Source organism: Rhodnius prolixus, unplaced genomic scaffold (genome assembly GCF_049639745.1).
Source record: "Rhodnius prolixus isolate KJV_2025 unplaced genomic scaffold, Rpr scaffold_12, whole genome shotgun sequence".
Taxonomy (NCBI): Eukaryota; Metazoa; Arthropoda; class Insecta; order Hemiptera; family Reduviidae; genus Rhodnius; species Rhodnius prolixus.
In genome coordinates this window covers 983,758-1,112,177 of record NW_027411635.1, presented here as the reverse complement: position 1 = coordinate 1,112,177, position 128,420 = coordinate 983,758, and the positions used below count along the sequence as shown (strand labels likewise).

The 128,420-nt window shown below is 35.0% G+C and overlaps 2 protein-coding genes and 1 long non-coding RNA gene across 8 annotated transcripts; 2 read left to right on the top strand and 1 right to left on the bottom strand.

Annotated features, from left to right (window-relative positions):
- Positions 1-14,254: 14,254 nt before the first annotated feature.
- mei-41 (ATR serine/threonine kinase meiotic 41) lies at positions 14,255-119,659 on the bottom strand. Of its 6 annotated transcripts, XM_074143649.1 has the most exons (43): positions 119,260-119,650; positions 112,583-112,759; positions 108,043-108,158; positions 106,554-106,727; positions 105,476-105,683; positions 104,516-104,616; positions 101,655-101,770; positions 100,418-100,619; positions 99,694-99,892; positions 98,188-98,503; positions 90,554-90,730; positions 88,717-88,983; positions 87,306-87,474; positions 84,973-85,215; positions 82,608-82,721; positions 80,201-80,290; positions 77,862-78,112; positions 76,637-76,858; positions 72,163-72,334; positions 69,119-69,242; positions 68,660-68,784; positions 64,352-64,512; positions 62,874-63,034; positions 61,554-61,853; positions 60,284-60,420; positions 58,455-58,571; positions 58,020-58,156; positions 56,497-56,781; positions 54,985-55,096; positions 53,554-53,726; positions 51,819-52,020; positions 50,534-50,715; positions 46,308-46,501; positions 45,193-45,365; positions 43,989-44,138; positions 33,556-33,719; positions 32,684-32,807; positions 25,782-25,889; positions 25,089-25,230; positions 24,897-25,011; positions 24,120-24,273; positions 15,277-15,528; positions 14,255-14,534 (listed from the first exon to the last, which is right to left on the bottom strand). In XM_074143649.1, exons 1-43 carry the CDS (start codon positions 119,468-119,470, stop codon positions 14,361-14,363), a joined length of 7,491 nt encoding a protein of 2,496 aa, XP_073999750.1. In that variant the 5' UTR covers positions 119,471-119,650; the 3' UTR covers positions 14,255-14,360. The 6 variants fall into 6 exon arrangements, 3 of the variants coding, with proteins under 3 accessions (XP_073999750.1, XP_073999751.1, XP_073999754.1); XM_074143650.1 differs by lacking the exon at positions 56,497-56,781; XR_012463091.1 differs by lacking the exons at positions 14,255-14,534; positions 15,277-15,528; positions 24,120-24,273 and having other exon boundaries at positions 24,948-25,011; positions 45,185-45,365; positions 119,260-119,659.
- LOC141462061 (uncharacterized) lies at positions 99,755-100,296 on the top strand. Its single transcript, XR_012463093.1, has 3 exons — positions 99,755-99,885; positions 99,955-100,142; positions 100,233-100,296. It is a non-coding gene; the product is annotated as an uncharacterized lncRNA (long non-coding RNA).
- A 2,177-nt stretch (positions 119,660-121,836) lies between the features above and the next one.
- LOC141461612 (RNA-binding protein 28) lies at positions 121,837-127,798 on the top strand. Its single transcript, XM_074142772.1, has 8 exons — positions 121,837-122,073; positions 122,776-122,944; positions 124,011-124,185; positions 124,659-124,872; positions 125,908-126,073; positions 126,151-126,371; positions 126,620-126,769; positions 127,468-127,798. Exons 1-8 carry the CDS (start codon positions 121,984-121,986, stop codon positions 127,579-127,581), a joined length of 1,299 nt encoding a protein of 432 aa, XP_073998873.1. The 5' UTR covers positions 121,837-121,983; the 3' UTR covers positions 127,582-127,798.
- The last annotated feature ends 622 nt before the right edge of the window (positions 127,799-128,420 follow it).

Here is a 128,420-nt window from a genome sequence, read left to right as displayed (position 1 = left end):
AAGGAATACCTAATTAAAACAATAAAATGCAGAATACAGAAAAAAGTAGAAATATAGAAGAGCTGGAAGCCAATTCGATTATTTTCCTTTGTATTTTACCATCCATTTTCCAAATGAAGGCAACCCTTTATGTTTATTTTATCCCTGGCCATAAATGTAGGTGGCAAAAGCAGAAAAAGTAGAAATCTAGACAAGCGTTGTCAAACTCATTTAAAAGATGAACGAACAGTTAGGTGCTACAGGCCTAGATTCACGCATGCCTCATTAAATTTACAAATTAGATCTGACAGGTATGATCCACATCATCTCAACTCAGAATGCTCTTTTTAAGGTTTCCGCTATTGGGATCAGTTTACACGGGGATTTTCTGAACGTCGCCGGTAGAAGTCATTGTGATTATAGTGGCCCACTTGCTCCCAGAAAAGGCCATGGGCTACGTGTATAATTTTCAGTAGTTAAAGGATTAACGAGGAAATTGTGGGTAAGGTATAGCCTGGACCTCCCTTAAATGCTATTTTCTTTATAAATTTTTTTATATATTTTCACTTTATTTTACTTTGCGAAAAATTGCTGATGATTTTTTTATATTTCTTTTTGAATGTTAAAATTAAATTTTCTGTTCAAATAAATATAATACATATTTAGTTCAATATGAGGCGCCACGGTAGCCGAGCGGGTTAAGAGGCGACACCTCTTAACATATTGAACTAATATGCATTGTGGTACTGGGTTCGATTCCCGGTCTTGGCCTTGGATTTTATTTAATGGTTAAATGAGAAATAGTGAAGTACGTTTGCTAGTCGCCTCCGTCCACGACACCTAGTAAATAAATGGTAGTTGGACGTTAAGCCCCGCCTGAAAAAATAGGCGATTACTTTATTTTTTTACTATTAGTTCAATATGTTTATGGGTTTAATGCTCCAAATGACTGTTTCTAAAACTCTATTAAAATTGATAATGTAGTTAAACTTGATAATATTTTTTTGTGTAGTCTCATATGTCTAAAAGAAAGAAAATTACGTTTAAACTATTCAGCCTCGTTATAAAATGAATGTATCATTTCTATTTCTTAGATTTGAAATTTTTCGTAGTAGAAAAAATATTCCATATCCTTAAGCAGTTTAATAGTTCCCGTCACCTTTTTCCAATTAAGACCCGGCAACTCCTAGTTTCCTCTCTTATATTCCCCCATTTCGACTATGGTTGTTTAGTGTATGGCCCGGTCTTTCTGGTGATATTGAAGCTAAGCTCAAGCGCCTCATGAACTGCTTCATAAGATTTATTTCCAGCATTCCCCAGAGACTCCCGCATTTCGCCACTACTACGATGAGTTGAAGAGGCTTTTCCCCTGTCTATCGCCGCCAGTATTTTTTGGCTTCTTTCCTTTTTCAAGTCATCCAGTCTCAAAGGCCTTCTTATATTTTTCAACTCCTTAAGTTTAAATCCTCCATCCATTCCCGTAACACTAGATCTCGCTCATCTGATCTCTACATTCCCTCTCACCGTACCTCATCCTTTGACAAGTCCTTCCTAATACGTGCTACCTCTCTCTGGAACTCCTTGCCTTCATCTGTCCGCCATGCTCCTACCCTATCCATCTTTAAATCCCGTCTATTCAGTTATCTACTTTCTATTCAGCTTCCTCCGAAATTCTAATTGTTTTAATTTATTTCCTTATTTCTGCTGTTATTTTTATTTTCACTTTTTGTAAATACTTATTTATTTATTTAATTTCTGTTTAATCACAGGCCAAACTGTTAAGGCCTCTAATTGTTCCTGTATTTATTCTTAGGGGACAATTGTCCCAGAATAATAAATTTCTTTTCTATTTTTAGGAAGTTGATTTAAATACTAAGTTTAATTTTTTACATATTTATTTATGTCGTAATTTTAATTTAAACCCTTTTTTTAGGTTTTTATTTAGTATTCTTACCTTATAGTTATTTATTTCTTGTAAGTATAGTGACCTCAATTCCTTGCCATCATGTTGTACTCTTCTTTGCAAATAAAGTGATTGTTTGATTGTCTTTATTTTAGAACATCATGAGCCTTAAAAAATTACCAAGCGGGCTACAGTTTGACACCCCTGCTTTACCAGATAGTTGGATCGAGCAGAACCCCAGACGTTTAAAGAAGAAATGATGGTGTAAAAAAATTTTAACTGTGCGTCCAATGAAAAAGATTTGTTAATCCGGAAATTCTTCTAACTCTTCCAACAATACAATCTATGAAGAACATTATTCTTCTTATTTCTAAAATAAAGAAATCCGCATGAACACCCACTCTTGAGCTTTCCCTTAGTTTGTGTAATTAAATTGCCATGAAACTTAGAATTTGTTGCAAAAGCAAAGTCTTGTAAACACTCTCGAAGCAATCCCGGAATTTTATTACTTCCAGAACTAGTAACTCTTCTGACCACAACTCTTAAGACATCAAAAATTATTCAATGCTCTCCATTGGTGCAGTGTTTTTAATGTCAGCCTATATGTGAGAAGTTCTACTTGCTAGCTGTGTGCATCGTATGGAACTAGGGTAGCCGTGGGGTCGCTACTCGTTAGGATTCACCAGCTGGGTGCATGCATCACTCGCACTTCTTGGCAATAATACCGATTTACAACAAATTCTATTGTCAAAGTTCAATATTCAATCTAATTTTGTTGCTTTCGAAGAAAATCTTACTGTCACAAATGTAAACAATTTTTTGTTATTTTTAATCTCCCTAACGGTTACATTAAGGCCGATAAATAAACATGAGATTTTAAGATGTTAAAAATATGCCTGGTTATTGTTTATAAATACCACGATCTCGAAGCATTTTTTTCCTTTCCTTTTTATAAGAGACCTTAAACACCACACAAACCGTTTTCAAAACTAATAACAACTTCAGCCATTAATATTCTTAGATCTCTCATCATCAATAAATCGTTCGAATTAATGTTAAATAACCTAACCTAACCTAACAATTTTTATGAAAATCGGGCTAAGATTTACAAAGTTATTAGTAATAATAATTTTTGAGGGGTCTCACATATATAGGGCTAACTCCTCTTTCATTCGATGTACAGCGCCGAGACCCCAAAAGGCACATCTACATAAAATTCCGAATCGAATGACACCTCATTCATGAAAATCGGTTTACGCGTTTGGGCGCTACGTTGTTTACAAAAAAGGTAACAACAACAAGAACAAGACCAATTTTTGAAAAAGCCGTTTTTGCTCGTTTTCAGCAACTTTTTTCTCAAAATCTATCGGACCATGGTTGTTGCAAAAAAAATACAGTTATAAAGGAGGGTTTGCCCTATATAACAGAAAATTTGGGAGTTTTATATTTTATAGAAAAAGAGTAAAATTGTCAAAGTTGGGTGTTTTTCAACGTTACGCGTTTTCGTTCAATTTTTGACGATCAACCATTATACAACTGTCTTACCGGACAGTTTTAATAAATTTCTTAATTTAAACACTATTAAGACATCTTGTGCACCTGCAAAGTTACTTTCTAATTCTTTTTTCTGTACTTTAAAATTACACATAAATTTGAAATTTTAAAATTTATGAAAGTTAAACGATCTATTGGATCTAGTGGTGAGTTAAAAATTTTCTATATATTGATGCGCTGTTTACGAAATGAAACAAATGATACTTTTTACCATTAACTTTTAACCATTCAAGTGCTCAATGATTTCCTCCTTGTCAATTGGGTTTTTCCTCACCACCTGCAGCGATACTCATTCAAAACGAGACATGCAGTTAAAAAGTGATATTCATCCTGCCATTGCAATGACAATTGCAACAAAAGAGACAATTGCACATGGTACAACGTCCCTTCTCCGAGACCGTGGAAAACGGTTCGTAATTTAGATTCAATAACAGGCATCTCCACCGGAACTACGCCCTTATATAATGCAATTTTAGTAAGTCTGAGGGCTCTTATTTTAACAACAATTAAAAATAAAAATCAGAAAGCAGAGACTAGGTCTTTACTCCAAAAGGTCATGGCACAGTTCGATTTAGTGTAGACTACAAAGTTGGCGTAATCCATCTTTTGACAAATAAGAACTACCGAATGAAACAAATAGATGAAGTAATTACATAGTCTTCGAAATTCAAAATACTTTTGTCGTTTAAATTTATTTTAAACATACCTTCATTTAAGAACAGATGAATACAGCAGCATTATTCAAACAAATTGAGAATCTTATCGAATGTACAGATTGAGTTTTGTTATTAAAATGTCACCAGCGGATTTCAGTCAAATAATGGATTAAATTTTACGAGGCTTGCCAAAAAGTATTGCTTATTTTTGATGGCATCCTTGTACATGGTACAAATAAAAAGAAATCCATATTTTTTCAAACTCATATGGAATATCTAGGACACATGTTCAATATAAATATCAAAATCCCCTTCAAAAGTTAAAGAAATGCCTCAACCTGAAATGGTACCAGAACTCCGCAGATTTTTGGGGATAGTAACTTATTATTTTACTCCCGTTTCTTACCTGATGTAATAACTATAACTATAACACTTAGTTTATTTCCTTTCATATATGAGCAAAAAAAAAAAGAACAGTTTATGTACTACTGAGTGTAATTTTCCTTTTTCTTTTTAAATTCATCTGCAGTTATATTACGTTTAATTTCTGTATAAGTTAGTTTATTTCAATTATTTTTTAATCTTAATTCTTTTAGTACAGTAAAAGGCTAACTCTTTCTGCAACATGCAACTTTGTATAAATACAGAAATAAATAATAACTAAAACCAGTCCCCTGCGCAGATTGCTTAGAATGAACGAATAATTCTCTTGGACTAAAGACTACGAATCTACTTTCATTAAACTCAAAAACGAAATAGCCAGTGATCGAGGATCGAGTTGTAGTTCCAATTGACCCGACTGTACCAGTAACGCTGACTACAAATGCAATCACAGTTGGCATTGCAGCGGTTTTGTCGCATGCTATCAACGAAGATGAACCCCATTGATTTCGCTTCGGGTTCCCTAACCGACGATGAGCAAAATTATTCCCAATTAAATCGAGAAACTTTAGGTATTTCGTTCAGAATACCCAACTAGGACACAACCAGAATTTTTCCTAAAAACTTTAAGAGCAATTCAAAAAGGGAGCAGACAATTACAACGCTGACAAACATTCTTGTGCACCACTATCCAGAGAAAATTCTCAATGAACATTGCCATTAACGAATAAGTCCACCAAGTATGTTCTTCCACTTCTTCTTACTTTATATATCAAACGAAACACTAACGCCTAAATGTATTTATTTCATTCTGGCAAAATCTGGCTGGGCAGAAATTGAAACGCTCCACACCGTACAGTCAACATAAATTTACTCAATAGAATCTTCTCAGCTCATGGTTTTCCTCTCGCAATGGTTTCCTATAATGCAACAAATTTTACGAGAGAACATATTCCGAAATTACAGCATTTAAAGTGGAACAAAACAAAAATTTATTGCGTCAGGTAATCCAGCAACTTATGGGCTCGCTCAAAAATACGTGCAGTCGCTGAAGAATCGTCTGAATGAAATGACAAATAAAAACCTACCGTTCAAAGTAAAAGTTCAAGAAATATTGTTTCGATACAGAGCAGCGCCCATAGCAAACGGAACTATATTTAATTGGACAAATATGGATCAAATTTGATGCAAATTGCCTCTGTCCATGATACCTAATTGGTATTTGGACGTTAAGCCCTGTCTGAAAAAATAGATAACTTTTTCTTATTGTTAAAATTTTTTAAAGTAATAACCCCCCTAAATTCTTGTCACTTTTTTGAAATTTTTTCCTAGGAAGACGGTATTTTTATATTAATTTTAAACTCATCTCTTAAATTTAAACATTTCTTAGATTAAACATTTAAACATCTCTTAGATATAACCGTTCAGAGGAGGATTTTGTTTCTTCACTACAACTGTATCAAGTTACATAAAAAGCATTGCTTATACAAAATTTAGCCGTCTTTTGCCGGTAAACATAATAACTTCTGTTGTAGATAAAGTTTGATTCTAAATCTTCAATTAAAAAAGTTAACCTTACCTAATGCAATTGTAAGATTTCAGGTTATTTTTTTTTTTATTGTACAATGATGAGGACGAACCAATTGAGAAAGACGAAATGTGGGAGCTCTGGGTAAAATGAAACCGGGAAAGTTAGCCGGTCATGACAGAAAAGCACCCGAAATGTTACTTTTCAGAGTAATGAACAAGATTAGAGGGAGGAAGAATTCCTGAATACTGGGAAAAATCAATCACAATTCTTATCTATAAAAAGGGGGTTCCAGAGAGTGTGCAGATCACCTGGGATACCCCCTGAATAGGCAAAAAGGAATATGACTGTAAATATCACTAAGATCAAATGCCTGGGGGTCTCTAGAACAGATAAGGAAGCGGGAATCTCCATAGACAGACCATAGAACAGGTTCGCAGGAACAGGATGCACTAATGACCATCACAGTCGATGCATTATTTAGCAAATTAGTGCTTTTAGTTCTTAAAGACAGGTTCGTTTGCAATTGTTACGCGTATCGAGAAGAAAAGGACTTATTTGTGACAGATAGTACCTGACATGTAAAAGAGCGCACACCAATATCAGCATTCGCATCACAGAAGTTTAAACAAAAAAATAACTAAAATCGTAACTTGGTGCTTGATTAAGGGCTGTAGTACGTGCGTTTGAATTTAAAAAAAGTGGTGATATCCCATTTATTTTTTTCAGACTCTCTCCTTTAAGTATCCTGTACAATATCGGGAATAATCTTGATAGAGTTTTATACTAAGAGCGAATTCAGTGAAGTTGTCAGTGTTTAGAGATAAGTTTATTTAGAGATTCCCTTCAACCAAAGGTGGCATTATTTTACAGAATGTATTTTTTTACAATATTTTGAATTTTATTAAAACTAATAACACAGCGAGGGGGTAGTGGTGGAAAAACGTTTTCTAATTTAATAGTAAGGATAGGTTCATTAGCGGCATCTATTAATTCGTTTTGGAACTTCTATGACCCGTTCAATATCATTACCATTAACAGCTTGTACTTTTTTGTCTAAAAGTGATCAGAATTTCTTACAATCGGCAGCATTGTAGTTATGTATATTCTCTTCTGCTTGGTAGCGTGAAGAATTTTATCCTAATCTTTAAAAAAAAACGAGATTGTGATCCGAAGAGGGGTACGTGGTTTAAAAGTAATGTTTAAATTAATACTTTGTATTAGGTCTATATCAAGCATATTAGGACGAGTTCGATCGAGAAAATAAGTTAGGTTATCAGGTACTAAAATGATTTTGTTGTGTCTAAGAGTTTAATTTTTCCATTTCTATTGTTTGAAAAGCAATTCCATGCCACTTGTTTGCAATTAAAATAACATATTTTCATAAAGCGAACGCTAATCTTGACTGTCTAATTTTACAAAAGATGATAGATACATAAGTTCATGCTATTAAAATCTCACTATTACCAAATTCAGCATTATAGTCCGCTGCTCTTACTGACTTAAGTCCCTAAATAATGTTTTATATTAGTTTTAAGTAATAAAACTACTTCTCTACAACTGTCGTTTCTATTATTACTACAATAGCAATTTATTCTTGTTTTTCAACTATATTTCTAGTGCGCTATATGTCGATATTAAATTTTCTAATGTATTACAATCTGAACAAATATTTTGTACATGAAAATGGCCAGCATTAAGGGTCTGTGATATCTAATAAATTTTAAACATATTAATGAAACCTTAATGCAGTAAAATTACTTAAATGTTATCAATTTCTATATTTCGAACATCTCTAAATGGCTGAAATTACGAGCTGAAGTATGAATGAAATGTTAGGTACTTGCTGTTTTGTGTACCTTTTGTCGTTTAATCAATCGTGATACTTTTTAAACTGAAAGTTTTTATTAAAGAAATTTTTGTACCTTTTAGACTGATTTTTATTTTGTTCCTTTATTTGAACCATATTGAATATATCTAATAATAATTAATATTAGGATATCTAGAATAATTAGGCAGAGTTACGCTGGGAATAAGGGATAAAATGTTTTTATTAATGCCTAGAGGTTCTGGTCGCCCATGCAAATAAATATTTGTCTTCAATGTCATAGATTTCCCAGAAACATAAATCCAATTAATTTTTTGTTATATACTATCCAATGGCAGTAATTGGTAAATACTCCTTTAATTATCATTTTTTAGCTTTTAAAATCTATATGAATAAAAATGTATACGTTCGTTTGTTCAAAAAGATCCATCCCTCGAGGCTTCCAATAACAATCCAGATTTGGATAAAACGACTCCCAAATATCTAAGGCTTTTAACCACCTGGAGAGATAAGGTGTTGTAAAAAAATTCATATTTTTTAAAAATCATTTGATCGCAAACGAGGAGAGCGAGTCGACGGATAACCTGGCATATTTAAAGAAACTACGATAGGCAGACTGTACACCAGTGCATCCCAATCAAAACCTTAACAAAAACTTACAGTTTAAAATGTTAAGTATAAGGGTTGATTAAACGCCAAAAGGTACACAAATCAGCAGTACCCAACATTTCATTAATACTTCATTAATAGTTAAGTAATTCTACTGCATTAATTTTCATTAATAAGTTATTTTTTAGAATTTATTAGATGTCACAGACCCTTATGCTGGCCATTTTCGTCTACAAAATATATGTTCAAGTAGCACTGTAGATTGACTGTAATATCTAGTTATTTATAATAATCAAACTATTAATTACAGGTTAAAAAGAAAAACGTTATAAAAAATAAAAAAAAATTATGAGGCTAAAAAATTCAAAACTTTTTTTTATAAAAAACTTATACCAATGATTTTGTTTATTTTATTTATTTATTTTTATTTTTAAATAAAAATCGTCGGTTTAAGTTCATTCTTCGATTAAAGCAATTGTTATTTTATGAAGTAGTCAAACGTTTATAATAATAGGTAATAATTATATGGCTTTATCGCAAATAATATAGTTTTCTTCAATTACATTCTCAATCTAGGTATAATTAAATTAAATTACAATTGAGAAATGAATAATTGTTGTTGAATAATCTACTTGTTATTAACTGTGTGTTATTTGTGCTCACGAATACTTCGGTAAGACGAATTCAAGACAGTAGCCTACTCTAACTTTGTCTTTTTCTACTTTAACATGCATGTACATATATACATATGTGATTTATCATAATTATAACAAAAAAATATTATAAATGAAGTGGCCAGCATAAGGGTCTGTGACATCTAATAAATTCTAAAAAATAACTTATTAATGAAAATTAATGCAGTAGAATTACTTAACTATTAATGAAATGTTGGGTACTGCTGATCTGTGTACCTTTTGGCGTTTAATCAACCCTTATACTTAACATTTTAAACTGTAAGTTTTTGTTAAGGAGATTTTTGTACCTTTTGGATAGATTTTCCTTTTTGTCTATTTTACAAAGTTACATATCTTCTTTACAGATTTTTTTAAAATTTGGAATAAGCTATTCTATCATTACAACCTGAAAAAGTGTTAAGTCGGAGTTACTACCACTGGAGAGATCTTTTTCAAGAATGATTATAGTTGCGGTCCCCAAACCATCCTCAATAACAATTTTTTTGAGAATGTGTTTTGAATAAAATAGGAAGGTATTTGTACGTAAATAGCAAAATTAAACTGCGATTTCAGTAGTTCCTTTTAAGAGGAGCAAGAAAAATAAACTGCGATTACAGTACTTCTCCCTAAAAGGCAAAGATTTTGAATCGAACGACAATTCATTGATGTAAATCGGTTCACTCATTGATAATTTTAACGATTGCAGTACTTCCTCTTAGTAGGTGTAAGAGCATGATGGCACCTCACAGCCACGTAGAGGAGCTTTAATCACTAAATTTTATCAAAATCGGACTAAGCTTTGTAGAAATATTGGTAATAATAGTTTTAGAAAGGGCCTTATTTGGGTGGGGCAAACTTCCCTCCTTATGAGGCATAGCGTCGAGACTTTTAAAGTACAAATCTGTACAAAATTTCGATTCGAATGACACTTCATTCATGAAAATCGGTTCACGTGTCGATAATCTGAAACGATTGTTATACTTCCCTTAACAAGTGTAAGAGCAGATCGTCGCTTTATTGTTACGTAGGGGAGCCCTAACTCTATCATCCTACCAAATTCTATCAAAATCGGGCCAAGATTTACAGAGTTATTAGTAATAAATAATTTTGGAGGGGGCCTTACATAAAGGGGGCTAACTCCTCTCCCATTCGATGTACAGCGCCGAGACCCCAAAAGGCACATCTACATAAAATTCCAAATCGAATGACACCTCATTCATGAAAATCGGTTCACGCGTTTAGGCGCTACGTTGTTTACAAAAAAGGTAACAAGAAGAAGAACAACAAGAACAAGAACAAGAACATTTTTTGAAAAAGCCGTTTTTTCTCATTTTCGGCAACTTTTTTCTCGAAACCTATTAGATCTGGGTGGTTGCAAAAAAATTACAGTTATAAAGGAGGGTTTGCCCAATAATTTAAAGAAAATTTGGGAATTTTATCTTTTATAGAAAAATAGAAAAAAATTGTCATAGTTGGGTGTTTTTCAACGTTACGCTTTTTCGTGCAGTTTTTGATGATCAACCCTTATACAACTGTCCTATCGGACAGTTTTAATTCTCTGTTTAAGAATTTAGATCTTTCTGTTCGGTTTCAATCTTTTATGTTTTTGTTTTTATGTTCTTTAATGTTTATTGTACTCACACCAACACTTTGTATAAGATAAATCTTAAAACAAATAAATATACTACACTTCTTTTTGAAAAGGGGTGTTCTTACGTGGAGGCAAACTCCCTTCCCAAAATATATACCATCAAGACCTAAAAAAAAACACATCTAAATATATAAATTTCGAATTGAATAACAATTCATTCAAGAAAATAAGATCACATGTCGATTATGTGAATGATTGTAGTAGTTTCTCTTAGTAAGAGTAATAGCAAGACGGTACTCTGATGTTACGTAGGAGAACCCTAACCCCACCATCCTGCCAAATTTTCAAATGTTTTACAGAGTTTTAGTAATAAATGTTTAAGAGGCCATAAATGAATTGTGCTGACTCCTCTTCCATTGCATGTACAGCTTTCAGACCTCCAAAAAGCACATTTACATTAAATTCAGAATCGAATGGCACCTTATTCATCTGTTTTTAGGCGCTACGTTCTTTACAAAGAAGGTAAAAAAGTATAAGCAAAAAATTTGTTTAATGTTTTCGCTCATTTTTGGCAATTTTTTCTCGAAATCTTTTAAATCTACGTTTTTGCCCCCCCCCCCAAAAAAGGCTTTTCAGTGCAGTTTTTGACGATCAACTCTTATGTATAAGGATATGTTATAATTATATAATATTAAAATTAATTTATATTGAAACTAATACACTATATATTAAACTAATATAATAATTTTTTCTCTTTGTCGATGCGTGTCACCCCAAATGAGCGTGTCATAGAGTATGCAATCACGGTTCTAGACGGCAGTTTTCGATAAAATTAGAAATTCACGTAAAATTTTAAATGGTAAACCAGTTCGATGAAATTGAAAGAAAAGTTATTTTAGTAGCATCAGTTCAAACAGATTTATTGAAAAATCAGAGAGGGGAGCACATACGTCATAATAAATAAGCAATTCTGACGGACGCGTTTACTAGATAAGGTGAAGTAAGTACACAATAATATTCACAAGAATAGAGTACAGCACTTTTGAGGTTAGTATAAAAAGCTAACGTACTTTTAACTTCATGTTTTTGTATCTTATTACTCTACTAGCTTGTATGCTGTTCACTCTCTAACCTTTACATAAAAAAAATTAACTTCAGTTTTTCATGTAACTAATAAAATCAAATTAAGCCAATTATGGATCTTAAAACCATTAAATCTTTATTAGTCACAAAGGAAATTTAAGGAAAGAAATTAGTTGAAGTTAGATGAAACATATAATAACTTCTCCGAAAAAAATCAGAAAAAAGTCAAGAACCATTTAATATAATAAGTGAAGAAGTAAATAAAGCAAAGCATAAAATTTACTATCTAGATTGGGAGCTAGAATGTACAGCTTCGTAATCCTCAGCTTTAAAAAAAAGAAAAAAAAAGTCGATTTAGAAATGAAAGTTTATAATTTGATTCGTAACAGAATTAGAAGAACAGAGTCTGAATCAGATTTTGTACAAAAAAGAAAAATTAAAAATTAAATTAAAAAAAAAGAGGCTCTAGTTTTGGCTTCACAACTTGGAGAGAAAAAGTCGACATTCTTAGCAACAAAAAACTGCTTTGGGATACAGAAATGTTTCAACAGAAGACTTCTTTCTCTAAGGAGGTTCTTCACTCTGAAAGCCAGGGAACAAGGAAAATACACAACAATCAAATTTGATCAAATAATAAAAAGAAACGGTTGAATTAAGTAAATCTTCAAAAAGGCCAAAGAATGAAAAACTGAAAGTAATGCAACATGATAAAAGAATAAGGAACATAGGAAAAGGCAGGATCTTTGGATAACTTTTTTTGTTTTAGAAGTGAGTCTAGCGGCTCAGAACAAGCCTTAGAGAAAAACAATAAGATCAAGCGGAAACCAGGGTTATCATCGGTAACAACCACGCAAAGGTCTTGGAACTTCACAAAAGTAATTTTGAAATAAATAACAGAGACTCAACTCTACCCTCAAAACGGTCGATCACCGAGAGGACGAGTGACCAAAACCTCCCGGTTAAAAAAAAAAAAATATAAAATTATTGTTAAAGCGTAAAACAAAAACTTAAAATTTGCAACTCTCAATGTTAGAAAGAACAATCGGATGCAAAAGAAAAAAAAAACGAATTAGTACAAGGACGGTCACAAACTAATATCGATATCCTAGAGTTGGGGCGGGTGTTGGTCTAGTGGCCAAAAGCGTGGCTCGAAGTGGGAGATTCCCAGTTCGAATCCCGCGTATTACTTTTTTTTTTTTTTATAAGATATCGTTTATAGTAAAGTATGAGCTTCCGTCTCCGTCTACGACACCTAATTGGTAGTTGGACGTTAGCCTCGCTTGAAAAAATAGGCAACTTTTTTTTTTATCTTAGAGTTGGCAGAAAGGAAGAAAGCATTGAAAGAAATTCAGGCTGCATTTTAATGTAATATGGTGAACATTAAGGAAGAAACGGAATTAGCTTTGTAACCAACAAACAATGAAAAAAAATGTCCAAGAATTCAAAACAGTTTCTGATAGAATAGCCTCGCTTAGTCTAAATAACGAAAACAATAAAATCGTTCATTATATTCAGTCTACGCTTCAACCTATTCTTAGCCAGAAAAAGACTGCAATATACTTCACAATCAATAAAGAAAAGTTGAAAGGTGTTGTAGTAAAATGAGAGACTTTTATTGCCAAATTGGGATAAGGAAACTCTAAGAAAATAACGTACAAGAAAGTATGCTTAAAGAAAAAGTAGAAATACAAAAGGTAGAAATTCGTAAAGTTCTGTGTGGAAGCGGTACTAAAGGTTTGAATATACATTCCACAAGATGAGAGTGGGAAAGAGATGGAAAAGGCAGGCAATAAAAACTAAATAGATGATATTCCGCAATGTTACAATTCTTCAAATTTACACAATTGTCAGAACGCCGAGGAGCCAAATTTGAAAACTTCTGCCTAAAGTGCTTTTAAATTTAAAAGAAAATTTTTTTTCTAATCTAAGAGAAGACACTCTTCTTACTCTAAATAAATAGATTGAAAAATTATTGGGTTTAGCATTCTGGAAAATCTGGGACATTGATGTGTGTGCATGGGTATCTAAGGTTTGATTAAACGACAAAAACTAAACATATTTATGAACGTCTTTGAAAAAGATAGGGCTGCTTTCGCCACCAATATATTAATATATCGAGGCATTAGGAGCCAATAGTAACTGTGAATACTAATATGTTGGTTTTTTCCTAGCCCTCGCAAACAATAATGGTTAATGTACAAACAATACAAAAAACAATGTACAAACAATACAAAAAACATAATAAATAAATACAAAAATGTTTATGACGTCTGGTCCCCGTGCTCTACTTTCCTTGGTTTTACTTATCACTTTATCTTATTTCTTCTTTTAATATTCACTCTGAATTATCAGCGACTTCACCTGAATTCCAGGATTGAGCCGGGGTATTTTAGCTCCGGTGTATACCATGTTAGTCACACACCTTCCAAAACAATTGTTGCCTAAAATGAAGATTAAAAACACAAATACTCATGTATAAAAAACATAAATTTATTTCGTACAAAATTCTGCAGGTACAAATTCAGGTACAATCGTTTCATTTTGTTGTGAATTCTCTAAGATGATTAGTGTGTATTAGAGGAATGCTCCCCAACCGTGGTACATGCGACACAGGTTTCCGGGGTTCATGGCCTCGTTCACCAGGCGGCGCACCTGACCCTCCACAGAGAAAGGTTCCGTCATGGCACCACCCTCCAAACGGACTGCGCCCTTCAGCTTTTTTTGCATGACTAATACGTTGCGCAGAGCCTGTATGTACAGAGAAATATGTGTCATCGATGAAGTGCCACTTAATTTATGTAGTAACACTTAACTGCTAATAATTTATATTTTATCTTCGATAATTTTCTTTTAAAACACAATTTAAATCTGGACAGCTCAGTAGTAATAATTTCATTAATATAACTGCGGAACTTTAGCGATTCTAATACGTTAGGGAAAGGGAGCTGAAGTATGAATGACGTTAGGTATTTGCTGATTTGCGTACTTGCTTTTGTCCTTATACTCAACTTTTTAGATTGAAAGTTTTTATTAAGAAGTTTATGCCAGTATTGCTCGAATAATTAGAGGAAGTGACATGGGCTTTAATTAGAATTTCGTCCCATAGACAAAAAGTTGACTGAGAAAAAGTGCTGATACAAACAGACAGTCAAGTGACCTCACAATGCGCAGACAATTTGCAAATAGATTACTCACTATTGGAAGCAGTATGAAACAAGATGACTATTCTGCAGGACAATCACTAATAACATTCAAGTATCTATGGCAGAAAAAAAGTTCGGAGCGGAAAAGAACGAAAAACCCGATTATGTGTTCACTCAATTGCTTTAAACCATTAGTTGATGGAGGCGTACTACAGAGTACCAATATATAAGACTACAACTGATGACACATTTCTACTAATTGCTATTCCGTGTTCAGGGAATAAGAACTTCCGATAGCAACTCAAATTTTAGAAAATTTGGACGATGTAACAGATGCTCCTTCTTACCTGCTCGTTGAGCTCTTGGTCCTGGTTGAAGTAAGCCCATTCGGTCGACACTGCGCGCCAGGATCTGTTTACATCGCAATAGAGAAACGGCTTCATTATTGAGATCAACTGATCCGACTTGGCGCGGGTCACTTTGCACACGATCTCACAGCACCGTATGAATCCTCCTTCCACGCCGGTCGAGCCAAAGGCCCGTACAATGTTTTGGGTTAGACGAAATGGCACAACTTCCGGATATTTCAGTTTCTGTCCCTATAATAAAATTAGTTCATAAGTTAGTTACAAAAATCAGTTTAAAAGGGGCCTTACTTAAGTGGGACAAACTCCCTTTCTAATGTAGACATCAACATCCACAAATGCTATATCCACATAGAATTTCGGAACAAATGACCATACGTTCAAGTAAATCACTTCCCTTAGTGGTTTTTTTTTCCTACCAACAGTACCGCTGCTGATAGGGAGTTAATTTACAGTATCACATAACATGTACACTGTTCGTACATGTTATTGTATACAAATGCAATCTTTAATGAAATAATAAACTAAATATTCATGATAATTCAGAATAGTTATACATACAATATCTAATATATATTAATACAATATATAATACACAATAATATACAACATATATACATTTATAATACATTATGCTATTTAACAATATACGAGGTGTGGCTACTAAATAACGAGACTGATGCTGTTACAGAAGAACTATGCATGCGCCAAATCCTAACAACCGACAGCTGTGCAGCGCATAAAGCCTTCTCTTTCGATTGCAGCGGCTCACATGTTTGTAGAGAAATCTGTCTTACCGGAACCGTCGTTTGTGCAAGAGGTGTAAGTTTCGTTTTGCCGAAAACATGATACTACACATGTAGTAGAGCAACGAATTGTAAAATTTCACATGAAACTGGATAAAACCGCTACTGAAACTTATCTTTTATTAAAAGAAAATTATGGCGATGAATTTTTATCACGTGCGCACGTTTTTGAGTGGTTCAAGCGTTTTCAAAATGGCCGAGAAGACTTCGGAGATGATGACCGCCCGTGTCCCCTTCCACGTCCAAAACGGATGAAAAGTAAGTAAGTAAAGTAAAGTAATCGCCTATTTTTTCAGGCGGGGCTTAACGTCCAACTACCAATCAAGTGTCGTGGACGGAGGCGACTAGCAAACATACTTTACTGTAAATTTTTTTTATTAACCATTAAATAAAATCCAAGGCCTAAGACCGGGAATCGAACCCAGTACCACAATACATTTACTGGTCCCGCCTCTAACCGCTCGGCTACCGTGGCGCCTAAAACGGATGAAAATGTCGATTATAATTAATCAACATTACTACCGTGAGATGCTTTCTCAACTCCTTGAAAGAGTAAGGAAAAACCGACCCGATTTGTGGAAGAACAAGCATGGGTTCTCCATCAAGACAGCGCGCCGGCTCACACTGCATTGTCTGTCAAGACGTTTCTAGCCAAGTACAACATCCCAGTTTTAGGCCAACCGCCATATTGGCCTGACTTTTATCTGTTCCCCAAAGTCAAATCTGTATTAAAAGGAACACGATTTCAGTCCGTTGAAGCTGTGAAAGAAAAAGCGGCACGCGTCATGCAGGAGCTCACAGAAAAAGACTTCCAGCACTATTTCCAACAATGGAAAATCGCATGGAGCGTTGTTGTAGGGATAGGGGAGGGGTGTATATTGAAGGTGATAATAACTAAATATGCATAAATTTAAAATAAAATGTTTTACAGCAATAGTCTCGTTATTTAACAGCCACACCTTGTATATAGATATCATAATATTTAAATACATTACATAATATATACAATGTTCATCAAAAATTTCTGTCGGTCTAGTCAAAAAATGTCTATTTGTATTGAATGTATAAATTTGTCTAATGATGGTAAATAGTCTCTTGAAAGAAGTAAAGATGTTTCGATGGCCAGTTGTGTCCTGTGGTCGTAAGGTGTTGAATTAGATGATTTTTGTACCGTTCCAGAAGTGGACAGTCATATATTAGGTGGGTCCCAGTTTGTAGTTAATTTTAAAATGTCGCATTTTATCCAGTTTTGTATTGTCGGTATGAACTTGTGTGTCTCCCTCCCCTTAGTCGTGTTCGTCAGTCTTCTTTCAATTTCTCCAACCTAGCACTTTCAGTTTGTTTTTCAGATAAGCTTTAGGTGCTTTGTGGTAGTAAGTCTGCAGTACATGTTGCGTTGTCGCTTCTTTAGCCAGTGTGTCAGCCAGTTCATTGCCTTAAGTCCCGACGTGTGCTTTTGTCCATTGTAGTTTGAGTGTGTTATCTGTGGCGAGAACTGCCTGTCGGATCTGTTCTATAAGTGGCCAGTGTTTGTCTCTGTTTTTAATACTGTCAATAGTTAATAGTTATCAATAGTCAATAGTTATCTTGCTGTCAGTCTTGATTATAGCAAGAAGATATAGGAGAAATTATAGAAGTCTGGCTCCTTCATTCGGTGTTCCAGAAACCATTCCACCGCCTTAAGCACCGCTAGCTGTTCGGCTTGGTTGCCACTACAATTGGCACCCAGGTGGTATTTAAAAGTTTCCAGAAGAGCCAGTTTGCTGAACACCACAACTGCATAGCCTACTCCGTCCGATGTCTTACTTCCGTCAGTGTAAATTTCGTAATTATAGTCACTCCCATCGATGCTGTCAATGTCTAGTTCGTGAACCGCGTGTATCCATTCCGAGTCGTCAGTTGGTTTTTGATAGTCTTCCTCACTGTCGTGTCCAATTTTTGATGTCTTGTACATCTTTATTAACTCATCAAATCTGACCAGGATGGAATGAATGTTAGCCACAACTAAACCCGCATCAGAGATCGTTCTAAATCCCTTTATTATGCGGAGTGCCATCATCGTTGAACTCTCTTCAATTTAGTTTGATTGAACTTCTTTCTCAATGCTTTACCCCATACAGGTGCTGCGTATGTGAGAATTGGTTCAATGGCTGCCAAGTAAATGGTTTTGAGAGCCTCACAAACTTTGGCTGATCTAGATAGGATGTTAATCATCTGAAGACTTTTTTGGCATGCTATATCTACATGTTTGTCAAAATTGTATCTCCAGTAATGTAACTCCTAGATACTTCAACTCTATGACAAGTTCTACTTTGCCCCCATCCAAATATAAATTCAGCCCTTCCTGTTCACCCTTCCTCTTGAAAAAGAGAGCTTTCGTTTTATTATGGTTAAATAGTATCTTGTTTTCTCTAGCCCATTTATTAACAATTTGCAGTGTTTCATTGCAAACACCTTCCACCTCCAGCTTTGTTTTGGACGACGCCATCAGCAGTAGATCATCCGCAAATGCGAGTATCCGTATTTCTGGTGGAAACGATTCCACCTGTGCTAATTAATATAGATTTTTTGGGCAATTAAAAGATTTCAATTGGAGTAGAATTGATGGCCACCTTTCTGGATCTAAAGCGCCTTCAACGTCTATTGAAATTAGGATTACTTTCCTTCTTTTCTGAAAGTTTTCTTCAATGTACTTAGTCACATCAACTACAGTATCCGTCGGTCCCCTCTGAGGTGTAAATCCCATTTGCCGCTCACTAAGGAAATGGTTCACCCCATGGTGGTGCATAATTCTGTCGATTAGAAGTCTCTCTAATACCTTTCCGCGAAATGGAAGCAAGCAAGCTTATCGGCCTATACTTTCCTACTTCTGCGAATTTTCTCGCCCAGGTTTAACAAGCAAAATGACCAGAGATTGCTTCCATTCCGATGGAAAATAACCTCTTTTTAGACATACATTGTACAAACCCACTATAAACTTGAGAACTTTTCAAAAACTTTCAACATTATTTCTTTTGTTGTACCATCGCCTCCGGGTGTTTTCCTCGATGCAAATTTATTTATAATGTAAAATTTTTGTCCTTTTACTAAAAACTTTACTTGCACCTAGTGACTGCCACTTGTTAATTTAATTTATGTGGGTTTGATAAATAATAAAACTCGCTAAACTTATAAGTAGTAATTCGATTTATTAACACATTAACTTTACTAACATTAACATTTACTAGCAACTATTGCTATTCATTACATCTACCAATTACAACAGTCACAAAAGTTTACTGTTACTTACTCACTACGTAACACCATAAAACTGTTCCACGACTGACTACTGGTCCGCACTGCACTGAATTGCACTAGTCTCAGCTGCACTAACAAAGATCTACTCACTAACTGACTATCTGCCTAACTGACTAACTCTGAAGCACTCCGCAACACTGACTCTCTCGAACTCCGACTCAACTCTAACTCTCTCCAACCGAGACTGACTGCAACTCTGTCTGACCGCAACTCCAACTCCGACTCCCCCACTCCAACTGGGACTGCCCCACTTTAACTCCATCTGTCTCACTCTTAACTCCGTCTGTCTCACTCCCACCTGCCACTCGCTGGTGAAAACACATACTGCCCCCACCCTAACTGGGGCCGCTCCCTTAGCTGGCTTTTACAGAGCGGTGGACCGTTATAGGCTACGGTCACTAAACTCCTTGAACAATCTAGCCCCTTTCTTTTCCAGCTCAGGTAAAGTCTTGCCTTTTGTTTACCCAGTGGTGGACCGTTATAGACTTTGGTCAGCCAACTCCCAGAACAATCTAGGCCTTTCTTCTCTGCTCAGGTCAACTTCGTTACAATAACCCTTCTAACTTCATCCAATGAGAATTCTTGATCATTATCGGTTGACATTGTCCTTATTTCTTCTCTGATGGTTGCATGAAAACTGTCCTCTATTTCTAAGTCATCGACTGGGAAAATTTTGTCCATAATAGTTTCTATTTTTTCTTGAAAATTAGTTGTGAAACTTCCATCACTCTTTCTGATAGTAGAAATGATGAGTTTGTTTCTTAACTTACCAGAAGATAGTTCATACACCAAATTCCAAGGGTTTCCTCCACTGGATGATTTGCCTTCCACGACTCTAACTTGGTTAGCGAAATCATTTCTCACATTTCTTCTTACTTTCATAATATTTTTTCTTTCCTTTTTCACAATTTGATTGTCTTCTTTTCATTTTTTCATTAACCTCTTTCCTTGTATTCGTTAGTTCTTCATTCCACCAGCAGACCTGCCGAGAACTGTTTCCCCTCCTTGTACCGATAATCGGAATATTTCTATGGCAGGTTTTTTTTCAAAGCTTTATTAAATTTAGAATAGAAGTAAGTAAATTGTTGAGTACTCGACACTTCTCTCACAAGCAGGCAGTCCAATTGTTCGGTTGAAGGAACAGAATCGAGTCTCGAATTCAAACACTTGCATTTAAACTCTTCCTGTAGAGCCTCTTCAAATCTCTTCCAGTCGGCCTTCTCTATTCTATATCTTTTGACATTGAGATTTCCATTATGTGAAATCTTATATGATCTGACAAGCTTTTTTCGTCCATTAATAAGTTTTTCTAGTTGTTTACGAAAGATTTTAATAGATGAAATAGTCAAGTCTTTATTACTGGTTCCGCTTAAGCTGTGGAAGGTGGGAAGCCCATCATCAACATTGTGTACAATCAGTGAGTTTGCAGCCTGAAATGATTCCAGAGTTCTTCCTCTTTTGTTTGTTACATTGTCGAACTAGGATTTTGCTCTACAGATGCTGTCCATACAGATTATGTAGCAGCCGTTCTTAAGCCTTTCTAATCTATATTTCAATTCATTCAGTTTGTTGATATCATAGTTAAGATCAAGATACATACTTGCTAAAAAGTAATTGTGTCCACTTCCATTATGAACCTCAACCATCACAGCATCTTCATCGCTGAGTTCACACAACAGAACGAAATCCAACATGGGATCAGTGACAATCACAGCTGCTCTTTTCCACCTCTCACCTTTCTCATACGTCCTGTACCTCCAAGAAACTCCTGCTACCTTATTAGAGATACAGTGAGGTTCTTGAATGAGAATTATATCATACTTTTCTCCAGTTAACAGCTCACATAATTTCATTAACTATAATAGTGATTATTATTAGTGAGAACATTTCAATTTATACAGCTAACTTTTCTCTACAATTCGGTAAAAAATCCATTCAAAACTGAACAATACGAAGAGAAAAACAAAGGTTTGAAATTTAAACAAATTTGAAAAACACCAAAATTCATCGTTCTATATCTCACTAACCATTATCACTAAAACATTGAAATTTATACCACTTATAAAGCTAACTATTCCCTACAATTCGGTAAAGAATTCATTTAAATTTGAATAATAGACAAACGATACAAAGGTTAGAAATTTGAATACCAAAACCACTTAAATTTAACCTTCTATATCTAAATATTATAACCATTATTACTAGAATATTGTTATATACACCAGTAATAGAGCTACCTTTTCTCTACAATTTGTAAAATAATTCAATAAAATCTGAACAATGCGAAAAGAGGTACTAACGTTCGAAATTTGAATGAATTTGAAAACCTCCAAAATTTATTCTTTTATATCTCCTCTACTATTAAAACTACTACATTGCAATTAATATCAGTTATAAAGAAAACTTTTTTGCGATTCGGTAATGAATTCATTGATATCTGATAAATACATAGAGAGATACATGCGTATATTTGAAATTTGAACGAATTTGAAAACATTCGAAATTTAACCTTCTAAATCCCATTAACTATAATCACTAAAACATTTCAATTTATACCAGTTATAGAGCTAACTTTTCTCTACAATTCTATAAAGAATACATTTAAATGTGAACAATACGAAGTCAGATACAATGGTTTCAAGTAAAAACGAATTTAAAACCACCTAAATTTAACCTTCAATAAATCATTACCTATTATCACTAAAACATTGAAACTTATTTCAGTTATAGAGCTAAATAGCCTCTACAATTCGGTAATGAATTCATTGATATCTGATAAAAACGTATACTCGTATACGTTTGTAATTTGAACGAATTTGGAGGCGCATCGTGAGAACATGCTTTCTTTCTAAGGCAATTCACTCCGCGGAAGCGACGAGATCAGTAAAGATGAGACCGTAAACCAAAATGACCACAGGAACCATCTTGCATACCGTTAAATCCTACATATCGTTTTTAATGTTACCATTATTATATTTCTGAATTAAAAGATATGCGTATGTACAGGGCGGACCAAAAATATACGTATTTCAAACTGATATATTTAATAAACTGTAAGACATACAACTATGGAACTTGGGACACATATTTATGAAACTCTCTAGTTTAGATTACAGGTGTTCAATATGTCCTCCACCAGCGACACGAACAATATCACACCGATACTAAAATTCCTGCCATACTCGACTAAGCATGTCCGGTGTTACTGATGTAATGGCAGTACGGATCCGGTTCTTCAACTCATCGAGGTTCTGCGGTAGTGGAGGAACTTAGACGGTGTCCTTGATGAAACCCCACAGGAAGAAATCACATGGCGTCAAATCCGGTGACCGTGGGGGCCAGCTGAAAAGTGCTAAATCGTCAGCTCCTTGACGTCCAATCCAACGGTTCGGAAGAGTTTCATTCAGAAACTGACGAACTTGACGACTCCAGTGAGGGGGTGCCCCGTCTTGTTGAAAAATGAGGTTGTCCTTGTTCAGCCTCGGAAACAACCAGTTTTGCAACATATGAAGATACTGCGGACCGTTAACCGTGTTTCCATCAAAGAAAAAAGGGCCGTAAACAGATGAGCAGGATATAGCACAAAACACATTCACTTTAGGTGAATCTCGAAAATGTTCGATTTGCGCATGTGGGTTCTGTAGGTCCCAAATTCTAACATTCTGTTTGTTCACCTTCCCACTAAGGTGAAAACATGCTTCATCACTGAACACGATCCGTTCTGAGAAATTGTTATCGTTGTCAATAACATCCTGAATCTGGCCACTAAATTCCACACGTTTATGTTTGTCATCATTATTCAGAGCCTGTAACAGCTGTAACTTGTACGGCTTCATAACTAACCTGCGTCTCAAAACACGCCAAACTGTTGTTTTAGGCAGCTGCAATTCCCGACTGGCACGACGTGTTGATTTTGAAGGGCTACGTTGGTAAGCAGCTTGAATCCGTGCGACATTTTCTTCAGATACACGAGGGCGGCCAGGACTCTTTCCTTTACATACACAACCTGTGTCAACAAACTGACGGTACCATCTGCGAATGTTCCATCCATTCGGAGGATCAATTTGGTACCTCAACCGGAAACGTCTTTGCACTGTAATCACGGAATTACACTTCGCAAGCTCAAGAATACAAAAGCTTTTGTGCTGTGGCGTAGCCATTTTACAACAACTGTGAATACGTCATTGTAACCAAGCACAACTGACATCTGGGGGACATGGACACAAACTAGACAATGCACTCGTTCCTCCGATAATTAGCACATGCGTATTTTTTGAACTTAATTGGTATATTAAGAACTAATTCTAACAATCTCACTATTGCAGCTTTCTGAGAATCTACAATTCTTGCGAGAGGGAACCCTATCTCTTCTATTGTCTCCAAAGGAGGATTTATTTTTATCTTTCTATTTTTTAAGATGCTTCAATTCATAAGTAATTGGCGCCCAGAGCTTTTTACAAGACACTGCTAGCCTCCGGCCAATGGTCTCTCGTTACAGACAAACACTTCTATCACCGGATAGTGAGGTATAAGAACCTGCTAGGAACAGAAAATCAGCAGCTTGATTCGTACAAGGCAACTCCGCTTTGGAATCCAGCTGATGCTAACCTCTAAGTTAATCCCTTCCCTAAACTAAAATCTTTAATGAGTATCGGAAGAAAAATAGTTTCATAATGGAATACCAAATATGGATAAATTGTATTTAATAAAACTCAAGCCCACCTTATCAAAGATACAGTTAAAGTCCACATGCACTACTTCTCCATTAGTGGTATCTATGAGGATATTCTCTCCGTGCCGGTCACCCAGTCCGATGATATGCCCAATGATAGACATCACGGCACAGGTATGAATAAAAGCTTGTCTCGCCAGGTACCTACAATAGAACAGTTTATTCACATTATCAATTGATCTTTTGTTTTTTTCTAAAATAAGAGTTTATGACGTCCCCCCCCTTTTTTTTTTTTTTTTTTTTTTTTTTTTTTTTATCTGGCAAGATTTTCAGTAGGGCCTAATTGGGTAGGATATGATATACAAAATGACCAGAAATTCTGAGTGGAATATTTTATTTTGCCGCTGTGTCCATTCATGCGCTTTATGATTTTTATTTAAATTAGGGGAAGAATTAGCATCGAAATTAAAAAAACAAAGAGGCACTTCTGATTTAAAGATTTTCTCAGGTAATTAAGCTCTAAATTTTCTTCTGCCGCAATAAATACACCTTTAGAAAGTGCTTAGTAAACAATCAGACATCTGTAAAAATGTGGCATATGAAAATAACTTACGAAACTATGTATATTAATTGTAGTTTATGAGTATTTTTAAATTATAAAAAAAAAAGAAATTGTGTATTAATATTTATTTAAGCAATAATTTGAAAATATTTATTTATTATGTCCATGTCTTTTGACAAATTTAGATCGAAATAGATACACATAAAACTGAATAAGAAATAGCGATAACCATAATTGTCTGAAAAGTAATTTATGATCGCATTACCAGGAATGTGCTTTAGAAAACTGCTCAAAAAACCATTTGTGCAGAATGGGTGGATGTCTAGGTAGAAATATTTGTCGAAAGACTTTCAATTTATCTGGTAGTGCATCATGTGGTCCTGCGAACAAAAACGTATCTCATTTGATCTTGCTAATTTAGTAAATGCATTGAGGAAACTTAACCAAAATAACTAACCAGTAATTAATTCTTTGATTTCTGATTCTCTCATGGGTGAAATTCCATACTTTCGGTAAGTAGAGTTAACTGCCCCTTTAAAGGTTACCATCTTGTGTACCCATTCGATCAGTCCACATTCATAATTTAATGGTACAACGCTCTAAAAACAATAGATTAAGAATTACACATTTGCATCAAATTACAATGTAAATTTATATGAAATATATTCGAGTTCTTATATTAGATTGTACTGCTTTCGTTCTTATTTTTATAATAAAACAACAATCATTTATTTCTGTTAACACTCAATCTGATGATACTATCCCTGAAGATAGAAGAAAATCCGAAATTTGTAAGAGTGAAAACAAACTATATTGTTATGAATGAAATTAGAAACTGAGGTAATAAGTTAGTTCGAAAAAATGGACTAATCTAGAAAAAATATGTTCAATTTGTAAAAAGTGAGGTAATAAGTTGGTCCCAGAAAATATGTTAGCTATTCAAATTGCACTAAATGAGGTAATAAGTTGGTTCAACAAATCTAATAGAAAGGGGTTCAAACTGAACAAACTAACGTATATTTAAAAAAAAATCGAGCAATTCCAAGTGGCCACTTTGAATAATGGTCAAATATTTATTCGATATTCGAACCTATTCGACTAATGTTCACTACTGCGACTACACACAATAAATACGAGAAACAATACTTACGTAAGTTCTAATATGAAGATCGCGACCGTGCGAAGAGGGATTTCTAGCTAAGCACATGTTAACCAGAGAGTTGAACTCCATAATCCTAGAATCAAGCCGCAGATCATCCTGAAAGCAGACATAAAATTTAAAATTAAATCGGTCAGGGAAATAATGCTAGTGCTGGAAAATCACTTGTAAAGAAAAGTTTAGTCAAGACTGATTTTGGCTTTTCTGTACACATCTTTACCTACTCATTTAAAATCTGACAGCATATACTAAGTATGTAGACAGTAAGAACTTCGTAAGTTTTAATTAGAAGATCACGACCATGCGAGAGGGCTGTCTGGCTAGGTACACCCTATCGCATTGACATTTAGTCGGATGTATCAAGAAAAGCACATAGCAGACAAGTTTGTCTAATCATCTTAATCAGGCAAATATTGTTGCGGGTATTAGCCAGTCCTATGCAACCTTACATAAATAGGTAGTTAGGTGATTACCTAGGACTCTTCATCCCAAACGCCTGAATTCATTTCCGTCATAGTGGCCTCACGAAGAGGTTTAGGGACCAGTCTGAGATAAGTCTGAGAAAAAGTCACATCTAGAGATAAGGTAGCTCAGAAAAAAAAAAATTCAAAAAATGAATATTCCACTCGGTAAAGTTGTACTTATGGTGAGAAATTTTGATGGCTTTTTCGACTTTGTGATATTTTGTTCATACACTCACAGTCTTTCTTTCTCTCTCTCGCGCGTACACCGTACACACACACACCATTTCCTAAAAATAACTTTTTCTGGTACCACAAAACGGTTGTTCCTGGTGAAAAATCAATGACGAAAATTTGGAATGATTGAATTACCTCTCTCTCCAAAATTGAAAACAAAAACTAAATCAGTGCCTTAAGCATGGCGAAGTTCAACCAATGGATGTTGCGGAGACCACTGGTGATGAGGCTTGTTCCTAACCGTCCGACTTTTGGACTGCACTATAAAGTCACATGACTGGAGAATAGATGACTGAACGACTAAAATGATGGGTTAACTCGCCATTTTCCACCAGTGAATTATTTCATATTTTAATTGGGGACATAATTGATGGTATTATTTTATTATTAATTTACTTATTACATTTTTATTTACATAGATTAATAGGTCCTTTAAAAAAATTACCGTTTGTCTTACTAAAAAAAGTTCTAAAGACTCTAAAACCTCCACATGTCTGCCATAAAAACCATATTATATTTAACTTTAGCTAGTTTGGTCTCTATAATATTTATTTTATTTGTCTTAAGGGCAGCGCCCTATACAAAGAGGTTTGGCTGTACTACAAAATATATTTATATGATACACAAATGTTAGAAAGAAGCACATAAACAGAAGTCAGGAAAATGAAAATTCGAAAATGAGACCAACTTAAAAACCACATAAACTCGCAATGCCAAACAAAAATACCTCTAATCATTTAACATAAATGATCTCAATTTCAGTGCTTCAACAAAAAAATTGAATAAATTAATTACATTTCTCTTGCTTGGTGACTGTAGGATCAAAGGAAACTCAAAATATTGTATATCGTTAATAATAGAACATAAATAAACCGCTCTTAATGAAGAATAAACAGGACAGGAAATTAGGACATGGTACAAATCCTCTTGTTCATGAAGGCTGCATAGGCTACATAATTCTGGTGGGTTTATTTTATAAGTTATACAGCCAATTGTTATTTTTAAGATAAACTTAGAACCCAATCGAAGCTGAGCCAGAAACTTTAGAAACTTGAAATTCATATCGTATGTTAAATATGCCTGAGGTTGCTGATCCTTTAAGTAAAGAGAACTATATATTAAATTGAAATTGGATTGATTTACTTTGTCTAAGTCAAGTTCTCGCAAATGGTTTCTATAAACAAATAAAATTTCTTTAGACTTTTTTTTAAATAAATTTAAATCCTGTACTGAAATTAGGCCTGAAAAATCAATAGAATTGAAAGTATTCAGTAACTGAGTAACCCAGTTAAATTTAACACTGGCAATTCTATGCTGCTCACACAGTTTTAAAAAACAAAGAAAGGGGTACCTGTCGGAAGACATATTTTTCAATTTAAATAGCCAGTTAATGGCTAGCTTTAACACATTATACTTAATGTGAACAGTTCCCACTTTTAGGCGAATCGCAAAATTGGGGGTGCACCGTGATAGACCTAGTAACCGCTTATAGAAATTTAAGTGACAAACTTCCAAAGAGTCACAGTACCTAAGTCCCCAAATCTGAGCGCCATAAAGAAGTATTCCTAATACAATAGCATTGTTCAATTTGGTTCTGGCCTCCCATTGAATTATTTTTGCACCGGCACAAGTTTACAGTACAGAACCAATAGCTGTGTTAGTTTTGCCAACAGTATATTCAGTCTGCTTAAGAAAAACGCCAGAATTAGAATACAATATACCGAGGTAATTATATACCGATACCTGTTCCAAGTGTGAATCGTTAAAAATTAAACGCCTGCTACTCTTTCTATGCGATTTTGAAAATCTAATAATTTTAGTTTTGTTAGTGTTAACGTGGAGAAAGTTTTCTTGACAGTAGGTTTCTAGCAGGTTCAGTTTAGACCGAACATCTGTATATGAATCACCAAACAATACCATATCGTCTGCGTATAGCAGCATAATAATGTCAGTGCTCTGACCAATAGGGATGCCCGAAAAGCCTTTACTTCTAAAATAAATTTCGATGTCGCTCATAAATAAATTGAATAGGAGTGGGCTCAGTGTTTCCCCCTGGAGAACTCCTTCTGTTATATCAACAGGTTCGGATAACTCACTACCACATCGAATTTGAAGAATCGCATTATCATATAAATACTTGATAATTCTTATTATCTTACTGCTGACACCTATTTTATTCAATTTAACCCAAAGTAAACCATGATTCAAACTGTCGAATGCCCGTTTGAAATCAATGAAGGCACAAAACAATTCACCTCTAGGCCTGGATAATTTAACTTGTATTAACGAAGAAAGCACGAAAATGTTGTCAACACAGCCTCTTCCCATTCTAAACCCATTCTGTGATTCAGGTATTGCCCTAACCATGTCCGACCATAAAGTCAACCTGTTCAAAATAATTTGCGTAAATATTTTTAGAATGGAGTTAGCTAAAGCGATCAATCTATAATTTGTTAATTGTTTTCTATCTCCTTTTTTAAATAGATTAAAACCTATAATTTTTGTCCAAGAATGTGGGACTTTTTCTGTGGAGAAAATATGATTAAACATAGTTATAATATACAGAAGCCAGTTTTGTGGTAAGAATCTATAAAATTCATAGTTAATATTATCATTACCTGGTGCTTTTCCAGATTTGCAATGGTTTAATATATGGTATACTTCTGAATCAACTATAGGAGCATCCAAAACAGGGTGTCTTATATCTAAAAATGTCAAATCTATAACATTTCTGGCAGGATAGGTGTCCCTGTAATAAGATACCCATTCTCCACACGAAATAGATAATTCCGAGGGAATATTTTTGGCTTTACGATACAGATTAATGGTATTCCAGAAGACCCCACTACTCCTACAATCACCAAGTTTTTCTATAATAGATACAGTATATGACTTCTTTTTATTTTTAACTAATTCAACATACTTTTTCTTTTCGCTAATATAAACATTCTTATCAGGTTCATTATATTTAGAGAGCTTCATCTGTTTTAAAACTTGTTTGACCCTCTTTTTAGACTCGACACATTCCAAATCATACCAGGGTTTATTGGTCCTGTACCTGTTAACACTTCTGATTTTTTGACATTTAAACAATTCTAATTCATTAGAAGTTTCCTGAATAGCAGATACCAAATTATCATACATAATTTCAGTAGGTAACATATCAAAGTTAACAGAAATTCTATTAGAGAACTTCATCATATAGTTGTATTGGGAAGCCTTATCACTATTCCAACTTAATTTTAAAATTTCCGCTAATTTCGTATCAGTATTATTAGCACTACCAGGTAAATTAAGAGTGACATTTACTGGAAAATGATCTGACTTTGTAACTATATCATCTACCTTTAAATCACTTACTAAGTCTATATGTATTAAGTCACACCAAAATAGATCAATGGTACTACTACCAGTTGTCTGAACATAAGTAAAATGACCTAAAAAATCACTTGTAGAACGACCATTGACAAGTATCATAGAATGTAGTTCCATAAAATTAACTAAACATTTACCTCTAGTGTTACATACTTTATCCATATTACTTCTTTTATGATAAAGAGATGTACCACAAAATATATTCTCATCTCCCTGATTAAGCTCCGCGACGCGACAATTAAAGTCACCCCCTATAAACATTGGATAAGATAAATGCTTATGCTGAATCTCTCTAATAGTTTCATCTAATAAATCTAGCAATATCTCCAAATTTAATGAATAATTAAAATAGACTAATCCTAAAATAAAAGTAAAATTTGACAAAGAGATACTAACAAAAATCCAATGTTGGCACTTATGCAAAACAGAAACATTAAATTCTTTCTTAACAAATATTAACAACCCACCACTAGCGCGTCCAAAACGCTTCTCTTTAATTGCATTGGAGTTAATTATAGTATAATCTGTATACTTTGTGGACAATATATCATAAACTAAATGTGTTTCTGTTAAACAAACAATGTCATAATTAGAGAAGTTAAATAAATCGTGTAAATTAACAAAACCTTTCATATTCCAAAAAACTATCCTAAACTGTTTACCAAAATTAGCCCTTGTTGAAACATTCTGTAACTGCTAAGATGGAGTCTCTGCTGAGCCCGTCTTCTTTTTTTTCTTCAATATTTGCTGGGTTTTTTTCCTGTCCGGAGTACTTAACCATTGTTCCAACTGAGTTCCTTTTGTAGTAACTGGAGTGCTCGGACGAATATCTTCAGTTATAACTTTTTCGTCCGAATCACTTTCCCTTCTCCTAATCATTCTTCTAGTGACCAATGGGACTTGATCAACAATATCATGACAGAATACCTTCTTTCCATTCGAAATAGCAAAATTATACATCAGCCTAGCGTCATTTCCATTTTCGACTTCCTGCTTCACCCACTTGTGCAAAACTTTCCTTTCCTCTCTCACTTCCGCTGGATAGTCTTCACTTAAAAAATAGTTAGTGCCTTTAAGCAGTACTCTTTTAGAGAGCAACTCCTTCATTTTCCTTTCCGAATCAAATTTTATTAAAATATGACCACCGCCAGTCCCTCTTCCTAGCTTACGAAAGTGTACAATATCCAATACATTACACTCCACTTTTAAATTACTAACAATAAATGTGACAATCTGTTGTAGGCATTCAGCTCTATCCGAAGATTGCAATTTAAAGCCATAAATTATGAGGTTCTTGCACCTTGCTTCTCTATCCAAATATCTAATCTTCATAGATTGTTGTTTGTTAATTTCTCTTAATTTCTCGTTCTCTTTTTTAATTATATCGAACTCTTTTTCCAGAGATTGAAGCTTAATATAAGTCTCCGAGGTTACTTTTTTAATTTCATCAATCTTATTAGTATTTTCATTAATGCTAATTCTTAAAGAATTAATTGCACTCAGAATTTTTTCTGTATCATTCATGATGAGAGGCGGAAAAGAAAAAAAAATTTATGCTTCTCAAAATACGATGTAAAAAGATAAGTAAATAGTTTGAACAAACTATTTGTTAGTAAATAGAAGAGTATTAGAGAAATTACATACAGTGGAACAGTTATATTTACCAAAATAATATCCCTTCCACGACGAATACTTGCTCACTCCCCACCACTCTACAATATATTACTTAAATCTTGAAAATTTCAATAAATTATCAATATTCACACACAATTTTCAGGAAAACTATTTGATGAAATTTCACGAAAATTTACAGTCACAATCCTCAGTTATTAAATTGTAGATACACAAAAAATCAAAACACAATTCAACGTAGAAACAGTCCTTTTAATAGAAAAAACTAGAGCACCAAACAGCGATGTTCACCTGTCCACTGTCACAGCCAAACTCTGGTCTCTATAATATACTTTACATCCATTAAGTAGATAATTCTATGGAGCTTGTTTGAAAACCAAGATTTTTTTTTTTAAACAAATATTGCAACGTTACGTGGGGAAGATGTCCTTGATTAACGTTCTTCCATGCGGTGCTTTAAAAACATGAACATGGTAATACGACCTCAGAAAGTAATACAGGTTCACGAAAATTTTACGCTCGATCACACAAATCTCAAAATAAAAATAAAAATTGAAGTAATTGATACCACTTGTTTTCTGTTCATGGCACACTACTTTATGGAAGAAAATTATAAGAGTATCTTATTATTATTGTTATAATTCTCATTATTCAAGAACAGTGCGAAGGACAATTCCGAAAAAATAATTCCAAAGACAAAACCTTTCTGATTATGTTAGCGGTGTCAAGCAATGCATAACGTGCTAATGCCGATCTAGTGCTAACTAGCTTCATTTTTTTTTTCTTTATTGATATTATTATGACTATTATTTTTATTTTTATGTTTTTTAATATATGGCTCGTCAATATTTGAGTTCACTGGCGCTTGGAGCTTTCTTCAGTGTACTTCTGGTCTCCGGAAAGTGTTCTCTTGTTAGAGACAACATCGTCCATCACCGAGTGAGTAGTAAGAATCTCCTAGGAAGAGAAAATTAGCAACTGGATTTGAAACTGGAATCTCCACATGGGAATCAAGTATACTAACCACTCAGCTAATTACTTCTTTGCATCATTATTACTGCTATTATTATTATTATTATTTTAAAGTAATGGAATAATAAAAGTAACTCGCAGAAAAATGCTTTATAAGAGACAGTTACAATCTGCTGTATTTTAATATTACTAATAATAAACCAACTAAAAACTTACCAATGATTTGCATAACATTGGATAACTCTTGCCGTCATTACCAATGAATTCCAATTTTTTAGGTCTTTGGATAGAACGTAATATAAGTACCTCTTCCTTCACACCTGCGAAGTATACCAAGTCACTGAAAAGCAGACAAAACTCTTTTGAGTTATATAATTTAGTTATTTAACTTATTGTTACTGCAATTTGCGAGGTTATATAAGGCAACAATTTTTTTTCTATGTACACATAACTTTCTGTAAATGTTATTATTGTTATAAATTATTGTGTAACTAAATTCACGTGGTTGAAACTTTTTATATTTTCTTCAAACGCCGAATTGTTAAAATATTTTTATTTCTTATTAACATTTTATACTCGTGCAGTTGTCAAAACAATACATCAAACCAATAATACAACAGATACTTTAGGGGGAAGCGTACCCCTAACATTCGCCTGGAGCTGACCTAAAACACGTTTCAGAATTTCGTTTTATGTTACGCTTTAAATGAACTTTATAGCAATAAGAATACAAAGTTTAAAGCTAATCTCAAAAATTTTAAAAAATCTAGACAAAAAAGTGATATTTCCGGCTGAGGGATTTTGATCGCTACGTTGCATTCTGGTAAGTTGTTGTAGCCTAATCCAAATGTAAGTTTTAGCTTCCTGTGTTTCATCAAGAAAATTTATTTTTAGCGAGGATTCCAAGAGAGATGGACATTTCATCTCTAAATGGATACCACCATTTAAAAATTCAAAGTTAGAAGAAATTCTGTTCTTTAAAACGTGTATGCAAACTTAATTTTGAAAATTTAACATGATCGTAATTCTTCGTCTTACTTGGGAGTGAGAAAAAGTAATTTAAATAGAAATGTTAACATTCAACTTACACTGGAAAAGGATCGTGGTCGTTGCTGAGTCCCCTGTGGCAATACTTGTAGTTTGGTAAGGAAATCGTTCTCAAACTCTGGATGGGAATCATTATTCGAGTGCCGTTCAGAAAATCCATTTCTTTAAGACTTTTGGAAATACAACTCAAGGGAACTACGCTTTTCTGTATTTAAAAAAAAAAAAAAAAAAAAAAAAAAAAGCTAGGATTTAACAACAAAAATCTGTTTTACCTTAGAATTAATAAATGTATATTAATAACCAATACTACTAACAAATATCTTGGTATTACATTACCTTCCCACCCTCGTACACAGGGTGACCAGAGTTATATGCTCCACCCACTTTTTTTTTTAACGGCGAGAAATTTCGAAAAAATAAAAAAACACGTGTTTAATCATTTTTATTGTAAGAATGGGGATGGCCGGGGAATAACACAATTAAGTAACCAACAGAAATAACCTTGTTTATTGAGAAGTTAGGGTAAACATAAAATAAATCAAACAATAAAAGGAAAAGTGATTATTCGCCTTGCTCTCCAAACGGGATGCCTGTTCGTCCAGCGCGTCTGGGTCACCTTCCGGTTTAGGGCGTCCGATGTAGCAAAAGGGCTCGTAGCAGTCAGTCTAGCTATACAACCTCGCCCTGGCTCTGGGCAGAACTGACTTCTCGCTGTATGTGCCGTGCCGACTCGGCCCCCACTCCAACTGCGCCCTACTCCTCGACCCTCTCGCGGTGCTACTCAATCCAGTGCCCCTGTGCCCCTCTTACACATATCCCCCACAAAAAAAAAGTGGGGTTCTGAGGAGCTCCACTTTTCTCACACTCTGTACTCTAGCAGCAGCTCCTGGCTGCCCGTACCTCTTCTTCTGCGCCTATGGGTTCTTTCAGCGGCTGCGGTCACTCTGGGTCGTGGCTTCCCCGCTGCTTCCGTGCTTCCTCTCACATTACTTTAGGTTCGGTATTTTAGGTCTCTTCTCACTATCGGATGTCTTCACTACTCCTTTGTCTGCAAGTTACTCAACGCGGTCTTTGCCTTGACCGACACTGCCCCTGGCGGAGCGGGCCTTTTTAAGGGTTGCTTCTTAAGCGTCGACTGACTACTGCCGTCTCTCTGCCTTCTCCGTCGGTCCGTTTTTCCTAGGCCTGTCAGGTTTTGAACCAATCTGGGAAAGGGTCACAGGAATAGTTAATCTATGACATACAGGTTAACACATTACCCTATACCCCAGATTTTCCTTACCACCACCACTCTCATGACGACTCGGCCGTCCCAGGCCGACCCCTCCTGCGTCTCGGGCGGACGTTAACACCGGGGCCAAGCGGACGCACTGGGGTGGTTTGTAACATGGAGTCCGGTCCCTCCGGCGTTCCCCTGGTTCCCCTGTTTCGGGTCTGCCTTCTCAATTCGTAGGACCCGTGGGGTACGCGGCTGGCCTCTGTTTGATCCCAGTCCCCTTCCTGGGGGGTCCAACTACTATCGCTGAGCTCGTCGCCGCTCCCCTGTGACGGTTCGGATTCCTGCTCCGATTCAGTTGTAGTATCATTTTCCCCCGCCCCCACTTGCTCATCCTCGCTGAGGCTTGATTCCTCTGATCCGCTGTTCCCTCTATCTCTCTCTATTTCCCCTCGATTTGCGCCCTGGTCCCGGGTTCCTGGGGCCACTTTTTCAAAGGCAGGCTTCAGCCGGTTTATGTGTACCACGCTATTTCCGCCCGAAGTTAGAGCAATGCCATAATCCACTGGGGAAGTTTGAGCTATAACGGTATGGGGCCCTGTCCACGGTCTTCTAAACTTCCGCGCATGTCCGGGAGGTACTGCCGGTTCATGCAAATAAACCTTCTCTCCCAATTTAAAACTTCGTTGTTTCTTGCCCTTACCATAGGTTTTCGCCCGGGCCTCCCGCGTATGTGTATTTTTCTCCCTAGCCTGGCTATACGCCTCACTAATCTTCTGTTCTAATCTTCGTGCAAACTCCTCCCGACCTCCATCGGGGTCTTCCGCCCGAAACCGGCACCCTAGGGGCAATTGGGGCTCCCTACCGTGCACTAGGAAGTAGGGGGTGTACCCGGTAGAAGAATGGGGCGTGCTCCTGTAGGCGAGCAGGGTATACGGAATCCAACGATCCCAGTCTCTTCCGTCCCTGCGCACAATACAGGCCAGGGAATGGACCAAGGTTCGGTGCAGACGCTCCACCATTCCGTTCCCTTGGGGGTGGTATGCCGTCGTTTGTAACTTTTTAATTCCTAGGTTCTGACAGATTATCTTAAACATTTCGGACGTGAAGTTCCTCCCTTGGTCTGTAAGGACCCTGTCCGGAGCCCCGTGACGGAGCACTAGCTGCTCCACGAAGGCACGTGCGCACGCTTCTGCGGTCTGTTCCTTCATTGGCACCGCTTCCGCATAGCGGGAAAACCAGTCAATCATTGTCAGCACGTACCGGTTCCCGGCTTTGGTGGTGGGCAGCGGTCCTACAATGTCCAAGGACACTTGTTCGAAAGGCCGTGATACTTCGGCCACTTCGGCTAAAGGGACCTGCAATCCCGCAGGTGTCCTCTTCTCCTGGCACACTTGGCAGGCGCGCACGAAGTCTTTGATCTGGTCTTGCATCTGAGGCCAATAGAAGGTCGCCCGTATGCGCTGGCTGGTACGCTTCACCCCTGGGTGGCCTGACCATGGTGTACTGTGACATAGGGTCATCACCTTGTCCCTTTTTTCAACGGGTACTAGGACTCTCCACCTAGACTGGTTCCCCTCCCGAGTTCTCAAGTAGAGCAGTCCGGTCTCTGCTTTTTCCACTGCAGCTTGAGATGACATTACTTGACACCACCGGTCGCGCTCCTGCGCCCGCCTCCACTCGTTTTCTGGTTCCCCGGGGATGACGTTTACGACTCTGGTCGCCCGACTGAGCGCATCGGCGTTGCTATGCTTCGTTCCCGGCCGATGCACTACTTCGTACGTAAACTCCGCCAGCCTCAAGGACCACCGTGTCAACCGAGCGGAAGGGTCTCTTAAGTGCAGCATCCATCTCAACGCTGAATGGTCTGTAATTAGGGTAAACCGCCGCCCTAGTAGATAGCAGCGAAATTGTTGGGTTGCCCACACCACTGCCAACAGTTCCCTCTCCGTGGTCGAATAATTTCGCTCTGGGGCAGTCAGCTGTCGGCTTGCATACGCGACAGGTCTTTCAAGCCCATCTCGCATTTGCGATAATACAGCGCCAACTGCTACCCCTGACGCATCAGTGGCTAGAGTAAACGGGTCTGCAAAGTTGGGGTAAATCAATACTGCGTCCGAACAGAGCGCCTCTCGTAGCGACTCAAACGCTTCCTGTTGGTTCTGCTCCCATCTGAAGGTTTCCCCCTTGGCCAACAGCAAGGTGAGGGGTTTGGCCAGATCTGCAAAACCCTTGATAAACCGCCTATAATAGCCAGCTATTCCGAGGAAGCTCTGTATCTCGCGGATTGACTTGGGCACAGGGTATTTTTGGATTGCTCGGACTTTATCTGGGTCTGGGCAGACTCCTGCCGCTGTAACGATATGCCCTAGATAACGGACTCTGGGCGCGGCGAACTGACATTTTTCCAACCGGATTTTAAGGTTAGCCTCTTCCAGTCGGGAGAAAACGCGTTCCAGCCGTTGGCAGTGCTCGGCCATCGAACTGCTAAATACTATGACATCGTCTAGGTAGACGAAGCACTCGGTTCCCTTAATCTTCGCTAAAAGTTGGTCCATTGCTCTTTGAAAAGTAGCAGGTCCGTTGACCAGCCCGAACGCGAGCCTCTTGTACTCATAATGGCCCCCCAAGGTAGAGAAGGCCGTCTTCTCACAATCTTCTGGCCGGATATGAATCTGGTGGTACCCACAGCTCAAGTCTAACGTCGTGAAATATTTACTTTCCCCCAAAGCCTCCAGAGTTTCCACAATTAACGGGAGTGGATAAGCGTCCGTCTTGGTAATCTGGTTCAGGGCTCGGAAATCGGTACAGAACCGATATTTCGTGCTCCCATCCAGGGTTTTCTTCGGTACCAACACTACCGGCGCGGACCAGGGACTCTGGGAGGGTTCAACCACTCCCTTGTCTAACATGTCTTGCACCAGCTCCCTGACCACTCCCTTCTGGTGATAGGGCACTCGATAAGGCCGTTTAGCAATAGGCCCATCTGCCTGAGTCTCGATGCGGTGATAGATGGGTAACTTGCACCCTCTCGCATCAGGTTCGTCAAACAGTCGCTCATACTTGTTTAGTACCTCCCGTAGCTGTTCTTGGTCATCCACCGGTAAGTGCTTCAGCTTTTCCTCGATCTGGGCGGCTCTAGTGGGTACTCCCTTCTTAGGCCTCACGTCCGGGTCTTCTTCTACGGCGCCCACCACCGCCCCCCGATCTCCCCAACCCACAGGGTTCCATGTTTCCGCTACCCCAAGAGCCTGCCCTTTCACAATTCTAACGGGTTGTTCTGTTAAATTTATGGCCTTCACCCAGATCTGGCGATGTATGGGCCTGTTCAGGCTTCGCGCCAAGCGTACCCCCAGCTGGGATTGTGGGACTGGCTCGAACATCACCTCCCCCATTCGCTCCCCTCTTAACTTCCCTTCCACCATCTGCTCGGAATGGGGTGGTATTTCTAAGCGCCTGGCTGCTCTTACCACTCTCCAGGGGTCTCCCATTCCCGACGGGTTTTCTTTTTCCGCAGTTTCGACTACCAGGTTTGCTTGCGCACTTTTGTTTGCATGTTGAGTGAGGTATATCCGGCTTTCCCGAGTATCTAATATTATCCCCAGTTTGGCCATTAAGTCTAAACCCATCAGCCCATCCCCTATAGTGTGGACCTCCGCGATGAGGAAACGATGGCGGGCACTCACTTCCCTTAACTGGCACAGGGCCTCCTGCTCCCCTTCGATCGGAAGGGCTTTCCCGGTGACTCCGGTCGCCCTTAAATGTGGTTCACACAAAGGTACATTTTCGAGTGGTTGTTTCAATAGTGACACTTCGGACCCGCTGTCCACCAACAATGTCCTCGGTTGACCCGCTAAGCTAACCAATACTGTCACTCCCTTTTGTCCACCCCCCGACGTTACTGTGGGAACTAGTAGCTGGGCCCCTGGAATGACTTTGGACACGTGGGTGGGGCGCTCACGGGTCCGCTTCCTTTTGGGGTTTGTTCCGGCTCTGGGTTGGTGTGTTGACACGCACACACGGACACTGGTATTGCTTTTCGTGCACAATTTCGTGCAAAATGGCCCACTTGTCCACACACGTAGCAGTTCCCCTTTTGGTTTCGCCTATCCTCACTCGACTTCCTAGGGGGAATCCGTATTTGGGAAGTTTGGGGTTTCCTTCGAGGGCATTCCCGAGCAAGGTGCCCTTTCTGTTGGCACCTAAAGCATGTAAGGTTTCCTACAAGGCCGGGGGACCTCCTCTCTTCTTCTCCACTCCTCCCTTGGATTGCCCGCACCTCATTCAGAATAGGTACCTGGTTTTGGGCGCTTTCTATGATCGTGGCTGCTTCTATGGCCGCTTTGAATGTATTTGGGGATTGGTACCGCAATGGTAACCCGATTTCCCCTCTTAATCCCTTCATAAACGCGGCTAGCGTAACTTGCATTATCTGTTTCCGTGTCCATTCCATCTCCTCCGCGGACATTGCTTCGTACGGGATAGTATCCTCCCCCAGTTTACGACAACGATCTGCAAACTCTTTGACTGATTCCCCCACCCGTTGCGACACTGCATTTAATTGCAGTAGTTTTTCCGCTGGGGATTGAGTAGGCCCAAATCGTTCCGTAAGCACCTCACGGTAATGTGCTAAGGTTGCGGTGGGTTCTAGAAGTGCAGGGAACCCCGCTACGCAAGCTGCTGCCGCTCCTGTCAACTTCAGTTGGCAGATAAGTGTTTTATCCTGTTCCGTCCACCCCCCACATTTTGCTACCCTCTCTATATTCTTTAAGAAGTTGTCTACACTTTCTTCATCTTCTCTCCCCCCCCCAAGGGCGAATTAGAGATTGTAATGACATATCTCGTTTAATTTTGCTTTCTTCGGTTCTAGTTACCTCTGTTAAGCTCATCATAGTTGTTTGTTTCAAGGTAGTGTATTCTACTTTTAACTTTTTCAGCTCCGCTTCTAGTTGTTCTACCTTTTTTTCCATTTTTTTTTTTTTTTTTTTTTTTTTACCACAAAAACAACAAAAATTAAAATGCCCTCTTGAAATTGGTCGTACTAATTCGAAACTAAATTTATTCTAGCAGTTTCTTATAAAGATCCAAAAATTATCAAAATTAATTAATTTTTTTTTTTTTTTTTTTTCTTTACCACAAAAAACAACAAAAATTAAAATGCCCTCTTGAAATTGGTCGTACTAATTCGAAACTAAATTTATTCTAGCAGTTTCTTATAAAGATCCAAAAATTATCAAAATTAATTATATAAGAGTACGTATGTATAAGCAGTCTCTACTGCTGGTGGCTATGTATGTGTGTGTGTTGGGTAGTAACAGACAGCTACTGTTTCTTGTTCAAGGTTACTCCACTCGTAGCCGTATTACTTATTCACAATTTATTTCTTACACTTACTTTCTATTACACTATAACTATGTACACTTTTATTACTATTTACATTTATTTACATACAGTTATTCCTTTATACATTAGTTATGATTCACTTCTGGTATATAGGAAAATTCAGTACGAAGGACTTTACTAGACGTAACACACTCTCATACCAAACATAAGACAAAAACTAACTAAAATGAATTCCTTTGTTAACACCCAATATGTTAATACCAAACGCTAGCAGCGTAAAACATAAAATAAAATAAAAATAATAATAAAAAAAAGGTAATTATGTTATTATACTCCAATACAATGCCAACCTTAAACTCAAAATTTTCTCTTTTTATTTTATATACATATATGTACACCTGACACCACTGTAAGAATGGGGATGGCCGGGGAATAACACAATTAAGTAACCAACAGAAATAACCTTGTTTATTGAGAAGTTAGGGTAAACATAAAATAAATCAAACAATAAAAGGAAAAGTGATTATTCGCCTTGCTCTCCAAACGGGATGCCTGTTCGTCCAGCGCGTCTGGGTCACCTTCCGGTTTAGGGCGTCCGATGTAGCAAAAGGGCTCGTAGCAGTCAGTCTAGCTATACAACCTCGCCCTGGCTCTGGGCAGAACTGACTTCTCGCTGTATGTGCCGTGCCGACTCGGCCCCCACTCCAACTGCGCCCTACTCCTCGACCCTCTCGCGGTGCTACTCAATCCAGTGCCCCTGTGCCCCTCTTACATTATTCTAGTTTATTTTCAGTGATTGACCCATTTTTTTAAACCCCTGTATCTCGAGATACAGCATCCAACTTTTGTTTTTCAAATGGAAAGTTATAAATTTTTTGCATATTTTTATAGTATTGGAGCTTCTAAAAAAAACAAAAAAAAATTTTTTGAAATCGGTTAGGTTTTTCAAAAGTTATGGTAATTTAAAATATGAAAAACAAATTTCAGTTTATTGTCAAAATTACGTTATTTTTTTTTAAAGAATCTGTTCAAACTTGCACTATCAACGAATAGACAAGCCAAAACTCTGGACTCCCACGCTTTGCTTGTAGCCAGCACTTATGGTGGCGAAGTCAAGATCTAGGTAGGCTAGTGTTATTCGACGTTTCAGATCATCTACTGAAGCCAAGGGATTAAGGTTACTGTACACTTTATTTTTTAGATATCCTCACAAAAAATAGTCCATTGGGGTTAAGTCCAGAGATCGAGGTGACCCTATGCTCTTTTCATGGAAATTTCTGTCCAGGTAACTTTGAACAACTTTCGCATTATGTGCCAGGCAACCATCTTGTTGAAAATACATATCTAGCCGACGTTGTAGAGGAATATCTTCAAGCAGAACTGGCAAAATATCTCTTAAAAAAAGTTAAATACCTTCACCAGTTAAGTTCTCTCTGTAGAAGTATGGGCCGATTAGTTGATTTCCTAAAACTCCACACCAAACGTTTGTAGAAAAAACAACCTGAACGTCGAATAACTCTAGCCTACCTAGATCTAGACTTCGCCACCATAAGTGCTGCTAGAAGCAAAGCGTGGGAGTCCAGAGTTTTGGCTTCCCTATCCGTTGATTATGCCCAGATTGAACAGCTTCTTTAAAAAAAAAATAACGTAATTTTGATAATAAATTGAATTTGTTTTTCATATCTTAAATTACCATAACTTTTGAAAAACCTAACCGATTTCAAAAAATTTTTTTTTGTTTTTTTGGAGCTTGAATACTATAAAAATATGCAAACAAAAATATAACGATTTATTAGAAAAAACAAAGTTTGATGCTGTATCTCGAGATACAGGGGTTTAAAAAAATGGGTCAATCACTGAAAATAAACTAGACTAAAAATGATTAAATACGTGCTTTTTATTTTTTCGAAATTTCCCGCCGTTAAAAAAAAAAAGTGGGTGGAGCATATAACTGTGGTCACCCTGTATACATCATGAAGACAAACTTTCTACAGCAAAATTGGGTCTAAACAGAGTATGAAATCTCCTAAAAGCTAAATATCGCGTTTAATACAGTGTGCTATGTTCAATAATTTTTTACGCTGTTCAAGTTTGGTGCTACCAGCGAATTTAGATACTGGAAAAATTTCAGAAGTATTTCCTCAAAAAAATTTGTGCACTTCCTTCTACAGTCCCTGCTTTCATCTTGATGATAGAAAATTAAATAGGTCAAGTTTACATGTATACACTGCGTCTTCATTTTAAATTCTGATTCAAGATTTTAACTGCCATTGACTGTGGCCTTTCCAAAATTGTAGCCCATGAAATAGTAAACAAAGACCTACTATGTTCAAAGATTGGTCTAACATTTCCCAAAAGTACTCTCTTTTGTTTGGTTTCTCAAATCTCAATGTGTTAGGGGAAGACTAAGTTTTCAGAGCTATTGCAGAGGATAACACGGCCTAGTTTGGAAGAGTCTGTGAATCGGGCCATGAAATCTGAGTGTTTCAGCCTTTACAGGAATTTGTTACAGACCACTGATAATACACACAGCAAAAAAATTAAAGGGCAACTGGAAGAAGCCCACAGTTCAATCTGTTTAGAAGAATAAGACTGACAACACTTTGTTATTAGTGCAGAGAGAAGAGTGATAGAGAATAGAAGTTATGCCAATTTATGAGATACATTTTTACACAAGACAAAATTTATTAAAATTGTGCAAAAATTTAAAAAAAAAAAGTTAATACAGAAAAATTTGAAATTCTTTTTGATTGCGTGCTCAGTACCTCTTATTGCTACCGTGAGCTTGAATAACAGCATGCACACGTCTTGGCATGCTCATTATTAGGCGCCAAATGTTTTGTTGTGGAATTCTTTCCCTTTCTTTTCTTAGGACTTGTTCCATCTTTGGTAATGTTCGTGGCGAGTCAGGACGATTGCGAATGTTTTGCCCCAGCTGGTCCTATAAGTGTTTAATCGGATTCCAATCCGGGCTACAAGCTGGCCAGCCGAGACAGAATGTTATTGCTATTTATGAACTCACCTACCACATTTGCAGTATGAGGGCGGGTTCCATCATGCATGAAAAGGAATGATTTACAACAGCAAGTGTCTTCCGCGGACGTGGATTCATTGATGTACCGCTGAGCTGTCAAACTTCCAATCGCGAACACAACCAAGTCACTTTTGTCGGTGAAAGAATTCCTGCCCAAACCAAAATTGATCCGCCGCCAAATGGTGACGTTTGTTGTAGTGCACAAAAGAGAAAACGTTCGTTTCCTCGACTGTATATTTTCATTCGCCCATTATTTTGGCACAGAGTAAATTTGGACTCATCAGAGAAGAAAACTTTCCTCCATTACCCGATGAGCCAATTACGATGGTCACTGACAAACAGATGGCTGGCGATTTAGTGCCTTCTGGTCAACCGTGGTACTTTTATCGGGTACCTTCCTTCAACCCATTACGAACGGTTAGAGCAGAAATCACGGTTCCTGTGGCACGCCTGAGGTCACTTTGGATAGCAGGTGAGGTGGTCTGGCGACTTCTGAGGGCTTGTAGCCGCATGAATCGGTCCTCATTTAATGAAATGGATCTTGGCCGGCCCTGCCCTGGTCGTCGCGTGAATCCTCCTGTTTCCTGGTATCTCCCTCATAATCGCACACTGTTTACACACTGTTTTATTAACGATATAGAAGGGTTCAGTATCAAAACTTTCAATTCTGCCGACAGAAAAACCTAAATAAAGCTATGATCCCCAAATGGGGCCTATGGCAGGTAATGGGTTAACATAGGTGGTACCTGATTAAGAAACCAAAATTGACCAATCGGACAAGATTTTTTCAGAATTTAAAGTTCATAGGTCTGCTAAACTTCTATTGGACACTATTCACATTAAATAAAGCAGATCTATTAATGAGAAAATGTATTACTTACATGGCCAGGAATCTTCTTGTGGCAAACTTGGACCAATACATCAACTAGCAATAGGAAAGCTTTGATAAATTTATTGAGACTTGCAATGCGTAGAGCCTGCACTTCCGACAGGATCTCCTTCATCCTAACTTTTTGCCCCTCGTCGGAGGACTGTAATAAAAGAAGGTGACTAAGTATTAAACATAAAATTAATAAGGGTGTTTAAAAAAAACTGGTGTGTACACAGCTTTCTCTTACAGCTACTCCCAAAGTCTTCTCTTACTCTCTTAATTGTAGTGTCATCTATCTCCGCAAAATCAAATTTTAAGCTTTTTTTAATGGAAAAACTCAGTACGGCAAAGTTCTAAATAAATTATTCTCAGGAGATGGTTTTTGATGGGCCAAAAGAGAGATAAAGCTGTTCTCTCATAAGATTCTGAAAGCATGGGTTATCTCTGAAGAAGCTGGAAGACCTTGTAAAGCTTCGAAATAACAAGAAAAAAAAGAAGGATAAAAAGGTTATGTACAACCCATTAGGGAAGGCGTAAAATGATGGAGAGCAAGTTCCGAGGTGATGGATTTGCTTCATGGACGAACAAGAGCAATAGTAATAGCAATCAATATATTTGGTACAATACACAGTGCAGAACATATAGTCCAGTAAAGCAAATGATAAAGTAGCCAGGAAACAATCCAGAGAGAAAGAGTTACTCAGCTGTTCAACCCTGTTTATATAAAAATCTGGAAGGGTGCTGCATAATTCGGGAAATTGTTGGGACGGATAGAGTAGGCTAAGGCGGAGTAATAAGCGGTAATGCTCAGGAAGATAAAAATCTCCACTTTTTATTACATGTGATTACTGTTTTGTAAAAGCGCATATCAACTGGATTTTCAATTTCAAGAATTCGCTATGGTGGAGGTACGTTGAGTTATGAGTTTAAGCGCCACTATCCAATTTTTTTTTTCACGTTCCCGCATCATGAACATAACTAGCTAATGATGTCTTTAGACTGCCAGTTAGTTTTACAGCGAATGTACGAGTTTGCTAAGTTTTGATTCAACGTCCATGGCTTTCTTAAAAAATTCTCCACCGTAGAATTGACCTTTGAAATTGACTACTAAAATCTAAGTTTCCCGGGATGTCTGGCTTCTCTCAATATCTTAAAATCACACAAAATTTTAAGGCTATTTCACTCTATATTCTTTTAACTACGAACCTACTTACGTTGTAATACGTGATGACTGTCCACATAGCCTGCTGCGGGTAATCTCGGATTATATTCACTATGATAGCTTTCAGTATATTGTAACACGGTAACGACATATGGTTAACTCTGGCCAGGATCAGTGAAAACGAAGTCATAAATAAATAGGAAGGAAGACTGTTTACATTTTGGTCTGAAACAAATCATAGATTTAGTTTTTCTTAAATAACTCAACTAGGAGAGGACTCGAGCTGTCCGTTACACAACAGTTTTCTTCACTTTCTAGTTAACTTTGTACTTTGCAGATACAGGGGGCAGATATTTCCTCTTATACTGTATTAGGTAATAAGTACATTTACTGCCATGGGACGCTTTAGAGGTTAGAGATGTGGATTGTACACACCGGTCACTTTCCAACGAAACAAAATAACAGTTCATTTTTAAATTTTTGGTGACTTGTGGCACTTTAGAGGGAACCTAAAGTAGCAATTTCTCCCATTATAATATTAGTAATTATTTTTATACACAATGTGGCAAACATATGTAGACTTCATTAACATGCTTCACACACAAACTGAAGGTTGAAGTTTGCAATCTCTAGTAGATTTATAAAGTAAACTGTAATAGTTGAACGGCTCACTTAAAGTTGCAGTCCCTCTTAATATGGTTGACCATTAGTGGGAAAGGCTGAAATCATGGAGAAGAACAGGTTCACGGATGAACGCGACAACAGTTATCAGACTCACTGTAGATTGTACATTGTTGTATTTTTATACGTAAATGTACAATGCGCTTTAGACAGAAGTTTAAGAAAGATTGCAGATTCCTATAAAGGTAATAGTCCTGTTTTTGTACTAATTTAGGCTCTTTAAAGAGATGCTTAAGATTGCATCCCCATCCTGAAGAAAGAATACATTTTACGTTTCAAATAAGTATTCTTGAACACAAAGAAAATTTCATGAAAAACTAAAGATAAAGGACAGACAAGTTCGCTTGAACTTGTAGTGTGGTAAATATCCTGGTCTAAAACCAAACTCCAGGAATGTGCTTCCCGCCCTCATTTCGTTTTGCACATTCTGATGACACATTACAGAAAATTATGAAGATAAAGGCAAAATAATAAAATGACACTTACTCATAATCTTATTGAACTTTTCGAGTGTTATTACGTTATCGATGGAACAGGGCCGCGGTTTTGGGGCATCCTTCATGAAGCGAGCACCATAGTCCAGCCATAAATTCAGCAGACACGACATCGATTGATACACATACTTGCAGCCATATAGCAGTGATTTGCTGAAGTTTTCGGCCGATAACACTTGCCTCTCTCTGAAGAAAAAACAAAAATCTAAGATATGAAACATAAGACTTTCTGTTATTCCAATTATTATAATTCAAAATTTGTAAAATTTTCGTAAAACTATCTTAAAACTGAACACCACGTAAAGATAGATGGTACTTGATTTCAGTTACCAATTATAGGCTAAGATTTTAAGATTAGGTCTACATTTGGCTGTTGTGAGGTACCAGCCTCTTCTTGACTCCCTTAAACTTACACAGCTAAAACGAAACCGAAAATATTTCTAATTATAAATATAACTGTGGAAATATACGAGTATTCCAAGATTAGAATCGTAAAGTTAAAAAAAGGAAGTGTAATAAATAAACTTAAAATTTCTATTCTGTAAAAGCGCTTTCCGTTTAACTTATATATTTTATTAATCTTGTAAACTTCACTATGATGGTTGGCTGAAAAATTGGACGACACTCAATTAATCATAAGGATCACTCAGATAATCAGGTTCGTTACTCATAAGTAGGGAACGGATTCGTATGTATTTACATATTTTTTTCTAGGCAATTTACAAACGTTTTTCAACTAGAAGTATTCATACTGACACTCTTTAAGCCGTTTGAGCTACTTTTATTTCACATATTTCCACATATTTAGATGTTATCGCATATTTATACATATTTGATTAAAATAAATAAATATTTCTACATATTTAATCAAAATATGTACATATTTTTCATTTTGGGCATATTTTCATAATTGGGAGGTGGTTGACAGGAACTGTGAACCACAGACTGTGAATCACAGTGGTTAAAAAAGTGTTTTTAAAAGCACCAAGTCGCATTAAAATGCTAAAAGATCTCTATCCAGACTTGTGCCTTCCGCCAGAACCAATATTGACAAGATGGGGTACTTGGCTGGAAGCAGCTCAGTATTACTATGAAAACTACAATAAAATCAAGAATGTCCTTTCACATCTCGAAGACGAAGCAGTAGCGATAAATACAGCCAAGTCTTTATTCGAGAAACCTAATTTAAGGAACGACCTTGCATTCATTTCTGACAATTGCGTATTTCTTGCACAAGCCATTACCCAACTTGAGTCCCAAAATGTTCGACTGACAGAAAACGTGTCCAACGTTAAAAAAGTCATCGAAAAGTTGGAAGAAATACCTGGGAGTAAGGGAGATCTGATCAGATCAAAACTGGTAGAAGTACTGAGCAAGAACAAAGGGTGGGAGACCATCTGTCAGATTTCTGATATTATCAGTGGAACAGAAGTCACCTCAGAACATCGTGTACCCTTTACAACCAACGAGATAACTTCTTTCAGCAAGGCACCTATAACATCTGTAGATGTTGAACGATCTTTTAGTCGTTAGAAGTCCATCTTACGCCCAGATCGTCGTCACTTTACGTTCCAACATTTGAAATTTCATGTGGTTGCAAACAATTTCGAAGAGTGAAGTTTTCAAAATTGAAAAATTTAAAACATCTTTTTATAAATAGTACAAATGTTCTTTGTTGTATAAATCATTATAACTTGTAAAAACAAATTATTTTGTTCCTAATAAATTATTATAAATTGTAAAAATATTCATTTTATGTATTTAAAAATGCCAAATATTTAATTAAAATATGCATTTATTTTCGTCAATTATGTGGAAAATATGTGATTTTCTTAAAATATTTTCTGGAATATTTAAGTAAAATGGACTTTTTTTTATGAAAATGAATTTTTTTTTGGGGGGGGCAAGTTATAATTATTTATACAAGAAAAGAACATTTTTACAATTTATAATAATTTATTAGGAACAAAATAATTTGTTTTTACAAGTTATAATGATTTATACAACAAAGAACATTTTTACTATTTATAAAAAGATGTGTTAAATTTTCAATTTTGAAAACTTCACTCTTCAAAATTGTTTGCAACCACATGAAATTTCAAATGTTGGAACGTAAAGTGACGACGATCTGGGCGTAAGATGGACTTGTAACGACTAAAAGATCGTTCAACATCTACAGATGTTGTAGGTGCCTTGCTGAAAGAAGTTATCTCGTTGGTTGTAAAGGGTACACGATGTTCTGAGGTGACTTCTGTTCCACTGATAATATCAGAAATCTGGCAGATGGTCTCCCACCCTTTGTTCTTGCTCAGTACTTCTACCAGTTTTGATCTGATCAGATCTCCCTTACTCCCAGGTATTCCTTCCACCTTTTCGATGACTTTTTTAACGTTGGACACGTTTTCTGTCAGTCGAACATTTTGGGACTCAAGTTGGGTAATGGCTTGTCCAAGAAATACGCAATTGTCAGAAATGAATGCAAGGTCGTTCCTTAAATTAGGTTTCTCGAATAAAGACTTGGCTGTATTTATCGCTACTGCTTCGTCTCCGAGATGTGAAAGGACATTCTTGATTTTATTGTAGTTTTCATAGTAATACTGAGCTGCTTCCAGCCAAGTACCCCATCTTGTCAATATTGGTTCTGGTGGAAGGCACAAGTCTGGATAGAGATCTTTTAGCATTTTAATGCGACTTGGTGCTTTTAAGAACACTTTTTTAACCGAGGAGATTAAGGAATCTACGTCACTGAACAAAGATCGGACAGTTTCTGCTACTCGATGCAAGGCATGAGCAATACACGTCACATGAATTATCTTAGGATAAAATACCTGAATAGATTGCCCAGCCTTGACCATATTGGGGGCAGCATCAGAGAGAAACAAAAGAACTTTTTCGTTCAAAACTCCACTGGGCCATAGGATATGCATTGAGGCATCGAAGAATCGTGAAATGGTGGAATGATTGCATTTTTCGAGAACCTCACAGTTCAAAAGGAATGGCTTTGAATCCACATCAGCATCACTGTCAAGTTTTCCAATAACTGCATTGGCAATATACCTGCCCTCAACGTCAGTGGTTTCATTAATTGACACCCAAATCGGTCCATCTTTGATATGTTCTCGAATTTTGGTTAATGTATCTTTATAGATATCTTCCAGGTAGTTTTTCCGCAGAGTGTTCTCGTCAGGCATTTTTTCCCCAATTTAGGTCTCTAAGAATCCTTTGAAATGAGGATTTTTAAGTTTGTGGAAAGGGATATCTGCTCTAACCAAAGCCCGACACAGATCTGTACTCAGAGTAGACTTACTTGATGAAGGAGATGTAAGGAAGGCTTGATAGGACGCCCTCTTTTCTTTCTGTTTTTATTCTCTATGTGCGATCCGGTGGCAATATGTTGGGTGACTTGGGAACGTTGAGAGCAAGAAACGCGCTTGTCACAAGCTGTGCAGTACAAAATGTCTCCATCACTTCGAAAAAGTTCTGCTGGAAACTCGCGAAGATATTTAGCAACCAGTTGTTTGTTTGAGGCCGATGTTCGTGGCATTTCACCCAAAAAAGAATACACTAAGTGACCGAACGAAATGAATTGGACACTTCAACGAACGAGCTGAAAGAACAGACAACGTCAGACAACTTCAAAGAACTAACAAGTGCCCGTCACTGTTTAGCAGCATTCTGTGTAAATTACAATAACCATTGTAATGCCCTACAGTCTGTGGTTCACAGTTCCTGTCAACCACCTCCCAATTATGAAAATATGCCCAAAATGAAAAATATGTTGAAATATGTACATATTTTGATTAAATATGTAGAAATATTTATTTATTTTAATCAAATATGTATAAATATGCGATAACATCCAAATATGTGAAATAAAAGTAGACTCAAACGGCTTAAAAAGTGTCAGTATGAATACTTCTAGTTGAAAAACGTCTGTAAATTGCCTAGAAAAAAATATGTAAATACATACGAATCCGTTCCCTACTTATCACTCATTTCTACATTAACTATCAAGAGCGTTGGAACCACTTGTTTACAAGAAATTCTCCCCCCCCCCCAAAAAAAAAATAATTGACAATTTTTGAAAGGGCCAATTCACCGGATGTTCATAATCATTGTTATAGTCACTCAATTTTGGAATATTTGCAAATCAGATGAAGGCTAGAGATGGATAAAGAGTTTAATAAAGTATAAAGAACCTTTCATAGCACAACGTACCTCTTTGCATTAGTTTTATCGGGCTCGTGGTCTTTTTGGTATGCTCTGTACAAGAAATTAGCTAAGTACATATAATTTTTCTCCGTCTTGTAAGCAGTAACAGCTTCTTGGTAGTTCTTGAAGCATTGGTTGTAATCCTCGTTCATGTTTTCTTCGTTGTACTTAGCTATCAATAGTTTGGCCTAGAAAATAAGGAAATCTGGTATCACAGTCGTAATGCTTAAAGTTGAAGATTCTCTTATTAATAACTATCCAAAAGGTACAAAAATCTCTTTAAAAAACACATTCAATTTACAAGGGTTGATTAAACGCCAAAAGGCATACAAAACAGCAAGTACCCAACATTTCATTCATACTTCAGCTCTTAATTTCATTTTAAGTTCGTTAAAATTGTTTTATTTCAATTTTATAACTTTTTTCCCCATTTTTCTCAGCTGATTTCTCTTTCTTCTAATCGGAACTTTTTGTCACCTGATAATCCGCTAAACTCTTCTTTTTAAACTGTAGGTTGTTAAAGGCCCTCATTCACAAAAATCGAATTATAGTTCAGGCTCTAAAGTAGTTTACGAAAAAGGTAAGATAATTTCTGAATATGTCGCGTATGCCATTTTTGGCAACCTATTTCTTTAAATCTTATTTGATCTGCTTTGCTGAAAAAAAACACCCTTACAGACGAGAATATATCCTTTTATATTTAAATAAAAAAATTAGTATTTGTATGTTTTATAGAAAAAAAAGATAAAAATCGTCAAAGTTGGGTGTTTTCAAATTATTTTTTTCGTGCAGTTTTTGAGAATCAACCAGCAGTTTTATAGGTAGTAGATGAGTACAATATACTGACACAGACCATTTAACAGGAAAGCTTATGGTTGGTTAGTCTTAATTCTACACAGATGTTGGATCTGTTACTGGACTATGGTACTAACTAAAAAGGAAAGGTTACGGTTGTCGAAATTAGGTTCCTGGAAGTTAAGTCCCGCCAGTAAAAAAAAATAGGCGATTACTTTACTTACGTAACTGTTAAAGGTTTATTTCATCTTCATTATCTGAAAGGTATGTATGTTCGTTGCACTGAGTTATGGACAGTTTAGAAGCATGCTTAGGTTTCAAGTCACAAAAGAATTCAGATATGCGATGCACCCAGCTCAATAGTATCCGGGATGCCAATAGTCCTTATATCCCAGTAATTGTAGTTAGGTAGGGATACCAATAGAGACGACAAAATGGCTGAAGAAGTCGCTTATCTACTACTTCCTGTGGAGTTGAGCTATATATAATTACTTACCTTAGCTATAACAGCCGCAATTTGATTAGTCGGCGGGTGTCCATTTTTCTCTAGCTCGTCAATACCTTGCTTGAGCACGATTAGAGCTGTCTCTGCTTCACGTTTAGATCTATGGTATTTAGCTTTTTCAATGAATAATTTGGGAACTCCAAACTCTTCAGCAATGGTGAGTTTTGTGCAAGCTACATGCAGATTGTCGTTCCTATAGAAAAATTATTATAAAGGGTTCTGAAAATTTTGATTACCAGCTATTCAAAGTATTATAAGTCATTGCCAATAAAAGTGGCTTAACTTCTCTATATGGATGAAATTATGCACGACAAAGATAAATAATGATTTTGGATCCATTGTCATCAATCAAAGCCTAAAGCTCAGATGCAGAGCCTACTCTGTTTATTTCTAATGTAATATCTTCTAATAAATTACAAGACATTGCCATACTTAAATTAAAGAATATAATAAGCTTCAACAAATAAATCAGTGACTGACGTAAATCAGTACAATTCAGTGAATCTTAAAACCTAAAATAATTCAGATAAAAATACAATCAAAGATAAAGTATAAATTGTAACTTAGCATTATTATTATTATTATTTTGGCGCATCAACAGCTGAGGTTATTAGCGCCCGGAGCTTTTTCCAGTGCACTGCCGGCCTCCGGACAGTGTTCTCTCGTTACAGACAACACTGTCCATCACCGGACAGTGAGCTGTAAGAAGCTCCTAGGAAGAGAAAATCTAAGGGTCAGCTGCTGGATTCGAACCCGGGACCTCCGCGTGGGAGTCCAGTATGCTAACCTCATAGCTGTCAATTGTCAATGAGATTTAAAATAAATTGTAACTAAAGTTCAATTTAGCCAAATACATACAGCTCCATTGTATTTTCTTCACTATTGTCCTATGTCCATCCCCACCACAGACAGTGACAGATTTAACAATTCTAACCTTTATAAAAAATTACTAGTTCTATTTTCACTTTTTCTAAGTTTAATTACTAAATTGCGCCACAGCAATTACACCATTATTCAATATATAAGCAAAAAATCAATTTATTAATCACCGAAAAATGCAAAAATAACTGGAAACGGCAGTAACACAACCTTACTCTATGAACACGCTAGCATGTTCTTTCATCCAGATGCTTGCAAGTTAAAGAAAAGGATTCTAAAAGAACTAGGTGAAAATGTAAATCGAGAAAGAAGGGAAATTCTTCTGGTTTTTACTACAAGAAAGATGAACAAATAAATGTTTAAGCTTGAAATCACCTTTCCGGAAATAAAAGCGACGGCCAGAAAAATTCTGATTTCAGGATGTCAAGGAAATATTGGTTGGCAGAGAACAGTCGACAAGGACGGCAGTGTAGGTATTAGTGGAGATATTCTACCTAAAGCAGGTTATTGGGGGACATACCTTTCAAAATTACAATAATTACACAGTCCGACAAGAAGGAGTGATGTATTTGAGATTATATTCAATCAGGCAGTGTAACTAATTACTGATGTGTTGGAAACGACGCTAAAGTTCTAATGGAAATGGCGAGTAAAATAAATAATACTGAGCAAAAAGACATGTACCACATACCTGAATACATAGACATGATACAAGTTAAATTCCACAAATTAAGACAAGCTGTTCTACCGTTTTGTAACATTAAACGATGTGCAACAGTGATAGAATATTACCAATGTCGCATGTTTTAAAACTGAAGTACAGGAAGTTGTAACTGGAAGTACTTACTTTCGAGCTAGTCTCGCTAGTTCTACCACAACCTCGCCCAAACTGTTCCTGAAGTACCGCTCAATACTCCTGCTGTGATTTTGACTAGCAATCTGACTGGCCAGCCTGAACATCTTCTCCCGGGCCGATAGCACTTCCTGAACGTGGCCGCCAAAACATCTCACCAAGTCACTCTGGGGGGGGTAATCTAATATTAATGATTTTCTTTTACTGCTATCAACACAACTAATTTTTTTGAAAATTAGAATGTGTATTAAAAAGTTATGCAATATTTCTATACAATGATTACGGCTTCAATATTTTACAATTTCATAGTGATAATGATGTGATGTGCTGTACAGTGTTTTTATTTAATAGCAGTAAATGACAAAATCAATTTTCACTTCATTAAAGTTCCAAGTGTACATTGTACATATTGCATCAATGAAATCCTTCAGTGAAGATCCAGAAAAATAATTCAAAACTGGACAAAACCGTTCAGTAAAATAGTTCCAGTCAACTTGTGTTCTTTAACTCGGAATCTACTAAAAATTGGACTGTGGAACAATATGAACAATCTGCAACATACACTAGGAAGAGACTTTGGAACGTTTCTAATTGACATGTCCAATTTACTCACCATACAGGAAATACTATCTACAGCAGTATCTTTTTAATGAACTTAAAATTTCTAAAATTTGATTAATAGGGTAAAAAAGTTAAAAAACATTTTTTAGTTTACTACACGAATTTTAAAATTAATATTCTTTGTTTTTAATGAATAAAAAATCGCAACCAGTCATTTTTTGATAATTGTGTATGTTGCTGTAGAGGTTCGTTTCATGCGTTTGTTTTTGTTTTTAATTTTGTTTTAAGCATACATTATTAATTTTTTGTTTTTTTTACAACGGTCAACTCTAGCAACATGCAAAACGCATAAATACAATTCATTGCTTTTTTCAACTCGAAATCCCGGCAACAAATTAGATATTAACAAATATTATACACTTCTTAGAACCGCACAATACATTGAAATGATACTTTAGGACTCAGATTAATTTCAAGCCTTCCCAAGAACCTTCATTAAATCAAGTTTCTTTGAAATAAATATTATTTCGAATAAAAGATCTACTTGTAAGCATACGAAGTTGAAAGAAAAAAGAGCTGTTTTTGATAAAAGCCTAACCATAGCCCTCCCTTGAACTGTCATAAAATGACTTTTCCTGGAAATATTTCAAATCAAAGTTGTAGAACTACTTGTGTGTAGCGTGTTTACATAAACTGAGTTTAAAGAAATCATTCAGCCGTTTTTGAATGAATTAAAAAAAAAAACTTAAAATCTCATCAGATTTGCTTCAAGTTTACCAAAACTGCATTGCGGGACAAATTTACACCATCACTCTCTTAAGGACAAAAGAATAAAAAAGAAAACAATTATATAATCCAACTTACCCTAATTTTTAGGTCTTGATGGAAACTATCTAGCTGCACATGTACCGCACCTCTGTTGTTGGTCAACTCGATTATGTTCACAAATTTTTCCATTTCATAGGCGACATGCAAGCTGCAACAATGCATGTAAGGTCATTTCGAATAAGTTATGCGCAATAGCAAAAGCACTTGCACACAATGATTAAGATTTCTAATTTTTTATAAATTGTTAAAAAGAATTTGGTGCGATAGCTTAGAACTTTTTCTTTACAGTTCTTCACTTTATACTTTTCTTCAAGCTTAGAAGATTTAATATATGTTTAATAAAGCCTGGAGTCTAGGTGTCCATATTAGGAACTCGCTCTGCACTCCCATTTATGTACACACATATACAGGGTGTTCATTTTAAGACGTCTCAAATGCATTTCATGCTTAAACGGTTCATCTGAGCAAAAAATGGTAGAGAAAACATTTACTGCCCGTCAACTCTAGTTTCAAAATGTGTGACTTGATATTAGATTCCTGCCCTCATATGTGGCAGACGCTTGCCCGAAAGGAAGGGGTTTGCAGATGATCCCCATTCTCAAATACACAGTTTTAAAGAGTATAAAAAGTTATGAAAGAAACCGGAAACCGCAATTAGATATCTTCAAAATTAAAGGTGCTAGGCCATTTCAAAATCTGATATTTATTAATCATATTTCAATTTTTTAACAAATAGAAAGAAGAGCACGCGACAGGTCATTTTTATGTATTTTTTCACCCCCTTTCTACTGAAAATATTGCCAAGGCTGAAAAGCTAGTAGTTTTCTTAATATTGGGAAATAAGTAGTTTTCCGAGTGATTTTCTAAGCAATAATCAAATGTTAAGAGCTGTAGATGTTCACAAGCATAGACAAAAGGGCTAAAAAATAATTTTACTTCTGTTACGAACAAGAAGCTTTAATACTTTTTTGGTAATTTTGGGATAGTTGCGTTTAATTACCAAACAAAATTAAATCTCCAGTCACATATTTAAATGTTCAATATCTTAGATTCAGTCACATATTTAATTGTTCAATATCTTAGATTCAGTCACATATTTAAATGTTGAATATCTTAGATTTAAAGGTTCAAACTTATTCCTTAATTTATCAAATAATGCACTTTACGTAATATGTGCAGCAAGTACTGTCTTCAAAGGCTCTGCAGACCTCAGATATTCTTCTCCTCATCTAATCTCGTGCAGGGACTCCCGATTTGAAACCGGTAGATTTTTTCTTACGGAGAGTATTTTAAAAAAAAATAAGGTTTATGCGCGTCCATGACATCATTTAATGTCTGATCCTGATTCCCTTAACAAGAAAGTAAACCGATACCTGAAACTCCAAGCAATCCGTTTCCTTTTAATAATTTTTGCACTTAAGATTGGAAGCACGTATCAGCTTCCTCTGCAGTGTACAATGCGAGTTTCCGGTGGTCAGTGTATGAGCAGCTATGTTGCATAACTTAACCGCAGGAATGCTAGGATCCCTGAATAGTTAGACTACTTACTTCACAATAATGTCGTATCCCTGGCAAAATGTTCCGACGGCGGTGTTCTTAATGTGAGTAAGATGATTAATCAGACAGATGTAAACTTTGTTAAGTTTCAGGCGAGCATTTTCATACTGTCCGCGCCGAATAAGGTTCATTACGGTTACATTATCGATGGTCCAGGACCAGCCGTCCTTCATTTCTGGCCGCAAGTTGCCCAAAAGCTCACTGGCCTCCTCAAACTGTCCGGTTGCCCAAAGTGAGTCAAGGTACTCACTGTAAAACGTGTGGTCTAAGTAGATCCTGAAAATCATTAACATCAAAAGGAGACACGACTTTCTCTGATTGGAATTATTAAAATTATAATTGGAAGAAACTAAACTTAAAAATGTGCAACACATAAATACAGGGAATGTAATAACAAAAATCTTGGCTAATCTGCCCGCTCAGGCCAAAAAAAAAAAAAAAAATCTGATTAAGATAAGGTTCTACATTGGGTCAGGTACAATCTCTGTCTATTTAACTCCCAGGAATTTTTACGGCAATCAGTTTCCCGCAGAACCCTCAAGCTGTAAATATGCTGTATTCTCCCAACACTTTAAACGTACTTTAATCAGCGCATTCAAATAGTGTCCGTACATTCGTAGGGAAGGCGCGAAAAAATTAGGCAAAACTTTATAGAAATTTGTTTTTTTAAATTTAACACTTACTTCTGCACCAATAAATTGCTACATGAGCGGAAGAACAGCTATATTTTTCGTCAAACAACAGAGTGAAGACGGAGTAACTTTCTTCAACATGTCCAAATTTGGGAGCTCCTTAAGAATGAAAATCCAGAGCTAAGAAAGAGAGGCTACGATTTATAATTAATGGATAAATATTCTTCTCACGTTTAATTAGGAATGCTTTAGACTTTCAAATCTTCGAGAACCCCCTTCACAAAAAATAACAATTGAATTGGGAAAAAGCGAAATTTCCTCAAAATGTTATACATCAACTGAAAATTTCATTGCGAAATCCGAAAAAAATATAGAACTTAACTGTAAAGAAATGCCTAAACTGTAAAAAAACGTTTAGGCAATTCCATCGGACAAATGTTTCCATGCAATAAATTCTAATTTTTAATTTTTATTGATTTGTCATATTAGAACTATTTAGAGGTGGCCTAATTTTCATTATAAAAGAACTGCTTTTAAAACAATCGCCCAAACTGAATGTGGCACCCATAGTTACAACTTATCGTGATCTGTGTGTTAAATTAAACTACAGTGTCTGGAAAAGGGCATTATTCTTTCTTAACTGAAAAGCTAATTGTCAGCTATATTCGCCTTTCACACTGTTACTAATAGACAACACTAAACATCACTGGACAGTCAGCTATAACAGACTCCTAGGAAGAGAAAATCTAGGAAAGCAATTGAATTCGGCACTTTTGAACGAACTATTCACTATTACAGTCTTCTAATTCACTTAATCTCTTCCATGTAAACCAAATTATTAAAATTTGCAGGAAGAATAACGCAAAACTTTCTTTGACTTACTTCTCATTCAGAAATGATTTGGACAGCTGAAGCGCCACATAAGGCTGATTAATATTGAGATAGCACTGGACCAATCCTCGGAAATAGGCCGTGCTCGAGTATTTCTGCGCCATTCTCTCGTACGCTCCTACCACGTCCTTCAATTAACAGTTTGGCCAAATTAAAGATTATATTCTTGGATGGCTAATAGGATTAATTCTCTGCCCACAATGTTAGGTTCAAGGTTCAGTTCAAGGGCTTCATAGTTATCGTCAAACTGTTCAAGTATAATTCTCTCCTCAGGGATCGTTTCTCATCGTTAGTAATTTAAAAACACAATGAGAGTTATAAAAATAAAAATAACTGTATGTGTCATTGGAAGAAATGATTGTTAATTCACCTTGTAGGCAGAGAGTTAGTTAAGAAAGTTGCAATATATCAGTCTGTTTTGCTTACCTCTAAATGTCCAGATACCACATCATTTAACATAGTCGCTTCGGTTGATAGCGTTCCTCTTAATATCTTAGTAATTCCAAACAGTGAATCTAAGTCATTTAACTGTGTAAATATACTCTGAAAAATAACATACAATTCATTTGCAAAATTCATTTTTGTTTAAATCCATCCAAATTCGTAGGGTTTCACAAACAACATATTACATCCATCTTGAGACTGAACAGTGTGTCAATACATAATATGTCACAGTTCAGTTCAAAGGAAATACAGCTGCTGGAACTATCCGTGCTCTTTGTGAAATCGAAGAGGAAGATATCTATGAAGACTCATGATTAGTCTCTGCCCAGCGTTGGTGTACTAGCTTTATAACTGATACAACTCTAGATAAAGACAAGTTTAGGTGGCCATCATGTTAAATTTATAAGGTTTTACAAGGAGTTGTTCGACCAATAAAGTCACCAATACCAGAGCACTTCCTGAGAACACTAAGGACTCCGTAAGGTGTTCAACTCAATACTGACTTACGGAAAAGTTAAAAAGAAATGTAATATAAAGCGGCATGAAGTTATAATTATATTAAATCATTTATAATTTACAACGACTGATAAAAATAGTATAATGTTTTTTTTTCAAGAACTGTAAACTCATTGTTTTGTTCTAAATAATAATAATAATAAACTTTGGGCTAGGGCAGGAATTTCTTTTACCGAAAAAAGTGACTTGGTTGTGTTCGCGATTGGAAGTTTGACAGCTCAGCAGTACATCAATGAATCCACGAATCCAAGTCCGCGGAAGAGCACTTACTGGTGTAGATCTATTCCTTTTCATGCATGTTGGAACCCGCCCTCATACTGCAAATGTGGTGGTGAGTTCATAAATGGCAATAACATTCAGTCTCGGCTGGCCAGCTTGTAGCCTGGATTGGAATACGACTGAACATTTATGGGACGAGCTGGGGCAAAACATTCGCAATCGTCCTGACCCGCCACGGACATTACATAGCTGGAACAAGTCCTAAAAGAAGAATGGGAAAGAATTCCACAACAAAACATCTGGCGCCTAATAATGAGCATGCCAAGACGTATGCATGCTGTTATTCAAGCTCACGGTAGCAATACGAGGTACTGAGCACGCAATCAAAAAGAATTTCAAATTTTTCTGAATAAACTTTTTTTAAATTTTTGCACAATTTTAATAAATTTTGTCTTGTGTAAAAATGTATCTCATAAATTGGCATAACTTCTATTCTCTATCACTCTTCTCTCTGCACTAATAACAAAGTGTTGTCAGTCTTATTCTTCTAAACAGATCGTACTGTGGGCTTCTTCCAGTTGCCCTTTAATTTTTTATATATATATATCAAATATATATAAAATATATATATATCATATATATCATATCACATATATATATCATATATATATCATATATATATATATATATATATATATATATATATATATATATATGTATATATCAAACCGTTGAACGATTTAAGACTTTCCTTTGCCTAGCAAGAATAAATATGGTCTGTTTGCTTCCCACTTTTCGGTCAATGAGCCTCAGATACACCTAGCAACTCGAATTGTAACTATTAAAATTTGTATAAAACATGTTTGTATAGGGGTCCCTCGGCATAATAGTCTGGAAACCGCTGTTTTAGAGGAAAAATAGCAGTATTCTCCTAAAAAAAAAAAACTATTTATTAACCGGAACATATTCGAAATAAAAACTGAAAGGCATTTTTAAAAGATAAAAATAATATTGGACGGTGAAAAAATACTAAACCAAACTACTAAACATTTCAGAACTCTATAGCATGGCCTTACCTTTAATGGAAGTAAATTGTGATCCTCCTTCTGTTCGGCTGCCAGATCCCTTTCCAGATAGAACAGAGACCTGTAGTAATATTTCTGGGTGTATGCCTTCCAAGAAAGCGCCGACAATGGAAACCAAGAGAGAAACACTGGTAGCAAACAAAAAGCATCAATAGTAATGGAACCTTATTAATTCCAAATAAGTTACTTTTTTAATTGTTTCAAACCACACACTATTATGTTTTTCCGCCACATTTCTTTTTCTGAATAAATATATATGTATATGGATTTTTTTCCTTTACAAACAAACCAATTCTCTTCTATTTTTTTTTTATTTGTTCTATTTTTAATTCTAATTTTCTCTTAATTCCATTATTGGATTCGATTAATAAATGTATTAATTTACATTCTTCGATGACACAATTTCCAATTCGGTTAAATAAAGTAAGAGTAAAGAGGAAAAAATCTATATTTTTTATTTAAATCGATCAGTTTTTAGTTTATTAGCAGTTTAAACTATTTATTACTGCTGACCTTGAATGGTTGAAGGGACTAGTTGTATTCTAAACTTCTATCCCACCTTGACAAGTCCATAATTCACTTATTTGATGGCTTGACCATTGACTATTTACCATTGAAAAAATCTTTTCACCTTAAGTTTTCCAAAACTGTTCAGTGGATTGCTTTGAAAAATGCATCAAAACAATCATAAAATAAAGTTCTTAAGAGACACACAAGTTTATTTTAATGCACCTACAGTAACTATACTTCTTCAAAATCAACAAAGAGATGTTTACCCACCAACAGCTCAATCACGACTCCTCAGCCATTAAGAAACGTCAAAAAAGCAACTGTATTTCCATTTTTTAATTTATTTACTATTTCTTCCAAATTTCCCGCAATGATTTCTCTCCCAATAGCTTTTTAACAATTTTTTCATGAATACTCACAGAAAATATTAATAACCTATAAATATCCATTGTACTTTTTGAAAGTTCATAAAAAACTAGTATGATTTGAGTAATTTTGGTGCATTTAAAATTTTATTCAAAACGAATATTTCCGGTGAAGTCTCATCGTAAACATTCCTTTCCTAATAAGAAAAAGTATAAAAAAGAGAATTACTTTCTGAAGAGAGATTTACTTCTAAGCACATAAGCCCTCAGCCACATTATTAATTATTAAGTAAGAATAATTATGTATTACAATAACCCTGATTTGGATTTAGGTATCCTGATAGCAGAAAATTAATTTAATTAATCAAACAAACAAAAGAATTTACCTTTCAAAGCTGATATAAGCTTTTCATAGCTTTCATTCGCATCCTTTTTCAGTGCAAGTTGGTAATGTTGAGTGTCGATCAACGCTGAAAATAGGAAGTCTAAAAGGTCATACACAATCTGTATGCATTTCTCCCGTCCAGAAACTGAGTCCCCGTTTACAGAGAATATTGATTTCTTCCTTACAATAATATGGGATGGTGGAATTGCACAGTGCAAATCTGGTTCCAGTCTGAGTATGTCTTTGAATCCTTCCTCCAGTAGATCGTAACATTTGTCTGGACATTGTTTCCAGGCTTCCACTGAAATTAGAAAAAGCTATGCTGTGAACTGTCACACGAAGTCTCTTAATTTCTCTTATATTCTCAAACTATTTGATTCAAATTGACAAATTTAATTCTTAAACTGCATTTTACTAAACGTGTTTTTAACCAATTACACAATGAGGGCTATCAAGAATTAAAGTTTGCCCATAATAAATGAAAGTAATTTTCCACCATAGGCAACGGATTAGCAATGTGGCACAGTATTGGATTCCTACGCGGAGATCCCAGCTGATCGCCCTTAGATTTTCTCTTCCTAGGAGATTCGTACAGTTCACTTTCCAATGATGGAGAGTGATGTCTGTAACAAACTAAAACTTTCCCAAGGCCAGAAGTGCACTGAAAAAAGCGCTAATAATCTCAGATGTTGATGCGCCTTATATTAAAAAATAAATAAATAAATAAATAAATAAAAAATTACACCACGGAATGGAGCGCTACCATTTATTTAAATTCTTCAATCACAAAACCCAGTAGATATATTTTTTTGCGAGAATATGTTTATTATAAAAGTGACATTGAATAGCTTCATTTATAATTCTTGTTTCAGACCAAATTTGTTTAGGCATTTCTTGGTACAGTGATAAACCTTTAATACGATTCTCTATTATTAGTTAGTTTTGTTTTCTTGGGCTTCGTTCAGAAGCAAAGTTTAATGAAAACTATCGCACCAGTTTTCGAAGATTTTTTTGCACAAAATAAACAAAGAAGCTGAAATATGTTAGGGGAATCGCCCTTCTTGTTAACCAATGTTTTTCATACTTCCTATTCCTTTTTTTCTTTAAAACTTTGGACATTATGTACTTAACATTACCATACATTTTTCTGACGTAGCACATTTAGAGGAATACTAATACTTATATGGCTGAGAATCCCCTAAAAATATGTTTTTCTTGATATAATGTTTCAAACAATTTCGCTAGGTGCTTAAATGTAAATAGTATGTTATGTTATATCAAGTTTAGTAAAAATATAGATGCCATTTTTAACGGTACTCACAAACAATGTATGGTAGAATGGCTTCACAGAAATGAAGATCCATGTTCATGGAGGATAGACAGATGGTGAACACGTCTTTCGCAAAACCATTCGGCAAGATGGACACCAGCACATAAGCCCAGCTGTAGGCAAAGCGTAACGGCGACTGGAAACTTAGAGGCCTGCAGATTTTACAAGGCATCATTAGTTTCAATTTTTACTTTCACTTACTGCTCTTAAGAAAGTATTCACTTAGTTATGCTTCCATTACTAGTGAGCAACAAAAATCTGTGGATTTTCTCCTGACCATTTAAAACTGATTTGTTTTTTTCTTCTACTACGCTTATTACCAGAAATATTGACAACTAGAACCCATTAGTAATCTACGCCCTTGTCAAACTATCAGCTTGCTCTCTTTACAAGCAAGAACCTTCAAAAAATCCGTTTTGACTTCACGAAATTTTTATAAATTTTGACACGCGAAAAATCTAGGGTCTAGGAAAGCGTCTTACGGTAAATAAATAGAGCCAGGTCTAAGGTGTTGTAAGTCAGGACTGGGATAAACTCAAAACATTGAGCCCGTTGGAAGTAAAGTGGGCAGCCTTAAGTTGAAATCTTGAATGGTTTATCTTTTATGATTAGCTGTGGTGAGATATTTGTTTTTCAATGGACTGTATGTTACTAATTGAATACAGTAGAATTTGGAGTAACCATACGTCTTTCATTACAACTACTCAAAATGAATGATGCTCTCGTTCCATTTCTGGTTCCATTACGCACAGCATCACTCCTTGCTTTCTTCTTTAATGGATTGACTCATCTAATCCATTGAATTTATTTGTAACAATTGTCAAAACAAAATAAAAAAAATTAATAAACTCAACTAATAAGTTATTGCTTGAAACTTTTTTTTTTACTTCAAGTCTTTAAGACTGTTTGCAGTAGATAAACATATAGAAAAATACTGTAGTTTTATTACAAAATCACTACAGGGGTTCTGTATTTCCACAGACTTTTTTAAAACAGAAGAAAATAAAAGAATAAAACATATTTATAAAAACAAAAGCAAAAACTGCTAGGAAACAAACTACAAAATAAAATAAAGGAACTTTTTCAGATTTACCAACAAAATTGTATTTAGTACACCAATTTAATAATATACACTAAGTATATATAATGATTATCCCATGTATTTTTTTTTAGTCTGTATACAGTATTGTATAGTACAGATCTTGTTAAAAGCTGATAAAGCCATACACTGAACGTAAAAGTCATAAGTAGCTAGTCATAAGAAACTTTTGGTAAACCCAGGTGATAAACAGGACGAGGCTTGAAGCTTGATGGGAAAAATACTAAGACATTTTTGTTACTTCTTAGTTATTGCATATAAATTTTGCCATATTAAATAAGTAAAGTCGCTAAATTCTCATACACATAAGTGTCTTCCACTGTGATAGAACTAGCCGAGTTCAATATTCAAATAAAATGTATATACTCACGAATTAAGCATCTCTCTAGAAACTGTGGTTTCAGTAACGGCTCTAAAATTGTGACGTGTACTGATTAGAGGCTCCAAAATATATTGGTCACCAAACGAGAATCTACTGAAGAAGCTCCTCTTGTGATTTTTATCTCCCTTTAAATATAACTTAAGGAGCTCCTACAAAATAAATAAATAAATAAATAAATCTAAAATCTTAAGGGTTTATACAAAATTAACTGTATATGTAATTTTTGCCCACGTAAGACGAATTCAAGACTGAAATTTCGTTTTTAACTACGTAATTCAAATTACAACAGTAAAAGACCAACTCTAATTTTCTTTCTTTCTTTCTTTTTAATATATGAGTGAATGTGATAATTATTCAGAATAAAGATAAACCGCAAAAATAATTTTGAATAGAGTTAAAATAAAATGCCTTTTTTATACTAACAATGATGATGAGATACATCTTTTATTATTCTAACAGAAAAATATTTATGGGTGATAAAAGGCCAGCACAAGGGTCTGTGACATCTAGTACATTCTAAAAAATGTGATACTAGAAGTATGAATGAAATGTTGGGTACTTGCTGATTTGTGTACCTTTTTGGCGTTTAATCAACCCTTATACTTAACTTTTTAAACTGTAAGTTTTGTTAAGGTATGTATGCTTGTAAGAAGGCACCACGATAGCCGAGAGATTAGAGACAACACCCGCAAAGCTAAGATGTATTGTGGTACTGGATTCAATTCCCAGAACACAAAAAATATGTTTGTCAGTCGCCTCCCGTCCTGGATATTTAATTTGTAGTTAGATGAGAAACTCAGCTGAATAAACTTTTATTATACTGAAATGCCTCTTTTAGAACCTCTCTAAAATGACTTCTCAAAAAAAAATACTTCAAATAAAAATTATCTAAATGAATTAATGAATAGGGTGAAGGGACCAGTAATTGACTGGGCACCAGTAATTGACATACCAGATATAAACTGGTATTATAAGGGATATGTGCCGTTTTTAGTGGTGATTCTTTCAATTTCGTTATTGAGAAGCCTTTAGGCAGCAGTTCCAGAAAAATATTAATTATTGGAAGGTTCCTTGGTATCAGTGGAAGGTTATTTGTGTTAAAAGTTCAAAATCAAGGAAAAAACAAGCCGTTGCTAAGGAGGATTGATAAGAAAATAATTTTTCTTTTTTCTTATTTTTCGTTTATTTGTTCATATATTCGTGTGGTTATCAATGTTCTGTTATAATTAGTATTACTTGTAGCTTTCATTTATGTAGTTTTTTTTTTAATTATAAGAAGCATTGAGGATTAAAATGGGGCTGTCAATCACTGGTCCTTGAAACATGTATGTCAATTACTAGTCCTACAGCTTTTTTGTTTGAGACCAGTGATTGACTTCCAGGGAAAATGATAAGATAGGTTGATAAATTTTATTATAATTAAAAATTCAATACATTGTAAAATAAAATCATTGATAAAAATCGGCAACATAAAATAAATAGTAAAACTTCCAACAAAATATGTTTAAATTAATGAATTAACAAATTTACGCCTTATTTCAAGAGGGCATGCAGAATGATTATCCTGTTGAGATCAGCAATGTATGAACAACAAACTGGAATAGTCGAGATCGCCGAACAGTTTCACGAGGCCAACGTGACTGATAAAAACGACGCCCACTTATCGGAGTTTGAAAATCTCTCATTCTCCCTCAGTTTTGGGTCCTTGCCACATGCCAAAGAAGAAAGGGTGGAAATGGCTGAACCATAGAATTCCATCAAATAAAACGGCCAGGGGAAAAATGAAGCTCCTTCAAGAGAAGTACCAGGTGCGAAATTAAACATAAGTGGAGAAGTTGGTGACTTAGTGATGTTACACATTTCTTACTTTTTAATCTAGTTTTTTTTTCATTGATGTTTCATTTATTTATTACTGTTGTAAGTGCGAATGCTTACATCCTGAGGCGGGACGCAATGAACGTGCACAGTGTATATGAGTATATATACAGTGTATATATACATGAGCCCAAGAGGTAACTCAGTAATAATAAACAACCAAATACTGTTTAGATGCAGAAAATAAGAATGAATTACATTCAGATAGTTTGGTTTCGAAGCAAATGACACTGGCAGCACAGATTGTGGAAAATATTAGCGAAGCGCTCCAAAAGAAGGGAAGCGTAGGAGAAATTTTGTTCACTAGAAAGCACCAACAACTCGAACCCAAGGACGCGTAGATGCCATCAGTAGCAACGTTATAGGCGGAATGGATAAAACAAGGATGTGACCACATAGTCTAATCGGAAGTAGAGAGTTTGGTAAAGTGAGAACCAAAAAAAAAATTCCCAAAAAGAGGTTTAGGTAACAAAATATTTAGCGGAAACTTGAAAGGATAAGAGAGCGGAAGAGTTGAGAGAAAGAAATAAAAGCGAGCCGACAGACATTGTGTACGATCTAACAAGTATGTTAGCTAATATCTCCTTGGTACTATTGAAAGTAAGGGCTGTTATTCAAATTACCTGTCTTGGCTTGGGGACTTAATTAAAACTGTCCAGTAGGACAGTTGTGTAAGGGTTGGTCGTCAAAAACTGTATAAAATAGCGTAATGTTGAAAAATATTAGATTATTTAGGTTTGCCTATTTAAAAACTGATTGTAATTAATTATGAATAAGACCGATTTTTGTTATAAATCCAATTGAAAAAGTGATTTAGGTGATTTAAGTGATTTATTTAGATTTAAAAGTGATTTTGAATGCATATCTTATGTCGTTTCATGAATATATTTGTATGTCAATTACTGGTCCCACCCCATGTCAAACACTGGTTCCACCGAAAATTCGGTATGTCAATTACTGGGTCATTGACATACTTCCAAAAAAAATCATTTCTGGTTGACATAAAGATCGAATTTACTGCTTTTAAAATATTAATAAAATAAAATACATCCTACTGGAGCGGTACAATTTTACAACCTACACCTGGAGCCAAAATAACGGAAGTTATTCTACCTTAAACTCGAATTTTTTCTTAAGCAGTCAATTACTGGTCCCTTCACCCTACACGAAAATAAATTTTTCCTGAAAAAATGTTTCAAATAAAAATTATAGAATTATGTTGGTAGAAAGTTTAAAGAAACTTGTTACAACTTTTTTGGTAAAATCCCCACTCCAAAAAAATGAAATATCAGATCATTAAAGTGACCCTTCAGATACCAATTAGCTTATTGTCAGACAGGATTGGGCATTATTCGAAGGATTGGAATTATGAACACATTTTTATCTGAAATTAAATAATTATACAAAATACATTTTGCTATTACTAATAAGCCCCACAAATTCAAAGTAAATTAATTGTCATTAATTTGACAAAAATGTGGATAAGGCTAAATGATAAAAATTTATTCGTAATCTGAATTTTTAAAATAACTCCTGATACGAATGCTCTTTCCTCTATTGCAGCGTTTCCCAACCTTTTTTGGCTCGCGTACCATCATGCAAAATTGTAACACTTCGTAAAAATGACTGTATTTTGTAAAATTTGTTATTCCGAGAGTGTTATTTTATAATTATTATCTTTATTTATATAGAGACACAATGTATCTGTTATAAAGGAGTTCAAGTTCATGTCACTTTATAAAATGTAAGACCAGACTTTAGGATTATTATATTTGTGCCCAAATCTTCTAAATTAATTTCTTTTAAGCATTCAACTACCTGTAAGTACCAATTAAATGTAACGTTGCTTGGATAGAGCTTACTCATTACAATTAGTCTCTTCAAGCAGATTTTTACGTAGATATCATTTAAGTTCTGTCACATATGATAACATAACTTAAAAGATATCTATTAAATATTTAATTCTATTAAATTTTCTTTATCTTTTATTGATAATGATGTAGCTTTTTCTAAATTTGCTTTATAGAAGGGGTTTGAAATCCCGTTATCATTTGTGTTTTCCGGTTTCGGAAAATACTTTATGAAAGATCATTTTAATCCTGTTAAATGTGCTACTATATTTTCTTGTATATCTTGAGACAACCTTATTACTGTACATATTAACAACTTTACTGAATAATATTATTAATTAAAATAATTTTTATGTACTATAGGAAAAAATGTTTCTTTGTTATTTTGATGCTTTAAATTTTTTATGTCCGCCATTATTGATTATTTTTCGCGTACCATCAATGACTGGTGTTACGCGTGCCTCAGGTTGGGAAATGCTGCTCTATTGGATCCCCTCACTAGCACTATCTCTCTCACTCTCACACACGCCCACACAGAGAGTGTGTGAGAGATATGCTTGTAAATATTTACCTGTATGGTGCTTGCTATTACATTCATAAAGTATGATTTCTTAGACTTGTGCAGTTCTTTCAGTAAATTGTTAATGCAAATATAGGCGAACTCATCAGTCTCTATCTTATAACTGTTGAATGAACCTAGAAAAAGTTAAACATAATTTTTGAACAGATACTTAACTCTGATAAGTAAATCTTGTGTCCCTAAAAAAAATTTATAAAAAAATTAAAATCTCTTTTACGCGCTCTTATGACTTTTTCTTACGACTGTTTTTATAATAAAACAATTGTACAAGTTTTTTAATTGATTACTTCTTTTTAATAAACTTAGATGTGGTTATATCTCCAGATATACAGAAAATGTCTGAAACAGAAAATAATTCTGCCCAAACTTATCACAGAAGATACATTTCTGAAAACTTGTCTTGATTTTTTTTTTTTATTCAAATTGTACAATTAATGCATTTACACTAACGTTTTTCCATGCAATGCTTAAAACGTGATGGATCGATAGCTCCTAGTTCGCCCAGACATCGAGCACAGGCCGTTTTTACAGCAGAGTTGTTCAGTTGTATATTTTCCATAAGACAGTCCAGTATCTGCAACCAATTTATACGTTATTTACATTAACAGTTATTACCCGAATATAGTTCGGGAAATATAGACAGTTTATTTTGTTTTGTTAATGTAAAGAATAGGGTGGAAGAACGGCCAGAAACCCCTTACTTCGGTGGGGGAAAATTAAATTTTGAAACAGGAACTGGTGGACGCGGCGACTGAGAGAGGGGATAGACGGCAGTGAGTGTTGAAGTATCTCTCTAGATAAAAGGACGTGCTACGTACGGTTGATACCGGATTTTTTTTATTAAAAAACTTCCTTGTAAGGAAAATAGGCGAAACCAGAACTACCCTACCAGTTCACCTACCTGGAAGAGATCCTCTTGGGGACGTAGGGTCAACGCTTACAGCATCGTGGACGACCGGAAGTGCTGCTATTTAGGCCTACGGAAGGTGGAAAACTGCGAAAACAGCACCTGTGAGACTATTTTTTTTTAATATTGGCCGATATTTAAATTGGTGACCTTGTTGTTTAGCAAACTGTATTTGTATTTTTTTGTATACATTTCAATTTAGTTATAAATAAATAGTGCGTTTTGTTTTTTTGATATTTACTTTTATTGTTCTTTTGTTTATTTTTATTTGTTATTTTTCTGTTTTGTTTATTTTTTAACTTGGTGGTTCGCTGTCAACACCACTTTATTTTGCATTATCTTTATCAGCGTGGCGCTCAACAATTGTCGGTTTTTTTAAAATTAATTTCTTTCCTTATTTCTTCTTTTCTCTTCGCGATTTTTGTCCTTTAAGCCGCCCACCCCCTTCTCCACTTAGCGATGTCGGGTTTTAATTATTGCAGCCAAATTTTGGGGTAATACAGTTACATGAGCATGAAATAGAAATTACCTCTAGGTTTAGTTGAAAAATTATACTTAATGAAAAGCTCACTCGTCTTTCTCCTACTACTTTAAAGTTTCCTAATTTTTAAGAAATTTCTGCAAACTAAGAATTGCACCATAATATTTTTGAATTAGCAATTCATAAACATTGCTCTAAAAATTTTGTTTAGATGGGTTGACTGTGCATAAAGTGATGTGGACTAATGAGAATAACAAACATACTTTTATCATAAAAACCATATCAACATTGTTCAGTTGTTAACAGCTTTCACTTAGCGGTTCTTTTATCTTTCTTGCCATCTCGCTACTCATCTTCCCGCGCTTTTATCTTCTTGTTTCCGTCCAACTTCTCTAGTCTCGCATCTATAACCTTCGTTGTTGTTCAGGTCAGCTCAGTTGTTTCCAGGCTACACGACAGCACATCTCGTTCGTCAGCTGGCAAGTAGAAGGTACAACAACCGCCGTCCTGTATACTTTAATATTCACCATCAGTGTTTTTCTTCAACTGCACTATGATTTGTCTTTTTTGTACAAAATGTATTTTGTGTAATGTAAATGTAAATGCGCGAAGGCGCTGACACCCAGATCTGCCCTTAGTTCGTAAGTCTCACCACCTCGCCAAGGTTGGACACAAGTCAAGTGGGCTCAAGGCCGGTAGCGCCTGGGTCGTAAAGAGGGCAAAAATAACAACATCTAGAAGACAAACCCTAATGCAGAGCAGAAAAACACTGATGATGAATTTTAAAGTATACAGGAAGGCGGTGTTGTTCCTTCTTCTTGCCAGTCGACGAACAGATGCACTGTCATGTAGCCTAGAAACAACTGAGCTGAACACAACTACGAAGGTTATAGATGCGAGAGTACAGAAGTTTGTGGGGACAAGAAAAGATAAAAGCGCGGGAAGATGCGTAGGGAAATGCGTGGCGGGAAGATTAAAGAACTGCCAAGAGAAAGCTGTGTGTCTGAACAAACATATTATGTAAAACCCAAGGCCAAGATTAGGGATTAAATCAGTATCACAATTAAACCCACATTTGCAGTGTCCTCTACAAAAATTTCCGGTTGCTATGTTATGATCTTTTGTTTATCTTTCTGATTTGGTGTGATGTCTTTTAAATAAAATCCGTCGTAATCTTTTTGGTTATTTCCACTCTAACATGTTTCTCTACATTTTGTAAGGGTAAGTAGGTACTCTCACATCGCTTGTTTTTTCCTTCATTTCCGAGAAGAGTTAGCAGGGTTCAGAATCTTAAATCTCCGAAAGCTTCACCGATTGCCTTGAAATTTTGACACAACGTTGCATTCGAATAAGGGCATGCTTATTATATAGATGCCACACCTGTGACAAGTAAAAACATGCTTTTTTTGAAAAACACCGATTGCATGCTAAACTAAATGTTCATAGATTTCAATGTGCAACAAATAGCCCTGAATCCGCCGGCTTCAACGTGAACTGCTTCGTTTTTCTTCACGCGACTGCGAAAACGCTGCTGTATTCTAAGTGCCTACGTATTACACAAGGAATGCGAGTAGAAAATCATTTAAACGACGCAAACGAGGAGAGCGAGTCGACGGACCACCTGGAATATTTATAGAAAACGATAGGCAGACTGTACACCGTGCATCCCAATCAAGATGAATGCTTCTTTCTTCGCACTCTATTGATGGATGTGCCCGGTCCAACGTCTTCCAGCAATTAAGAATTTTCACGGCGTAACACACGTTACTTTCCACAGAGCATGTCACGCTCTGAATTTATTGGAGAACGACCGACACTGGGATGTATGACGCGTGCAACGCGTAGCCGGGTACAACTATTAAATACAATTAACAAGCCAGAAAATAGTAAAGAAAACATTACTTCACAAAGTCATTCAGTTGTATGATTTTTAAGGTTGTACTTGCCTTACTTTATGGATTGCTAATGACCGCAAGTGGAAACTTTATTTAGAACAGTTGACGGTTTTTCTAATTAAGAATAAGTTAAACTTCCTTCGAAGAATTCTATTAACCACTTTAGGTGGTCTCAGGGATAAAAATAATTTTAAAAAAGCTATCTACTTACATCCTCGAAGAGTGGATCCAATGTTTCACTTTTTAGCGCTAGAGCGTGCAACCGCTCGCTATTGTCAGTCAGTTCCAGCTGCAGGAAATTCAAAGCACAGATTCTGGATTCTAGATAGTCGCAGTTTACATATTTTAAAGCTCGTTTGATTTTGAACGTTACACTTACATCGCTATAACAAACAAAAATACAAATCTGATTGAGAATCATTCACGTGACCAAGTGATTCTCTGCCGAAAACCCACACAAAAATAAACTTTGAAAAAAAGTTTTAAGTATAAGTGATAGACCTTCATTTACCATGGAGTATCAAAGAACTCGATGAATATACTTATGATCCGCCGAACCACCTAACATCCAGAAAATCCAGCTCTTCCAATATTAAGTCCACATTCGAAACCTCAATGCTCCTTTCTATGGTTCCAATGATACCCTCCAAAAAGCCTCATAAATTTTATTTCAGAATTAATCCCTTCTCGATGATTTATCTTTCATACTAATCCTAGCGTGACCAACAGTTTTTGCCTCGAATCCGAATGAAAACTTTTTTCCGGGGAAATATTAAAATTAAAAAATGTTAAATACAAAACGATTCCTTTAAGTAAACAAAATTTTATTATGGGATTTGTTTTTGAATAAATGAATGAACAAAGTAATTTAAAAAAAATTAATAAAGAAAAAAATAATGTGTCATGTTAAGGCGCTTTGCATTACCTATATTTTCTTAATACGATTTTCTTAACCTGGCTCAATACTCGTAATAACTAGTCTTAAGACAGCCTTCAAATGTAAATCATTCAATATTAAATATAATACAGGGAGGTGATTCTGGGCATGAAAGGAATTCATCAACCATAAGAATATAATTGATCAGAAACATCAAATCCAGTACCATTTTTTGCAAACGTGTAGTTTAATAATTAATTAATTTAAGAAATATATTCAAAAATATAAAATTTACATTATAAATAATAAAATAAAATAAAAAGAAGAAAATGGTATATGAGTTTAAATGAGTGTTAGGTACCAATTCCAAAAGAAAGGATTTACGATTAACGAGATCTAAATCTGAGTGCTATTCTTTAGTTAATTAAAAAAATATGCTAAATATGTGAATAAAACACAGATTTGTATACATATACAGGGTGATAATTTTAAGACGGCTCAAAATGAGCTGTCATGCTTAAAAGGTTGATCTGAGTAAAAAATGGTAGAGGAAAGATTTGTTGCAGAATACTTAATTTTAGATTGCTACCCGCGTACGCGGCAGACGCGTCCAAAAGTAAGAGTTCGCAGATGAGCCCCATTTTCATATACACAGTTTTAAAGAGCATAAAAAGTTATGACAGAAACCAGAAACCGCAATTCGAGATCTTCAAAATTAAAGGTTCTAGGCCATTTAAAATTCTGACATTTATTAATCATATTTTAACTTGGCTCGCAAGCACATCTGGGTCTCTTTATCTGATCTGGTGGAATGGTTCTGCAGACCTTCGATATTCTAATTATCTATTAAATATTAAGTCAAATAGCTAATATTGAGAGCCGCAGAAATTTATTAAGCGGGCCGGATCGGGTTTGCGGGCCGTATGTTGGCCATGCCTGCGACTAATCTATATGTATATCCTAATCCTGAAACTCACTTCCTCTCTTCCGCTTCTCACGGCCACGTGATCTACTGATTTGATTCAGCCACATGCCAAATCCTGAAGAGTTCCAGCAATGGCTGGCATCACTCATCACGGCTATTAAGCTAGTTCCATCACAAACGGAATTTAATTCTTTCCGATTACTTTCAGACTCACCAATCCCATTTTATAATTAATTTCTTATTTTCACTTTTATTTTATTAAGTGAATTATGTTTGCACATGGTGTAAGCATAATAAACTAAGGATTGCTCCGAATAAGACGGTGGCGATGTTGTTGAGGGGGTCCTACCCGTCAGCCAGGAGTCAGATACTGTGGCGATAGGCTGAGTTGGGTGTCACAGGTCAGATACTTGGGGATGATCCTGGATGCGAAATTAAGCTTTGTGCCACATGTAAGGGATTTAAGAAGGAAGGCTAGTTCTTTTGTCGGACAATTGAGATCGGTAACGAGGAAAGAATGGGGATTGAAAAGGAAGGTAGTGAGTACCTTATACCGTGGGGTTCTGGTCGCTCAGGTGACCTACTGTGCGTCGGTTTGGGCCCATCGGGTGGGGACCGCGATTGTGAGGATGCATCTTATGGCCGTGCAACGATCTATTCTGTTGCTCATGGGGCGTTATAGCCGGACCACATCCACGGAGGCTTTGCAGGTGCTCACGGGGTGCTTGCCATTGGACTTGGAGGTGGTTAGGGCCGCGTGAGATATGGTTTGCGAAGGGGCATAGAGGTGCGTGTCCCCATGTTAAGAGCCTTACGATTGTCGGTGGCTGATATGACCGAAGATTACCGGTTATGGTTTAGGGAAAGAATGTATGGCGAAGTGGAAGAGGAATTGAATCGGGAATGGAGGAATAGGTGGCGAGCGTCAACTAAGGGAAGAACAACTTTTAGTTTTGTCCCCGACGCTGCCGGAGGTAGGCGGCTGGTTTCCACTGAGATGCCATATGCAGTTGCACGATTGGTCACAGGACACGGTATGCTGCGCGCCAAAATGTTCGAAATAGGCTTAGCAACGGACCCATATTGCGCTTGTGGAGACCCAGAGACAGCGGAGCACATTATTATGCAATGCGATCTTTATAATGATTTGCGCTGTATTATGTGGCGGAAGGTGGGATTTCCGTTCTGCGTAGCTGGAGACGTTTTCCCCTTGTTACTGGAGAATGCGTCTGCGTATGTGGCTTTCCGCGAATTCGCGCAGGCGGCCTTTGAGAGGCGGATGACCTCGGTGGTTGGTAGATGAAGTAGATCTGGTTGGTTGGCTGGAGGGTGTTGTTGGGAGTTTGGTTTGGTGCGTGTTTTTCGAGTTTATGTTGGGTGTGTGCGAGTGGGTGATTTTAATTGTTTTATTTAATTGTAATTATGTGATTGTTGTTGATGATTTGTTGTTGTGTTGTTGTTGTTGTTGTTGTTGTTGTTGTTGTTGTTGTTGTTGTTGTTGTTGTTGTTGTTGTTGTTGTGGTTGTTGTTGTTGTTGTTGTGATTGTCTGTGCCTGTTGGCTTTGTTGCTTTGTTGGCCGGGACTTGTGTTTGTTGAGGGCTCATTTTGTGGTCATTTGGTTGAGCGGAAGAGGTGTGTACGCGGGGCGGGTATGAGCTAGCGCTCGGGGACCGCCCCTAAAGAAAAAAAAAAAAATTCACTTTTAATTATAAGAAAAATGTAATATTTTAAATAAACCAAATGGTATCTTCTTATCTGTATAAAATCTCTGGCAATATTTACAATCTTAATGAACGAGTGTATCGTATTAAGTACAGTTAGTAGTGAGTCGGCTGCGAATTCTGCTAAGAGTAAGTTTGTTTTCTCTCTCTGACGCGCATCCCTCTCTCCCAGTCACTCCCACACTCTTTGTACCAGTGGCAAATAAATCAAATGCATCTATTACAGAACTATGAAGTGATCTCTCTACTGATATCCCTTATGAAACTATCTAATTTATCACCGCATCTCTCTCTCTCTCGTCAAAAACAATTCTTATAATATCTACTTCACTCTCTCCTCCCTCCATAAATCCCTTCCTCTCTATCTAACTATCTATCATCAAAGAGAATCATACGCCAAACCCTGTGCTAAGCAATCATCAGACTAGGGATAAGTTTTACCTAAATTTCAGTATCTAGAGCTACCATCTTTAAGATGCATAATTGGACACATTTTCGAAAATCCTCTTGTCGAAAATCCTCTTGCCTAAACAAGGCTGCATAGTATATTCTGTATATTCAATTTGCAAGCTGCATTATTCAGGATGCATTAAATAAATTTAAAAAGAAAATCTTTTAATTTGTCTTACTAAATATTTAAGAACTGCATATTCAGCCTTCGGAATGGAGCAAATAAATATCATTTAGCTCTAATAGAAACAATTTTATAGGATGAAAAATAAGCCTTGTCATTAAATGTGGGTAAAGGCTTCCTCTAGGATGTTCCACCACCAATGTAGCGCTCTCTTGGAAACAATTCATCCACTAGAAACCCGAAAATTATTTTACTAGTCCATTTCCGAATTTCTTAAGATTTTTTAAGATCTTGCATAAAACTTAACAACTGTTAAAATTTTCGAATTATTATTTTCCACCTTAAAAATGTTTATTTATTTTTCATTAAATGAATTTTACTAGCACGATTTTAAAGGCGGTAATGTTATATATATTTTAAACCTGTAATAAAATCCATTATGAAAATGTTTATTAGTTGTTAACTTTTCACAAATTATTTGACCTACTCAATTATTTCCGGGAAAAAATTCACAATTCGCACATTTGCAAGAATGTAATATTTCTTCTGGCAAGGAGTAAGAGAACCTGTCATGAAAAGTGCATTACCTACTCAAGGAATTATGTATGGCCAGCCAGACTTGATGCATTTTCTCCAAACTATGGTCTGGAACAAAGTATAAAGCTGGTAGATAGTTTCTGAACCGTTTGTTGTTCTTCACAACCAGATAGTAGAATATGTGACTAACGTCCTCTGGGAATTTAGGGAATAATTTCAACAATTCTATAAATATTGTAGTCAAATTAGATGCCAAAAATGTAAGATCAGTTCTGTAAGAAAAAAGAAACTTATTGAATCATGGATAATGAATAATGTTACAATGTATTTTAAATAACATGAAAAAAAAGTAAGAATTGAATTATAACAAAAAATAAAAATGTGGTGTGTACCAACTTTTCTAACTAACGACTTCCTCTAACTCACAAATTTTCTCCAAACAAAAATAATAAAACTAGATAGGAAATCGTCTCGTAGGTTGTCGTCAAAAACTGCACGAAAAGGCGTAATGTTAGAAAACACCCAACTTTTGACTATTTCTTCCTCTTTTCTTATAAAGATAAAATTCTGAAATTTTCGAGAGTTGTTTTTAAAAATTTAAAGAATTTGTTTCTAATTTTTCTCCATTTTTCTGAACCGATTTCTCTTAATAATACTGGGATTTCCTAAGTACTTTAACTTAGCGTTCGAACAATGTTTTCATAAATTGCCTTCGAAGATACTAAAAAATCTTAATTACTTACTATTGAAATTTCGTTAGCTATTGATATTATTGAAATAATTTTTCTTCACTAAATTTTAATTAATATTTGTTAGAACTTATTAGATTTAATTATTTATGAGTCAAGCGCAGCAGATCCAATCACATTACCGCACGAAGATGCTATGTTTGAGCTTATTAGAGACCTATAAGTGGTATAAGATCAGTTCTGAAATAAAAATACTTATTGAATCGTGGATAATGAATGATGTTACATTTTAAATAACACGAGATCAAAAACATAAGAAAAATCCTGCGAAGCATCAATGAACATCTCTAATAAATTTATCATAAACTGAGCAACGATTGAGAAGAGTGACCGTTTGTTTAGTAGTTTTGTATATTCAGTCCCAATAGGTTTGAAATGCTCAGGTAAAGAGAAGACCAGGAAAGAGATTTGGTTTTTTCAGTTTAAAAATTAATACTAATAGTAAGAGAATAATTATAATAACAATAATAATAATTATGGAAATTATTAATAAATGCTCTTACAAAACAAGCTGAATGAGTATCACCTGAACACAAACAACATCCAAGCGAGCATACATAGATGTGGATAATTGTTGTAGTACAGCGGAAGGACGGTCCTTAAAGTCGACAATAGTTTTACCTTCAAACTGTCCAAAAACTGGCCATCCAAAATTTTCATTAAGTATATTGGCACTTTGAGACATTTCTTAATTACAAGCTGTGGTATGCCAGGAGTGGTCAATTTGCTACCAATAAATGTCAGAGCACCGTTTACATTTTCATGCAGCATCTTCATCTGAAAATATATGTGACAAAAATTCTCTGATCAATTAATACAATCCTAATTAATAAATTTTTGTTCCTAATTCATCAGGCCTTAATCTATGAGAAAAACAACAAAATTAGAAATCAGAAATAAAAATAAAAATAATAATAATAATAATGTCATTTATTAGAGAAAGGATTAGCTGAGTGATTCTGGATTCAACGCAGAGATCCCGAGTTCAAATCCAGTTGGTCCATATACTATATTTTCTCTTCCAAGGAGCTTTTTATAGTTCAATGTCCAGTGATGGAGAGTGATGTCTGTAACATGTGAAAACTTTTCGAAGGCCGGCAGGCAGTGCACTGAAATAAGCTCCGGTCGCCAATAGCCTCAGATGTTGACGCGCGTAAAAATAAATAAAAAAGTCATTTATTGCACTTAAGAAAAAAAAATTGAAACTAAAATTAGGAAAACTTTCCTTTTAAAAAACTAAATTTTGTTTTCTTTACCTTATATTTATTCCCTGCACCGAGGCCTTGAAGGTATAAAAAATAATATATTTTAAGATATAAACATGTATTTACACTATTAAATTTTTTAGAGACAGAGAGAGAACTAAATTAAAACGATGAATTTAAATAAATTATTCCACACCAAAAACGTTCCCAACACGACAAGTTTTATTTACTTTTGGCCAAATTGCAAAACAAAAAACAGTACTACTTGTTGCGAAGCTTAATTTTCTCCTCGACGGAAAACCTGGTGAACGTCAACCTTCTTACACTCCATTACCATGAGCAATGTCCCTCTATCCCACAAGATAATCTTATGTAGAATTCTTTTTCAAAGAGGTGCAACTGGTAAGAGCGTTCACAACATAATTAGACTATTTTCTTATTCTAAGATATTTAAAAAAAAAACCGGTATACAGCCTCTAACATGGAGTTGTGTTTCACACGAGCTATATTTCTGCACTCTTCTCTTCCCTCGGTCACCTTACTTACAATAGCTTGAAGATTGAAGTTGACCCTCTGAATTCCTCTGCTGGCAACGAACATCTTTATTGTTTTCAAATAAATAAAATTGCTACTCTCTCTCTACCACGATGCTTTTAGCCACTAAGATTGTGCCCTATTTAATTATTTATACAATGTAATTTCATTTTTTCGTACAATAAAATTTCCGTATTTTAATATTTCTAGTTTCCTTTCTTTTATATTTCTCGAACCTAGATGTGGTACAAGTTCTCATCTGACAGCGATGATTTGCGTAAGAGCAACCTCTTATGAGACATCGATAACCCCTTTTTCTAAAATCTCTCTCTCTCTCTCACCATATTTTCAGAGATCTTTCTTAAAGTTAATATCAGATTTTGTGTATAGCTATTAGGCCGGAAGACGTATTTTTCCTCCTCTAAACTGGCTTCCAGCTACGTTCTTAGTCATTATTCCAAAGTATCAGCGTATAATTTTAAAACTGAGATCACGCCAAGAATCAATTTTCTCAAGAAAATGTTTTAAATTAAGGTGAGAAGCATGTATGCAAGTTAATAGTCTGCAAAGTTAACGAAAAAATCGTTGCTGACTTTTTTATAAATTCAAAAAAATAAAATAAAAATAAAGTAAAACCACACTTTCTGTAGAACTGATAGAAAACTTAGTATCGGAAACGACAATAATAATAAAACGGAATGCTAGATTTGAATTTCCACCAATATACTGCCTTCATTTTTTCAAATGGGAAGGTGTGGTTTTTATTTAAGAAATAGATTCCTCTATTTTTTTTTAAAGAAAAATTTACTCGAACGGTTTTTTTCTGTGATCGATATTTTACAAGTTATGAATGAAAACATGATTCTTATAAGAAATTTCAAAATGATATTGTAACGGTTTTTTGATTGAATAAGAAGAAAAGTACTATTTTATTATAAATTTTACTCCTCATTATCATTACAGATCATGCCTTGTGTCGATATAACACCATCAGGCATTTAAAGAGATATCTCGATAGGAAATTTGATGGGCGTGTTATATCGACACGAGGGACGATTCAGTGGCCAATTGTTCACCGGATTTGACACCTATATATATATATATATATAAATACTTCATAACTTACAGCAACACTCCTGTCGTTTTGCAGAAACATCAGAAACCGGATGACCTTAATAGGGCTGTGGAAATTCATGAATATCTTACTCATCAATTTCTGCAAAAATAAAAAATAAAATGGAACAGAGAATTCAACACACAATTAGAAAATTAAAAATAAATTAATCTGGAGTGCAAAATCACAAAACTTTCTCTCACTTCAATTTTAGATTATAATTTAAACAAATTATTCCATCACTCAGGAAAATGTTTTAAATAAAAGTGAGAGGCATGCATGCAAGTGAATAGTATGCAAAGTTTACGAAAAAATCGTTGTTTAATCTCAAAAAAATAAAAAGAAAAATAAAGTGAAACCGCACAAACGAAATTTGATTTCTTTTAATTACCGTTATTCCCATTAAGATATTATGTATAAAATCTCTTTTAATATTTAGTCTTGGACGTTTGTATTAAGTACAGTGATTAGTGAGTCGGCTACGAATTCTGCTAAGAGTAAGTTGCTCTCTCTCTCTGACACGCATCCCTCTCTCCCAGTCACTCCCACACTCTTTGTACCAGTGGCAAACAAATCAAATGCATCTATTCCAGAACTATGAAGTATTATCTCTACCGATAAGTATCCCTTGTGTAACTATCTACTTCATCACCGCATCTCTCTCTTCACGTCAACAGTATCCCTTACAGTACACTTCTGCCTCTCTCCTCTCTCAAATTACCACAAGAACCACAAACTAACCACTGTATCTATACAGCTCACAGTAGCTAACTACAAATCTATCTAAAGCTATCATCTTTAGGCCCTAATATTAGGCCCATTTACGAAGTCCCTCGTGCCCGAACTCAATATCTTAAAAAACTTTCAATGTTACTATATTTTAGTCGGCTTAAATATCGTGAATGTACAATATAATTTTTTTAAATCAACTACATCAGATATTTCTATTTCACTTGAGAAAATAAACTAAGAATAGTGGATTATCGGATTTCAAGCCACCGTTCCTAACAGTAGGGCCGCTACCATGGGCACCAGACTGCCCTGCGTCATCAAAAGTTCTGATATTCTACTATCTGAGACGGCTCCTTGTCTACTGCCTCAGGCAACTGTAGGTCGTTCAGTTCCTGCAGAATACAGGAGCACCAAAGCGATGGAGGTGCGATATCTTAGAAAGGTGCTGGGAAAGGTAAAGAGGGACAAAATTGAAACGCCACTATCCGAAAGAATCTGGGTGTGGAACCTGTAATAAACCAAATTGGAGCCAACCAGTTGTGTTGGGCACTTCACAAGATGGCCAATGATACAATGGCCAGACAAATATATGAGTGGAAGAGAATAGAATAGATAAATTGGTGTTCGTGTTGGGAAGCGGATGTTAAAGAAGGTTACAGGGTCCAGAATCAAGGCCCCACTTTTGCTCCAAAAGGGGGTCAAAAATAATTAATTTCAGCAATTTTTTCTCTAGAATGACGGGAGATATGTGGCATAGCTAATTAACTTCGAGAACGAAATTGGTTTGCACTTGAACAAAGCTAGAGAGGTAACGCGGTACCATCTTTTTTACTTAATTCTATAACTTGCAAAATTAATGCGAATACTTGAAAATGAATCAGAAAGGAATTATTGCACCAATCAGTATTAACATTTGTTTGCGATACACACCACTGACAATCTGTTTCAGGTAAAAGGAATATGCCGCAGTAAAAATCAATTTTTCCTCACATTAAACTTTAGTAGAAGTGCCTGTCAGATTATTATTATTATTTTAAATAAAATTAGCAAGTAAGCATTCTGCTGGGTAGAGTTAGGCAAAATTTTTAATCACGGCAAATATTTTTAGCCATGACTAATTCAATCATTTTCGCATCTAATAAAGATTAACGATCATAATCCTAAACGCGACTAATTTATCAATCATTAGTTTTGAATTATTTCTTTAACACAAATCATTAACCGTAACCGAAAAGATTATTATTACTGACAACACTCACTTTACATTCACGTTTAATGAACTTAGTTCCTCATTACACATGGTTCACGTTACACTCACATTTAACCAAGTTGGCACCTCATTTCACTTACGTACGGCCACTTTACCATCACTTCTAGGCAATTTAGTGCCTTACACTTTTATGTAGAACATGTTAAATTGTTTACATTTACATCAACTTTTTCGGTACAGCGTCACAGGTAACTTATCTATTTTTAGGTCTATCTATCTACTACAAATTTATTTATTATGTACATCTCTTTTTTATCTTCAAATCAGGAAATAGACAATGCAAGATTTATTTTTTAAAATAGTTTCTTCTGCTTGGACGGCCAAAATAATTTTTATAAACTTTAAAGAATTTTTAGTACCTGTTCTTCTTATTTTAACAAAAAATTAATGAAATGGCGAGCATAAGGGTGAACGAACCTGTCCAGAATAGTACAGTAGGGTCTTCAGGTCATTGTTCGCCAGACGTAGCAGGAGATTCCAAGCATCTTTTGTGGACTTCTCGTTACTGAAGTAAATACAAGTAAATACAATCTGAAAATATAGAAAAAATCGTGTGAAGACTCATACAATCTCCTCTTTAGAAAATAAAAATGAAAAATTAATTTAAAACGCATCAACATCTGAGGTAATTGGCGCTCTGAGCTTATCTGCCGGCCTCCGAACAGTTTCTCTCCCTGCACAAAACACTGTCCATCACAGGTCAGTGAGTTGTAAGAAGCTCCTACAATTAAAACTCTAAGGGTCGGCAGAGGATTCGAACCCGGGATCTTCGCTCGGGAATCTAGTCTGGTAACCACTGAAATAAACCCTTTCCTAACTTTCTCCTAATAAAAATTTTATTAAAACTTAGAATTTACACTAAAAAGTTAGTTCCCTACAATATTCTACACGTTCATTATTGAAATATACTGTTCAAGGAAGCATTACTCACACATACTCGCGTACGCCATCGTACAAGCCTTTAAACAAGCTTCAATCAAGGTGATAGGCCTAAAATTTGTGCATTAGAATACCAAGTACGAATGAGACCCATTTGTAACTAAAAAAATCAAAAAACGTATTCTTCCAACTCGATAGTTATCAAAACCAAAATTTTACTCTTCCCTTCAAACCTCGCTTAAATAAAGTTTGCTTAAATAAATTTTTCAAGGAACACCTATATACGAGGGTCGTTTGAAAAGTCCGTGCAAAAATAAAAACTACTTAATTTTTTGGGGTAAACCTTATTTATTTTTCAACATAGTCTCCTTTTAGGCTTATACACTTCGTCCAACGCTGCTCTAGTTTGTTGATCCCTTCCGAATAATAGGATTTGTCCAAGTCTAAGACTTGGCCATTCGTTTCTGCAATCACCTCCTCGTTTGAATAAAATCTTTTTCCCGCCAGCCATTTCTTCATATTGGGGAACAAATAGTAGTCCGAGGGAGCCAAGTCTGGAGAATAGGGGGGATGTGAAACGAGTTGGAACCCTATTTCCATTAATTTTGCGACCACAACTGCTGAGGTGTGAGCTGGTGCGTTGTCGTGATGGAAAAGGACTTTTTGTGGGCCAATCGTGGGCGTTTTTCTTGCAGCTCGGTTTTCAAACGGTCCAATAACGATGAATAATATGCACCTGTAATAGTTTTACCCTTTTCCAGATAGTCGATGAGGATTATTCCTTGCGAATCCCAAAAGACAGTCGCCATAATCTTTCCGGCCGAAGGAACGGTCTTCGCCTTTTTTGGCTCAGATTCCCCCTTGGTAACCCATTGTTTAGATTGTTCTTTGGTCTCAGGAGTGTAGTGATGTATCCATGTTTCATCCACAGGGACGAAACGACGCTTAAAGTCCTGCGGATTCTTCTGGAACAGCTGCAAACCGTCCTTGCAACACTTCACACGATTTCGTTTTTGGTCAAGCGTGAGCAATCGCGGCACCCATCTTGCGGATAGCTTTGTCATGTCCAAATGTTGATGCAAAATATTATGTACCCGTTTATTCGAGATGCCCACAGCACTAGCAATCTCACGCACCTTCACTCTTCTGTCATCCCTCACCATATCATGGATTTTATCAATGATTTCTGGAGTAGTAACCTCAACAGGGCGTCCAGAACGTTCAGCGTCCGAAAATTTTGAAACCACTTATAAACTGTTCTAATCGAAGGTGCAGAGTCACCATAATGTTTATCAAGCTTCTCTTTAGTCTCCTGAGGCGTTTTGCCTTTCATAAAGTAGTGTTTAATCAACACACGAAATTCTTTTTCGTCCATTTTTTGAAAATCACTCGACTTCCTCGATTCACACGAATGCCAAACACAAAGAAATAGACCGATCTGGCTGAAACTTGGTGTGTGTTCTTCCAAGAGATGCTACTAACTAAACATAACCTTGATACGCGCCAGTAGTGCTATCTCTCTGACTTTGCACGGACTTTTCAAACGACCCTCGTATACTAAATAAAATAAAATCGAAGTAGTACATTCCCAAAAAAAACCAAAACCAAAAATGGAAAAATCCTTCAGTTAAATGCCACTTTCATTTCAAATGATGGATGATTTCGGCCAAAACGTATTTGACAGATGCTCAGAAAGATAAAGAGGCACAGCAAATTCTGTTGACTTTACTGTGGTTCGTTAAACCAAAATAGTTATACACATTAACCTCTGCAGGTCCTGCGTTTCTGTGTGAGAGTTGGGACTGTCAGTGTTCGTAATTTTGGTTGTAATATATTCAAAGACACCAAAAATTCTAAAAACAAGAAACTTCTTAATAAATTTAACATATCTATTAAGCCTTACGTGAAAGTTAGACGTGATAAGATCTTGCACCGACATGACCAGTAAACCAGCGATTTCGTTGATGAAATATGTGGCCTGGTGTTCCGTGTAGGTCAACAGTATGTGAGAGATCATGTAGGCGGTGCATCTGGACTGCAAGAAGTCGATGGCCGTGTGGCCGAACAGCTTAGCAATAAATGTCATACTTACTTCCAGCGAGATGTCATACTTATACATATTATCGATGATTATGTCTACAAAGAACTAGAAAATAAAAATTAAAAAAAAATTATTGAATAATCTCATGACTTTCTCTCATCAGTACAATTACAAGAGGCAAATTTTCGGCGAATACTAAATTTTACTCTTTAGTACCTTCAACCAGCTGCGTGGTGTCCGTCTGCCATAAATCGCAAGTAAATAATTTTCTACGAATTTGGAATTCAATTTATTCTTTATTCATAAAAATATTAAGCTGAAAGGAAAGTTAGGCGAATTTTGACATTGGACTTTTTAAAGCATTTTTCTTAATACCGGGTTGTTAGATTATCCCAGAGCAAATTTACGTTTGTATAAAAATGCACCATTCATTTTTACTTCAAATTTATTGTTTTTCCACTTTTTCATAACCATTGAGAAATATTGAGTAACCAATTTCAGATGAATTTCTTAGATGTGTTCAAGACAGCTCGAAAAATTATCGGCTTTATGAACAGTGTCAGAGAAAGCACTGTACAACATCGTTCCAGATATTTCGATCTGGAGAATATCTCTTCAAAGACTGCCGCATAACATTCGACGAACGGCAAACAAAGATAGTGCTTAAATAAGACCATCTTGCAATCAGGATTTTCTGAAATCTGTAACATTTTCCTTCCAAGCAATATGTAAGGTTGTAAATTTATCCTGAAGTCGCACTTAAGAAGGGTCCTGAAATTGCAGTTCCTTGACCGCCTCTATTTATTTACAGTTCCTATTTATTGTATTTATACAAGGCATGCCTTTTGTTTAATATTGCTCTTGAGAAAACGATCCGTGACTCTAAATTACAAACTCAAAGTCATATATTTAACAAAGAACTACAGCTTTTAGCTTATGCGGTCGTTGTCTATATTATTGGTAGATCAGAAGCAGGACATAAGCACGCTTTTAAGAAGATGGAAGCATCTGCAAAAAATGGGATTGATAATAAATGAGCATAAACTAAATTCATGGTAGTAGGCAAAAATAATAATATTACACATCTCCGTATTGATAATTACAAATTTGATAAGGTTGAAGGTTTCGTATGTCTTGGCACATATGTGGACGTCGAAACTAACTGCTTAAAAGACATAGACAAGAAAATAGCGGCTGCTAGTAGAAGCTACTATGGGTTAACCAGGCACCTCGAGTCCAAACTGATCTCGCAAGAAACTAAAGCTTTGCTCTACAAGACCTATATTAAGGCCTATTTTAATGTATGGCTCAGAATGATGGGACACTTCAAAAAGCAGAAGAAAAGATTTAGCTGCATTTGGAAGAAAAATCTTAAGGCGGATCTATAGGCCGGTGCAAGTGGATGGAGTTTGGAGAAAAAAGTATAACCAGGAGCATTACGAAAAGTATAAAGATAAACGTCGTATAGGCGGTCTGGATTAGTAGACTTCGATGGCTGGGTCATGTACAGAGGATGAGTGAAAATAGAACGCTGAAGAGAACAAAGGATTACACTCCTGTAAGGAAAAGAAGAGTTGGTCGACCGAAATCGAGATGGTTGGATCAGACTGGCAAGGATGCTTCCAAGTTGGGAGTTCCTAGATGGTGGATGGCAGCAATGGAGAGAGAGGAGTGGGGAAAGTTGTTACTGGAGGCCAAGGCCCGACCCGGGCTGTAGAGCCGAAGATGTATGTATATACCAACATACACCACAGATTTTTTTTTTTTTTTTACATTGATTTAATTACAAGTTAAGTATAGCTGTAGGAAGTAAACATTTTTGGCTTTTGTTCATTCTTAGATTAAAGTGATTGTTACTTCACTTTATCTAGTAGTTTTTTTTTATTTTCTTATTTATTATATTTATATATTTATATATTTATTTATTTATTTATTTATTGTATTAGACATTAAGTCGTTATCTAGTAGTTAAGCTTTAAAAATGATTTGTAACTAATTAATCTAGTTTGCTAGTATTAAATTTTAATGTGGTTTTCTTCAATTACATTCTTAACCAAGACGTTCTTCTTACAATATATTTAATTTACAAAAGTTTTGTCACGATTTGTCAAAAAAATTCCTTTCAGATTCACGGGAAATTACTCGTATTAGCAGCGAGATAAAATAGGAAGTTTATATTCTGAGAAATAGTTTACCTTGCTAAATTCTTCTTCATTTTCGGTTAAGATTTCGTAGGCAGCAGTTCCATGTTGTTGAGCCATATATTCCAGAATCTCTCGAGAGCTATCTTTGTCTAGGTCGCACGCCCTACTGAAGAGTATGAAGACTTTGATAGTCGCCACTAGGTATACCTGTACAGGTGTCCTGCAAAAATAAAAGCTGGCGTGAGACTCTTAAACTTTTTTTGTGACGGCAATGGTCACAATTATAATTTACAAATGACCTAAAAACTATATAAAAAGTGTTCATACATGAAAGTAAAAGGTGGGAGCAGTAGTTACGAGTTTCTGGCCGAGAATTATATCGAGTGTTATACTGTTAGTTAGCGCCAAATTCTTCTTCACGACCCTGACTTGTTCAATACAGACGACTTTTCCCGAAAAATTTTAAACCTAAAATTCTTCAGATACCCTATGAACTTCCAAATGTGAATAGTTATTCTATCAATGCTTTAAAATTCCCTTAATGTTATACAGTTCATAGAACCATACATTGTTCAGAAATGGCACTTTAAAGAGATGCTTAAAGTTTATAGACTACTTTTAGAAATCCAATCTGAAAAAAATTGTTAAATTCTTTTCTATCCTAAGAACCTTCCGAAAACGACTTTTTCGGAAAAAGTCATAATAGCTGAACGGTTAGAGGTTTTGTTCGGATCGCAAAGGTAATTGTACCGGGTTCAGTTCCCTGTCATGACCTTCGATTTTGTTAAATGAGTTGATAAATGAAATTAATAGCAAAATATGCTAGCTTAAACGACTCCATAACAAAAATACTTTGTAGGTGAACATGAAGCTCCCTGAAAAAAGTCATTTAATTTTATTAAATTTCATTAAATTTATATTAAAATTAAAATCATTGGAGTAATTTTCAAAAAACAAATAAATTAAAATTGAATAAAATCGCATTTGTGATCTACCGATTCTCTTCATTGCAAAATTTGATTATTTAATATGACTTATTAAAATTATATAGGACTTAAAACTGCACAATCTATTGACACGGCATTTAAGAAGAGAAGGCTGTCTTTAGAAGAGGAACGAAACTCTCCACGAAAACCCGGCTAAAATGGCTTTCTTCCCGGGCCAAAAGCTGTTGTGTATTAGTTTGAAAAATGAAAATTCTATATGCATAAAGGACTTTTTTGAATATATATATAAATATATATAATTTTTATAATAAAAAAAAAATTAAATAAAAATATAGTGAATTTTCCATTGAAAATTTGATCAAATGGTTGTTCTTCCTCTAATAAAAGGAAAATGGAAGTAACTTATCGCATTTAATCTCTCACAGTAAAGATCTCAGCACAGGTTGCATACACAACTTCAGTAAACAACCTAATACAAAATGTAACTAAAATGAAGTAAAAATCGTCATACTTACTGAATTAATCGCAATAACACTTTGATCACGAAAATAACCCACGTTAGTTTGTGCTCTTTGAAAATCCACATTCTGTCAAATACGGTGTCCACAATCTTGCTCAGAATGTACAGAGCCAAAGGGACATTAATTGTATCATCCCAGTTATAAAGGACGTGTGGTACACAGAGCACAAGTTTATCTCTGATCTTTTCATGGCTGATTATCAGATCAACTAGTGACAATAGAAATCGTTTCTTCCGTAACTGTGCTGAATGATTCAGATATCTGTAAAATATATTAATGAAAATCAACATTTGTCTTACTTTCCAAAAAAGTAAAAGAAGCGTAAAACATTCAAATAGCCATATGCACCATTTATAATAATGTATGTTATATGTACATAATAATTTATAACAATAAACTTATTGAGCTCCTGCTCAAAAGCAGGTACAGGGACTGAATAGGCCTGCTCCTTTAGCCGGGATGTAGAACGAGGCGACTATCAGGATATGGGGGAAGTGACTAGCGCTTCTTAGGGAGGTCGGTTCTCTATTAGTCCAGCATGACCAGGGGGAAACATTGAACATGTATACACAGTTGAGCGTACACGGTACACATTAGGAGACCTTCAAGGTGTGAACTACCGTGATGAAAAGCTGACTGGCGACGGAAATACTGGTCATCACTTACGTTGCCCTCTGTACACCAGGCGACTTCCGGTTGTAATATGGTCTTCCAATTATAACCAACCTCTGCGTGAGTGAACCTTGGTTTCTCCTGGGAATAAAATGACTTCTCCGACTAAAAAAAAAATCTAGAGGAGTCCAACTCTTAAAATATAGCCGTTTTCCCATCTCTTTCTAATCTCCCTCCTTTACCCTCCCTTTCTAATAGTTCATATCTCACCCTTCCTACTGCTCTTTCCAACCCCGATACTCCTTCTTTCCCTCCTAAGCCTCTCCTCAATTGGACTATGAGGACTTCTTCAATAGCACATTAGAAGGCATAAAAGAAGGTTTAGTGCATGTGGATGTCTTGGAAGTTATAAGAATCAAGACAAGGCTGGGGGGAAGTGCCTCTTTAGTATTGACCTCTGATAAGCCAAAACCACAATCTAATATATTTAGTTCTAGAAACAACAGTTTCTAGGGGTGTAGGAATACTTAAAAGAGTACTTCAACCCGTTAGATTTAAGGATCATTAACAGGGGGTGAAATACTTATTGTTGAGTCTACCTGATATATTACAGTTTAGTACTTTGGATAAATTATATCTGACTGATAACAATTATGCCTTGGGTATGGATAACCCGAATTGTTAATAATATAATGGGTATCACTCTCCACTCAAGGAATCCACTCTCCCTCTCATTGACTGAGTCGAAGATTCAAGATGGGATGTGTGGAACCATTGTGGAGCTCCACTCAACCTATATCGTCAACGTTCAGCGTTGAATGCGCGAAGATTGCTGGAACTTTTGACATTCCAAGGAAAGTGAAAATAAAATAAATTCGAGAAGGAACGGACATTAAGGCGCTAAATGACCTACAACAAAAAATTAAAAAAATAAGCTTTATGAAAATAAAAATAGCCAACTGTATTTAATGTGTATTTAAACACTAAGAGCATCGTTTGGACCGAACCAAAATCGCCCATTGTTCCGCCGTGCTTCCCATTGGTGCTTCAGGTTAAGAAATTTTGACTTGAATTGTGTTTTTGTTATGATGATCCCACTTACGCACAGAGACCCATTTCTAAAAATCACTTTTCCGAATAAAATTTAAAAAAAAAACACTTCCTGGTAAAAAAAAAAATAAGTGAAAGCAAAAGAAAAAACTCAAATTGCTATAAATACCTTTTTAAATTATCTGCAATAAATTCAGCTTTAGGTCCTAGAGTTAGCAACTGACGGCGATAGACATGCGCCACAAAACTCTTGTACTCTCTAAGTCCTACTGCAACTGGTTTTAAGTGTGATTTTGCACCCGTACGGTCACAATCCACACATTCAACTTCCCAACTCAGACACGTTCTGGAGAAAAAAATTAAATAAAGAAATACCAAGAACTTTTTAAAACTCATCAAACATGCTACGTTTTCCAACCTTATTATATTAATTTTTACTCTATAGAATTTTGTTTACATACAATATGTCTAATATCACAATCGGTTCTACTGTAGAACATTTTTAAAAAACAATGTCTTGCCTTGCCACATATTAGTAATTTTATATAATTACAAAAAAATCAAAAAAAACAAAAAACGGGAAAGATGCCCTTAGTAGCAAACTTATTATTTCTGGAGATACTATCTTAGAAAAAAAGACACTTAAGAGCGACATAATTAGAGGCTTCATGAAAGAGCTAATGTAAATATATTGTTAATGTAGGGACCAAAATTATAAGCAAAAAATAGAATAGAAATAAAGGAGAATACAAACATAAACAGAGGTTCAGTGATAGGAATGTAAAAGATAGCTAGAGAGAAGTCGGAGTGCAGTGAAAGCCAGTGAGTGAGGGTCTAGGCAGCTGGATGGAAGCCTAGTGCATAATACAGGTGGCTTAACATCTGTTAAGCTATCTAGCTTGTACCTTGAATTATAGGGGAGCCTTGTCTGTCTGCGTGTCAGAACTTCACTCATACGGTCTGGTTTGGAAAGGAATACCTCTGTTTGGTACTAACTATAGGGCCTTACAAGATAGACTAACACATATTATGTTTGTTGTAAATATCATTTATTATTAGGTTAACAGGATAATTTCAGACCTCTTATTTAGTTTGCATCAGAGAGTTAGCGAAAGAGAACTTTTCAGTTTAATTTAAGTATTTTACATTAAGTTGTTTTTTGAGTTCACATCTAGTCGCCGTGCTGAGTGATCGTGGCATTTGTGCTCTGTATTTGTTGGGGTTTTAAGTGCGGTTAAATAGTAAATTAAATAGTTTTTTTTAGACTGATTGATACAGTTTTCAGTGCTCTTTCTTTTGACGTAAGAATCTTATAATCTGCATCATTACTAACGTCATAATTAACAGTTTAAATAAAAAAAAAAAAGATTAGATTTATTAAATCTTTTATTAGTGCAAAGCCAGGTGAAAGAGGTAGGGATGGATAACGGAGCTACTGGAGTGGGGACAGCCAATGGTAACGTAGACTCTCCTAATCTGACTGTTTTGATTAAACAATTGGAATGTTTAACTAACGAAATAATTCTTTTACGCAAAGACTTTAATGTTATCGATAAAAAAATAAATGATAATTTCAAGAAAGTTAACGATGACATTATTGGCATGAAAAAGGAAAATAAAAAATTAAGAGGGGAAATTGTTTCTCTGAAACAACAGCTTAATACAACCGAATAATTTGTGCGATACAATGGAATAAAAATCAATAATGTTCCACATCAAGAAAACGAGCAAGTTATGGCTATCGTTAAACAAATAAGTGAGGCAATAGATTTTAATTTTGATGAATTTAAAATAGATTCTTGCTACCGCATCAAATCTAAACTACCAAATGGTCCAATTATAGTAAAATTTATAAGGAATTTAGATAAATTGGAATTTCTTAGATTGAAACGTGTCAAGAAAGATATTCTCAATACTGATTTGCTGCATTTGGCTCCCTCTCAGCCTATATATATTTCTGAGTTTTTGTCGCCGCACAATGCATGGCTTTTTAAACAGCTGAAAAGTATTCAACACAAATGTAAATTAAATTACATTTGGACAAAGAACAATTTAATTATGGCTAGAGAAAATGACCAGTCCCCAGTGATGTTTATACGCTCAGTTGATGATATTCATAGGTTTTTGTCTAAACACTCGGAAGTTTTGTCCGAGATAGATTATTCAGGAGATGACCGTGGAATAGAAACGGACACCTCTGAGGCTAGTAAAAAAAGTGGTTCTATTGTGAAGAAAAGAAAAGTCAAAACTACTTCCTCAACTCTGCAATCGTCTCTGCGCTCTTTTTTAAAGAAGTAAACACCCCGTCAACTCTTCGGCCAACCCATAGCTGCGGTATAACATCACCTAAGGATTTGATAGAATGTGGTACATCTTCAGTAGCGGTCCCGGATAGTAATCAAAATGTTAACAATTATTTACCGCAAGGTCAGGGTAATCTTATGAAGCAAGGTACGAAGTCAATTAAAGTTTCAAAACGTATTGTTAATAATAAAGTTAATGATATTAATAATTATAACTTTAATAGCAATTTCAAAATGTTTTTCTGGAATATTAATGGGTTCTCTAATTTATTTAGCTTAGAAAAATTTCAAACAAAGTTTATTAGGAGCTTTGATATTGTTTGTTTAACTGAGACCTGGCTCTCAGACGATTCAAAATACCTAGGCTGCTTTTTACAATCTCACTACGATCACTTATTTAGTTTTGCAGTAAGGGAACATAGGGTAGGCCGGCCGAGTGGTGGTTTGGCTGTGCTAATTAAAAAGGGCTATAAATATGGTTGTATTAGTGTCTCAAATAACTGGGTATTTATTTTAATTCATTTTAAAAACACTAAAGTAATTGTAGGAAATGTTTACTTTCAGCCTAATATCGATATTGATCAGGTACTTTCAAAATTAGATTCACTATTATACACTATTTGGCTCAACTATATAGATTGTAGTTTATATATCGGAGGTGACTTCAATTGTCGAGTCGCTAACATGAATAACGGCTTTTCGGAAATATTTGAAAACACTTTTCTTCATCCGCATAGATCATCAATGGATAGTATGGTGAGCAATAAGGGCATAAAATTGGTTTCTTTAATGGAAAAGTATAATCTATTTTTAATAAACGGAAGAAGTAATGGTGATAAGGAAGGGGGATTCACATATTTGGGTAATTCAGGTAATAGTGTCATAGATTTGATTTGGAGTAATATATTAGGTTTACCATTAATCACTAATATGGTTGTATCCGACAACATTACTATTTCTGATCATTTGCCATGTACTCTTCACATCTCTAGTTCACAAACTGGTTTGCTCAGCCCGATAAATACTCCCGCACAACCCCTATCTACAACCAGACTTGTTTGGAATAATGCTAATAAAACCTTATACTTGAAAAATTTATCTTCATTTGAAGGAACAAACAATGTACCAGATTTTATGGATAACTTATTAAAAAGCGTGATTCTCTCCTCCGCAAAATTAAGTGGCATGATACAAGAAAAGAAATTTTTTTTAAATAGTCCGCCATCAAAAAATAAACCGTGGTTTAATTATAACTGCAAAATTAAGAAAAAATTAATGAATAAAGCTTTTAAAACATATAAAAAATCTAATTTCAATATTTTACACAGAGTGAACTTTGTTGAGGCTAGGAAACATTATAAACAATCTTTAGTAAAAGAAAAAAGAATCTATTTTGAACTTATTAATGCTGAATTATCTAAAGCGAAAGATTCCAAACAATTTTGGACGATAGTTAGAAAGTTCAAAACAAAAACCAGCAATATAAACCCTATAGACTTGGCGACCTGGACTTCATACTTAAACATAACATATTCTAATAAATTAACAACTAATTTTCATATTTTAGATGTTTCACATCCATTTTTTGATGTTGAGTTCAGTAAAACTGAATTATTAAGAGCCGTCAATAAATTGAAATTGAATAAAGCTCCGGGACCAGATTCTATACCCAATGAATGTTTAAGATATTTACCTGAGGAGGGCATAAATTATATTTTAAGGTTGTTTAATGTAATTTTACGTAGAGAGGAAACACCCACGTCATGGAGTAAAAATTATACATTTTTCATTTTTAAGAAAGGCCATCCACTTTTACCGGAAAATTATCGCGGAATTTCACTTCTGAATTCTATCACTAAAGTTTTTACACAATTATTACATAACCGTATCACAAATTGGGCAGAATACTGTAACCCTCTCTCGGAAGTTCAGAATGGTTTTAGGAGCGGTAGAGGATGTCTGGACAACTTATTTGTATTACATTCCATCTCCAATTTGTATCTCCAGAAAAAGAGGGGAAAGTTATACTGTGGTTTTGTTGATTTCAAGAAAGCATTTGACACCATTAATCATAATTTGTTGTGGAATAAATTATATCAGTTTGGCATTAGTAGGAAAATTATAAAAATTTTGGAAAATTTATATTGTAAAGCTTCAGTTTCAGTTAAAATAAATGACCAACTCTCGGAGCCCATAAAAGTAACTCAGGGGGTTCTCCAGGGAGACGTTTTATCGCCGATACTATTTTCTATTTTCATTGATGATTTAGACAACTTCCTTGGAATAAATGACTGCCAAGATGTGTCTATAAACAGTAAACAGGGCATTCGTTGCCTACTTTACGCGGATGATTTAATACTTCTGGCTGACACGCCAAGGGAACTACAAAAGAAATTGAATGCACTCCATAAGTATACAATAAATAATGGTTTGGAAGTTAATGTAAATAAAACAAAAATTATGATCTTCAACAAAGGTGGTAAGCGAAGCCAAAAATCACAATTTTATTATAATAACAACAAATTGAACGTAGTTGATAGTTTTAATTACCTCGGAATTCTATTTTCAAGCACGGGAATATTTTCCAAAACATGTACTGAAATGATAAACAAATCAACTGCAGCCATTAGTAATGTTATTGGTATATTAACTAAATCTAAATCATCCAGTTGGGATACGAAAGATAAATTTTTCGAAAGTTTAATACGATCTGTGCTCGTTTACGGAGCGGAAGTGTGGTCACTACGGTATCTAGAACAGATAGAAATTGTGCTCACTAGGTACTTTAAATATGTGTTTCACTGGCCAGCTAGTACCCCTAATTATTTTATAAGGTGTGAACTAGGTAAAAATAAAATTAGTAATATTATATTCAAGTTAACTTTACGCTGGTACATAAAAATTTTAAATATGCCTGCTAATAGATTGCCTAGACTTTGTTTTGACAGACAATTGGAATTAGAAAATGGGCCTAGCTCGAACGAAACTTACAATTGGGCATCTCAATTAAAAAAACTGTTTGTATTTGCAGATCATGAGTGGTTATGGTCGAACCGGGATCCCAGTAGCATTAAGAACAATATGAATAATATGTTAAAAAAGTTTGAAAATAAATTAAGTTTTGACGACTGGGAGAGAACCAAAAATTCGACTTATAACCATTTATATTTTCATTTGAAAACAGTGCCGGGTATAGAAGAATATTTTTATTTTCTAGTTCCAATTAAGGTAACACGCCTCATCAGCAGAATTCGGCTGATGAACTTTAAACATATAACTTTTTCTATTGACGATATTCATTGTAAATGGAACGCTGAGGATATCTGTACTTGCTGCAACCTGAATTTACCGGACGACCTTTTTCATTTTTTCTTGACCTGCCCTTTATTTGAATCATTAAGGTTATTACATATAAATCAGTACTTGTTGGATGGTAATGGCCTGATTGGCCTCCTTAAAATAGATTCTGTTAATAAACTTTACAATATTTATTACTTTACAATTAAAGCCTTAAAAAGAAAATTGTTAATAGCAGATACCCTTAGGTATGTTTTATAAATTTAAGTCAGCTCCATACTTCAAATTGTACACTTTATTAAACTTTCATTTATTTACTTATTTATTTACATTTATTTATTCACTATTTTCTCTCTCTTTCTCAATCTGTCATCTTTCTGTACATTTCTATTTGGTATATATTGAACTCCTCTATAATGATTGTAACTTATATACAGAAAAAATAAAATAATTAGGCACAGGACGGATTCACCGGTAAAGCAATTAAAAAAAATAAACTAATTCTTTTAAAAAAGTGATAAGATATTTATTTATTTATTTATTTATATTTTTTTTTGAATTTCGATTTTTCTTATATCTAAATTCGAGTACAGAAACTAAATTTAATAACATTATTAATTAGGATCTTAAATTAAATAAGTTACGAGTTTCTTTTTTAAAATCCAATTGACAGAACTCTAGTTCTCTATTTACCCTACTGCTAAAATTGTTTTCTATTTCATTTCTTTTTCTAGAATGCCTCGAGTAGAGTTTGCTTTTTTAGTTTCATTGTTTACTTTAAGTTTAAATTAATTATTTTACACTATGTATTTTTAGTATAAATTTTTGTTATTTCCTTTCTTTTACTGTATTTTAAGAAATGTATTTTTGATTTAAAATTTAATCATGTATTCTGTGAACTCCTCTGTAACGGTTTGTACAAACTTAAATACAGATAATAATAATAATAATAATAATAATTAAGTTGTTTTAATTTATTCAAGTTTTGTTTTGTTGGCCATTCTGAAACCTTTTTCGTTTAAAATTCCGTTTCCTAGCGTACGTGTTGGTGAGACAGAGAACTAGTGACGGAGCTGTACCCAGGAATACCAGACTGCAGCCGAGGTCAAGTACAAGGTAACATAAGTAGCAGCTCGCTGGGATCACACTAATAAGACAAATTTAATCTCGTCTTTGGAGCACTCGCTGAAAAACTTGCCCTAGGTAAGGCACTAACTCTCAACTTGAAACGGTGGAAAAGTGGAAAGAGGATGTAGGACAATTGAGATGAACTTACATTTCAACAGGCCACCAGTAAATTATACTTCCAAACTTCAATTTTAAAAATATCATTGTAAATTTTAAATAATTAATATCAATGTAATGGTTATATGTAGCGAATAGAGGAGTATTGGGGGCAAATGCTTATGGCGAGAGAGTGGGGACAACGAGGTGCTGGTCAGAAAGGCCTAGGCCACAGAGACGTGCACATGTCCATGTGTCCCTAAACGCTCTAAAAAGATAAAAGGTTAAGAGAGATAGAAAGAGGAAGTCCCGCACTGGCATCCGGCTTGAGGAGGCGATATCGGCCGCGGTGGGTGAGTTCTGTGTGGTGGTGGAGGATTGGCGAGAGATTTGGACTTTTCGCGTGTTTCAGTATTCGTTATTGTAGTTATTAAGTATTGTAATATATTAAGAGTTTCGTCTTTAGTTAGCATTGAATTTATGTTATGTAAATAAAGCTATTAGCAGTATTAGTTATTAAATCTATTTGTTAGTGTATATTATTAGTTAAGTAAAAAGTACGTAGGTTAGTTAGGCCGCGGTGTGGATGAGTGTGTGTCTGTTTGTCGGTTTGTCGGTTAGGGCAGTGTGTTGGTAAATGATTAACTTGTAAGTTAAAGTATTATTTGGTAACTAATGTAAATAAACCAACTGCTATAGAAGTACTGTTTTATTGAAAGCCCTCGGCTCCGTAACCGCTAGGCTAGCGTGGTTGGTTACAATCAATATAAAATTTAACCCAAATATTTAATGTTTTAAACAGTAAGTTTTTGTTAAGGAGATCATATGAGCACTTGTCAGGAAAAACTTTCTGGCCGAATTATTTGGCAATTAGTGAAAAACGAGTATTCAAAACCTAATCTCAAAAAAAAAAATCAGAATTCCAAAAATAACAGAATAAGAAAAAAATCAATAAATAAGCCACAAATATCGAACTTACCGTCCCAGACAACATCGGTCAGATATAAGACACAATATCTTCCTTTCAAAACCAGTAGCACATTCGCTTTCTCGTCCAATTCCGATAATATGATCCACTAGATATTTGACTGCACTTAAATTCCCATGGTTTACAGTGATTAGTATGATTTTGGGCAATATGTCTAAATATTTATTCTTTAACAAGGGATTTCGCTCCACTATTTTACGAATAAAATCAACGATTAAACTAAACCAATCTTGGATATTTGGTTGGTCATAAGTGGCCACAATTTGATTGAACAATCCATCAAGACATACTTCTAAAGTGGCCGTTCCTGAAAAAAGTAAAATCTGGTACGTTACAATCACATGACTTTCTTTTACTGCACTTATAACAACTGTAATTAAGCAATTTTTACTTTCTCTTACCATTCGTAAGAGGAAGTATTGAAATTTTGAAATCCTCTGAGCTGAATATGGTAACCTCTCGTGTGTGAACAAAATCTCTAAAACAAAAAAATCGCTTGATGTTCCGTTCAAGACAAGCAAACAGAAAATCGCAGAAAAGTGAAGTTCGAACTTTCAAACGATGGGGCCCGATAAAAGCAGCCACGACAGTTTTTTGGTCAAAGTCAGCCAACCAGAAGTGCTACTTTACTGAATCGATTTTTCTGTTAAGACTTCTGTTCTGTAGGACTTTCTTGAAAATAAGTTCAACATTTTTCTTTAAACTTGGTACATTTTCCATTATGAATAAATTAAAATTTTTTTATTTGAATCAATTTCTCAAAAAAAAAAAAAAAAAAAATATTTAAAGGAACTTTTTTGGTGTTGGGAGGGGTGGCTGAAGTCTAAGGCCCTTTCAGTGTAACACACAGTACGGCCCCGTCACTGTATAATATTGATGAGAGTTAATTATATAATCAAAATTCCCAATTAGAAGTAAATCGAAAGAACGGAAGTGATTATGCACTTGACTGCTTAGATTTTTTAAAAATGGATCCAATGATTTTCGTTAAACTTTCTACGCACTCTTTTAACATAGCTATTTCATTGGAATCATATTTTCATGAAACTTCACTTACGAGGGATTCTTAGGGAGGATTGAAAATGAGCTGTCCTTTAAAGTACATTAATGTTCTCTGAAAAGAGGTAATCCTATCATCAACCTCTCCTCCCAAGAGCCCCTACAAAGGTCTTTTTATGGGAAAATATTTCAAAAATTATAAACTTAGCTTAATGTATACATCAAGTTGAAAGAATATCGTTGGTGGAAATTTCAAAAATATAGCTAAAAACTAAAAAATCTATGCAGCAAAGTGGCATTTCTTTTTATCAAAAATAAGGTGGGAAGCACTATATCGGAATACTAAATGAGCTTCTTCTACTTTTGGATAATTTTTATTTTCTTCAAATTCAGGGGATCTCAAAACTTTTATTTCCTGAGTATACACATTTTTAGAAAGTATCTTTTACATTTATTTATTTTAAAAATTTTAGAAGACTAATAACTCTTATTACTAACCAATTTCACTATCATGATTTCCTTGATTTTCCTGTAACCATGGTAACAAGAATAAATTCCCAACATAAGGGACTACTGTCTCACCATATACGTACAGGAAATGTACCAAAAAGTTCACTAATTTTGCATAGTATTCGTTTAGTTGTGGTCGGTCACCTATTTTATCAATGTATTCACCAATTTTAATTACAGGTACATTCTGAAACAAAATTCTATTTCATTCACTGGCCTATGTAGAAACAAATAACTCTTTTTTTCTAGATATAGTCATGTGACTTCAGAGTTCTTGGCGTCCCTGCAGATATATCGGCCTACTATACTTACACAGTTTTCTATATCTTCAGTCAAGTAGAGTAGGTTAGTAATGATGCTAGATTAATTGAAGAAATTACTTGGGGGATTGTCTTAAAAGACAAGGAGTAAACTCCAGTCAGTTAAATAATAGGAAGGTAACTCTATTAATTCCCTACCGCCGAAATTTTAGTTTATCTCACTTTAGAGAGGGAGTTTAAGTATCTATAAGTACCGTTTTGTTGCAGTGTATCAATACATGTAATATTCAAGTGATCTAATGGTAAAAATTTTGAAGAAAAATGAATTTTGAGATTGAAGAAAATTTGAAAAATTAGAACTTTAAAAAAGGCATTACAAAAAAATCTCTGTGTTTTCACATCTTATTTTTTTTTATAAATGAAATAAATTGAGAGTTCTAAATTACACTTACCACATCATTAATGAAGTTATATTCATGAAATTTGTTCCTTATAATTGTCTCCAAACGTGCCTCAGTAATTACAACTTTATGCAGGAAATCCAGTACCTCAGTAACTGAACAGTCCTCAAAACTGTCAACACAGTTTACTAGATTCAATATAGCCGTCCAGACTCTGCTTAAATTCTCTAGTTGTTTATTTAACGAAAAGATGCTGAAAAATAAGGAATACACAACTTTTAGAAATACGTATAGCATTCAGCTTCTATTAAGTAAGAGAAATTTTGTGGAACTCACACTAACTTGGTATTTCTACTATATATATATATATATATATATATAAATATATTAATAGGGAGAGTACGTATAATTAAAAAAAAAAAAATACCGTTTTTCTATAGCACGTCTTTGATCAGCGCACATTCGATATTTTCTGCTCAAATGATCGTAAATATAAATACTAACTTAAAAAGGTGGAGCTTTAAGGGAAGCTGTCGATCGAATGCAACCGTAATAGGGTACTTACTGAAGGACTGGTAGTGCAGCTGCTACCTCCACTCATCGAGAAAGTTGAAAAGGAGATGGATTTCATTGATGGTGGCGCATGAACTTGCTCCTCAAAATTCAAAAATTCAATGAATACTTCTCTCCAGCTAAGATCGCGATTAAACGCGTTCCGATTGGTGCATGGGCAGTTTGAGAAATAAGTCTGTTTTTGTTTGCTACTTAAATGGAAGATCTTACCAGAAGGACCTTTCCAACCAATAATTTCAGTGTATTTCCGACCTTTACTGACAACTGAGATAAAATTTTTCAACAAACTGAACTTATTGGAATTTAGGACTATTTATACGAGTAGTTCAGACTTAACTGACGGCTATTGTTTCTAAAATAAGGTAGGCTTTCGTTATAGGAGAAAAAAATTTTTTTCACCCAAATTGAAACCAGGAAGGAGTTTTAATATTATTAAATATTATTATTATTATTATATTATATAATAAATTATTACTATTATTAATTAGGGGCAAAATTGTAGAGCATCCTAGTAACCAAGCGAAAACGCCGGCCTGCTAGTAGTGTTCAGGCGTCACATACCACTATCATAAATCGGACAGTGAGATTTAGAGACCCTTAATAAAATTAGATCTAAACCTCCTGACAAAAGTAATAAACCGTCGACACGTTATCCCCGTTTAATCCCTAACCTTAAAATCACATTAAACCTACTTACTGATAGAAATTATCAAACCTGTAAAATGTAGTAGGTTCCTGTTCCACCATCGCTTCTTTAAATTCTTTCACGACATTTGCGAGATTCACATCAACCATGTTCAGTAGGTATGATTCAATGATATTATAACATTTCTGTAAACGAGTTATATAATAAAATAGTGAAATAGAATCAAATACTAATATATCTGGTGTGAAACTAATCAATCACACGACTGTCTCATCACGTAATATTAAAATGAAAAGTAACGCGGAAATTATTGGTTCAAATCCAACTGCTGTCCCTTAGACTTTCTCATCCTAGAAGCTTCTTACAGCTCACTGCCTGATGATGGACAATGTTGTTTGTAACGTGAGAACACTGTCCGGAGACCGGCAGTGCACTGGAAAAAGCTCCGGGCGCGCCTGTTTACAATACTAGCTTTTCCTTTTTTGAATAGCGGGTCTATTATTGATTAAAGAAACTATCCAGAATACCAGAAAGATCATGTAAACTGAGTTGAAGAAGAGAAAACGTTTTCCTAGAAAACTCTCTGGGCAATTTTTAAAAAACTCGTATGGGATGCGGTTATGCCGAGTTTAATCTGTTTTAATTTTTTTTCCTATTCTTGAGGCTGAAATGCATTATCTAGGGTTTTATTTACCACTTTCGGTGGGGCATACAAAATCGGCCAAGCCAGCACAGAAGGGTTCATCAAACCGCTAAAGAAATCAACCTATTACTTAATTCAATATCTGGTGCAGCCTATTAATTTCTTATTTTAATATAATTAAAATAATAATTTAGTATAATTAATCAATTACCAAAAACCTTAAGAATCAGTAACATTTCTAAATTTTTCAATAACACCAAAATGAAATATTTGTTTTTATACAACTTATAATCTGTATTGGAGAGTGTAAAAAGTATTTTAATTAGAGCACAATTAATTTGTCTATGTAAAGTTTACAGATTAAACGTTTTCTTTCTTAATTCTTTACATTAAGAGTCAAACCATCTCTCTTTGCTTAGATATTTGAACTTATTTTCGTTTCGTTTAAAATGTTTCAAATATGCAGCACCTCTTTTAATAGTATCGACAAATAAATTCACCGCTTCTTGCTAGTTAACTGGAATTTCGACAGGCATCAGACTGTTCACTTTTTCTATAAAATTGACGTCGTCTTTACTTGCCCACTTGAACTTTGGCCAAATTGGAAACACTTTTTGAAATCTGAATAGGCATGTGACCAGAAAAAATGTCCAATTTAACTTGAAATCCCTTTATTATAAATAAAACCGTCACAGAAACACAACATAAGTCCAAAACATGGATTGTTTCTTAGACCTACATACGTGTAAGCTCCTTTTCGGTCTGCCGACAGCCTACCTTTCAAAGCTATCAGACCGGAATCTGAACGTAGTTCGAGAAATTGTTCTCCTTTACTATTAATAACCGAATCCTTAGGCTGGTCTAAGCAGCAAAAAAATAAAAAAAAATTCTATCTTATTCTGCAAACCATTGATAACTCAACACAAAACAAAACAATTTTTCACTTTTTATTTCTTGTATCCATTCTCATTCACCACTCACTTTTTCGTTTTTTGAAACATTCTTATCGATCATCTTCCTCGACCAGTGTAGGATGTGCCATTAAATTTCTAGTTTTCTCTCCGCGTTATCGGCTCCAACATTTTCCTAAGTTGTGCAAGTCATCTTGCAAGAAGCGGACGTTCATCTATGAAGTTAATATCTCGAAACCACCTTTACCTTCACATTTTAAACCTCTCTCAAGATTCCAATAAAACTTCTCTTTGAAAATAAAGAATGTATTTCTCATCAGAATTGTAGCATCTTCATCTAGTTCCTTCATCTTTCCACTGATTCTCAAAAACCATCTTTTTCTCTCCTTGTTCTACTAGAAAGATCTCTAAGAATACCTGTTCCCTTTATTATTTTTCCGTTTTTTAAAACAGCTTGAATTGTGCTTACTTTATCAAATTCTGCCAAAATAATATCCTTCATGTTCATACTATAAGCTTAAACGATTTGAACGTTTTTACCTGTAAAGCTCCCTGACACAGCTCTTTCACTATCTTATCATTCATATTTCCCTTCACAAAACCCTAAATATTGCATTATTTGCTTGGCCCTTATGTATCAGATTTTCAGTAACATCGTTCGCTGTTCTCATTTCTCTTCTCCTTTAACTTCTTTATTTCCTTTTTTATAATTTTATTTTCATCCAGCAAAAAATCTAGTTTATTTTCCAACAATTAAAAATAGTTTCCACGGCATTCAGTCAACAAACACATTCAGTTCAGTTTTTTATGCAACAATTTTGCTGTCTTCTATTGATGGTTCCATATCATAATCCTCCTTTTGTAACTTCTTATTCTTTATGTCTCCGCTTGAAAATACTTTTAGGTGGAGGGGAAATTGATTTATTTTTTCTTCTTCCTTTTGACTTATATATTATCAACCATTAATAAAAAAATGTATTTAAGAATATTTAGTGGTTTTTATTAAACTCTCTAAATTTCTATAATTAATTTATAAAATCTGCAACGTGTCTCTCTAATTGTTACTCTAGTAAAACTCTTTTTTTAGCAGGCTCCTCTGAATAATAGTGGATTCACATAAACATTTTTCACTTTCCTGACAGAAATTCACGGAAAACTGTTTACGGAAATATCGTTATTTATTTCTCGCCAAACTTTCTATATCTCACCTAAAAGGAAATCAAGCCATTTGCAGTAAATGAAAATAGTAAAAAATTCAAATAAACAACTTTTCAGTAGTGTGCATTTCCTTTACAATTTTAATTAATTGCAGAATAGAAAGTTGTTTAAGAGCTTGTGCGATATAATCATAATAAATTAAACACCTAACTACAAACCACAATCTCACTGCAAAATCCAACGGCCTTCGAGAGATCTCTGTCTAGGTAACTGAGAGGAATATAACACATCATATCACACACTATGCTTGTCCACTGATCTGGAAAAAAAAATGAAAAAACTCATATTATTTCATCTACTCGATAATTATCTCCTGCTAGACGAATTGTCTACTAATACTGAAATTCGCTGATATATTTAGTTAAGTAAGCAACTACTTAGCCGCCATACATTACACTAATGCGTAAGTGACTCTCCCACCACCTTGTTATGCTACCAAATTCAAAAATAAATCTGTTTTCAATTTATGTACATCGTTCCCTAAACCACAAAAATAATTTTTTCCGTGGGGTTTGTAAAAAAAGTGATAATTAGAATTTTAAAAAATAGTAGCACATTATTGAAATTATTTGGCAAAAAACTTTTAAAAAAATCAAAAACTTCCGTGAGAGAGAAAGAGAGAGAGAGAGTGAGAGAGAAAAGGAACCATTTTTTGTTGTCTCTGAATAATAAAAATTAAAATTATACTACAACTGAAATACACACATCTATAAATAAACCCTGAATTATTCCGAATCAAAAATAAATGTAATAAATGAATTAGGAATATATCTTTTGTTCAAAAAATAAAAAAATAATAAAAAAAGAAAGAATACATGAGACAAAAAAGAGTAATCGAATAGAAGCCACTATCATTTTGTAATAAAAATACGAGTAATATGTAATATAGATCTCGTACTAATAAATAAAATATTAAATAAAGTAAAATTTAATTGATAGTTGTAAAACTGTTAGTTTAGTTACTAGTGTTCTTCTGCGATGTAGTGCAATGTTGAACTTGGAGGAGATAAGAGAAAAATAAGGAAAGAGAGTAATTTTTTTTCTGAATTCAGTGCAGTTCAAAAACCCTTACATCTGTTTAAAACTGAACTTAGAAAATTTTATACCGCAATACTCACCATTGTCTTCATTGCCAGAATCTATGATTATGTCTATTGCAACGGAGAATAGAGCTTTATTTACATGGAAATCATTGGATCCTTTGAATCCGTTCAGGATTTTAATATTTACATAAAACAGTTCAACGATTTCCGAATATTTTTTGAGGCAAGTAAATTTTAAATAGGATCTGGCTGTCATTATGGCGAACAGTAAAATTTTGCACACCTGAAATGGAAAATTTAGTAAGCGAATTGTGATAAAGGAAACATATATATACAATTAATAAATTCTGGTGTATATACCAAAGCTATGAGTACCAATGTAAGAAAATTTAGTACGTTAGTCATTTTAGTATAAATGATTATAAACGATAGTCTATAATACGCTAGAAGCATTTGTCTATCTGCAGACACTTCTGAATGAAAGACTGATAAAAGGAACGAATTATAAGAAACACTTAATTATCAAGTTAAACTTGTCACATTCATTTCTTCAACAACGTTCACCATATTACGGTTAAAATTATCTATCAATAGCGGATTTTACATAATTTCTTTAACCTGATTTGGTGAAAGAAACTTCAACACACGTCAAAGTTAGGTGCCACGGTAGCCGAGCGGTTAGAAGCGTGACCTACAAAGCTAAAGATATATTATGGTGCTGGGTTCGATTCCCGGTCTAGACCTTGTATTTTACTTAATATTTAATACGAGAACTTTGTAGTAACGTATGTTTGCGAATCGCCTCCGTCCACGACACCTGATTTGGTAGTTGGACGTAAAGCAGATTGCATTGAAATCTGATCAGTAGGAAATGAGATTTTAAGGTTTGAAACTCGAACGGTTTTAAAAAGATTTTAAGCTACAATATCTCATTATCTATTATCACTAAAACATTGTGGTTTTTTGTCAATTATAGAGCTAAGTTTTCCCTACATTAGATTAATATCCGTCTATCCTTTAAACTTAAAAGCCTTTCCTTGGAATTCATAAATTTCATTTATGTCATTGTAGAGGTGCAAAAGTTCTAGATTGTGCCATCAGGTCTTTGTTACATCGTACTAAATACCTAATAAACAAAATTAAACGAACTTACCTGACCATCAGTGGGGCAGAGTAATGGAAAAATCTTCATAATCAGTAAAATAGATTTATATCTAATTGTAGATGATTGTTCGGACAGAATCAGTATATCTCTTACTATGCAAAATGCTTCGTTTACCAATAATCTGTTGATTGATTCTAAAAATTTAAATTCTTCTTCTAAAAACTGAAACAGAATTTAATTATAAATTGTTTTTAAATAATCTGGTATAAACACTCATACTACCTTCTCTTACCTAACTTACATAGTGAAATTTCCTTTAAATTTTGAATTTTTACTAAATGTTAATTTGCTCCAAATATGTCCCCTTAGAGTGCTTCTTGCAGGTGTCCCAGCTTCCCCGAACACTATATTAAATTGATTTTTGTGCAAAAAAAGTTCAAACAAAAGTGATAGGTCAAAAGCTTATAAATTGCGCTTTAAAGCGAAATCCAAAGTACCTCTTGCCTTGGACACCTCCAAAAATAAATTTTTACTGGTTAAAGTTACACACGAAAATTATTGCTCTTTATGAGTAATTACTAAATTAATTTTAAATAAATCAAGTAGAGTGGTTTTTGACAAATTGCAGAAAACTAAAGAAATTATTTAGGAAATTAATCTTCTGTTTAATTTTCTCCACTCCAGATTTTAGCAACTCATTTAATAATTTTTACTTTCTCTAACACTACCATAAAAAGAGAACGTATTGTAAACCAACAGATTTTCAATTTCGTTTTGAATGGAAATACCCGTTTGTTCACTGAATCTGAAAAGTGGTTTTCACGAAATCTCCTCCCCTTCTCCCCTCGCGCACACACTCTAGATTACTTGTCTTTTGGGAGGTTAAGATTTCCTTTCCTGAGCTTGTCGTGTAAGGGCTCTCTAAGTACATTCAAAACATATGAAGACTAAGCCACCATGATTTCTGGTTTATCTGCCTCTAGGTTCACTAGTATGCGGTACTCTACAACCCTACAGCTTTCCCTAGCGTAATCGATTCTCAACTGGCGCTTCGGAGGAGGAGGAACAAGGGCGCGTTTCATACCTTATGAGCGTGCCGCCCATATATCAACCTATTTATCTAAGAGCTAACAGAGAGTGTCCCAATAAAGTTTTTGAAATTATTCGTTTGAGCATGTGGTCAGGCTTTCTTCTGAAATGCTATTTTTGTGTATTGTGTTATCTTGCCAATACAATTTTTATTTTAAAAAACAACTGAGGGACTAAATTTCCGAATTGAAAAAAAAGACTGACCGAAAGTGAGAAATTCCACCAAAACTGGAAAATCGACTCAGTAAAGTGACACTTCCGGTTGATTTGTGAAGACTGCGATTTCGTCACAGCTCTAGGCACACTCAAGAAAGCAATATCAGAAGCGACAGTGGGATTTAAAAAAAACCACTTAGTTTGAGTATCCTACCATTATTCGTGTTAGAGAATTCTGATAACACATAAAAAAGAAAACACAAATAAATAAACGTGATATACTAAAACATACCAGAAGAAATGAATAAGATAACGAAGCAACGTTGATATCACAAAGGTATCTACTAACACCTGTTGTAGATTTCATTGAGTTAGTCAAATTAAATACTAAATTACCAACTTTGTCACCTGTAACACAAAAATCCAAGCAACTAGTTAGCTACAACTAATGGGTGTAAAACAAAAAATAGGTTCTTCTAACTGAAGAAATAATATGACTTTTTTAATCCTTTCGGTATACAACTAATGTTTACAAACACTTTACTATTATCAGATTTGATTATTTTTATTTATTTATTTATTACTTGTTACAACTTAGCAGTTTTACAAGAGAGTTGGGACTTGACAAAATATGGAAAAATATAATATACAAATATAATATTACGAAAAGTAGAAAGATTACACCTATATAATAAAAAGAAACAACCAATAGTGCAGCACAAGTATAAGAAAGATATCTTCTGGACATTTGAAAAATTTAACAAACTCAAAAACATTTATATTGACTAACTATTCATTCATAATAAAGGATCTCAGCTTCAATGAACCCAACACGTAATACACAATGTCGTTGATCTTGTCTGTACTGTCAAATACAAACAAACTCACAATATCAAGGCTCATTGAAGGGAAATACTTTAATATATATTGATCGCGTAGAGGTCCGTATATAGGGCAGTAGAAAAAGAAATGGTCCAAATTTTCTATTTCATTTCTTTTGCACAAACTGCACAACACGCCGCCATCCAAACAATACTTATTGCCTTTATAGAATATCCTTATTACATTTTTATGAGAGAGACGAAGTTGAGCTATGATTCTAATTTTTGAAATAGATAAATTTGCTTTTAAATAAGTCTCTCCATCGCCCCAACAGGCTATACTTCTATAAATGTTACTGTAGCGGGAATTCAATACATTTTCAACCGCTAGACTGTACCAGTGGTTCGACCATTTCTCAGTTAAATCTTTAATAACATTTTTCACCAACTGAGGGTTAGTGGCATTCCACAACTCTTCAGAACCAATAGGACACAGAAGGTTTTTAATTTGTAAAGCCCAATTGTACTTATTGTATTTGTTGAGGCCACACTCACGAAGTTTATCATAACAAATGCGGGGATACCTACTTGGACTCATATGTAACAACTTGAGCCACCAAGATATTGTTCTTTTAAAAATAGCAACTTTAAGTGGTTTGCAGCCTGTTTCCACTAGCACATAATGATAAGGCGTATTACGCGGCAATAACAGTAATGTTTTGAAAAAGTGCTGCAGTACCTTTTCCACCATTTCCAGATATTGAATGGCCCATATTTCGGAGCAGTACAAAGTTATGGCAGACACTACGCTCTCAAAAAGTTTGAGTTTACATTCCCATGAACTATTCTTGCCTTTAATGAGAATTTGCTTTATTCTGCCTACAGCTTTGATTCCTTTATTAATAAATTCTTGGGCTGCTAATCTAAAACAACCAGAGGAGCTGAAAAGTACTCCTAAATATAAATAACTTTTAACGAATTCTACTTCATGTCCGAGATAGTGCAGAGCCCTGAATTTTTTCAGTCTCCCCCCAGCATGGAAAACGACTACCTTGCTCTTGTCTGTATTGACCTCAAGATCATTCAGAGCACAATATTCAGCCAACACATTCAATTTAGCCTGCGCATCAGGTCGAGAGTCAGCAAAAATAACCAAGTCGTCTGCCCACATCAGACATAAAATATCGCAATTTTCATTTATAGTTATTCCAGATAGATTGCGCTCTCTAAAAAATGATTCAAAATCTGATAAAAACAAGTTAAAAAGTAAGGGTGAAAGGGACTCCCCTTGCAAAACCCCACGTGAAATATCAATAGACCAATCTGTGACAATACCATTTAACTTTAGTCTGAACACTGAAGCTTCATAGAGTTTTTTTAAGATTCGCAACATTTTGCCACTTACCCCGATAATATGCAGCTTTTGCCATAGTTTAGAATGGTTAATGCTATCAAACGCCTTCCGGAAGTCTATAAAAATGGCGAATAAATTTTTACGTTTCATTAGGGTATAAATACTAATAACTGAATAGAGGGTGAATACATTGTCAGCACAGCCCCTCCCACGCCGAAATCCGGACTGACATTCAGGGATTATAGAACAACTTTCCGCCCAGTCGTACAACCTATTACACAAAATAGACGTGAACAATTTCGCAAGGCAGTTAACTAAAGCGATGCTGCGATAATTATTGGGGTCACCCCTGTCTCCTTTTTTATGCAATAAGACCATCAGAACCTGGGACCACTGTGCAGGCACGCATTCATTACTCAATATTATATTAAACATGTGTAAGATATAATGTTCCCAGCAGTCCGGAAGAGTTTTTAATATATCATAACTTATTAAATCTGCTCCCGGAGACTTATTACTTTTAGCACTACTAACTGCATATTGTAATTCCTCGAGAGAAATGTCTAAATCAAGCTCTGGATGAGTTACGCTGGTAAGAGAAAGCATATCGTTTACTATTTTTGGCGGATACAAATTAGTATAAAATAACCTCCATGAATCACTGTCTATTATATTCACTATTGGAGTACAGCTTGACAGTGACTTAATAGTTAGCCAAAAACATTTAGAGTTTCTCACATTTGACAACTTAGAGTAAACAACATTATCGTACAATTGTTTTGCATGTTTAATACAAGAGCGATATTCCGCACGTAACAATAAATAATTCCTAAGGAAAGGTTCAGAGAAATTAGACTTCTTACATTTTCTATATACAGTCCGCAGTTTTTGTTTCAGAACTTTACAGTCAGCATTAAACCATTTGTTTTTACTTGTATTGTTAAATGTTATATATTTATTGAAATGAAAAATACTATTAAGATGGGCAGCATGATACACAGCCTCCGCAAAGTTCACATACAAATCCTCAGATGACACACTGTTAAAATAAATTCTTCTATCATTAGTAAGACACTTTTTAAAATCAATTTGTTTACTTTCATCCCATTTTATACTATAATTATGACCACAATTAAAAGAATCAATATCTGTACTAACAACATAAATACTGCTGGTATTATTTACTACAATATCATTATTTAATGATTGATCTGTATTGCCGAATAATTGCAAAATGACAGCGCTGTGTTCTAAAATATCACTTATATTAATAACTTCTAGATCTCTTACTTGTTTTACACCATCTTCATTAATCCAAACATGATCAATAACACTTTTCCCACCTATTCTAGAAATATATGTGAACATACCAAGTTTATCAGAAATGGTACGTCCATTACATAATACCATGCCCAATGAGCCCATCACTTCAGATAGTAATTTCCCCTTGCTATTCATTACCAAGTCTAAACTTCGTCGAGGATAATTAAGAAAAGTACCTTCAAATAAATATTGTTCTGACATGTCCAGTGAACCTACGCGACAATTAAAATCACCACCTATTATAAATGTGGTATCATCTGTTCTCATTTCAAACAACGAATTAACAAAATCAAACAACAGATCAGTGCAAGAAGAGATATCCGAGGTAGGCTTCCAGTAGACCACGCCCAACACATACTTCTTACTACCTATAACAATATCTAAGATTTGATTAAGTAAATGTACATATCATTTCCAACTTCTTTGTGACTTTTATGTAGCGATTTTTTTTGAGCAACCATGCACAATTCCTACCATATATTATAAAACAAATATGATATTGATTGATTTCAAATCCTTGGTTAAATCTTTCGAAAACATCTCCGCAAAGTGGGGGGACTGAGTAACTTAAAACCCCTGTGACTGTTGTGACAAAGGAAGCAAGAAGCAGCCATTTACATCAAATTTAAACTGCCAACGCTAGTTTACATTTTACGACGTTGACCTCGTGATCTCCTAACCTGGACCTTTCCAGCAACTAAAATTCCCAAGGTGTCAGCACTGGCTGATTTCTCTCTTCCTTTGCGTCCTGTATTGTACTTGTACCATTCACACTTTGTCTTCAGGTAATAAATAAAAATGAGAGAGAAAAACAATTACATGTGACAATTTTGAGCCCAGAGGAGGGATAGCGTAAAAATGAGTGGGGGGAACACCTTTGTTTGTGCAACACATTTTTGCTCCAAAGTCAAAGAAAGGGATCAACGAGAATCCAAAACTCACAAAATGTATGTTGCGTTACAATAGCCATTTTCAAGAAGCTTTATTTTCAACAATAACAAAAAATTCATAATAGATATGAGTAAATTTAATTTTTATTAAAAAAGTCAATTTTTTTCTACACATCCCTCTCACTTTTACTTTTTCTCCAGTTTTATATTTTAAACTCCAGTTTCTTGGGGTTTTGGTTGAAGAAGACCGTCATTATAGACATCTGATTTGAAACTACAAAACGATACAACCTCCATATGTATTCCTACTGAACCTCGGTATCATGAGAGCCATAGATGAGGCTACACATAACAGTCGAAACCGCAATTAAATAAAAATGCTTTTTCAAGAACTAAACCCAATAAACTAAAGTTCAAAAATTGATTAACTAGTTCAATACTTACATTTAAAGTAATCAATGTATTTTCTTAGGATATATAAGAACAGCCAACGTTTCATAAACGGTTTTGGAATGCTGCTTAACAGTAGGAGTAAGGAGTATGTGACTTTCACAGAACGTTCAACTAGATCTTCATCAACTATCATCTGCAGCATTGCCTTCGATAATTTCTGTAGTGTGTCTAAACAAACAAAGATACGATTTAGTGCCACCAATCCATAAAATACCAAGAAGTTATAGAAGTCTGTGTCTTTTCTCTTCCTGCTAATCCTTAAGCATACTTTATTTTGTTCAAAAAACAATGTTTACCAAATACTACATTTCATCTGGTCTGACTCAAAGTTTGATTAAAAAAATTATAGAATGTGATACAAGCCTGAGGCTTCAACCTCAGCATCCCCTATACTTAGATATGCACCTCTGATAGCAGTGTAGGAATATTCATTTGTACGAACACCAGAAAATTTATGGATGTTTTACGTCTAGGGGATGAGGTGAATAAAATAATACTGATCAACAGGTGTTTTGGTGCCGGAGTATTTGCAGCTAATCTCATATGAATTTGACGCCCTGAATTCAAGTATGGCATTAGTTTTTGCCTAGAAGCTCAAATTTCTGTGTTAAATCCTTGGATCAAATAAAAAAGTAAAAACAGAATTTTAATTATTGTTTAATAATGTAATATATAATATTTAATACTAATAATACAAAGGAATGGATGAAACCAAGTGAACTGGTTCACTGAACACTTCGGAAGCTTCTTTTCTGGGACATCCTTGAATGTATATTATGATCCCTTTTTAAACACCAGCAGTAATCTGCAACATGTGGGTATCCCATCTTCCTTGGTAGCGGTGCTCCATAGTCTTATTTTTTTTTGGCACTACAGCCCTTGAAGGACCTTGACCTCCTTAGTATTTTGCCTCCAGCTCTCTCTATCTGTGGCCTTTCTTCTCCAATTCCTCACACCAAGACTTCTGAGGTCTCCTTCCACATCCTCCAACCATCTCTTTCTAGGTCTTCCCACTTTCCTTCTTCCTTCTGGCCAATTCCGGAAAAGCTTTTTCAGTGCTCGATCCTCGTCCATTCTTTCCAAATGTCCCAGCCATGCCAATCTTTTGCTCCTTACCTCGGCAACCAAATCCGGCGATGCAAACAATTCTTTCAGCTCCGTGTTACTTTTTATCTTCACGAGCCATTTATAAGATTTGGCCCGTAAATCTTACGTGACACACGCCTTTCCCACACAAGAAGTTGATTGCTCTCACTCTCATTCAGTATCCAAGTTTCCGAAGCATAAAGAACTATCGGTCGGATAACTGTTTTGTAGACGTTTATTTTATGTTTTCGAGAGACATTTCTGGATTTAAGGATCTTGTTTAAAGCAAACATGCACCTACTTCCGGCCGCCAACCTCTCTTTAATTTCTTTTCTGACGTCCATTTCTCTAGTGAAGATGGCACCCAAGTATTTAAAAGCTTGTACATTTTCAAACGCTCTTCCGCTTAACATCACAGAAGGAGCGTTGCAGATTCGGTTATCGTGCCTAGAGCATAGTATACACTTGGTCTTGTCAGTATTAATGGACAGACCCACAGCCTTGGCACTGTTTTCCAATTGATCATAGCACTCCTCCAGAGCCCTTAAGGTTCTTCCTAAAAGTACTATGTCATCTGCATAAGCCAGGTACTGCCTTGACCTATTAAATATCGTTCCGTTTGGGTTTGTCTCAATATCTCTGACAACTTTCTCCAAGGACAGGTTAAATAGGATTGTGGAGAGGACGTCACCTTGCCTAAGACCTCTGTTTATCTCAAACTCTTGAGAGTAATCCCCTTTAATTCTGACTTTCGCAGTTGTTTTTAAGAGGCACATGTTAACGAGCCGTATTAATTTATCTGGGATGGCAAACTCTTTCATAGTTTGTAAAACTTTATCCCTGTAAAGGCTGTCATATGCTTGCCTGAAGTCCACAAATAAATGATGAACATCAATGTTGTATTCGTAACACTTTTCATGAATCAGTCTTAATGCACATATTTGGTCCGTGGTTGCTCTACTCCTTCGAAAACCAGCTTGGTAATCACCTAAAATCTGGTCCGTATACTCAGTTAGCCTCTTTGCTATTATTTTGGCCATTATCTTATAAACAACTGACAATAGGGCAATACCGCGATAGTTTTCACAGGAAGTTTTATCACCCTTCTTAAAAATTGGGCAAATTATTGCAACCGTCCAATCCTGTGGCATCTCTTCTTTTTCCCATATCATTTGTATCAGCTCAAACACTCTTTCCTGAAGAAGTTCTCCTCCTAGTTTCAGAAGTTCGGCCACTATTCCATCCGCGCCTGGAGCTTTATTATTTTTGAGTCCCATTATGATCTCAATAACTTCTTCCTTTTCAGGGTACTCTACATAATCATCATTTAGTATTTCAATATTTTCGGGTATGGTTCCTTCTCTTTGTATAGTTTCCTGTCCCATATTCAGCAATCCCTCAAAATATTCAGCCCATCTCCTCTTGATCTCCATTTCATCACCTTTCCCCTACAAAAGTCTACACTAGGTTGAAATCCTTTCCTTTCTTTCTTCACTGTTGCATAAAATTCTCTGACTCTTTTGTTTTCTCCATCCTCCTCCATTTTCTTCAAAATATCCAGTTCGAATTTTCTTTTTTTTCTTCTACATATTTTATTTGCTTCTTTTCTTTTCTTTTTGTAATCCGTTGTATTCGCTCTCGTAGCTCTTTCTATCATTTTTATTCTTGCCTTATTTCTTTCTTCTAAGGCGAACCACATGCTTCTTTGCATCTTTTCCTTCCTTCCTACAGAACTTTCTGCTGCAGTGTTAATTGCTATCCTTACATCTTCCCACCGTTGGGCTACATTGTCTTCTTCTTGATCGTTTCTCACACTGAGACCTTTTTCTACTTCCTCGATATATTTTTCTCTACATTTCTCATCTAATTTCAATTTTTCAATGTTCCATTTCTTCTCTACTGTTCCTAATTTCCGTTTATTAAGTGATATTCGTTGTCTGTACATAATCCTTACTAAATTATGATCGGAATCTCCATCTGCTCCTCTACAACTTTTAACATCACAGATATCAGAGGCATGTCTAAAATCAATCATCACGTGATCAATCTGATTTTTTCGGAGGCCATCAGGCGTTCTCCAGGTTTCTTTATGAATGTTTTTATGAGGGAATTGCGTACTTCTAATGGACATATTTTTTGATATAGCAAAGTCAATCATTCTCATCCCGTTTTCATTACTAATTTCGTGTAGACTGTGGCGTCCTAAAAATGGGCGGTAACTTTCCTCTTGCCCTAGCTTAGCATTGAAGTCCCCTAACACGATTTTAATATCGTTAGAGGGTATGCTGTCATATACTGCCTCCAGTTGTCCATAGAATTCGTCTTTTACTTCCTCATCTTTATCCTCTGTGGGAGCATTGACATTAATAAGTGAAATACTGAAAAATTTTGCCTTTATTCTAAGTGTAGATATTTTTTCATTCACATTTTTAAAATTTACCACTAAGTGTTTAATTTTATTATTTATTAGGAAACCAGTTCCAAAGTTTCCTTTTACGCTGCCTCCATGGAAAATGGTATAATTTCCAGATCTAAACACACCTTCATTTTTCCATCTAATCTCCTGGAGAGCAGCAAGACTAACTTTGTATTTATCCAATTGTTCAATCAAATTTTTTAACGCTCCAGGTTTACCTAAACTTCTAACATTCCATGTTGCTAGCCAAAGATTTGTTCCGTTTCCTCGCCTGTTTCGTACCTTTTTAGCTGTCGGTATATTACTTTTTGGTTCCATAACAAGTAAGATTTTTCTAAGATAGGGGTGTTAACCCTATGCTAAACCCCCATTACTTTGGAGGACCTAGGATTTTATGAGGTTTACTCCTCTGGCCTAAGCCTGGACTTAGGGACGGAAACCCTAAGTTGTGTATTGTTATGCCTTTGTGTATGTGTAATGTGAATGTGTAGTGTAATGTGTTCAGTGTACTGTTTTGGTGAGTGTGCATGGTGTACTAAGCTCAGGAACCCGTGGGGTCGCTACTCCCCAAGTAGTTGCATGCAACAACTACCCCTTGCGGGTCCATAGTCTTTCACCTTATTCCTCACTGGTGTCCTAAATTTTCAAGGAAACGGTCTAATTGGCTGTGTAAATAGTGCACCTTAATGCTCATGTTACACCCAAGGGACTCGAAACTATTAAGCATCTCGTTCACCAGTTCAACATAGTTTTCAGCTTTGCGTTTGCCTAGAAAATTTCCGACAACTGCAACAAATGAAGTCCGGGCTTTTTGCTCAGCCTCATTCATCGAATTCACGAAAGATGGATCGTTGTCTTATTCGTGGGCCGTCAAATATTCCTACTTTAATTTTTTCTTTACTCAACTGAGGCATTTTTTCTCCTATACAAGCAAAGCATGATCCCTTCTTATCAAGAGCCTTCACAAACTGGTTCATAAGGCCCAGCTTGATTTATAGTGGAGGGAAGATGATTTTCTCTCGTGCAACTAAGGGGTCGTTAATGACATTCTTTTCCCCAACGTCCATGTTTTCTCTCTTAGGCCACTCTTTTCTAACTTAGTGGTGCGTTTTGTCTCTGCTATCCCAGAGACCACGAAGGAAGGATATTTAGTGTAGCCACTTTGCTGTCCCAGGAGAAACTTTACCATTTTTAAGTCCACACAATTCACCCCTTGATGTTTATGATACTTTATCTTCTCCAAAACCAGAGCTATGGTGTTGTATTCTTCTTTCATTTTCGTCGAGTGAGCAATTGGTATTGAACTATATTTGTTCCCATTATGCAGAAGGACACATTTCAAACTTCGCTTTGAGCTGTCAATAGATAGGCGCCAGTCATCCGGATAATTTTCAGGAAGAGCCATTTTTTCAGAAGTCCTCTAATTTCACTCTAACTCTAGGGTGACAAAATACAAGATTATTTTCTTGACAGAAGAAGGGTAGCAGATTCTTTTCTCTTGTACGGTAAAAGGTGATCTTGGTTCCTTGTTCCAGTAAATTTTTGTCGTTCAACCTGAAAGCCAGTAATTCAGCTTTTTTTGACAGTTTGAGATCTCTGGCGAGGTCATTTAACTCTTCCTGGTTAAAACGTTGAGGAATTGATGGCATACCCTCAAAATCACTGTCACCTTCATTAATAGGACAAATACTCAGGAACCTGTCCTTGTAAATGTGAATTTGAACAGCACAAAATGGAGTTAGAACTGCACATTTTGTGTAGAATTGCACGTTAAAAACACTTATTTAAAAAAGTAGAGCTGATAGAGAAAAACTAATTTCATATTTAGATTCAGCGCCCCAAATATAGCTAAAATCAGTTCTAAAATCCTAGGCACCAAAACAAATTTTTTTTCTGTAGGCCTATTTAATTAATAATGATGGCATTAATAAAAGAGAAAACGGCATGGTAATTCACAGGGACACAGGATGTGCTTATGGACCGAAAAAAAGTGGCATTTCATTCAGAGGAACATCCTATGTCAACTGGAAAATGGATTTACCACAACCTCTTAAAAATGACTGGTCATGTAGATTCAATTGAAAAATTGGGATATGTTAGCAAAGTGTATTTAACTTCTGAGTTTCTGTGAATAAAAACGGCATTTTCATTCAATTGTCGTTGGTCTTCTTGTTACCTTTTTTGCAGAACTAAAAGCATGGGCCAATTTTCGTGTATGAGGTGTCATTCGCTTCGGAATTTCATGTAGATGTGCCTTGTGTAGGTCTCAAAGCTGTACATCCAATAGGAGAAGGGTTAGCCCATTGTTTTGTAACGCCCCTGTAAAACTATTATTACTAACTTTATAAATATTAGTCCGATTTTGACAAAATTTCGCAGGAGAAAGGGTTAGGGCTTCCCTACGTAATATTAAGTGCCATCCTGCTTATTTTTTACTATTTTATGTTTCGTTTGTTTAATATTAATGTAGAACACGAGATTTTAGTGCTTTTAAAGCATTATATGCAAAAAGAAATGTTGAAAAACGAAAGCAATCAGGGAAACGTGCGAAAGTGAAGTGGAAGAAATGCTAAAAGAACAAACTGCTCCCTCAACATTGGTTTAAAAAATAGGAAAGGCAAATTCAGGTAGACCTTCATCATTAGATATGGATACTCTTGAACGAACCTGTGAAGAATCATCAAGCAAACGAACTCATTAATTCTCTCTGATCAGGTGCAATCCCAAACTAATTTAATCCAGCACTTTCTACACAAAGTAGAGGGTGTAAACTGATTTCTCCAGTGAAAGATCAGCATAATTAAGAAACTTACCGAAAATGAAATGAGTGATCGTTTACTCAATTAAATTGTAGAATGAAAACCGTGAAATCTTTATAATGAAAGTTGTAACAAAGATATAAAATTGAATGTAGTTTCAGATTAGGAAGTACCGGCTTTACAGACATTTCCTTCGAAGACAGTTTAAAGGTATTCCAGCTACTGCATGACAATTATTTGCCTCTATAGCTGTTGTTATGTATCCACAAGGCATCCAAAGACTAGCCGAAAGAAAGATAACAAACGAATTTGATGGAATAAATTTTCAAAATTAAAAACAACAAATCTTTTAATAAACTTTAAAATAAACTGACATTATCCTCATCAAAAAAAAGAGCAACTCTTACCTTTATCAGGTGTTACAGGCACTTCACTTTCTATTTCTTTTACAAATAAAGTGCAACTTGGCATCTCTTCTATACATTTCCAATCACTTGCTAATATTTTATCAATTAGGGTATCAACAATAATTAATTTGTCAGCTTGATCATTTTCGTTAAAATATCTGTTTAAAAGTTGATTAATATAATCCCAATCACTATCATTATCCGACTGCATTTTGAACGACAGTACACTTGAAAAATTCGGTTAATTAAACATAAAGTTTTAAATTACAAAATTGGAATTAATTTTTTCTTTTCAGATGATGTGAAATCAATTCCACATTAACCTAAACATGAAACCTTTTAACTTTGCTTTGGTAAATGAATACAGACAAGTCTTATTTGAGCGCCAAACACATAAAGGACATATGGGTGACAGGGCTACCACTTCCACCGTATTTGTAGAGTAGTTAGTTAAAATAATTTTTAATTCTCAATTTATTAGTCTTATGCAATTATTAATTTTAAACTGCAGTATTTTTCTATTTTTAAATTCTAATATTTTTTAGAATACCCCACCGAATTTGTATAGGGCCACTTTTAAGTGAGGATAAAAGAAAGTGTACATTAATAAAAAATAATAATAGATAAAACAACTATATAAATATGAGCTATTAATTTCTCATTACTTTACATAGGTGGGAAAACCATGAAATTCGGAGAAATAGCACTTCTTTATTCTTTAGAAAAGCTATCCCCATCCACCGTGATGCCTAAAATAAATTTGCAAGGAAAAAAAAAGAATAACAGCCCTTATGTGGGTCGTTACTTACTGCAATTGAAGAAATCAGTTAATGTGGACTCTCTTTACCTTCTGAATGCATGAGCACCTGGAAAGCCACAAGAAAGAGCTTGTTTTGGCTATCAATTCTCGTCAACTTTCCCATGCAGCTCCATACTAGCCTTAAATTGAACTGAAAATTGATTTGATACCCAATAGAGCCGTCTGGTTGTCTGAGAAAATAAAGATAGTATCCTTCACTTATAATCTCAACAGCACAAATGATTATTACCTACTACTTTTTTCTCTATGAAAGTTTCAGGTTACTTTTTCTAGGCTTAATGAGTTGTCAACATGGAGAAGAGTTGCCTGCCTCTGACTTAAAGCTTTCACCTATCATTGCGACGACTAATTATGCGTCCACGCTTCGTTGGCTGCAATACTTCGACTCATTCGTTTTAATGAGTTCTACTAGAACCTTTCCAGGCTAGAAGCTGAAGCTATCTTCTCATTACCCTTATGTTCTCAATACCCGGCATCTAAACACTGTGTATTGTGGTGCTCCACACCGCAGATTTGTTTATTGCCCCTGCTGCCATAAGAAGGTTACGTACGACTAGAAAAAAATACTCCTAAGTCGTACGTTCTTAGTTATTGGGTCATGTGCGAGCTCGCCCATGCATTATTATTAGCTGATCACTTTAGCTGTCCATAGTTAAGATTTATATTTTATTTATTGTACGCTTAAGCTTACTAATTTAGAACATTACATTTTATTTATGTTGATTCAAAGTTGGGTGTTATCTGTTACATGCAGATAATCCCCACTGTTATAATACTTATCAGACTGTCTAGGTAGGTCTCATACTGCCTTGAATTTAATTTCGTAGAACTTAAAAGCCAGTAGAAAGGACTGGAGAAGTGAGAAAATTACGATTCTGGGATTGATTGTTTTTTTTTATGCTCCCAGTAGCAAAACAGTATCGCTGTTAGCAATAAAATTGTGATTTCTAGGCTTACCGAGATATCTATCTGGGTTACCCGTGTACCACAGTCACAAGTTTAAAATAATTGCTACATTACAGAAGGTTATTTTATTATTTATGATTTAAAAAAGTTGTAGTACTATTTCTGAGTAATAAGTATCTCAAGTTTAACAAAAGTCAAGGAGAAAAAAATGAAAAATTTAATAAACTTGTTCTTCCGTTTGGCTGATTTTATCCAGAAGATAAATAAGATAGAAGAAGCAAACCAAATATCAAATTTGAAGTTGTGATTTTTCGTTTTAGAGTTATGGTACCACACATTTTTTAGAGAAACAGACTAACACACTAAAACATACTCATTTTCAAATATTCATGTAGACAAATTTGTAATAACCACTTCTTTGGGCCTTCAGGGGACAAAAAAAAGAAGAGGTATTTCTCATTAAAACCCAATTTCGAAAATGTGACACGTTTAAAATACTTAATCATTTGTAAATCTCATTTTCATATTACAAAATTTCCGGTGAAATTTCAAACTGTATTTTCAAAATGTATTTTCTAGAGAACAGTATATCAGGACGCACAGAATATTGCAAAAAAAGTTATTCCCGTGGTGAACTAAGTACTGTTTTATTTTTAGATTTTAAGGCCCCCTACAATGAATTGATTTTTTAGTAATAAACTTTGTGCTGTTTTATCATACGTTACTTTGAGTACTTAGTTTTTTCTATTATTAGAAATAAGAAAATAATGCTTTAAAAATAGCTTATTTCTTTATAATCTTATTCTGGTATCATCGATACTTAGATCGATGAGTACCAAATATTCGACTTTGATAGGAGGTTATTGCACATGTGACAAACATATCGTTTTGGACAGTGAGTGTCGGGTAGCTAGGTAATAGGTCATGAAGGAAAATGGAATTGAAGGATCGTGTATTCTGCTAACTTAACTGAGTGAACTGAACAGTGTTAAGTTAGAATGGAATCCAATAAGAGAGAGCTTAAAGAATTGAATCCAAGAGTTATACGTAAAACTGCCAGGCTAGTGGTTAGAAATTTACCGTTTAATGTAAGTGACAGATAATAAATAATAGAAATTACATTAGTATTTAGTTTTGTGGTTTCTGTATTCCACATCTACAACAAGTAACCAGTGTTTTTTATTTTAAAATTAATGGCTGTTCTGTACAGTTCTTGAGGCTACAAAAACTGTTATTGTTTAAAATTTGCTTTTGTGATTGATTGTTGTAAGCTATTTTTTTGTCGGCCTGGATCGATCTCGTTCTAATATCATTCCTCAGCTTTACAATGAAATAGAAACAGAACAAAATTTTACTCTACTTTTTCTTTATACAGCTCTAGAGTGTTCTTAAAAATTCGAAATTTTACTACACATAATTGGTTTCATAATAGCCAAAGAATTGCAAACATAAGCCATAGGGTTTTGTCTGAGCAAATGACATAAAGGTAAAAAATTTACACTTCTGGTCAAGCCATTTGCTTCAAACTTGAAAGTTAGGGAAAGAACTTAATTCTCAATAAAATTACGTTTATGATAATAGCGGAAAATTTAATGAAATTATACTAAATGTGAGCATGCTTCCAACTTTTCCCCTTTGAACCCTCAGGTTTGAATTACTCTCGAGTCAGAGGGATTTGAAAGCGGAAAAGTAGGTTTCTTCCAACTTATAGTATCGTGTAACGTAAACAAGTATTTAATTAGATTTAAAGTTAGATTAAAAATTAAGTACAATTTATTATACAATTGTAGTGTAACGAAGAAGATGTACGAAAATATTTTTCAACATTTGGACAAGTTGTGGAAGTAAAATTACTGAGAAAAAATGATGGCCGTCTGGTTGGATGCGGATTTGTTCAGTATGAGGATAAATTTTCCGCAGCTAATGCTTTACAACACACTAGTGGCGAACTTTTTAAAGGTAACATTAATAACAACAGATTTTTATATATCTTATGAATTCCGCATTCTTGTTATTTACCAAGGTGTTTTCCTGCAATAAATTAATGTTTCGGTACATGATTGCCAGGCTTTTAATTATAAGAAGAAGGAATTTGGGATTTGTAAGAGAAATTCTAAAACGTTGTTGGTGTCCTTCTTTACAACAAAATTATTAATAATAGTACGGCGCTAATGACCAAGTTGTCGATGCGCGAGGGGGAAAAAAAAGTAGTACTTTATTTGGGGTAATGTAAACAAAAAAAAATTTACGAAACCAAAATGATAACTAAATGGAGACCTTTAAAAAGCATAGTGGATAATTAAAAGATTATATGCAATGTTTAATTCACTAAAAAACTATTGTTACTACCCTTTGACTTTGGTGGTAAGCTGCAAGCTCAAAATGCGGATCTGAAAACGTGAATGGCTTTGAATTTTCTTCTTAAAGGACTCTATTTCGATTAATTAAAGAAACATTCATATCTTTCACTCCAAAACAAAATTTCGGTTTCTAGCAGAGTATTAGAAGTGTATGTAATCCTATTAGCTCAAAATCACTTCCTCGTAATTGCACGTGCCCACTGTAGCAATTTTTAATATCAAATCTTTTTCTTTGGGCGGATACATCAAGTAATAAAAATTAGTTCGATGGAATGAAAATCATTATATTCTGAATAAAGTGTTCACCCGTCTTCATGTCGGCTTGCTAGGGTGTTAGTTCTTACAGATGCTTCTTGATAACAGGTTGGCTGCTCTCAATAGGCGGTTTATAGGACACATGATATACATACTAAATGATCGTATAAAAGGCCTATCACATGTTTAACAAAAAAAAAATAGATTTAAAGGGTTTTTTGGCCCGTCGCGCCTCTTTTATAATTTTTAAGCTAATGAAATTGTGTAATACTAAACCAACAACTAGTATATTTTAATACTTGAACTTATTTTTCGATATTTTAAAGAAAGTGTGTGTGTTATAATCTTAGCAGCACAATTATAGTAACATAAGGAACTTTTTAAAAATTTAACATAATCTCTTTGAATAGGTAGGCCGATAATAGTGGACTGGGCTGTGCCCAAACATAAATATCACATTTTAAAATGTGTAGACTCTGACGTTGTAGAATCTAAGGAACTCGACGTAAGGAACAAGTCTGATAAATGCATTGTTAAAGAAGAAATTAAAGAAGAAAATATACCTGCTGATAGTAAGAGTAATAGGTAAGTTTAGGTCGCTGTTTTAAATTTTAACTTTAGATTTCAAACATATCATTTATTTTACTCAATAAGTTACATCATCACGTCATTTTCCTTGATTCTTTTTACCCATAATTTATTCAGGAGAAGGGTAACTTCTTCTCTCAGAAAAAACTAACTGAACCAGGTGTACCTGTTTTTATTGTTGAGGGAAATCGGCTAACTGTTAAATACGACTGAACAGAATAGTTTTCTAAATTGTTTTGCAGTTTTCTCGAAAACGGCTTTAACTATAGCTAGTTTCTATTACTTTCAAGTGTTTCTACTACAGCCCTTGAAATGAAGGGATAAAGTTGAAATTCATTGAGAGAGTAGCTATACACCGCGAGAATGACTAACACTGAGAACTCAGTTTAAAGAAAGTTTTAATTTAGATAGTAATAGTTGCATAAGAGAATGTCTTATGTTGGTTCTCATCAGATTATGATTTTTTCCAGAAAACGTAAACCAAGTGAGAATAAGAAAACGAATAATTTGCGATCTCACGCAGACGATGACAGGACAGTGTTCTTCAAGAACGTACCTTTTATTGTAGACAACGAACAGTTAAAAGAATGTGCTGAGAAGTATGCTGGTGCTGTGGAGTATGCAGTCATCTGCATGGATCCACTTACCGAACACTCCAAGGGCACTGCATTCGTCCGCTTTATAGTATGTCATTGGATTTGTTTCACTTTCCGAAGAAAATTAATTTGTTGAATAAGTATGCGAAGAACTACCACTTTTAAACAGTCCACTCTTATTACAATGAATGAATCTTTAAGAAATACCTTAAAATTTGCTATCATTCTTTACACTCAACTAAACCCAACAGTTCCATCACATCCCTTACTTACAGCTATATTTGTTTTTTGAGAGAAAAAGGTGGTAATCATAGAATGCCAAGTCTAGGTGGACTAGTAGGTAGAGAAGAATTACCAAGAATTAGTCGAGCAAGGAGAACATCAATTCTTCTGTTCCTGAGCACTTATAACGAGAAGTATACGGCGTTATCTTCTTGAAGAAGTATTTTTTAGCCAAGAGTCGCATTCCTAACTGAATAGGGTAGAGTTCGCATGTTATCACACAATCATGAAGTAATTTACCTGAAATAAATTGCACTTCAGGAAACAGGAACTATTTGGTTAACCTATAGTTCTGATTGCCAGAAAGAAATCCACGGTTGTCGCAACTATTTTATCTGTTGAAGTGAAATTCACTTGCATTTTAAAGAAAGTGAAACCTAATTCACCTGAAAGTTTTCTGGCGCTGGTGCAAATATCCGCTTTTATAACTGGCGTTAGAAGTGCTGTATCTAAGGTTAGAGATCTCTGAAGCAAGTTACATCCCACAAACAATATATAACATACAATATATATATTTTCATTTTCAACCAGACCCGAACAGCGTTTGTAGAAACAGTGCTTTTCTCCTCTACTTCATGAAACAGTGATGCAAATTTCTGGATTTCAAATCGCATAATTATTTCCATAAGGTTATGAAATTATTAACTTGGTTAAAATAGTTCGTGGTCAGTACAATTTTCTATAATAACCACAAAAATCTAAGAGGCCAGAGACCTAGATTAAAATTGAATTAGTTAGCGCATAAGTCATAATATTCGAATTATGTGTTCAAAACATTTTTTTGTTTCTTTAAATTTCAAATCAGCACATGTATAATTTAATTTTTTTTGTTTATTTCTAGAAAAAAGAAGTCGCCGAGAAAGTGTTAAATAATGAACTTAAATTGGTTCTACACGGTAAGGAGCTATATCCTCATGAACTTCTTAAGAAAGAAGAGCTACTAGATAGAAATTCAAAGGGTAAAATATCAAAGGATAAACGCAACCTGTATCTGTTCAAAGAAGGATGTAAGTACCTAGTTCTCGAAACCTCTGTATGCCGTAGAGAAAGATCTCTTGGAATAATTGTGTTGGTGTGCTTGTAGTAATCCTGGCTGGGACAGCCGCCGCTCGAAGTGTCTCCCAGGGCGATATGAACAAAAGACTGATACTGGAACGACAAAGGTCCAGGTCTCTCAGGAATTTACACAAATTCCTTTCTACAAACAGACTGGTCATCTACAATCTGCCCTTCTATAATTTTGATAATAAAAAATTATTACTATTATTCAAGAAGTATTGTTCAAAAAAGGCTGTAATCAGCGAGGTAATTGTGGTTTTTTTAAGCATTTTTTGAGGTGCTTAATACCTTAAACGTGGTTAAAAGTTGCATATCTTATAAACAGAAAATTGCATAAAGGTTAATTTGTTGTTTCGTTTTAAGTTCTAGAAAAAAAATATCGGAAAATGTATCTTATTTATTTTAAAGCATTAAAAAGAAACTAATTGTAAGAGAAAGGTGTGTGAGGATTTACTCCAGACTTAGATTAAATAAGCAAATATTTTTGTTGCCAGGCTAGAGTAATGCGAAATCTTAAAGATCTGGATGACAATGGCTTGCCAAGATCCAAAGGCTATGGATTTGTATCTTTTAAAAGACATGAGGATGCCCTGTCAGCGCTCCGAGCTTTAAATAACAATCCGGATGTATTCAGTGATAAGAAGGTTATTTTATATCATTTTATAGTAAATTTATTTTCAGTACTATTTGGACAAATAGTGTTAAGGAAACATCTCTTTCTCATGCAGATGTTAAAAATTGTGAACTGTATTGAAATGATTTTTAGAGGTAAGCCCCCTCTAACCCTCTCCCAGAACCTAACCAAATTGAGTGTTCCAGGAAAAATGTTTCAAATAAACCTTATGCTTTTTCAAGTGTGGAATAAGTACACTAAAGAAAATCGTTGGACCCTTTTTCGAGAAAACCGCAAAAGAAATCTGAAAAATCGATTCTGTAACGTGGTACTTCCTCTGTTAACCGTTTTTAGGCAAAATATTTTCAGGTTTATCTGGTGCCACATCTGGTTAACTATAAAACTGAAAATCGAAGAAAGTTTAAATTTGAAGTTTCGTTTGTCTTATCACCTAGTGATACTCGCCCTACGTTTTGGGTAAAAATCAATCCCGGCAAGTGGCCATTTTAATCGGAAGTTTTTATACTTATTTTTGCGATTTACTTAGTAAATGGCTTTGAACATCTTATATTGAACTTTGTATTTCATACATTGAAATTTTTTGATATTTTTGGGTGGTCATTTGTTTATGAAAATTCCCAATGAAATATATTATTACACCAGAATGTTAGTATTTCGTATGCAATTAGATTGACAATTTGACTTCAAATACATTTTTGCCTTTTCCAGAGGCCGATCGTGTTGTTTTCCATAGAAGATAAAGCTGCATTGTTACTGAAAGAAAAGCGTCAAATGAAAGTAATTAAGGACAAATCAACTATCAGTAAAAAGCTACAAAAGTAGAACCATCCAAAGTGGCAGCAGTCTAGCCAGCCTTTAAGGAAGGATAACTGGAAAAGTACCTTTCATAATTCCTGATAGCCATTTATTACTAAATAAATATATAATAGCCATATATAAAATTATTGCTGAACGGCAATACCATTTTTTTTCTTTTATTTATATAATTGATTGTTTGTGTAAAATATAATTTTGAATAAATTTTTGTTAATTTTTCAGATTTGTGAATTTTAAACAGTAAATTGGCAATTCAAAGTTGGTCATGAATATTCACTCAACATTTTCTTGTGACAAATATTGCAGTTAATATTTTTTACTTTTTTTCTCAGAATTGTTTTTACATAATAGAGATTTAGTTTCTGACTAAGATATATGGTTGGGTCACTATGTGCCTTCTGTGTTCTTCCCTTCGTTTCTTTCTTTTATTTGAAGGTGCCTCTCCCTTATAAAGTTCAACCGTAACGTTTGATTCTCCGAAACTCTACATTAATATTTTTTCACGAATAAGAAGAACCTAAGATTTATATCCACACGTTAATCATTTTATGTTAAGAGAGGAGCAGTAGATCGCTTTAAAAAAATACCCTCCTCACCCAACTAAACAATCACGAATTTATTCTATCTAATCTTATTCTGGGAAACCTGCTTTCTTTAAACTTGGCTTGGCATTCTATCAATGCTTTAGAGAGTCCATTGATATCATTCATATAGATGATAGAACCGTACACTGTTCTCCCTGGCACCTTACGGGAATGTCTCTTGATGCACTTCCCTAAGGACTCACCAGTTATTACTCGTAAAATGTTTTAAATAAAAACGATAGGTCCTTAAGTAATTCTTAA

Bases quoted from the DNA above. Each gene is read 5' to 3' on its own strand.
- mei-41 (XM_074143649.1), bottom strand. From the start codon at position 119,470: ATGCAGTCGGATAATGATAGTGATTGGGATTATATTAATCAACTTTTA. The intron at 112,760-119,259 runs GTAAGAGTTGCT...TTGTTTGTTTAG, and splicing joins GCCTGTAACACCTGATAAAG to ACACACTACAGAAATTATCG. The intron at 50,716-51,818 runs GTAAGTAATTAT...CTTATTTTCTAG, and splicing joins TTGCGGCTGTTATAGCTAAG to GCCAAACTATTGATAGCTAA.
- LOC141461612 (XM_074142772.1), top strand. From the start codon at position 121,984: ATGGAATCCAATAAGAGAGAGCTTAAAGAATTGAATCCAAGAGTTATA. The intron at 122,945-124,010 runs GTAACATTAATA...CTCTTTGAATAG, and splicing joins TAGTGGCGAACTTTTTAAAG to GTAGGCCGATAATAGTGGAC. The intron at 126,074-126,150 runs GTAAGTACCTAG...GTGTGCTTGTAG, and splicing joins GTATCTGTTCAAAGAAGGAT to TAATCCTGGCTGGGACAGCC.